This window comes from Geotrypetes seraphini, chromosome 19 (assembly GCF_902459505.1).
Source record: "Geotrypetes seraphini chromosome 19, aGeoSer1.1, whole genome shotgun sequence".
Classification (NCBI taxonomy): Eukaryota; Metazoa; Chordata; class Amphibia; order Gymnophiona; family Dermophiidae; genus Geotrypetes; species Geotrypetes seraphini.
Window position 1 is genome coordinate 3,513,454 of NC_047102.1, and position 144,179 is coordinate 3,657,632.

The following is a 144,179-nucleotide window of genomic DNA, read 5'->3' on the forward strand; positions in this document are numbered from 1 at the left end:
ACTTATGCTTCAAAGCAGATACATCAACGCCATCAATGACCCTATAGAGTAGGCGTGCGGGGCATTAGCAGCCTTATAATGAAGTCTGTGTTAACATAAAGGTTTGGAAACTTGTATATATATTGTAACGGCAAAAATCTGTGTACTTTGAGCAAAGTATTGCACTCTGTACTTTAATCCTTAGTCTGGAGTTTTCTTCTGAATACATTAAGGAACTAATTGTCTGAATAGTTTCCACCATTCAACCCTTAAAATCCTAACGTCTCTAGATCAGATGCACCAGGATGAAGGTGATAATGTGCCACAACTTGGACAGATTGCACTTCAATGATAGGGTTTTTTTGTTTTCATTTTTAGTTGGGTTTTTTTTACAATTGAATGAACTGTTTCGATGCGTTTACATGTTTACACTACGTTTTGTTGTGCAATCACAATGAAATTAATCACAAACACTACAAAATATATCTACTATGTCGCTTTGTTATGAATAATCGTCTCCTTCCCTATAGTTGTATGAATCTTGTCCTTCTTCTTGTACAAACTCCTCTTTCTTTTCCCAACCATTTGGCCATGCACTCTCGACTTGCGTGGTAGCTCCGTAAGATTTAGTGGTACCGTAATTGATGTAGCCTTGAGTAATGTCCCCCGTTTCCTCAGCGAGTTCATCCTCGTCGATGAAGCCACATTTTTCTTCACTTGTGCTCTCAGGGTCTGCCCATGGTTGCTTTTCACCAGATGCAAAAATTCCATAAAATATAACGCCACCATAGTGAACTAACGCAGCGATAAGGAAGACATACTGCCATTCTTCACGCGTCTGTAAAAGGGGACAAAATCAGATAGAATTGGCATGAAACCCTTTCATGTTTAACTTATTTCAGTTGCCATGTGGCAAAATGAGGCATGAAAAGGGTAAAATTAAACACAGCAAAGAAATGGAGCACCATGAGACGCACTTGGGGGTCCTGCAGTAACTGTGAACTGTACATGCTAACTGCACGCTAAAAAAATTTCAAAAGTTTTTTTTTTTTTTTAAGGGACATGTCATTGGCAGATAGTGGGATTCCTGTGCTAGCCAGTTATCACATGTACATTACCACACACTAAGGGGTCCTTTTATTAAGGTGTGCTAATCAATTTAGTACATGCTAAATGCTAAGGCGCCCATAGAATATAATGGATGCCTCAGCATTTAGCGTGTGCTAAATCGGTTACAGCGCCTTAATAAAATTACCCCCTAAGGGGGTAATTTATCAAGCAGCACTAAAGCCTAATGCATAATTAACCTGCATTAAGGGAATTAGCATGCGCTAAATTTATAGCCTATTTTATACCTGTTTCGTACCTAAGATAATGGAGAATATGAAAGAGAACTGGAGCAAGTCGGTTGCAGATTCCCGCTACTCTGTAATACCGTCTGCATCTTTTGTGAATGCCCCTGACCTGTCCAAGTCCTCCCATGGCCACGCCCCTTGAGTTGCATGTGATCCGATTTAGGCGCCCATTGTTACAAAATACTTTGCGACCAGATCGAGCCCAAACTTTTTCAGACTTCTTATGGACCAATGACATGAAAAATTGGCCTTTTCAATATTTTGGATCTGCTGCTATAATTAGCTTTTCCCAAAGTCCATTACATGTAATGGCAAGAGGAACCATTACCCATTTCTATCATATACTCAGGGTCATCTTTGACTCCTCTCGCTCCTTCACCACCCAGATACAACATATCGAGAAAACCTGCTGCTTCTTCCTCTATAATATTACCAAAATTTGACCTTTACTCTCTAAATACACTATCAAAACCCTTATCCATGCCCTCATCACCTCACGCTTAGACTACTGCAACTCGCTACTCTGAGCCCTTCTCCATAGCCATCCTGCTCTCCTTCAATCCTCCAGAATTTGACTGTACAACTCATATTCCATAAGAACCGCTATACTCATGTTACCCTTCTCCTAAAGCCACTTCATTGGCTTCCCATCCATTTACAAATACAATTCACACTCCTCTTACTGACCTACAAATGCACTCACTCAGCTGCCCCTCACTATCTCTCTTCACTTTTCTCCCCCCTACACACCTCCCCTCCACGAGCTCCACTCAGCTGATAGGTCCATTCTATCTTTGCCCTTCTCTTCCTCTGCCAATTCCAGACTCCATCCCTTCCACCTTGCTGTGCCATATTCTTGGAAAAAGCTTGAATCTCTATGGCGGGCTCCGACTCTGGCAGTATTCAAGGCCCAGTTAAAAGCCCACCTCTTTAAGACTCCTACTCCCTCTCACCTCATCCATCCCCAACCCTATGTCATGGCTGTTTGTACAAGTTAGATTGTAAGCTCTTCCAAGCAGGGACCATCTATTAAATGTCAAAATATACAGCGCTGCATACACCTTTCAGCGCTATATGAGTGATAAATAATAGTAGGAATAGTAATTTGCCTACACTTTCTCCTTTTAGAATCACATAGCAAACAGCTGATTCCTACCTCCACAAAGCACAAATAGAAGTTTCATATCCTTTCTTTGTAAAAGCGAAATGATCTTCACATGCAGTTCAGCTTTGTGCATGGGGGAGGAGGAGGAAGAGACACAGTTTCCATTAAATGTGTTCTGTTCCACAAAAAAATGTGAAAAAACGTTCTTTGAGTTATATTTGCAGAAAAGCTCGGAAGAAAGTTCAGTCTTTTAATCTACTGAAATTAGAATTCAGGGTGCAGTGATTTGGAAAATGGAAGGTACGAGGGAAATAATTTATTTGATAAAAATACTTAAATTACACCATCTAACTTTGCATGTTTGGGTTTTTTTTTTAATAGCTGTCTTCTTGGTAATTTCTTAAGGAAGATGGTTGGATGGGCAGACTGGATAGGTCTCTTCTCTTTATCGTCATGTTGTATGTTTCTAACAGTTATTTCTTGCACAGAGCAGAAATCTATTGAAAATATAGCTGGCCAGTGGGAATTATAGCTACTTACAGAAATCATGATCTCCAAGAGTAAAATTTAAGAATAATTCTAATGTCGGAACTGAAGAATTAAATCTCCTCTGTCCAGATCATTGAACACATGCATTGAAATTCCACTTACAGTAAATCAGAAAGTCCTTGGGCACAAATATCATGCTTTACCTTGTGCTTTGTCATTGAACCGACAATTATAGGACAAACCATTCCGGATAGTGTCCCTACTCCATTGGAAATACCCATCAGGATGCTGGCATATCGTGGGGCAATGTCCAGGTGGTTGACGTTGAAACCTATTGGGGAAGCACTCGTTTTATCGATAACCTAAGAAAACAGTCAAACCTCTTTTCTGTAGAATAACAAAACAATCCTGCTTTAAAAGAATTAAAGATATTCTAGAGGAAAGAAAACAGGATTTCCAATACACAGCTTGTAAATAAATGGAATTAGATATAGAGGATGACACAGGGACAAATTTGTCCCCATGTCATTCTCTAATAAGATACCCTTTATATCTGATTTTCATTTCATTTCATTAAAAGACACGAGGGTTTGAAGTTTTGGAAAACTCATTCGGTTGCACTACATAGCAGAAAACCAGGTGCATGTGGAGCTTTGGTAAATGTCAAGAAGAAACAAAATTGGAAAGCAAAAAAAAAAAAAAAACAACAGCAAAGGTGACCTCTGGCGCTCAGTCACGTTATTGTATAATCAAAACTCGACACGATCGTGTTTCCACACAGATGGCCTGCCTCAGGAGTCTGGGTATTGATTGAAAGATGCCTCTTTTCCTGAAGGCCTCTCAGTGTAAGAACATAGATAAGGAAATAAAAAGTTAATCAATTTGCCCCAAATCAGAAGGACCCCTGGTCACCCTGGTTCTTAGCCCACTCCTCCATTCCACTATATGTAGTAAAGCCCACTCAAGAAACGACAAATGTTTGCCCTGTTTTGTAGTTCTGCTAAAACACATTTGAAACAGGAAATGAATTTCAGGCTCACTTGAAGACATGTTTAAACGGCATTCTACTGGTTTCTATGAAATTTTGAAGACAGATCTTGCTTCATCTTACCAGATATGGCAAATCCACTGAAACCAACAGCAAGGACTAAGAATGAAATGGCCACACCTCTACTGTGAGAGTACCCTACTACCAGAAGGAGAGTTGCTTCCATACCAAATCCTTGAAAAGGAAGGAAAACAAGACAGGACAGTACAAGTATAAGCTTTTTCTTCTGTATACGGTTTCACATTTTCATAATAATAATAATAATAATTTATTTTTATATACTGCCTAACCAGTGGTTCATAGCAGTTTACACAATAGGTACTCTGCATACAATATAATAATAACATCATACATAATAAAATTATAAGTAACTAATACAAGCATTAAAACTAATGAATACAAAAATCCACTATATAAACTAAAATAAGTATAGATAAAAAGATTAAAAGTACATTATAACTACATGATAATATGAAAATCAGTAATGTATATTATATTGTTTAAATAGGTGGGTTTTAAGATCTTTTCGAAATTGATAGTAAGTAAGAAATGGAGCAACATGAAGATTCAAATATGAATTCATTAATCCAGTTTAGAATGCTAAGGTCCTATCCAAAACTTTTTGTAATGGCATGCATTTGCTGAAGGAAAATAAAACCAACCAGATCTACGAATATTTTCTTAGAAATAAAAAAAACTAAAATGAGAAACAAGGTGCTAAGCCAAATAAATCTTTAAAACAAATGCATCCAAATTTAAATAACACTCTAGCCCCAAACAGTAGCCAGTGAGGCTTTTGATAATATACACTGATATGATCGTGTTTTTTCAGATTAAAAATCAAATGAACAGCTGTATTTTGGATGATTTTTAGTCGTCTAGTAGTTATTTTATATGATCCCAGATAAATAACATTAAAATAATCCAATATTGAAAGGACTGAAAATTGAACCAGGATTTTAAATGATATAAAATCAAAAAATTTCCTAATAGTACGCAGTTTCCAAAGGACAATAAAACATCTCTTAACCAGAGAATCTGTATGGGCCTTAAAAGATAAGGACCGATCTAAAATAACCCCTAAAATTTTCAGCGTGAGTAAAATATTGTGGTTTGCCATGTTAATCCACTTACAAAGGTAATATACAGACTGATATTTGTTTTGTTTCTATATAAGTGAAACATCAAAACCATGAACTTATAAGTCTTTGAGCTAGATTCACTAAATCTTCCGATCCTGTACCGACGATCGTAAAACCAGTTTTACTGGTTTTGCGATCGTTCCCTGACCCCGACCCAATTCACTAAACAGCTTCCCGATCAATCTCCTAACTGATCCGATCCACCCATGCAAATGAGGGGAAATGGAATGGAAAAGTAGGAAGCGGACGATTCGCTAAGCAGAAGAAACACCGATTGGGTTTGCCGATCCAGAGGACCAATCGCTTACTTTCCTTGCTGACTCTCTTGCTCTCCTCTACCCTGAACTATCAATATCAAGGTTACAACCCCATATAAGCAACCATTAAAATTAAAGATAAACTGTAAAATAACTTTAAATATGCGTAAGAATTCATTCCTGTTTTATATATTCTGTGTTTTTAACCCGTGCATACAAAGGTACTTGCATTATAAAGGATATAATCATACGTTGGAGAATAAAAATAAAGTAAAGTGACTTACCTCCACAATTCATTATTTTCCGTACAGTAGTAGTTGAAAGGATCTCTTTACTTCTTAGAAAATCGGCAATTTGTCCTCCGATGGGCACGATGATCGTCATGACTAGATGTGGCACAGCAGACAACATGCCCACCTGATGAAAGAGTGCGTGTTAGAAGCCATCTGTGTAAACAGTGGGAACATGCACCACAAACTAAATTTTGGTACACTTTGATCCTTTCTCAAAGCATCCTATTGAAAATGCCCCTCCACGTTAAAAGAAATAATTGTAGCAATTTAAATACCATAATGTAAACTACCATAGGGTCATACGTACAAAATATTTTTCCCATAGACCTCAAAAAGGAAACCCCTGGTTTTAAGGAAGGTTTGGATAATTTCCTGAAGGAAAAGTCCATAGGCTGTTATTGAGAAAGTCATGGGGGAAGCCACTGCTTGCCCTGGATCGGTAACGTGGAACGTTGCTACTCTGGGGGTTCTGGAATCTTGTTACTCTTTGGGGATTCTGCATGGAATGTTGCTATTCTTTGGGGTTCCAGAATCTTGCTAATCTTTGAGACTCTGGAATGTTGCTACTTCTTGGGTTTTGGCCAGATACTAGGGGTCTGGATTGGCCACTGTGAGGACGGGCTACTGGGCTTGACCCAGTAAGGCTATTCTTATGTTCTTATGGGCCATTGTAAAACACTGGATGTTGGCTGATAAAGACCATTTGGTCAGTTTCGCATGTCCGATTGTCTCTGTCCACACTATTCTAGCTGGCAGCAATACAAGCTTCACCACCTAAAATTCTCTGGCTTTGGTCATTACCTTTTCTTGCCCTTTTCAACTCCTTCAGTTCTAAAGATATTTTCCAACCTCTACAATATTCACCGTCTACAAGAAATCACCCTTTAGTCTTTCACATCCTTAGGTAGCACACGTCTTCAAGTAGGATGTGTTGCCCATGCTGGGCCATCTGCCACGTCCCCTGCCTCTACAGTAGAACTGAAAATGTACCAAAGCATTGACATATTAGCTGAACCTTTTTTGGAAGCTTGACATAAGCTCTGCACTGACATGGGTTATCAGTGGGCCTTTTGGGACGTCTATTATTGAAAGTAGATATACACATATTTACGTATCTAAGCCATCACGTCAGTACCCTTGGCTGTTCAAAAGAGCCCTTAGCTCATGCATTCACTAGGCACGAGCTTCCTAATAATTTAAATTTGGGTAAAAATAGTAAGCAGGTAATTTATCAAAAAATTTATCTTATGAACTAATTTTAATGTTTAAACTCTGTTATTTTTTCCAAAATATTTTGCTTCCTGATACTACTGAATCAGCTGTACATTTCTCCAGTTCTCCTGGCATGTGTTATATTTTGAAATATGATGCCAAACCAAAATGTTAATGCCTGCTTCCAAGAAAACTGTGATTAGAATTGGAAATTAATGTTTGTAATTAAGACTTCTAGCAGACAATTTGATCCTGAAGCAATTCTTGGCAGGTTGAAATCCCTTCAAAAAACTTGTGGAGCACACTGAAATCCTCAAGGTGTTGGCTATAGCATGAGTCCAGACATAAACTATATATCAACCAAACAGTTGCATTAAGAGATTATTCGGATCTCAAGTGCTCACAGTTAGATGCCGATTGAACAAGTCTTAGCATATAAGCTCTTGTTATGTGATTTAATTTAATTTATTTCATCTATAAATCTAAGTTGTTATGCTGTTGCATTTAAAAATTATTCAAATACTTAGCTTGGGTGTTGATTCTTAACCCGGCCGAGTAATGAGTGCACATTGTGATTTTATCATGGGACACTTCAGCATACCCTGCGATAATCCCTTTTAGGCTGTGGTAAGCAAATACGGCAGAAAAACTCTACGGTGAAAAAAAGTTTGATCACGTCACCCCCCCCCCCCCCCCCCTCCTCAGCAATGCTCATTGGTTACCCAATACTCACCGTATAACCTATAAAAGAGTTCTACTTACTTATAAAACCATCCACACTAACACCCCCGCTTTTATCAACAAATATCTAATCCCCTACACCCCCCTCCCGGACGCTACGATCTAACAATCAACATTTGCTAGCCATTCCATCCTTACAAGAGATTTTTTTTTACGACACTACATGTAAAACCATTTTTTGGTCGCAGCCCCTTCGTTATGGAACTCCCTTCCAATAGACATTAAGACAGAGCCCTTACTGGACAAACTTAAATCAAAATTAAAAATGTTCCTCTTTAAGGGGTCTACAATCCTTGAAATTCAATCCTATAAGTAAAACAAGCCTCTCCATGCAAGGCCTAAATGATAAACGCTTCTCCAGAAGCGAAGCCTTCCCTTCCGTACTCCCCTCCTCGTTCTTTTCCCTTCCCTCTTTTTTTTCTTTTTGACGTCAATGTATTTTTGCCTTCCCCCTCCCCTCCTCCCTTCTGTACCAGTCTCTCTGTCATTTCATGTTTCCCCTCTTATATTTTTTTCTTGTAATTCATATTATATGCTTTTCTTATTTTCTTAAACTTATTTCACTATTGTAAATCGTTTAGGTATTTTCTTGATAAACGGTATATCAAGTAATGAACAAACTTGGAAACCTGGTTACCACAGCTTGGTAATAAGACTGCTAAGTGTCTCAGAGAATATTATCACATGGCGATGGATAGAGTAAGCATTTTCTCCTAGAAACCCCTTGATAAATCTCACTTCTCTGCTTCCAGTTCTTTACGCTGGCTGCCTATACATGCATGCTTACTCCCTGATTCTATAAATAGGCACACAAATTTACACAACTCATACATGTGTAAATGTACAGAAAATCAGCACTTTTGCAGGTAAATGCACACAACTGGACATCTGAAAGTTATTTTGTAAGAGTGCATGTAATTGGCATAACACATAACTGCAAGGAGAGGACAGCCTCAGCACCCTGAGGTTGTGGGTTCAAACCCTGTGCTCCTCCTTGTGAGCCTGGGAAAGTCTACTGCCCCAGGTACATTAGATAGACTGTGAACCCACCAGCACAGATAGGGAAAATGTTTGAGTATCTGATTTGTAACCTGTACTGAGCTCCTTTGGGAGGATGAGCTAAAAGATCAAATGAATAAATAAGGGCACATTCACCTGGATGTGGCATGGGTGAAGCTTTGAAATAAAGTAAACATGCAATTCACTGGTAAATGTGAATCGCTTGTTTACCCTTTCCAGAAATACTAAAGCTAGAGGGCACACAATGATGCTACTAAGGTGTAAATTTAAAACAAAGCAGAGAAAATATTTCTTCATTCAATGTGTAATTAAACTGAAATCTGTTGCCAGAGAATGTGGTAAAAGAAGTTAGCGTAGCAGGGTTTAAAAATGGTTTGAATAATTTCCTAAACGAAAAGCCAATAAGCCACTGATTTACATGAACCTTGGCTACAGTCAAGCAAAGATTTCCACAAGGTGTCTGTGGTGCCTTCTTTGCAGCAGTTTTGTGATACCAGATCTAGGAAATTGTGTTGGAATGGTTGTGTGTATTTGCACAAGTAAATAGTAGTAAATGGCATTCATATGTGCATGTGTTAATATCATTATTATATATGTAGATGTCCTGAGACATACTATAGTTTCTAAGGGGATCTGTTTTTGGCATGATTTATGTGGTCTAGTTTTGCACCAGAGTACACCTATATTTTTTTAGAAATTCCCCATTGGCATAAGTGATAGCAAACTGCTTGTTTCAGCCAGGGATTTAGAAGAATGATGGTGGAAGCAATTGTGCCTAACCCCTCGGTCCTTAAAATTGTACAAAATAACCTTTGGAAGCTTGGCTGCTTAATTGGTCTCTCTTAGATGCGGAATTTTGGGAATATAGATTTTTATTTATTTAAAAGATTTCTAACCTACTTAAATCTAAGTGGTTTACAAAATACAAACATACCTCTCCCCCCCTCCCCCCCCCCGACACTTTACAAAACCGCAATAGCAGTTTTTAGTGCAGGAACTCTATGAGCGTCGGGAACAGCGCAGAGCATTCAACACGCCAGCCTGCGCTAAAAACCTCTATCGCGGTTTTGTATAAGGGGGGCGGGGATAATTATCATGTACAATACAAATAAAAAAAAACTCATCTAAAATGTGCATAATTAGTATCCCAGCCTGTTGAAAAATCCACTTCTAGGCATCGTTTACAGAATCCCAACTTGTGATGCAGTGGTTGGCTCTACAGCCTCAGCACCCTGGGGTTGTGGGTTCAAACCCTGCACTGCTCCGCAGGAGTCCTCCACCCACAGTCTCACCAATAGAGGGTGCTGTTTTACTGTCACATTTTTCAATTGTGAGGGACAGGCAAGTTCTGCAGGACTCCAGGGAACATACCTGTCCTTAGCGACTGAAAATATTCCACCCCCTAGTGGTAGCAATGCAGCTGGAGGACACCTGCTCAGCTTAGAGGGAACAGTGCTTGTGACCCTGGGCAAGTCACTTAATCCTCCATAGTCCCAGGTGCGTTAGATAGATTGTGAGCCCATCGGGATAGATAGAGAAAATACTTGAGTACCTGATTGTAAAAACCGCTTAGATAACTTTGATAGGCGGTATATAAAATCCTAATAAAACTTGAAAACTTGATGCCAAGGCAAGCTTAGCTGTTGCTGGGTGTCTTAGAGGTAGGTGCCAGTCCATTAGGCCGGGTTTACTGGTGTCCATCTCGGATGCCTATAATCTGACCCTTAGAGCTAGATTGACTCAAATATGTTATTGCAGCTAATGGAAGTTGTTAGTGAAAATATTTGCTTAACCCTTTCAGGACCAAGGGACATATTTGTCCCATAACTTTAAAATCCTATAAATTTTGATTGGGATAGTCTACAGTTCTAAATTTGATATGTACGGATTCCATAAGATACTGCCTTTATGTAAACAAACTGGTTCCGACATTCATTCATTAGCGTCGTTGCCAGATTGACGAGAAGATTCACTTGCCACACTGTCCATAAGCCAGAAGTGTGATTTTTTAAAAAAAAAATAATGATATTTCACAAAAAAAATCAATTTTTTGGCATCTGCAAGCCCTTTTTACCATAAAAATGTCGTCAAAACCACAAAAATTGGCCTACAATCCTTATGGTCCTGAAAGGGTTAAAATCCTAAGTAGCAACAATCTAGAGCTCAGACTGTGATGTCATAATGCCTCATTCCACCAATGCCTAAGCTCCGTCCTCATCTGCACAAGCCTCAAACACTGTAGCCCTTTCAGGACCAAGGGACATATTTGTCCCATAACTTTAAAATCCTATCAATTTTGATTGGGATCGTCTACAGTTCTAAATTTGATATGTACGGATTCCATATGATACTGCCTTTATGTAAACAAACTGGTTCCGACATTCATTCATTAGCGTCGTTGCCAGATTGACGAGAAGATTCACTTGCCACACTGTCCATAAGCCAGAAGTGTGATTTTTAAAAAAAAAAATAATGATATTTCACAAAAAAAATCAATTTTTTGGCATCTGCAAGCCCTTTTTACCATAAAAATGTCGTCAAAACCACAAAAATTGGCCTACAATCCTTATGGTCCTGAAAGGGTTAAAATCCTAAGTAGCAACAATCTAGAGCTCAGACTGTGATGTCATAATGCCTCATTCCACCAATGCCTAAGCTCCGTCCTCATCTGCACAAGCCTCAAACACTGTAGCCCTTTCAGGACCAAGGGACATATTTGTCCCATAACTTTAAAATCCTATCAATTTTGATTGGGATCGTCTACAGTTCTAAATTTGATATGTACGGATTCCATATGATACTGCCTTTATGTAAACAAACTGGTTCCGACATTCATTCATTAGCGTCGTTGCCAGATTGACGAGAAGATTCACTTGCCACACTGTCCATAAGCCAGAAGTGTGATTTTTTAAAAAAAAAATAATGATATTTCACAAAAAAAATCAATTTTTTGGCATCTGCAAGCCCTTTTTACCATAAAAATGTCGTCAAAACCACAAAAATTGGCCTACGATCCTTATGGTCCTGAAAGGGTTAAAATCCTAAGTAGCAACAATCTAGAGCTCAGACTGTGATGTCATAATGCCTCATTCCACCAATGCCTAAGCTCCGTCCTCATCTGCACAAGCCTCAAACACTGTAGCCCTTTCAGGACCAAGGGACATATTTGTCCCATAACTTTAAAATCCTATAAATTTTGATTGGGATAGTCTACAGTTCTAAATTTGATATGTACGGATTCCATATGATACTGCCTTTATGTAAACAAACTGGTTCCGACATTCATTCATTAGCGTCGTTGCCAGATTGACGAGAAGATTCACTTGCCACACTGTCCATAAGCCAGAAGTGTGATTTTTTTAAATAAAAATAATGATATTTCACAAAAAAAATCAATTTTTTGGCATCTGCAAGCCCTTTTTACCATAAAAATGTCGTCAAAACCACAAAAATTGGCCTACGATCCTTATGGTCCTGAAAGGGTTAAAATCCTAAGTAGCAACAATCTAGAGCTCAGACTGTGATGTCATAATGCCTCATTCCACCAATGCCTAAGCTCCGTCCTCATCTGCACAAGCCTCAAACACTGTAGCCCTTTCAGGACCAAGGGACATATTTGTCCCATAACTTTAAAATCCTATAAATTTTGATTGGGATAGTCTACAGTTCTAAATTTGATATGTACGGATTCCATATGATACTGCCTTTATGTAAACAAACTGGTTCCGACATTCATTCATTAGCGTCGTTGCCAGATTGACGAGAAGATTCACTTGCCACACTGTCCATAAGCCAGAAGTGTGATTTTTTTAAATAAAAATAATGATATTTCACAAAAAAAATCAATTTTTTGGCATCTGCAAGCCCTTTTTACCATAAAAATGTCGTCAAAACCACAAAAATTGGCCTACGATCCTTATGGTCCTGAAAGGGTTAAAATGAATCTGCAGTAAATAACGTGCGTCAACGTGGTACCATTTCTCCTCTTGTGCGTGTTGAGTTCCCTCAAATATCTTCTGCCGCTGCTCATTTATAAAAATGCACAAGCATTTCCCTGCAATCCTGTACATGTTTTATCCACATTCAGTGAGCGTAAATATCCTGACCTGAATATCAATTTTGGATCTAGACAGCCTAAGCTAGGCCTTATGTACGAGGACTCTTTCATATTTTCACGCAAAATGGTCGGGGCGGGAGAAGTGGTAAGAGGGCGTGTTAATAGGACGCGGGGGGGGGGGGGGAAATGTATCACAAAACAGGCTGATTAGGTGGAAAAGCGATGTCATTTGCTTTTGAGATATCTAGGGGGTCTTTTACTAAGGCGCTAGCTAAATGCTAATGTGTCCATAGAATATAATGGCACGCACTAAATCTAGCCCGCCTTAGTAAAAGACCCCCCTTAATAAATAGTGTTTAAAAAATAAAACTGTGGAAACTTTTTGAAGATCCCTCGTATAAAGAAGAAACCCGGTGGGAAGTACCTTGCTGATTTCGAACCCAAACACCTCCTCAAAATATGCAGGTTGACTAATAAGAAGCAAATAAAAAGTCCAGCTCCTGCAGAAGTTCGCGACAATGATTGCATAGACAGGCATTGAGGTAAAAAACTTTCTCCAGGGAGTCTTGAATTTCTGAAAGAGATACGAAAGGAAGGGGTCAGCATTTCATGCAACGGCCATTGTTTTCTCAGCATTAGAAGTACGTTTTCTGTCAAGAACCTGAGTAAACACAATAAGTAAACACAGGGGAACTTTTCAAATGCAACAATTTGTAGAAGAACACTGTTGGATATTAATCTGCGTTGGGGGCAATTAAGCACAGCAACTTACGACAGCCGTAGAGCTGGCGTAATTGGGCGCAACTAAATATAGGCATGAGGAAAGACTAAAGAGGTTGGGGCTCTTTGGCTTGGAAAAGAGACGGCTGAAGGGAGACAGGATTGAAGTCTACAAAATCCTGAGTGGAGTAGAACGGGTACAAGTGGATCGATTTTTCACTCCGTCAAAAATTACAAAGACTAGGGGACACTCAATGAAATACTTTTAAAACCAATAGGAGGAAATCTTTTTTCACTCAGAGAATAGTTAAGCTCCGGAACGCGTTGCCAGAAGATGTGGACTATGACAATTGTTCTATCATATGTCATTCTAATACCACCTGGAAGTATGGTCGGTATATTAACTTGAACTTGAACTTTTCAAGCAAACAGAGGAGAAATAAGGGTTAACACTGGAGAGTCCCCCTTTCCTCTTTTCCTATGCCCTAAAACCGAATTTGTGAATCTAAAATAACATGCTTCTGCCTTCTCTGTTCCACGATTATCGAAATATATGATGCAAGGCTGCAATTTACAAAAGGCCAGGAGCTATGCAATTGCTTGTAATGGTTGATGAAATTATTCATCCCTTCTAGCTGGAGCTAACACTGCGTTATATCCATTGTGCGTTGATGAGAAACTCTGAACTTTAGTATTAGAGCAACCTATCAACATACAAAAATGCAGTAACGCAGGCATGAACCAACATTAAAGAGCAGAATTACCTGTGATGACTTTTAGGTAATAGACTCCCATGTCAAGTGAAAGTGACTGATCATCGAATGTGGTTTAAATATGCCAAGATTGTAGGACATTCTTTGGATTTGGGGTTTGTTAGGATGCAGATCCTGTTTCAGAAAGGATTTCTGAGACTTTGGAAGTTAACGTAGCTTTGCAAATGAAATTCATCCTATAATCCTAGAACATGTTACTCACTAACAAACCAGTAGGTGTCCCTAGAAAGGTCTTAAAAGCCAGTGGCATACACAAGATTAACAGTCTTACTTCTAATGCACCTAAAAGGTTAGCACTCTCTCCAATGCTTTCTTCTATGTATTTTCGCTCCTCGGCTGTGATTGTTGGATGCGTCGCAGGGCTCTCATATGACACCAACAACCAAAACATGTACCAAACAATTCCAAAGCTTCCTATTTGAAATACAAGGACAGTAATTTAGAATGAAAATGAAAATACTGTGCAATCACACAAGAAAGAGTCCCTGATTTCCTGTACATTGCTGTGCCCTGTGGCCCGTATTCTGTAAATGGCGCTGGACATTAGGCGCTTTAACTCACTTCCCCCCTCCCCTTTGACAAAACCACGATAGTGTTTTACTAGAGCAGGCCGGCACGCTGAATGCTGGGGTTGGAGTTGGCAGTTGTGCACTTCAACGCCGATATTCACCGCTTAATCATCTAAGTTTAGCAGTTTCTCTTTCTCTTCTCTCTTCCCATATTTTTTTTTTTTTTTAACTTTGTAAACCGTGTCGAGCTCCACTTCAGTGGAGAAGATGCGGTATATAAACCTAAGGCTTAGTTTAGTTTAGTTTAGTTAAATCGGACCACTTGAACAGTGGCGTAGTAAGAGGGGTGAGGGGGAAAGTCCACCCTTGGCGCCTTGTTAGTGGGGGCCTCCCCTCCATCCCCCCGCCTCTTCCCATTCCTCTCCTCCATGCACACGCTCCCTTCCCCCGTACCTCTAGTTGAAGTTGTTGTTCGCAGCAGTCAACTACATTCTCTTCGTGACCCCGTTAGCTCTCCCGCTGATGTCACTTCCGGGTGCCACGCATAGGACATGATATCAGAGGGAGAGCCAACAGGGTCACGAGGAGCATGTTGTTGACCACCATGAGCAACAACTTCAACTAGAGGTACGGGGGAAGGGAAGGGGGCATGCGCGACAGGCGGGATCAGGGATGGGGCGGGGGCACACGCAGCAGGTGGGATCGGAGAAGGAGCAGAGGGGGGCGGAGATGAGGGTGGGGGAGGGGCGCCACCACCTCTCGCCCTCACTATGCCACTGCACTTGAAACTCAGTCTTATGTTTATGTGGTGTCGCTTATGCAGATACGTGCTGAATATCAGACGTAACCCGTAAGATGTAGCCAGCCGTATAAACCTGGATATTTAGCCGATTTCTGCATGGAACTTAAAATTTTTTAATTGGCATAATTGAAAGCGCCATTGAAAGCCAATTAAAAACGATTCAATTAAGTCCACGTGGAAATCGGCGAGGCGCCTGAATGAAAATTAGGCAGGGTTAGGGGCAGAGTTTGAATGTGAAAAGCTTTAGGCAAACCCTACCGCCGCCTAACTCAATTGAGGCACTGGTAGATGCAATTCGCCTAAATTTGGTTGGCACGTTTTCCTAGGTACCCTACAATTTAGGTGCCATTTATAGAATCAGGCCCTTAATGCTGGTGCCCAAACTTAGCCTGGCATCGAATATCTGAGAATAGCGCGGGCAGTGGCTAAAATAAATACTCTACGTTGGTGGCTGAATGTTGCCCCCCCACCCTAGAAATGTTGGTAAATGAGCTTAAGGTCCAGTAATATGCAAATCTGTGGCATTAAAATGCAGAAAATATCATACCATATACATAAAATACAGATGACCATCCCGTATATTGCACTAAGATCCCAGCCAATGGCATTGCAATAACAGCTCCTGCATAGGAACCTGCAATTAGGGGTGAGGGGGGAAAAAGAAGACACGGGTAATTAAATGGCTTCAACCCAACTGAACTTGAACTTTGCATCGCTTTCTCAGATGAAGGAAAAAGATTAATTCTTCCCTACCGCAAAAGGAGGTGGTAGCCAGTCTACTTCTCTCTAAAGGAGGGGCCCACTTGCTCCATATACCATGGCAGGCTGGATAGGTGACGCCCTGTAATTATTTCATAAATTGCTAATGGTAATCCAGAATCATTTACAGTAAGCATAGAGAATAATTGACACATACTATTTGTCTTTTAGATAACACAAGTGTGAAAATTTGTATTTCATTTAATCTGTCAACATTGGCTTCATGTATCAATGGAGAAAGGATCCGAATGAAGAAAATAAGAAGAGACACAAGCACTGGCAGGTTAGATGCAAAGCATTGATAAAGAAAGCTAAGAAATAATATGAAGAGAAACTTGCCAAAGAGGCAAAAACTCATAACAGAAAACCTGTGAGGGAATCCATGGGACCCTTGGATGATCAAGGAGCAAAAGGGGTGCTCAGGGGGGATAAGGACATAGTGAAGAGACTGAATGAATTCTTTGCTTCAGTCTTTATGGAAGAAGATGTAAGAGAGCTTATGTTCGTATCTACCTGAACCGGAAATGGTTTTCAAGGGTGATGATGCGGAGGAACTGAAAGAAATCTTGGAGAATCTGGAGGATGTACTAAGCCAAATTGACAAGTTAAAAAGTGACAAATCACCTGGACCGGATGATATACATCACAGGGTACTAAAACAACTCAAACATAAAATTGCTGTCCTGCTCTAAGTGATCTGTAACCTGTTGCTAAAATCATCTGTAGTACCTGAAGATTGTAGGGTGGCCATTTACACTGATTTTTAAAAAAGAGTTCCAGGGGAGATCTGGGAAATTACAGACCGGTAAGCCTAACTTCAATACCGGACAAAATGGTGGAAACAATTATAAAAAATAAAATTGTGAAACACCAAGACAAACATGATTTAATGAGACAGAGTCGGCATGGGTTCAGCCGAGGGAAATCTTGCCTCACCAATTTGCTTGATATAGTTGATATAGTGTATCTAGATTTTCAGAAGACTTTTGATAAAATTCCTCATGAGAGGCTCCTGAGAAAATTAAAGAGTCATGGGATAGGTGGCAAAGTTCAGTTGTGGATTAGGAATTGGTTATCGGATAGAAAACAGAGGGTAGGGTTAAATGGTCATTTTTCTCAATGGAGGAGAGTAAACAGTGGAGTGCCACAGGGGTATGTACTGGGGCCGGTGCTATTTAACTTATTTATAAATGATCTGGAAATTGGAATGACGAGTGAGGTGATTAAATTTGCAGATGACACTAAACTGTTCAAAGCATGTGAATTGTGAAAAATTGCATGGCAGAATATAGGAAATTAGAAGACTGGGCGTCCAAGTGACAGATGAAATTTAATGTGGACAAATGCAAAGTGATGCACATTGGGAAGAATAACTCAAATCACAGTTACCAGATGCTGGGGCATCTTATGTTGATAAGTATATAATTTCCCAGTAATGTTTTATTTCCTGATCAATATATTTCGCCTACCTCTACAAGCCCTTGTAAGATCCTCACAAAGATGACACATCCATAATGCACATTAGCCGCAGATGGTATTAGCATGTTCAGGGTAGAAGTGAGTAAGATAGCGGCTCCAAACACCCTGTAATAGGAAATAATGAATAGCTATCAAACAGAGAAACCCCCCCCCCCCCCATCACATCTAAATACCATGTACATAGAGACATATGTAACAACTGTCTGTTAAAAGCTTTATTCTCATTGCTCATTAGTAATGACCTGATTATTTTTACGTTTCTAGAACAGTGACAGGCTGGAACCCCCTCCCCATCACACACACACACACACACCTACACACATTTCACAGAGAATATATTCTGAGCCTCACTGAACTTTGAATACAGTTCAGAAGTGTTCTGCTGGTCTTTCACCCATCCCTGAAAAAAACACCTTGTTTTATGGGAGAGAAGTTGGGGATGGATGTTCTATTTTATTTTAATAATTTGTTCATGTTTACTTATTCTTTCTATGTTTAAATATTGTTTTATATTTAACCCTCTTTTATCAAGCTCAACTGTCAAGCCGTCCAATCTATTCCTTTGGGCGGTTTGGCATTCAGCTCGCACTGCTTTGCAGCGCACCTTGATAAAAGGGGGGCTAATTTGTAACTGCTTTGAGTCCTTTTTGGATAATGATAACAAATCTACAATAAATAAATCCAAATTTCTAAATTGTAGATACAATGGGGCTCATAATCAAAATAGAAATATGTCTAAAAACTCACCCAAATCGGCACTTGGATGACCTAAAAGACAGGCTGTCCAAGAGCCGATAATCGAAACAGGTTTTTAGATGTATCCAGAGACCTTTTAGGCTCTGAATCCCACTGTGCTCCCAGAGCTGAAAGGGGCATTTTTGAAGGAGTGGTTAGGGCGGGATGTGGGCCAAACTAGACTTAGTTGTACTGCAGGGATAATTGAGGGTTTGAGAGGCTGCTTAGATGGAACTTATATGTTGTGACTTAGACGATCTAAACACAGGTCTAAGTCCCAAAAAGGTATCCAAGGATTGCCAGATAACTACTGCAGACACAAAGTTCAGACCCCTCCCCCCCCCACTTCCCCAATGATCACCGACCACCACCACCACAACAATCGGAATAAAAACGTACATACCTGCCTCCAGAACATCAGCTTAAGTAGTCTGGGAGGTGGGCTACTGAACCATAGAGAGGAGGACCCAGGCCCATAAGCCACTCTAACCACTGCATTCATGATGGAAAATGTGAGTCCACCAAACCCCACAAAAACCCTACTGTACTGCCATAAAGGTGGTAGCTGCAGCCATAAGGGCTATTGTGGTTATAGACAGGTGAGTATAGTAGGTTTTCAGGGGCTCACCATGACCTGCAGGGGAGTTGTAGTGAGATGCTTATGTGGCATCCTTTTTGAGAAGTTCATAGCAGTGCTCTGTAAGGTGCTCTGTAAGTGTTCTGTAAGGTGCTCGGTTGCTATGTCTGGGTGGCCAGTCCATCACAATGCTGGCCCCTTCCACGTCCAAAAGGTCTTATTCTAGGTGTTTGGGATTTGGACGATTATTTGGATGAGAAAGATAGATGTACTAGCGGTCTGTACGATCAAACGGCTGAATGTAGAAGTAGACGATTTTCCCTCCCCCTCAAAAAAAAATTTTGGACGTATTTTTCAAGAATGGAATTTGGACGCTGCCGACTTAGGACGATTAGCGCCCTAGGCCCAAAACGGACTTAGACATTTGTTTTGATTATGGCTCTCAATGTGGTTTTGGAAAGACTAAGATGGGGGGGGGGGTTCATCAAGGGGCATGAACTGATTCCGCACACACTAACCGTGCTAGTGCATGCTAAATTAGTTTATCACCCCTTGATGAATTCTCCCCGTGAATTCTCCTCTCAATTTTGTGATATAAAAATTGCATTCAATTATTAGCAGCTGAGAGGTTTGAAAAACTCAGTTGGCATTCAATCACACGTCTCCTACCGTATGGTTTACTCTTAGGCTCAGCATTACTGACCTGCCTCAAAGCCATGTCTGACAACTGCAGAACGAGTACAACATTTCTTTTTTTTTTTCTCCTTCCACCATGCTTTGTATTTCATGAGAAATAAAACCAAACACTGCCTTCATTATATGCAAATTCCTTTTATACATATTCATTCTATTCTCGATTCCTTTCCCAATAATTCCTGATATGCCACTTAATTTTCTACTGCCACTATACTCTAAACTGAGCATTTCGTTGTATTATCCACAGTGATTCCTAATATGGAACCCATCATTGGGTACCTAGAGTTTGAATTATTTTTCTATATGGGCATCATTTTGCATTTGTGCAAAATAATTTTTTTTCCTGCTACTTGAATACCCATATATCAAGTTCAGTGTTTCCAAACCCTCTTCTGGAGGCTCACCTAACCAGTTGAGTTTTCAGTTCTACCACAATGACCATACATGAGATAGATTTGTATATATTGGGTCTTCAATATAGGCAAACTTACAGTTTCTCATGCCAGAGGGTCTCTTTAACCCCTTGCTCATCCAGTGGTCAATCTGATTCACTCAAAGTCTTCGTGCTTCAAATGTAATTTGAAAATATGGGGTTTAAAAAATTAGTTCTGTATGGCAGGTTTCTTCTCTAGTTCTTTTTTTTATTTTTTTTGGTCTGCCTTATTAATGTTTTACATCTAACTTACTAGTGTTTATGCTCAAAGTACCATAATGCATTTGTCTCCAACCATATTTCTGACTACTGGTCTCATAGCATCCTACTCAACTTCTAGCTACTACTGATAATATAACGATAAACAAAGATAAATCCTAGAAAAGAAAGGAGAAAGCTACTGTTACCATAAGTGAGCAACCTTATGATTAAAGAAAATTATTTAAAAAATGATCCAATAGAGAAAAAAAATATTTAACTGGAGCATGGTCCATTGAATTGGGCTTTCTTCTCCCTAGATGGCTGGGCCCGAGATACTGCAAGCTCAGAATTTGGAGTAGTGGTCTTCACTTCCAGGCCTCAAGGATGCCCAAAATTTAGGTTTTCAGGAAATTTCTAATGAATATGCATGAGAGAGATTTGTATATAATGGGACCAGAAGGCATATGAATCTCTCCCCTGTATATTCATTAGAGCTATCCAAAAATCCTGACCATGAGGACTGGGAATGAAGACTAAGGCCTTAGATGAAGGAAGTTGTTGTCATCTCTTAAGGTTGATGCTTGTGGAAAAAGTCAAGGCTCGTGATTTCAGGATTCTGCAAGGATCCATGGTGAACTCTTGTCCAGGAAGATTGCAAAAATGGCAAGGCTAAGCCCACTGCAGTCTTGGAGAAGGATGTGAAATAGGGGGGTGGGGGGGTGGAAGGGCACTAAGGTCACAACCCTGGTTCCAACTGAACTGGAGGCTGAAAGGAGCAGGAGGAAAACTGCAGGGTTAAATTTTTAAAAATGGTTTAACTCTTGTGAAATAACTTGAAAATTATGTAAATTTTATTTATTTGTATACTGTTCTTGTGTAAACTTCTCAAGGCTTCATACCTTGCTTGGACATTTTGATTATTTGGGGGAGGGAAATGGCTATTATTGAGCATTAATATGTAAAGCAGATTCCTCACTATCTAATCTAATAACATAGTATTCCAATCTATTATAGTCACCCATCTGTGGCTCTTTTTTTATTAAAAGAAATCCCTTAGCATATCATTAAGTTGTAAAAAAAAAAAAAAATGACTTCATTACTACAGAGAGAAAATATAACCAGCTATGAACATATGGGCAACTAAGTGTCTGCGCTCAAGACCAGAACAACCCACCACAATGAACGGTGACGGGATTGCTGTCCATGGTGCTGGTCTGCTCAGTTGGAAATGAAAGATGCAGAAAACAGACAATGAGCCTTTCTTTCCCTTAGATTTACAATTGAAAAATCCCTGTAGTAAGTCTTAAACAGGGTGGGGGAAGGCGAGGGGAAAATCACTCATAATAAGTATTGACAGCACATGTAGATTACTGGGAGGTTTTGTTTGTATTGCTTATCACTTATGTAATCTGATTTTGTTAGAACTCTAAAGCATACAGCATTTTAATATTATCCAAGACCTGGAAAACTGGATTGATAGAAATTGCAGCGTACTTAAAGAATGATGATGCCCTATTCCATTTAATCTGTCTTAAATATTTCCCACAATGCCCTATTTTACAATAGAATTGTCATAACCTCAAGAATAATATTTTGGTCCTGCTGTTTCAGACACCACAAACCCCAGATCTATACTTTAAGATCCAGCCAAGTAGTTTTGGCTGCATCTTCCAGTAATTTATACCAAACTGACTGGTTCCAAACCTATACCCTTAAGTCTGCTCAGGTGTCCAATTCCAGACTTCGTTCCTTTCATCTAGCTGCCCCCTATGCCTGGAATAAATTATCCATGTTTGTCCATGAAGCCCCTTCCCTTGTTTAAAAGCAGACTGAAAACCCACCTTTTTGATCTAGCTTTCAATCCCTTACCCTATTCCTCTGCCCTCCAACCCAGCCATCTGATTAACCGTTCCCCTTAACTGTATCCTTGACTTCCTGTTTAGATTGTAAGCTCTTTCGAGCAGGAACTCTTTTCATACTCTTTGTAGCACTGCCTGCATCTGGTAGCACTATAGAAATAATTAATAGTAGTAGTAGTAGTGTCCAGATATTTATAGAAATAAAGTCTATGTTTATAAAAAAAAAAAAAAAAAAAAACACACTCCAAAAAGCCAATACAATTATGCATTAACCCCCCAATTCTGTATATGGTGCTTTATGTTGTGTATGCAATGCACATGGCCGATTTGCACACGCAACTTAATTGTTTAATAACCCAATTAGCACTAAAAATTAGCAAGTCACACCTCATAGCATGTTAATTGGCACTAATTAAAAGTCATGCGTGCAACTTGGCCTATTCTGTAAAGTTCTGCACACCAGTTCTTGTGCACAGATCTGAAAAAGAGACACGGCCAGGGGAGGAGCATGGGTGAATCATGGGTGTTCCTAGAATTTTTGTACACTGTCACAGAATATGCCCAGTGTGCACACAGGTTAGCCACAGGGATTTAGGCCTGGTTTTAATTGGTCTAATTGGGTGCACCTAAAAGTTATGACAGGCACTGGCGCTTAGTACAATTCAATAAGGTGTGCATAACATAGAATTGCGCTAAGCATCATTCTGGACAACACTATTTTTTTATTTTTTTTTTTTGGGGGGGACCATATATAAACTATGGTCCTAACTCCTTAAACAACAAAATTGTAGTTATTTTGCTCAGTCCTGGGACCATCCCTTTTCAACATATTCATAAGGGACTTGACCCGAGGGCTTCAGGGTAAAGTAACACTGTTCGCCGACGACGCCAAACTGTGTAATATAGTAAGTGAAAGCAATCTCAAGGATAGTATGATGCAGGATCTGATCACGTTGGAAAACTGGTCCTCGACATGGCAGCTGGGCTTCAACGCTAAGAAATGTAAGGTCAAGCATCTCGGCTGCGGAAATCCATGCAAAACTTACACCTTAAACGGGGAAACACTAGCTAGGACTTCAGAAGAACGGGACTTGGGAGTAATCGTCAGTGCAGATATGAAGGCTGCCAAACAAGTGGAGAAGGCCTCATCCAAAGCAAGGCAAATGTTGGGATGTATCAATAGAGGCTTCGTCAGCCGCAAACCTGAAGTCATAATGCCGCTTTACAGAACCATGGTGAGACCTCACCTGGAATACTGTGTGCAATTTTGGAGACCACATTACCAAAAAGATGTGCTTCGAGCTGAATCTGTCCAGCGAATGGCCACTAGAATGGTCTCCGGACTCAAGAGTCTCTCATACGAAGAAAGACTAGGTAAACTACAGCTATACACTCTTGAGGAGCGTAGAGAAAGGGGAGACATGATTGAGACATTTAAGTACATCACAGGTCGTGTCGAGGCGGAAAGCGATATATTCTTCCCCAGGGGACCCTCGGTCACAAGGGGGCACCCGCTCAAACTCAGAGGAGGGAAATTTAATGGTGACACCAGGAAGTATTTCTTCACAGAAAGGGTTGTAGATCACTGGAACAAACTTCCGGTGCAGGTGGTCAAGGCCACCAGCGTGCTCGACTTTAAGAATAAATGGGACATCCACGTGGGATCCCTATGGGGGTCGAGCTAAGGATCTGGGTCATTAGCACTCAGACTTGATGGGGTGGGTCAGAAGAGTGGGCAGGCTTGATGGGCTGTAGCCCTTTTCTGCCGTCATCTTTCTATGTTTTCTATGTTTCTATGTTTTGAAGTACATAGGAGGAAAATAAACCTCTTGCCACCAAACAGTGTAGTGTTAACAAGAAGTCTGACCTTCGAGTCTCTTTGTTAATTCCAGCAAAATGGAAAATTCAAGCTCTGAACTCTCACCCCTGGTGACATCACAGCAGGAACTCCAGTTGACTTGGTAACCAGAGAGACAGAGTGCATAAAACTGAACCTCAAGAAGCTGTTACATAGGCCCCCTTTTATTAAACTGTGCTGAATGCCCCACGCTGCTCTCAATGCTCATGGAGTCCCTATGAGCGTCGGGAGCAGCACGCAGCATTCAGCGCGGCTCCCGGCACTAAAAACCGCTAGCGCGGTAACTTTTTTTGCAAGTTTTACAATTGTCTGTACATGTATGTAAGAGCAAAACTTTTGCTCTTTTTGTATAGTCAAAGGCAGCTAATGCCTTGGATGCATTTTTCACTTAAAAGCTTGTTGCATTAATTTCAAATGCATAATCGGTTGTGTATTTGTGCTTCAGCATTAAGGGCCTGATTTAAGTAATGGCACTATAAGTCAGGTGACAGAAGGAACCTTACCGCCACCTAACTGAATTAATTTAATTGGTGGTAATTGGCACAGTAATTGACCATGTCATTTAAAACCAATTAAAAAGTCATTATGAGAAAAAAAAAGTAGGTGGCAGCAGGTGTGTACAAAAAAAAGGACACCATAATCACATCTACAGAGGCACCTAAGGTCAATGCAAGCATGGTATAGAAGATCAAATAAGTAAATAAATGACTGGTGCCTATGTTAGACATAAGTCATGATTCTTTTAACAGCGCCTATGCATGATTGACATGTGGCTGGTGCCATTTTTGGAGGCACTGGTGATGTAGGTGCCTTTACTAAAATAAGGCCCTAAATACAGCAATTAGTGTGATGTAATAACTTAAATAGTGGATAGGAACGTATTTGCTTTGGTACAGATGTTTGGGCCTTAAAGGCAAGCAGTCCTATGTACTTTTAATTGTTTTATTGTGTTTGTATATTTGGATAAAGGCAGACTAGAAGTGATAATAAACTAAACTAAAAGAGAGTTTGCTAAATTGATATTAACATGTTCATTCACTTTTATACTGACAATAGGTTCTTTATAAATAGAGATTGTGTGTTCAAGCCCTGTTTTCCTAAAGGATCTATGCAAGACTCAAAATTTTTGCTTGATATGAATAAATACTTTATGGGATCCTTAAAAACATATTGAACCAACAAATGTTTTTAGATCATGTAGGAAATTCGGCGCTGTTCAAGCATAATCTCCTTTAAGAATGAAATGAAATCCATGCATAGCCAAAAAATGTAAACACCCTTGCAAACGCGGTAAAATAAATAACAAAACAATCTTTGGGCCTACGTTTGATTTTGAGAGTAATCTACAGTTCACCAGAGCAAATCTAAAGTAGGAAAAAAGGCCTATGAAAACTATTAATTTTGTCCATGCTTCTCTGTGAGCCATCGGACAAATTTCAGGAACATCGCACCTTTTGACTTTCCAAACTGAAATTCCATAATGGATTATTAGGGGACTTTTTTTCCCTGTTTGCTGGCAGTAAGTGTATATTCATCAGCCCCAGTGTCTCGTAAGTTCTATAATTTTAGACAGAAAACAGACTGAAAATAGAGCAAGCTGGTCATGTTTCACGCATTCTCTTTCTTATCTCCTACTTGAAAGTTTGTCAGACAAATGATGCATGTAAATTTAATTTATTAGATAATTGTAAGTAAAATTATGGAAAGGTCCAAGCAGTAAACTCACTTAAAATCATGCTTTTACTTTCCCAAAGAGAGTCCTTTAAGAGCTGTCGATCTTTCACTATAATGAGCCCATTGCCTACTTGGAAATTTATATAAATAGATTTCTCATTTCGCTCTTGGTATTTTTGAGATAAATTTCAGATTTTAACGTTCCCAGTCTGAATCAGCAGTAGATCTAGAAGGGGCCAAGCTGAAAAGTTCTCAGCCCAACCAAGAAGAGAATGATATCGAGCCATGAAACGTACACCGTGATGCCACAATTTTCTCGACACTTTTCGTTTCAGTGATATGAAACGAAACAAAAAGTGTCAAGAAAAGTGTGGAATAACTTGTATGTCTGGGCTCCACGTCATTCTCTTCTTGGTTGGGCTGAGAACTTTTCAGCGGCATTGGCTTTAAACTAAGCAGTGCTGAGACCATATACTGCGAATGCTTTCCTGAAAGTCTTGCCAGAGCTTGGTAGCAGGGCCTTCCCTCCCTATACACAGCAACAAATGGCTCAGAATGCTTTATCCGCCTTGAATTCTCCGTGGAGCTAATTAGCAGGTAAAATCACCCCCAAGGTGCTTGAAAGGTTGCCAAACACCATAGAAACGGGACTGCAGAGCTCTGCCCTCCCTGCACCATCTGTACGAGGTCTTTATTTTATCCAGAATGCATCCTGATGTTTTGTCATTGGAAGGCAGGGCTCCAGCAGTTTGGTTTCAAATCCAGATATTTTCATTGTTTCTTCTGAATATTCATTGGACTTAAATAAATCCTTTACATAAGATTCATGAAGAGAAAAAAAAAATACCCGATTTAACATCTCTTCTGCTACATGGAAAAATGTAATCCCATCTACATTTATTCTCATTTGAACAGGCAAGATATCGTCAATGTGTGGTGAATTAATCCAGAATAGAAATAAACATTTTCTATCTTTTGTTCATCATTCCACATTATTTGTCATAGCAGACATTCCAAAAGGCTGCTGTATCTATTTACCAAATTTGAAAGAAACCTCCACCACAATTTTTGCATTCCCTGGATTCCACTCTGAAAAAATATCACCATTATTCCTTCCTCTCTGAATTTATCTTTTACTATCTGGCAAAAAAAAACAAAAAAAAAAAACAGAGTAATAGCAGTCAGATAAGATTTGCAAATTTATGCTGGGGTTGATTTACTTACAGCGCGCTTTGATTGAAAATAACTCCCTAAAGCGTAAATAGCAAATTCACTATAAGCAAACCAACTACAAAGCAAACATTTTTTTCTAAGGTTCGGTAGCAGTTTGTTTATCACCCTACCTGTTTGCTGCCAGTCTGGATGCTATATATCCTCCAGGGATTTGAGTGATTATATAACCCCAGAAAAAGGAGCCATGGATCAATCCCACCGTTTCGGGTTCCCAGTTAAACTTGGCTTTCTTCAGGTCCAAGGAAGCAAAGGAAAAAGGGAAAGTGCTGAGGTTTGAAGAATATCACATTAAAGCATGAACTAATAAAATTAAATTTTAAAAAACGAGGTTTTTATGTGTCAGTATAAACGGTGCACTTCTCGATCATGCAGACTGAATTAAAAATGAAAACTAATATGCTGGTAAGAATATAATAATTTGCGACGTTACAAGGAAAACCTATCGCTGCATCTGCTTGTCGCTAAATAGTACATAGAAAAATATTTTTTTTCCACATATATAGTATATACAATGGGACTAAGTCAAATTAGAAGTAGTTGAGATAACAAATCAAATAGGCAGTTCAAAAAGAAAATTTGATTACATTTAGAGAAACTTGCACCTTTAGGGTATTAAATGAGTCTTTAAAAATACATTTTCTATCCTGTGATATCAGGGTTCTGCGTTTCAATTAGAATGTAAATGTGGTATATATACATTTCACCAGTAAATGTGTGCCAGAGTCCTTATCGTTTACAATCTACATAAGTTTATCAACACTATTTAGCATATATGATCTGACCAAATAATTCTTTATTTTGCTACCGTGTAAAACAATTTATTTAGAATCTTAAATTTAATAGAACTCGAGATCTAAGTAAAATATAGGTTGAAGGCACCTATTTTTTAAAAAAAACCCAAAACTGTTCATAAGGTAATATTTATTCCAGCTAAAAATTAAACTATTTGACAAATGATACTCTAAAAAAGTAAGACATTTATATTTTTGTAGGTGGTCACTACTTTGATTTTATGGCGAGTCCATCTCGGTCGGTGTGTTAAAGGCTGTAGAAAAAGGGGGCAGGGAGAAAGATCAGGGAGGAGGAACAGGTGGCAGCACGTTCTAACCTCTTTGATAATTTTCCCTCCTCGATGAATGGTGCTGTTATTAACCATGTCCACGATGGCCACGCCCAGATTGCAGCGAATCCCAAAGGAGATGCAGAATCCCAAGCCACTCATGATAGCAATAATGTATCTCCGTGGGAGGCCAAAGCAAGCGCAGTCACACAGAGGGGGTTTCTTCTCCGGCACTTCCATGGGTTTCCCATCTTCTGTCAGTTCGATGTTTTCCCCACTTTTGGATTTCTTCTCCAAAACTCTAAACCAAAAACAAAGGTGGTTGAACTGATTTTAAGGGAATGTTCACACACTTGTTTGGTTAATCATGGAAAAGATAGAGAAATTTGGATTTCTGCTTTAATTTTGTCCACATAAGAAACAAATCCATAACCTTACTAAAGCTTTCGGGTATTTCTGCCTTCAAAACGAAGGACACTACAAGGACGCCATGTTTTTTTTTCCTAGCCATTTACGAGTGAAGTTATCTCAGTAGCTAAAATTCTGGACTGTCTTTCAAATAATCAAACAGTATAAAGATGTACATTTTCAATAAGTTCATTGAAATCCAAAAGTGGCCCATTTCCATTATACTTAAATCATATCTGTTTGCTTAAAACATGTATAGGCATGTATAATCCGGAAATGTTGTTACTCCCCCCCCAAAAAAAAAAGAATGACTCTAAAAAGATTTTCAAAAAACAAACTGTGGTCCTAAAGATGGTCATGTATTTAATAGATTGTTGAAATCATGACTAGTACAGTTTTCAAAGCAATACATAAGCAAAATTTAGTGTCTTGTAAACCTAGGGCTTGTTGGCGTTTCTGCAGAATTTGTCATTATTCAATAATTTTCTGCTATTTTATGGTTACAGCAAAAGAGAGAAAAAGAGAGCTGGAGGGAGAGAGTGTATGTTATTTGCATGGTATATATTCTATCCGGAAAAAAAAAGGTTTAATATTACATTAAATTATATCTGCAATACCTTATAAAATCTCATAAGTTTTAACAAATGTATGAAATGCAAGTAAAATATATAGAGATTCGTTAAAATTTATGAATTGAGAAATCTAATGATATCGTCAAACCCTTCCACAGAAATGACTCATTTACAATAGGGAAGATGATATATCATTATTTAACTAGCATGTGGAAAGCTTAAGAGATATTTCTATAGCATGATCAAGAGTAAATTAAGGTAGAAACATTTTAAACTATAATATAAGTACTAATGCATTTTACCTGACCCACTAATTAAGACTAATTATCTTCCAGCTTCCAAAGTTCCATCCTATGAAAGTCAGACATAATCATAAATCCATTGCATGCAAGAAATTACTTAATATTTTCAGATTACTATGACAATCAGTTCACAGGTAGAAGGGCCTTTTAAAACAATTTTTTTTCCAAATCGTAGGAGTTAACAGTTTCCGGAATTGTTGCTCGGTCCCTATTTCTGAATTCCTTTGTGGGTTCGAAGGTATGAAAAAAAAAAAAAACCAGTCTTCATGAATTGCAAATCATTGTGTTACCTAATCATTTTCAACTATTAGGTCTTGTTCCGATATTAAATATGTTCACATCAAATCCCTACTAGTAGCAAAATTATTCACAGTTGTATCTACTTGCTGCCTTTTGCTACAATTTTATTTTTGCAAACTTTTTGTCTTGTGTTTATTAAGAAAACACTTTTTCGATATTTAAGAGAAGCAAACCTTTTTTATGTTTGTTTGGTTTTTATTTTACCAAAACATTTAAAACTGGAATACATTTTAAAAATTACATTGATGAAATAGATTTCACATAAGTAAATCTGCCAAGTAACTTACATCCTATAAAATATGTTATTGACGAAAGGCAAAGCATTTTTTCCTTTTTAAAATGGCAGGTGTTTGCAGATGTATGAAGTATGAAGACATTCAAGGGAGACGACCTCCAAGCATGCCTTACCCTATACCCTCAGGAACAAAATAAATAAATAAAAATGAACCTAAAATCAGCCTTTATACACATGTAAAGCTTTCGGTGTATGTAAAATCAGTCGACTTGTACTCTCAATGCATTTCTTAACTCATAATATAGGACGCAGTGATGGAAAAGGATCTGCAAATAAATTATAAGAGCATAATCTAGATATTCTATTTCTCATGCAGATTCTGTACAGATGAGGATTCAGTGGAATACTGAGAAGGCAATATTGAATTAAAGATTAATTCTCATACTAAATATGAATAAAATTGACGTGTGTGTTCGCATAAATGCATATGTACAAAGGTGCGGGAGGGGGGAGCTGCGCGTGCCTGAGAACCAGGAATGGCTGCTTATTAATTATTTATGAACTCAATGCGGGTTTCCAAAGGAGGATTTCACCGGGGAATCTGTAAATCAAAAATGGTTCCCCCCTCCCCCCCCCGGTTGAATTTTCACAGGCTAGTCATATGGATAGTACCAAAAAAAAAAAAAAATCTAAAAATGCAATGCAGATGCTGTGAGCCCACTTCAAAATGGCAGAGACAACCAAATATGGAGGGCTGCCTGTTAATTAAATGGTTGGGCTAATTAGCGATTTCCGCACAAGAAAGGTGATAGACACCAGTGAATATATTAATAACAACATGAGTGCACTGGGTACTTGACACGATCTACGACATGCCTTTTCCAACGTGATAGTTCTCGCACACTTGGCTATTTAAAATTATTTTCTACCACAGTTTAATTCGATTTCATCTCTTTACCTGTAAAGCTGACCCAGCGATTTTCCAGCTATATTCTTCAGCCTCTTTTTGGCAGAGGAAAAAATCATTTTATCTACTGAATCCATTCCGGCACAGAAAGTAATTCGGGTTTTTAACTTGTTCTATGGCACCTTTCAAAAGCAACGATGCTTGAACATATTGGTTCAATCTCGAACTTTTTGTTTTCGAGAAAAGAGCTGGGGGGCACTTCCAGGAAGAACACAAATTTCTTGGTGGAAGAGGATTCCCAGACACATTTAAAAAGTCTTCTTTGAAGTACACGCTCCAGTCACTAACAGTATAGACAGAGGCATAATATTTGAGAGAACCTGTATCTTCTCCTTTTTGGTTTTTTTTAGTAGACCACTTCCAATCCGATTTAGGCTCTAATTGGTTTCATAGCACTGCAACAAGTTCCACAAGGTGAAATAATAGAATCCGTTTTGTAATTTCAAATGAAGGGTGGAAAAAGCTCTCCCCAGGTCACATCAGCTTTAAATGAATACCACCTTCTGCTCTTCCGATCTTGGATAACATCAGGGCAGTCATTTCATTGACTCGAGGCATACGCTGCATAATAAAACTGATCGATGTATTAATTGAGAGCTGAAGTTGCTCCTTGGTTCTTGCCGAAAGCGGAAGATCCGGGCGGGGAGGACGCTTTACCTCAGCCCCGGGTGCTTCTTCAGCACCGTGGACAGCGCAGACACTGCAACGCTTCCTTGGCGCTTCCCTACAGGCAACTTTCTAGGGGAATTGGGCGGTTCGCCCTGCACTGAATTCATTCTCGGGCTCTTCAACGTGGATGCTATGGAAACCAAATGAAAGATGTCATCATCTTCTCCCAGGTTTCCAAAGAATGGCCGTAGCGTCGGTGAGAAGAATTTATTAGAAACTGACAAGTTACTTTTCAATTCCCACCTCTAGCCCTAATGGTGACGTAAAGCCTGACCCTACAGCAGAAGGGAAGACATGATTATCACGTTTCCTCCATTTTACGATTATCTTATTATTTCTACAGAATTTGCTGTGTCTAAACTAGTCGGTTTATTATATACTGTAATTTGAAGGTGTCCTTCAACTGCATTATTTCAACTACTTTTTTTTTTTTCCCTTTATGCACTTTCAATATATATTTTATTTCTACCATAGTTTTCGGATTAATATACATTGTGTACTTGGAACTACTAGATTTTCTCATTAATCATTTTTAAATAATACCCGAACACTTTCAGCTATGTATTACTATAGTACTATGGTATTATTCTACGCTTAGGGAAAAATGTAAACGAAAGTTCCTGTACTTGCATTCAAACACTTCCTCTAACAAAACATTTTAAATGCATCGAAAAATCACCTTGCTAGCCTATGACACTTTTCCATCCCTGACTGCAATGCTACATGCCTGAAACTGTGGTCCTGAAAGCTTGAGTATTTTGCTGAGGGCTGCCCTCTAGTGCAAAAACCAAAAACATCCAACGATGCTGGGATTTGTTTTGAACAACCTCAAGTCAACTATGCATTCATGCACTTACTCCAGCTACTGCTAAAGTCTCTGGACCTGGTTTTGCTGAACTTGTTGTGCTGAATGGCTGATTTCACTATTGTATCCCTTTAAATAAAAGAAAACTACAAATCCCTCCATGCCCTAAGGTAAAATCAGGCCTAGAGACCTGGAGAAAGTTAGCAACATATTTATTCATTATTCATTTTGCATTCATGTTAGGACCAGGCAAGCACTTTTTTTTTTTTTTTTTTAATTAAAGATTACTTTCAACAAACTTCAGTTGACTTTTCAGCCACTGGCTGGTTCTTTTGGCTGTTTTGTTCTTGTTCCCCACTATTCTATAACTTATATGGGCAACTTTGCATGCTCAAAGAAAACAGAAAAGGCGACCAGGTGGTACTCAATATCTTTATTCTATGAAGACATGACATGTACGTGTTTCGGCTCGAAGGCCTGCCTCAGGAGTCTTAATACTTTGATTAATACGTTGACTGTTCTATCTTATAAAATTATAACGATTGAGTCATTCACTAAGCACATCAATCATAATCTCTAAAAAATGTGCCCACCATGTGGAGATTAACCTAGGTCCGCAGAACCTGCATTCTATATATGGTGCTTTGAGTTGTGTGCAAATTTGATTATTTAATGAGTATAACTAATAGGCAAACTGGATGGTCCGTTTGCCATTGTTTAGCTTGGGTAAAACAATAATAATAATAATAACAGTTTATATACCGCAGTACCGTTAAGTTCTATGTGGTTTACAAAAGATTAGTGAAGTACAAGTTGAGTTGACGTACAAGTTGAGTTAACTTAAGGGATGTGGGAACAATAGGGAGAAAGGGCAAGCTAAACAATGCTGAAAATTGGCTCCAAGAAACAGTTCTTGGTACTAATTAGAATTTGCAAGCACTTCTTTTTGGGTAAATTCCAGTGTGTGGCACTGAAAACGGGGTGTGGGCATGGCTGGGTCATGAGCATTCTAAAACAGTTATGTGCATTGTTCTAGAATACACTCGGTTCATGCTTAAGTTATGCACAGGGATTGACGCCAAGTTTTAGTTGGTACAAATGGTTGTGCCTAAATTTACTCATGGGTCTGGCACTGAGTGCTATTCTATAAATAACTATGCGTAACTTTAGGTATAGTTTAGTAGGGCCGCCCCAGTCTGGTCCTCGAGATCTACTGGCAAGCCAGGTTTTCAGGATATTCACAATGAACATGCATGAGAGAGATTTTCATACCAAGAAGGCAGTGCAGGCAAATCTCTCTCATGCATATTCATTGTGGATATCCTGAAAACCTGGCCTGCCAGTAGATCTCGAGGATCGGACTTGGACAGCCCTGGTTTTTGGAATGGCGCTAAGCAGGCTTTTTTTCATGCTGGTTTATTTAGGTGCTATATATACTGTAGAATTTCTCCCATGCGTACAATTTTACTCACAAGTTTATAGAATCATTGAGATAGCGTGTACTCTTTCCAAATAGTAGGCACTATTATTGATGAATGACAAAACACAAAGGCCCAGATTCTATAAAAGATGCCTACTGGTAGGTGCCTAGATTATAGTAACTTAGTAAATGTCAGCAGATAAAGACCCGAACGGTCCATCCAGTTTGCCCATTAGTTATACCCATTAAAAATACCTGATTAAATTAACTTGTCTCTTCTTTGATATTTCTGGGCCATAGACTGTAAAGTCCACCTGGTATTGCTGAAGTTGCTGTCCAAGCTCACTCCAGCCTATCCAACCATTCTGTTTGCAGGATATCTTCCATAAAGTCCGGTCAGTAACATCCTCATGTTCCAAGTTAGTGGAGTTCCCATCGATGCCCTCCCCAGCCCATCCTACACCGAATCACCACATATGGGACACAGACCATGCAAGTCTGTCCAGTACTGGCATTAGCTCTTTAATTTACATTCTTCATTTTCTAATTAGAGATCCTCAATCTTTATCCCACACTTTTTTGAATTCCATCACCGTTTTCCTCTCCACCGCGTCCCTTGGGAAGGCATTCCAGGCATCTACCACCTTCTCCGTAAAGAAGAATTTCCTAACATTGCTCCTGAGTCTTCCTCCCTGCAACCTCAAATTAAGCCCTCGAGTTTTACCATTTTCTCTTCTCTGGAAAAAATTTGGTTCTATATTAATACCTTTCAAGTATTTAAACGTCTGTATCATATCTACCTGTCCCTCCTCCAGGACATCTACCAAGTTATGCGCCTAACTTCACCTTTTTAATTGATTGATGCTGATAATTGAAAGCATCATTAAAAACAATTTTAAAAATTAATTAGCCAGTAGACACCTAACTCAGTAGGAGCCTACCACCAAATTCTGTAAAGGACGTCTAACTATTTAGATGATCTTTTATAGTATGTCTATGTATTATAGACTCATGCTCAGCATTCTACTAGCTGTTCCATGATTTGCAGGATATCAAAAATTAATAAACTTGAAATGTAATCATGAATGCATACATTAGCGAAGTTACTACCATTTCACATGAAAGCAACTGGACCTTTGCTTGGGTCCACTCTCATGCTTCTTTGCATATAATGCAAACATTGATCTTGGTTGTATTACAGAGTGCCCACAAAAACACTCCTTGATTTTAAATGGTTACAAAACCACCTTTGAGGCTAGTTTCATCAACTCATAAAGTTTTATATGGTATCTGTTGATTACATACACTTGATGTGCACCCCACCGTTACTTGGCAAACATCGATGCAATAATCGAGCTTGGACAAGACTCTCCAAAGTATATCTGGCAGATCACGTTTATAGCTTCAGTGATGCATTCCTGCAGATCATCCATAGTTGCAGGTAGTGGAGGTACGTACCCCCAAGGGAAAAAGTCCCAAACAGTAATGTCCAGTGATCTTGGGAGCCACTTGAGGAACATCTGGTCATTTTGTCGCATTGCATTGTCTGAAGGTTGTAACTTCAGCATCAATTGCAGCTTATAAGGGTGAAAGTGCAAGCGATTGTGTAAGATTTTGCTAACCGTGCTTTTTGGGAGTTATATTGGCTGTCTTCTTATTTATAAACATATTCCAATAAGTTTTGATTTTGCAACCATTTAAAATCAAGGAGTGTTTTTGTGGGCACCCTGTGTATTATCCATCAGCAGGAGCTGTGCACGCAAAGATCAGGGGCCCTCTTGCAGAGAGTGCTGCTAAAGATGTCAGAGCTTCTCAAATCTGAGAGAGGAGCAGCTGGTGTAGCCAGCCAAAATATAATAAGAACTTAATCCAGGCCAGGCCTGCCAGAGCACACATTAAGAGCCAGGTCTGCTAAGCTTTGTTCCCTCATGGACACAGCAGGAGAAAACCCATTAATACCTCCAGCTCTAAATGAGAGATGGCGTGCAGAAGAGGAAAAAGAATCCTTACAGACTACTGGGACAGATATTTATTTTATTTATAAAATCTGATATATCGCCATCCACAAGGTGTTTAACAATCATACAATTCCTGGTGTGCAGTTCATGAGTAAGCCGTCCTTTTCCCACCACAGATTTCCCCTATTTTCTTTGGGTGGGGGGGGGGGAAATTCCCCAAATGCAGCACAAATTAGAGAAAGTCAGAAAATGTCTCAAACATTCTATAAATAAATTTTAAAAAGTGACGTAAAAGCACCTTATACTTGATTTGTAAAATTAAAAGTGTTATTAAAAAAAGATTAACCAGATAAACTTGAAAGAGCCTTTACTCATCCCTGAAAATGAGTTGTAGACTGGCCAATGGTCAGAGGCAAAATACTGACTCAGCTTGGCCCTTCCCTATCTCACAATTCCACTGCACTCGTGATTCTCTCAAGTTTTTATCATCTCTCTTCTCGGTCCTCTTTTCTCCAAGTTGAAGAACTCTAACCTGTTTTGCCTTTCTTCATGAGAATGGTGTCCCCCAGTCCCTTGAGCATTTTGGGCCCCCCTCTGAATCTGTTCAGTCTTTTGCTAAATCACATGCAATATGTCACAGGACACTTTTTATTCCCATGAACTAACCTCTAATAAAAGACACTTTAGGGTATAATCTAATCAGAAACAGACCACATTTTCTTTATAGTGACTTTTTGATTTTATTGACTGGTCAGAATATACATCATTGGATTATGACATAAAAACAAAACATCAAATTCAATATAAAATTGCAATGTGTTTCATTAAATATCTCCCTGCACTGTTCCTTGACTATTCTCTGGCACATTCTTTTGGTTGAAGATTTAAAAAAAATAAAAAAAAAATCAAAACTAGAGACCCTTGTACCTGTACAAGTCAATTCATTTGTCTCATTCTTTTCAGCTGAAGCATGGGTTCTGCGCAGTTCCGAATTGCTCAGCGACACTCTGGCTGGTAACATTACAGTAATTGATATTAGCCAATGGAAATGTCCAAAGGAAACTGAACCCAATGTTATGGCATCAAATATACTTCTGGTTCCCTGTTCTCCTCTTTCTTCCATCACGTCCTCCAACATTTGCAGCCTGTTTTACAAAGCCACGCGGCAACAGCCCCGAAGCCCTTTAAATCTCTATGGGCTTCGGGGGCGCTAGCGCAGCTTTGTAAAATAGGCCTCTGGACTTGCTACATTTAAATGAATTCTGGGATGTGGCCCAATGGCTCAGTGGCAGTGCCGAGTGCTACCCTGCGGGCAGGGTTCGATTGCTAAGCCCAGTTTCTGTTCTTTATGCTGGCTAGCAAAGCTGCAGAGGTAACCCGGCCATCACACCAGAACAGAATATACTGGACGGGGCTTAACGTTTGTGGCTAATGACTGTGCTGGGGGGAGGGGGATAGATCCAAATCAAAGTGAAAGAGAAGCTCTGGCACACTAAATGGAGCAAATGTTTTTCACGGCACATTATAACTGAAATTATAACATTGCAAAACCAACAATGGTAAAATTAAAAAAGATAGACTAGAATTGCTAACCAATGTGATGGATGTGCTTGTTTTTGGAGTGCAAATTAGCTCAAAACGTGGCTTGATAATTGGCAAACAAACACATTTCATCATCCACCATTTTCATTTGTTCTCTTTTTTTCAATTTAATTTCTGTCAGAGCTGAAAATCCAAGGGGTCCTTTTACTAATATTAATAACTTTATTTTTGTATCCCGCAATACCATGACAAGTTCTGAGCAGTTCACAATAAAGAGACAACTGACAATCAGTGAAGTACAAGCAACAAAAAAAGAATTATAAAGTAACCAGGAACAGAGGTACAAAAGCAAATTAAGAAGAAACAATTTGTCAAAAAGATAAGTCTTTGCTCATTTCTTAAAGGATTGCGAGGAGAAAACCTTTGAAATTGTTTTGCGTAGCCAAGTATTCATTTTGCCAGCTTGAAATGACAGTGTCGTATCCAAGAATCTCTTGTAGTGGCAAGATTTCAAAGTGGGAAACGCAAAGAATTGCGAACCACGAGTACATTTGGTGGTCTGAGCCAACTCAAAGTGAGAGAGGAGATAATTTGGGGCCAAGTCAGATAAAGTTTTGAAACAAATGCAAGCAAATTTAAAAATAAAATTCTTGCCTCCACTGGCAACCAGTGCAATAGTTTATTAGTATGGACTGATATGATCTGGTTTTTTTCAATCCAAATTTAAACCGATTTAGCACGCGCCAAAGATCAGAATGCTAAGGTGCCCCTTATATTCTATGGGCGTGCGCTAAATCGGTTAGCACGCCTTAGTAAAAGGACCCCCAAATTTGCAAAGTTAAGAAGATCCAAATGGTAACAAAGCCTTGATGCCAGAACATCATCACCTGGCAGCCTGGCATAGGAAAGCCTAGTCATACTGCACAGAAGTATTTTAAGCCATCTTGGGGGTGGGTTAGGGACCCATGGAGAGGAGGACCCATGCCCACAAGCCCCTGTAATCACTGCATTGATAATGAAACATGTGCACTCCCATAAACACCCCCAAAACCCTTTTTTACTAGCATATAAGTGACTCCTGCAGCCTTAAGGGCTATTGGGGTGGTAGATAAGTGGGTCTAGGGGATTCCAGAGGTGGTTTGGGGGGTTCACCATGACCTATAAGGGAGCTGTAGTGAGATGAAGACAAGGCACCCTTTTTGTGAAGTTCACAGCATTGTCCTGTAAGGTACCACACTATTTAGGTGCCAAGTTTAGCATAAAAAAATAAAACCAAAATTATTTGCCATTAGTTTTCAAGAACCAGTCATGTCAGAGAATGATGCTCGTCTGGGCAGTTGCATCTTTACGCACACAGACCCTCATAACATTGACAGACTTGCGTACGCGACGGACATGTCATCCATTCTAGTGTATACCTGTGAAAGGAATTTTTTTAAAAGAAAGTCCAATTCTGGAATCTCTCGTGGCACACAGTTTGAGAGACAGTGCTCTAGAGAACGAAGAATCTCCAAAATGTCCTACTACACTTGAGATATGTATGATAAAAACATGTTGTTATGAAATAAGAAGAGGTTTCCTGCAGAAACTCAGGCTGATAAGGGAGAGGTGGCACAATTAATGCTCTCTAATACCCTGATCTTGGATTCCTGAGACCTGTGATATGAATTGGCAATCGGAAGTAACTGGAATACAAGTGGGGAGGGAAAACTTTCAGACACTGCTCATGCATTGTGACAAGATACTGCGAAAAGTGACACTTTCATCACACAGCATTCTCTATTCATGAAAATACATGCAAACCCCCCTCGTATAGTGGATTTTTGCAGTGCAATTTGCACTTTGTGGGGGGAGGGAGGGGAGATTTTTAAATGTGGCCCTTTAATATCAAATGATTTGTTTCCAGCTATTTTCACCTCAGTATATGTAATTTCACCGATCGTCTACAAAATGATGAATACCATCAATCACTTGGCAGTCAAGCCTGTATCCTGCCTGCCTAAAGCATTAATCTGCTTCCTAAAATATTCCGCAGCCTATAGGATTGCGTTACAGTGCTGCCCACACACTTAATACTTAACCTGGGCAGACTGGATGGGACAATCGGTCTATTTCTACTGTCATCTATAAAGTTTCTGTGGCGGTCTTATTCTCTGTACACCTCACTTCTGTTATTACATCATAAGAAACCATTTTAAAGAAAACCAGCACAGAAACTGAAATTAGACAGTTTAGAGATCAGATAGATAAATATTTAAAGTTGCAAACTTCCTGCTCTAAGACCCCATCCTTGGGCTCGGTTGTGTTTTTCACAGATGTTTTTTGCATTGTTAAATAATTTGTCCATTTTAACGGACTCTTAGAATTACAGGCATAAAATAAATATCTGCCCTATTACGTCCATTTCAAGTATTTGCTTATAAAACAATCCCACTACCCTAAAAACTGCACAGATAATGATATTTTCTCAGTCAGACAAAAGGGATCAGACTTTGTTTCAGCTCTTTAAGACAAGTTTAACATTCAAAGTGCAAACTGAGGCAAAGACATTACAATCTTAGGAACATTTTCATCCAGAACATGGAATAATAACACATGGAATAATAACACAGTTAACACTCTTGGCTGCGATCCTCCTTACTGGTTTGCATACTATTGGGTCATGTGCAGTTGTTTTTGCAAAGCTAAGTCTCCAGAAAAAGCCCAAATTTAAGTGCATAGTGTGAGAATGCAGTGGTAATTACTTGTAGGAAAACCTCTGTATATCCAGCAACTCACATGGGTTTGCCCTGTATTCCCACCCCCACAAGCTCCAAAAATTCATCCCACATCACCCATCTCACATTCCATGTAACTCTCTTTCTATTCCCCGCGGCTTCTCCTTCCAAGCTCTGCCAAATCTGCTCGCCAGCTGTGATAATTCACTCACTTCAGGTGCGCAGGTTTTCAAAATCCCACAACACCAAGCAGCTTTGATCCTATATGTTCTACTGCAATGTCTGTCTATAATCTGTGCATTTCCAGAGCTGGCTGTGAGATACTTCAAGGCAGCTGTATCAAAGTCAACGGATGGGAAACAGACACGTGGACCAGATGAGCAAATCCACTCCTTCCAGATAAGCAACTCGATATCCAACAGAGAAGGATTTCAGTACATCCCCAACGAATTAAGCATGAGCACAGTTTCTGCATCTGCAGAAGGGATAACCTTTGACCCGGAACTATTCTGAGGGGCTACGAATGAAGTTGGGAACCACTGCCAGTGAAAGCAGAAAAATCTGTATTCTTCCCTCCTCGGAGATTGAAGGCATATAAAAAAGGCACCAAGCACCGAGGGGCAAACATGTAAAAAATTATTAAAATCATAAAAAAGCAGCAATCGTTAATTATATCGTACAGTCATACAAAGCCCTTTCTGTAGCTACTTGCATAACCATTAATACTGAATCTACTTTCACAATTCTGTCGCAAAACAGTACATTTCTTCATGACATGATAGAAAAGGTTTGCAAAAGGCAAGTTAAAAAAAAAAACACTATTGAAGGGGATTCTAATACAGAAACTGTACAACAGTATCTTTTAAAGAAAACAAAGGCCATCACGGTACACGCTTGTCCACACGTGTCCATATATCTCATGTGATCATACATGCGTGAACAGTATTGCTCCCCCCACCCACACAGCACTTATGTTCTTCAGCCAAAGATTTTCTGAATCTTTAAAAAAAAAACCCCAACATTTTTAACCCTTTATGCTCACCCTCTCACACCAGAGGGCAGATTTGCAGTAAGCTGACGATCGCCTCAGAATATATTGTACAGAGACAACGGTATGAAGGCCTGCTGGCCATACATAGTTTTTACGCTGTCAGGCGCTCGGATCCAGCATTTTCCATTTGAAATCCAACATATAAATTTGGAACTACGTTCACAGGAGCCGATATGCCAACCCCATTCCTTCAAGCTTATGCCTATCATCCCAAAGTGGAACCAGAAGGGAAGACAGCAAGACAGAGTGGATGGGACAATTGGTCTTCATTTAACATTACCTATGTTACACTCAAAGGCACTCTTCACAGAGGCTCTCAGGGCTTTTTTCTAAGGTGGGTGTGTAGCAGAGGAGAATCCAAAGCACAGAATAAAAAGGAACGCATTATTCACGCTTTAATTTCTTGTTTTTCATTTGCCGCACCTTAAAATTAAGCTGCGTTCTCTGACATCTCCCACCCCCACCCCATCCCAAATTCTTAACCAGCATCAAGCTCAGAAGCATAAGTGCCAGCTCTGTGGGTGCTTGAAAACACCCCCTCTATATCGAGCAAACTCCTTAACTCTTCCAGGAAAGGATGATTGTTGTTGAACGAGTACCCCTAGATCATTTTGAAGTTTTCAGTCCCTACTGTTCGTTCATTTCATATCCTGACAATCAGAACATATGTCTCACTTCCAGCCTCCTCCATGACTGAACTGAGACAAAGGGGGTAACCGAGAGCAGGGTTAAATAATTGTAAAGCATCACATTCCCTAAAGCATTTACCAAGCCCAGACAGCTTAGCGACCATGGCTTTTCTAAACACGTCTGAGCTGGACTGAAAGCAAAGGGTTAAAACTGAGGCACTGCATTTGGACCTGTTGGATGTTCTGCCCAGGACTGAGGTTTTCAGGTAAAACATAAATAAAAAGCAGCAATCAGTGGCTGCCTCTGGTCACTACATGGCCTCTGAGAGCTGCACCTTCCCCGTCGTGGCCTTCACTTCTTTTTCCACGTCGATGTAATCCAATTTCCCACTGAGTTTTTCCTTCAGTTTATTGAGTTCATATTCATGGAGAATTCTCTGTGTCAGATACTTCTCTCGTTTGATTCTGGCTTTCACCTCAGAAGGCACATCCGGGATCAGCCAAGCCACAAAGAATTTCACCATAAACACAACATGCTGTAGAAAAAAAGACATTCCTTACTCAAGGAAGGGACAATACTGGGCAGTCTTGATCTGTTTTATCATTTTTTTTCAGCACAAAATAAAATCTGCCATAGATCCAAGGACAAACAAAACAACAGTGGAGAACATCAAGAAACATACACTGATGGCGTTCCAACATACGGATTTATTGAGTCAACTTTTTTGAATCAATACATCCATTTGTTGGAACGTCATCGGTGTACGTTTCTTCGTCTCCTCCGTTGTTGTTTTATCATTTTTTTTCAGCACAAAACTTAATAAAATGTTCCATAGATCCAAGGACAAACAAAACAACAGTGGAGAACATGAAGAAACATACACTGATGGCGTTCCAACATACGGATTTATTGAGTCAACTTTTTTGAATCAATACATCCATTTGTTGGAACGTCATCGGTGTACGTTTCTTCGTCTCCTCCGTTGTTGTTTTATCATTTTTTTTCAGCACAAAACTTAATAAAATGTGCCATAGATCCAAGGACAAGCAAAACAACAGTGGAGAACATCAAGAAACATACACTGATGGCGTTCCAACATACGGATTTATTGAGTCAACTTTTTTGAATCAATACATCCATTTGTTGGAACGCCATCGGTGTACGTTTCTTCGTCTCCTCCGTATTTTTTTTCAACAATGTAACACTAGAGGAATCCCTCAAAATATCAAGTTCCCTCTTCTAGTTTTTAGTCCATCCTCTTTAGTCTTACTTCTAGTTCCCTTTCCCATTTTGTTCCAATACTTACTTTGGGCCCATTATTCAAAGAATTTATACTGCTGACTTTGGGGCCCTTTTGCTAGTGAGCGTTAGCGGGCTTTATCGCACGTGGCACTTAGGCCTATATTCTCTAAATGGCACCTTAATTTAAGCATCTGTAGGTGCCCTTCCAGTGCCTAAGTTCAAACCGCTTTGTAAAACAGTACTTAAAATAAATTTCAAGGCGTCTACCGGTGCCCTTAAAAATGGCACAGGGGGGCACCTCCGGAGGCATAATTCACATAAAGGTAGGCACCGGAAACGTAGGCCTTGAAAACCCTGGCCTACGTTTCCGGCACCTATCTCTGCTGGAGGCGTGATTCCGGGCCTTGGCGCGTGCTAAGCTTCACTAGAAGAACCCCTTTGAAAGTTATGTTCATAAAGTGACCTCTTTCAGCTTTTATAAGGCTGAGTGCAAAGAGTTTTTTACTCAACATTTCACTAAACTCTTAAATTAAGGCATATAAAAAGGGGGACAGTAACAGGTTGTTCTAGAGCGCAGAAAGACGTTAGGAGCTTTGCACCGATTGTCAGCGCTTACCCTCCCCCTAACCTCTTTTACGAAACTTTAATATCAATTTTCGGCACAGGCCGGCGCATTGAATGCTCTACGGTGCTCCCGACACTCATGAGCGTTGGGAGCAGCGCAGAGCAATCAACGCACCAGCCTGCGCTAAAAACCACTTTTGTGGTTTTGTAAAAGGAGGGGGGGTTGGGGGGGGCTCACAAATCAGGTTCATTAATCCAGGCAAATGAATGGCAGGTTTTAAGCTCCTAAATTCAGATGATTTTCAGTTAAAAAATATTTGGCTGAAAAAAGGGGAACAAATTTAGGAGCTCAGCAGGGTGAGCAGGTTACCCATTCCAGAAGGGAGACTTTTGGCCAGTCCTGGTTTTAAAATTTTATCCCAAAGCAGTGTGGTATTTGTAGTCCTTGATGCTATCCGTTGCAATGAGTACTGCAGGTTCCACAATGCACCAGGAATCCAGGACTGGCCAAAAAGTCTCCCTTCTGGAATGGGTAACCTGCTCACCCTAGAGCAGGGGTGTCAAAATCCCTCCTCGAGGGCCGCAATCCAGTCGGGTTTTCAGGATTTCCCATAATGACTATGCATGAGATCTATGTGCACGCACTGCTTTCGTTGTATGCTAATAGATCTCCTGCATATTCATTGGGGGAAATCCTGAAAACCCGACTGGATTGCGGCCCTCGAGGAGGGACTTTGACACCCCTGCCCTAGAGCTTAGTTTTGTTTGACTATCGGGCTTTTACTTTTTAATATTTTTCTGGTTTTTGACTTCTGCCACTTTATAAAGGTGTCTGATTTCAAAAAAAACGTTAAAGCTTTGCTCTAGCCGTCTGGAAGCTGTCACCCTCAAGGGTCTCGGGTTTTTTGAAACAGCTATTGTATCAAAGCCGGGTTTCAGACCTGCAAAGCTAAGGGTTTTCAATTTACCTTTCTTTGAAACTTTGTTACTTTTGAAAGATTCAGTTCTGTGCGACATTGTTACCATTTATATGCGTTAATAAGTTTGTGTGCTACGATTAAGCTGTGAATTGCATTAAGTTTTCTTTTACCTGTGAATCATTGATTTATGAGCACAAAGAAGTTCTAAAGTTTGGACTTATAAAGTGATTCTCTGTTCCTGGTGGGTTTTGGAGTGGCTTTATCAACGATGGCCCATATCGGACAGTAAACTGAAACCCTGAGATGACATGAAGGCGCCATCACAGGATAGACGTAAACGACAAGATTTGTTTCAGAAGATTCTTTCTTACCTCCATGATGATAATAAAAGCCATTTTAGCTGCCAGGATGTGCCAGAACTGCATCGTGTGGGCATATCTCTTCTGGTGGTCTGGAGGGTAGCGATAGTCCCGGTACCTGTGAAGTATGAGAGAAATAATCATCCCAACACAGTGACATTGTAAAATAGCAACTAGAATCGGACGAACCAGGTGACTAGAGCCACACCTGATCCTCGGTGCATTACATTAATAGAAAAACCAAGCCTCAAAAAACATCCAAACCATGTACAAACTTTTATAGAAAAAAGGGGGTTGCTCAGAGGATCACAATAATTCTTTATAAATGTTTGTCATACATTTGGTCAAAAAGACTCAGGTATTATGAAAAGTCAACTAAATCATTATCAAACACTTTCACTGAAAGGATGCACAATGTCACATGACATAAAATAATAACACAGTCCAGGCTAGATGGTCATAATTAAATGGAGGAAAACGCCTCAGAGAAGGGCCCTCCCACCTCCACAAACGGTGGTATAACGGTGGGTAGGCGTTCACCTCATTGGCAACAAACCTCCTTTGTATGAAACAAGCACTGTGCTGTGTTATGCTTGGTTTGTAAAATATAATAGGAGATAGATGAAATATTAATCAACTTATCTTCTGTTGATCGGTATACCAACGGTGGCCAGTGTTTCACAAATCTGCTGCCTCAGGGTGTCATTATGACTCATTGAATATGAACTCATTCCTCAACACCATCATTCTACATTCTTCTTCTAACAAAACTAATCGCAATTTCTTTTTTTCTTTTAAAGTATCTAAACTCTAAGGTGATGAACATATCATAATGCATCTTTCTCCTCCTCTCTGCACGCCCTTTGCTGTCCCCTGTACTTTTTTTAAATTTATGAGGCGTGAGGTTGCTGCCCACGTTGGCATCGGTGATCTCTCTAAGGTTGCTTCCGGGACCAGCGCCTAGAAAGTGACATCAAAGGGTGAGCTGACATCGATGTGGGCGTGCTGCTCACACCGGAGAAGTTAAAAAGGGGCGGGAGAAAGGAAAAGGGCTGACTTGTAAGTTCATGGTGGAACGAGGTTTTTTGAGAACCTGAAGAGTCAGAGAAGGATTTTGCACCCATGAGGTTCTGTTTTGTACAATGTTTGCTTGGAAAAAAAATGAAAGGTTATTTTCTTCATGTTGAAGCTCGAGATTAAGAACTTTTTAGAAAGTATATTATTCAAAGACATAAAGAGAACCCATTCATAATGATCAGTTTTCAAAGGCTGAAAATGTTTCTCAGTGCAAGAGTTCCCCTGATCTAGACTTTGCAAATTTCTGAGAGTCATTTCGTTTTTTGGGGGTATTGATTTTCTTATACTCTGGCCCTGTATATGTTTGTTTGGGGGTTTTTTGTCTTCTGTGTTTATCCCACTTTGATAAGGAAGAGCAGGAGAGAGAGAGAGAGAGAGAGGTTTTTTTACATGGGAAAGTGAAATTGCTGGCTGTCAGGTTAAGCACCTCAGGTCTGACACTTCTTCTTGAAGGGAATAGACTTAGTAGATAAAGACAGGTTGTTCACCCTCTCCAAGGGAGAGAGAACAAGAGGCCACTCTCTAAAGTTGAAAGGGGACAGATTTTGTACAAACGTAAGGAAGTTCTTCTTCACCCAGAGAGTGGTGGAAAACTGGAACGCTATTCCAGAGGCTGTCGTAGGGGAAAACACCCACCAGGGATTCAAGACAAAGTTAGACAAGTTCCTGCTGAATCAGAACGAACGCAGGTAGGGCTGGTCTCGGTTAGGGCACTGGACTTTGACCTAGGGGCCATCGCGAGAGCAGACTGCTGGGCATGATGGACAACTGGTCTGACCCAGCAGCGGCTATTCTTATGTTTTTATGTTCTTATTAGTTACAAGAAATGTCGGGGACCTTCAAAGGATGATTCATGCAGGTAAGAAGCAGTGTACCTGCGTACATCAGGTGTCTGAAAACTACCCTCCTACAGCAAGGCAGCACATAGACTTTTAGCCACAGAGAAACCGTTTTCCACTAAGGATCCCCTGTGCTAATCCCGGATTTCTGCAGCTCTGGAATCTGCTTTAGTAAAGGCTGGGAGACAATGTGCCTTATCAGGCCCATAAGACATCCAGAAGAACAAATGAGCAAACCTGCAGGTGGTGTAACCCATCGGGTTCTCCAGCGGTTCCGTGCCATTCTTAAACTCCCTGGTGTCGAACACAGACAAGCTGCTGTTGATGTATCCAGCCATGGGCGAGTCCTCGTTTGTGTGATATGCGTAGTAAAAAACTAATCGTGGAATCATGTCCGACGTAAAAGCTACAATGAAAGCCTGAAAGAAAACATAGCGAAATAGAAATCAGGAAAGGGCCTGACGAATCCTCAACACGAGACATCAAGATCCAGTAAGAGCCCAATTTCTCCTTCTTCTTCCAATACGGCAAGCCTGACTGATTCCCAGTTTTATGGATCTTCTGTCCTCTTCCCAGGCTTTATCTGGGATGAGCATTTTAAGGGGTCCTTTTACTAAGGCGCGCTAAATGGGTTAGTTTCAAGTTTATTAGGATTTTTATATACCGCCTATCAAGGTTATCTAAGCGGTTTTTACAATCAGGTACTTAAGCATTTTCCCTCACAATCTATTTAACGTACCTGGGGCTACGGAGGACTGAGTGACTTGCCCAGGGTCACAAGGAACAGCCCGGGGTTTGAACCTACAACCCCAGGGTGCTGAGGCTGTAGATCCAACCACTGCGCCACACACTCCTCCGCCTTAGTAAAAGGACCCCTGTATTTTTCCATCATCACTTATTATATTACTTTATTATCTCTGATTTACCCCTCACTCTCCCTGTGCTTACCCCAAGCTTTACCTTCTCATTCCCCACCACAGGATCCCCCACCTACGCTTAACCTGGGCTTTTGCTCTTCCATTCCCCTGCCACAGGACTGAGGATCCTCGGTTCTCACTAGAGAATGACACGGGGACAGACAATTCCGGAACTTGGAGGCGAGGAGGATGGCAGTTTGAGTGCAGAGCTCCTCTCCCTGGACAATCTGCCTGCTTTTAAATATCAGCAGCAGTGGGAGATCAATTGCTTTTACACCTAAGCAGCAGCGGAACTATCCGCAACTACCAAGAGCCCACAGACCCGATCCAACCAAGAGTGTGAGCTCCACCTCCCCCTGCAGTCCACTAGGAAGATCAACTGTTTTTTACACCTAAGCAGCAACAGGACCAGCCACCACTACCGAGAGCCCTTTGCCCTGATCCAGCCAAACAAGTAAGCTCTTCCCCCAGCATTCCGTTGGAAAAATCAATATGCTTGCTTTTAAATATTATCAGAAGTAGGAGATCAACTGCTTTTACACCTAAGCAGCCTATAATAGGAGCCCTTGCCCCGATCCAACCAGGCATGTGAGCTCCTCCCCCTATATCCCGTTTAAGAGATCAATCTACCTGCTTTAAATATCAGCAGCAGTAGAAAAACAACTGCTTTTACATACAAGCAGCAGCGAGACCTACCGCAACCACCAAGAGCCCACAGACCCGATCCTGCCAGGAGTGTGAACTCCTCCCCCTGCAGTCCATTGGAGAGATCAATCTGCCTGCTTTTAAATATCAGCAGCAGTGGAGATCAACTGCTTTTACACCTAAGCAGCAACGAGACCAGCCACAACCACCGAGAGCACACAGACCCGATCCTACCAAGAGTGTGAACTCTTCCCCCCATGCAATCCGCTAAGAAGATCGACTGTCGGCTCCGGGCGGCTTTCCCGCAGAGGAGAGAATCCTGCATTCACCCTGGGCCTCATCTGGGGCAGCCTCCTTGGAGCGGCTGGGGCACGGGCAGTGTGTCTGGGAGGGAATGCATGGATGGGAGAACATCGCAGGGGAGGAGACATAGGCATCCTGGGACTGTCTGCCAGAAGAAGCCCTTTCTGGAAACGTCAATCGCTCCTCCTAAACTTACTTGCTCCACTTCATCACTGACGCTGAAACCGTGGATTGAAGACAAAGTTTTATTTTATTTTTCTTTCCAGCTTATGATTTATCTTTAATCTTATCTATTGTTTTGCCTTTTGTCTTTGTTTTGTTCTATTTCTATCATTTAAATTTCTCCAGAATTCTACTGTTCAACGGCTCCCCCTTCTGCTTCTATTCCTTTCTCTCCTCTCTTCTACCTTCCAAAGTATTTAGATCAATGCTGTCTTGTTAAAATGTTTATTTTATTTTTATTTTTCCTCTAACTCTACTTTTCACTTCTCTATTACCCTCCAGGTACTTTAGTTAGATTGTGAGCCTTTGGGACAGTAAGGGAATTTTTCAAGTACCTTTCTTATTTCTAATCTTAATGTATATTTTCTGTAAACCGCTTAGAACCTAACGGATGTAGCGGTATATAAGAAATAAATTACATTACATTACATATTTCCCCCTCCCACAAGTTTTCTCCCTGTCCATTCCTGTAAGCTCTGCCTTAACCGTACAAGCCTCGAACACTTATGATTTTAAAGGATTTGAGGCTTGTGCAGATGAGGACGGAGCTTAGGCATTGGTGGAATGAGGCATGATGACATCACAATCTGAACACTAGAATGTTGCTACTTAGGATTTTAAAGTGTTTGAGGCTTGTGCAGATGAGGATGTAGCTTAGGCATTGGTGGAATAAGACATTATGACATCACAATCTTAGCTCTAGAATGTTGCTACTTAGGATTTGAAAGGGTTTGAGGCTCGTGCAGATGGAGCTTGCAGGAATGAGGCAGGGACAGGAAAAGAACTCTCTGGGATGGGATGGGAAAATGAGTTCCTGTGGGGACGGTGAAAAATTTGTCCTTGTGTCATTCTTTAGTTCTCACCCCAGGCTTTCTCTGCACTCCTCACCACTAAAGATTCTTCTATGCTTATCATAGGTTTTACCCTCCCACCTCCTTTTCCCTAATCCCAGTACTAAGGATTCTCTATTCTCATCACAGGCTTCATCCTTTCATTTCCACTACAGAAGCTCCTTTGCTTCCACTTTGACTAGTAGGACACTGTCTCATGCGTCCTATTACCTTTTCCATAAAATATCTGCTTCTGTTATGGTTGACATATTCCTCCCCTGCCTCATTTTATGTAGACTCCCAAGAACAGATACAGTTAAACAGGCTTAAAGTCTAAAAAGACAAGAGGAGGCCTATCTCGTCCCTTCTGGTAGACTTACGTTGGTTACAACCGACAAGATGGCCATGCCATTGAGAATCTCTTGCCACACGCCTATGCTGTGGGCCTTGGCAGCCACAGGCCTTCGGTGCTGAGTGGTGAGCTTCCAGGAATCAACTCGGATCTCCAAGATGTTGTTCATGAGGGCCAGAAGGGGAGCCAGAGGAAAAGAGGCTACGAACAGCGTGATGAATCCAAACTGAATGACTACATGGGAGGAAGAAATGGTTAACCCAATACCACAGCAAATACATCTCAACAAACGTTTATTTATATAATATGTTTCACAGGCACTCTGGATGAGGAAAAATGAAACTATAGTGTGGCAACAATAGAGATATAATAGCAGTACATTTCTTTACTGTTTTCACACTATATTTTTGATAATTGAGTTGTATAGGGAGTAATATCCCCTCTTTAAAGTGTAATTGGAAAAATGAAAATATACATAATAAATACAGTGACAAGTAAGAACAAGTAAAAAATATAGGCATATCTAAAACAAACCTCTACACTAGGCTTAGATTTGTTGATTGTTTTGCTATATTGTTATTATGCAGGTTTTAATGTAATCCACTTTGGTTTAAGCAGAATATAAAGGATGAAAATAAATAAAATAAACAAACAAACATAAAAAACACATTACTCAAATAAAAACATAACCTCATCATCATCATCCGAGATTGCTTACTAACCTACCACATAACTATTGAGGAGGAAAACCAAGAGCCATGCTGGACCCCCTTGGATGCAAATGCCAGCTGCTGCTTGAAAATGATGTCCAAGCAAGGACAGTGGAGGAGTAGCCGAACGGTTAGTGCAGAGGCTGGGGAACCAGGTTCAAGTCCCACTGTGGCTCCTTCTGTCTCTGGGAAAGTCACTTAACCCTCCAGTACCTGCATAAACTCTAAACTGCTTTGATTGTAACCACAGAAAGGCGGACTATCAAGTCCCATTCCCGTTCACATCTATGCAATGCTTCCAAACATAACTACATGAATCACCATAAATATTTAAGAGTACAATCTTCAAGGAATTCATTTTCTGGCTTGCAAACCTGAATTCATTACTCACTTCCAAAGGAGGATGATAACATGGGACGAACTTATACTATACTTCACTCCATTTCTGTCTCCCCCCCCCACACACACACATACCCCTGGAAAATGACTCCAAGAAAATTCACTCTCACCTTCCCAGGGCTTGGTGGCCTAATGCGTAACCATGTTTGATTTGTTGGAGAGAGATTAAAGAATCCCATCACCTAGCCCTCCTCAACTGCGTAGTGTATAACTGACGGGCTTGGGCTGATTTTACAGATACTGGTCTGGATAAACAGTTCATCTGAACTCAGGCTGTATCTACCTCCAACATGCACAGAAGTCAGAAGACACAGAAACTCCATCTGCAAAGGGAACCTGTTCCTTAAGAATCATGGTATCTGCTTTGCCTACATGTTTCATACCACAATCTCTATAAAGAAAGGCAAGTGTTTATTCCCTAAAAAGAGGTTAAAAAAAAGGTTTTATTAGGTGACCCAGGAATGCATCAGAGGCAGTCATCTGACTAGAAGTATCAAGTTCAAAACAATAAGCTTACCCATCTCCAGATACTCATAGAACAACCCTAGGTTCCCAAAACTCTGTAGGTCATGATCTTGTTCCCAGCGACTGTACAAATTATCTGGGTGACCTCTAGCCTTCCGTCGCCTCCACCAGTTCCAAACCCATCTATAATATGCGGGGAGAGAGAGAGAGAGAGAAGGTAGTAAGAGGGTGTTCCAGCTGCACAAGAACTGACCGTGCACAGTGCTTTGGAGGGTCACTTACGGGACAATGGCCTCCTGGATATTTCCCCAGATCTGTTTACCAGCCATAATAATGGTGAGTTGCGTGGTCAGTTCTATGAGACAGCCAGCAGGGTCACACTGATGGAGAACAGAGATCTCGGTAAACAACTCTCATTGAAAATAATCATCCCGGTCTTTAATGAAGGAAGGCCCCACTCGGACGAACTCATTCTGCAGCTCAGACGCGTTCAAAATGGACTGGAGAAGCAGAGGCCATGAATGTGGAGATGGAGTAATGGCTGCTTTTAGAGGAGGATTCTTTAAGAGGTTGCCTAGGACAGGGGTAGGCAATTTCAGTCCTCGAGAGCCAGAGCCAGGTCAGGTTTTCAGGATATCCACAATAAATATGCATGAGATAGATTTGCATCTCAAGGAGGCAGTGCATGCAAATCTATCTCGTACATATTCATTGTGGAGATCCTGAAAACCTGGCCTGGCTTCGGCTCTTGAGGACCGGAATTGCCTATCCCTGGCCTAGGACCATCGGGCAAAGAAATACCTAGTAGAGAATGGCACCACTATTTGTTGGGATTTTAAGGAAGAACATTTTGGTCCAAATTCTCAAAATGGCGCTGTAAGTTGAGCAGTGGTAGCGCCCTACTGCTGCCTAACTTAATCATTTTAATTGGGATTAATCGGCACGGTAATTGACCATGTCATTTAAAACCAATCAAAATATCATTTAAAAAAATGCCTACACAAAGGGACAACCGTAATCACAAGGAAGCAAGTCTAGATAAATTTAAAGGATCACTTTTTGTATAGAGATGCCTTTCAACACTCCTGATCTGATAAAGGCAGCCCGAACAAATCCCTTCTCCTTTTCTTTTCTCTACTTCATTGTAGCTCACTTCCAGTCCTTCTGCACCATGTTGTCTGTCTTGTCTTTGTCATCATGTAATTTTTGTTGTCATGTATTTCCTGATTTTATAATATTTTGTATAATCGCTTAGTAACACGATAGGCGATATATCAAATTATCATTAAACTTGAAACATCTAGAGGGGGCTAAGGTCAAAGTAGGCGTGGTTTATGCTGGAAATGACCTTAAGCGCACTCGATTCTTGTCAAATATAGGCACCAGGAATGTAGCCCTTCAAAACCATGGCCTACATTACCAGCGCCTATGTTTTAATGGTAGCTGTGATTCTGCAAACGGTGCCAGAGCGCGATTGGCACGAGTTTTTTAGGCGGCCGCTGATGTAGGCACCATTTGCAGAATCCGGCACTTTGAGCCTTATTCTTTTTGCCACTCCCTCTTTTGCATTTTATCTGCAATTTGGATTATTGTCTCATTATGCATTTGCAACTATTCCAAGAACTATAAATCAGTCGCAATAATGTGTTTGTCTTTTTTTTGAGGGGGGGAGGGGGAGGGTTTTTTTTAAATATCATACATGTTTTTCATATATTTCTCATAATAATAATAACTTTATTCTTATATACCGCCAACAATCTTGCGACTTCTAGGCGGTTTACAATAAAAACTGTAAATACAATCAAAGAAGTTGTAGATACAATCAGGAGAAACTTTACGTACAGCGAATTAAAGAGTATAGCAATGTATATCTCGTACAATGAATTAGAGAGTATAGCAGTGTACATCTGATAACATTAATAATGTTAATGTCAGTTTATGTGTTGCAAGGCCAGGAAGTGCCAGGTTGTTTACATAGAAGTAGATATATTCCATAAGTTCGTAGAGTGTTCATATTTAGTGAATAGGGGTTGGGGTTAACAGTTTGCACATTTAGGTATGTGGTGATGTTACGAGGGGGGTTGATGTTCCGGTTCGTTACCTAGGTATTTCAAGAATAGGTAAGTTTTTAGGTGTTTCCTGAATTCTTCATAGTTGTTTGTGTGCGCAATTAGTTTTTCTAGGTCTTTACCCCATATGGCTGCTTGGTATGATAGCAGTTGTTGATGGTGTCTCTTATATTTGCACCCTCTAGCCGGTGGGGAGACGAATTTCATGTGTATAATGTACAAGCTAATCTTTTTATGCATGTGTCTCTTGTATTATGAAACAAGAAAACAGAAAGAATGTTTTACACAGATGTCTAAGAAATGGAATCAAATTGTCCTACATTCCAAATTTCATCCCCTCTTTCCTGCCTTAATACAGCATACAAATATTTGAAATCTGAGGGTCTTCCGCAATGGCAATGAAGAGCAACAACAGCTTGTCTGCCAACAGGAGTCAATCCTTTTACCCCTGGTCAGTGGGATTCAAAATGTAAAAGGCTTCCTACGTGGATGACTGAGTGCAAAATCCATTACATGGGGGTCGTACCTCCTCATTCCTCCAGTTCCCAAACATATATGTGTATTCTGCCGGGTACCCCACAAACTTCCCTTTGAAGAAGGCCACGTAGAAGCAGGATGAGTAGTAATTGACAAACTGGAAGAGGAACATTTTCATGGTGAGTCTGTTCTCATACTCCAGATGTGTTCGTGGAATTTCTGCAAACCAAGACCCAACAGGTTAAGAACACAAGAATAGGCCTAGCCTAGTCTCCTGTTTCCAACAGTGGCCAATGCAGGACCCAAGTACCTGGCAGAAACCCAAAGAGTAGCAACATTCCAGGATCCCAACTTGTAGCAACATTCCACGCGGAATCCCCAAAGAGTAGCAACATTCTTTGCTGCTCCCCCCTTCCCTGGCCAGCTCACTCCTCCCACTACGAGAATGGAGTCTCCACTGTCCACATTACTAAATGTGCTTCCATCACGCACTGGGCAAATCAACATTACTGTTAAGGACCTAAGCAGAGAGGCCAAAGGCAAACGGTCATTAAATCCTACAATAACATGCCTGCAATGCAGTGTTTTGTGCTGCATTATTCAAAGTCTTCTTCCAACTCTCTCTCTCTATGGGAAAAGATCTAAACTAACATAACATAACATAAAGTTTATTTATATACCGCAAAAGCCTTTAATCTTTTCTCTAATACCGAGTGGGTCAATACTCAGTCACTACAGTCAGTGCTGGGGGGTTTTCATGAAAACAGACACAGATATCTGATGCATCTATTCAAATACTGAGTGATGCTAATTAGCCATGTAGAATGGCAAGCAACACCACTATCCAAATCGTGATGACAGCAAAACTGCTATCCAGATAATTGCCGGATCCTCCTTTGCTCTGCCCAGGCACTATCCAGAGTACTGAGGGTCTGCAAGACTATTCAGTGGCCAGCACCAGCTATTTATCTGGATAACAGCAGTAGTTATTTGGATAAACGCATTGAATATTGACCTGGAGATTAAGATATGTGAAACTGCAAACTAAATCTTAACCACAAGAGGGCACTAGCTGCAAACAGATACACAACTCCCTCCGGCACTCCTTGCATACACTGCAAGCCCCTAAAATTCTCTGCCGGGACATACAGGTTAATGGATAGAGGTGTTTAATGGCTCGATTTAAGTGCAGCATTATTTCAGAAAATGTACCTAGTTTTTTTCATGCTTTTACATGCTATATCCCCCTTTGAGGAATCAAGTACACATCAGCTGATTTTTCTTCCCATCCTTGAAATGAACATACTACACCTAAAATTACTTAGTGCAAACCTTGAATCTCCAGAACAAATAATATAATTCATAGATTTGCCTTTTTGTTCAGTGCATTTCATTAATGAGTACATTTTCAGGGGCCCTTCTAGGCTAATCTCTGTTTTGGAAACACAGAGAGGAGAGAATCTAGGAGCTGATTTTAAGTATTCAGGGATTGTTTTGCAAGCTGGGACATCATCACCGATTGATTACAGCTCTGCAGTAAATTTCAGCTGTTTTGTCGCAGCCTCTACTCAAAATGTTGCCGCATGACTCACCCGCTAATGGGCAGATTTGATGGCCTTTATCTGTCCTGATAGGTTGCGATGCGACCATGTGACTCCCAGCCTACACTTCATCAGTTACCTGGATGTAAAGTTCACATTTTCGCTTTTGTTATGCCTTTGCACTTTCTCTGGTTTTGCACCAGCTAAGCCACAGTCCTGGTTCTTCTCAGCATCTACCACCCTTTCTGTAAAAAAGTACTTCCTGAGCCTATCACCTGCCAGTACTTGGTACAACAGACACACCAGCTTTCTATCTAGGAAATATTTCATGGGACTAAAATCTGGCAATGCAATCTACCCTGCGTAAAATATGCGAAGCAACGGGAGACTATCGGAGGCCTGCATGCAAGATAAGGCGCAGTGGCGCAGTGTTTAAAGCCACAGTCTCAGCACCCTGAGGTTGTGGGTTCAAACCCCCGCTGATCCTTGTGACTCTGGACAAGTCGTCACTTAATCCCCCCATTGCCCCAGGTACATTACATAGATTGTGAGCCCACTGGGACAGACAGCGAAAAATGCTGGAGTACCTGATTAAATTCATGTAAACCATCCTGAGCTCCCTTGTGAGGACAATATAGAAAATCGAATAAACAAATAAATTTTCCAGGGTCCGAGGGAAGCTTACCCATGTCAGTGATCCAGATGGCCACTCTCTCGTAAAGGAAGTTCAGGATCATGATGAGGATGAAGTTCAGGCAGGAGGCCGTGACAGATGTTGCCAGCTGTGGGGTGAGCAGGCCACTGATGGGCTCCAGGCTCTGGTTATTCTCCATGATGCTGGCAAAGGCAGCGTAGACGGAAAGCCGGTACACGATCACCGCTACCATACTGGCGATGATCAGTAAAATCTAACCAAGGAGGGGGAGAAGGAACTTTACAACCCGGGAGTGAGATGAAAGCTGACGTAAACCTACTATTGGCCTGGGTGCAGGACATGGAAAACCAAGATGGCATTTGTCAGGCTCCATCCTGAGTTTCAACTCTAAGAGTGACAAATACACAGTGTACGCGCATCACAAGGTGGATTTTTAACCATTCCTCCCCCCAGTCCAGAATGAGCTCACCCATATTATGTACCTCTTTTTGCCTGACGAAGTAAGGAATGAGAGCTGCCATTTAAAATTCAAAAGGGCCATCAAGACCTAGATTTTCACTTTGGCCTAGAGAATGACACGGGGACAAATTTGTCCTCATCCCCGCAGGAACTCAATTTCTGCTTCCCGTCCCCGTGAGTTCTGTCGCTGTCCCTGTCCTCATCTGCACAAGCCTCAGACACTTTAAAATCATAAGTGTCCGAGGCTTGGGCGGTTAAAGCAGAGCTTCCAGGAATGGGGCAGGGACAGCGACAGAACTCGTGGGGATGTAGAAAAATGTGTCCCCCATGTCATTCTCTAGTGCACTACTCTATAGAATCTGGAGGAAATGTTATAAATAGGAAAATATTAACAAGTCTCTTATTACAGTACAAGTCAATTTATTATTAATGCTGATAACACACTAAACTAAACTAAACCTTAAGTTTATATACCGCATCATCTCCACGGATGTTGTGGAGCTCGGCACGGTTTACAAGAACTTAAAATATAGGAAGAGAAGGAAAAAAAAGATTTACAAGAACTTATATATAGAAGAGAAGAGTAAGGGGGGATAGAATCACATGCAGCCAACAACCATATTTCGGATTTAATTTGGAAGCCCCATAGAGAAAATCTTACAAAACCCATCCAAGCAATAGCCCTGCAAGCCCAGAATTAAGGTGCACCACACTGACACTGTCCTATGGAAATAACTTTCCCTCCGCACTAATAGCGAAGTCCCCTGGGCTTAAAACAAGCAGCAAAACGCCACGCGCACAAGAGAAACAAAGAAGGAAACAAAGCAAAACATTTGGCACATTGGACTTGGCCCAGATACCAGTGTGGGACTGTGTAGAGAGTCACAGATCCAATCTGATTGACCTTGCAAGGTTTTATCTGAGCCCTCCGCGCCCCAGCGGCTGGGTCTGGACCAGCTCCAAGTCTAACCAAATGTCACAGTAAGTATTAGATTGGAGAAGATGCTCACCCAGAATAATACCGTGGATCCCGAGAAGCAGAATCGCGCAGCTTTGCTAGTTAAAGGCAAAAAGGGCTCCATTTCCTGAAACAGTGAAGCAGGCACAGCACAGTTCAGACACATCCTATAGCAGCCACGGTGTGCACAAACCCAGAGCAGGTTACTCTCTGCCGTGCAAACATCAATGCACCCATAAGAAGCTAAACCAGTGGTTCCCAACCCTGTCAGGCCAGTCGGGTTTTCAGGATAGCCCTAATGAATATGCATGAGAGAGATCTGCATATAATGGAGGTGCCAGGCAGGCAAATCTGCTCCATGCATATTCATTAGGGCTATCCTAAAAACCTGACTGGGAACCACTGAGCTAAACCTTTCCATGGCTACCAAAATCCTTCTCTAGGGGAAGATCCAAAACAAGAGTTTCTGAATGTATAAAACCAGTTAACGTATCATAGTATATCAAATTTAGATGTTCACGGCATAGCATTCCCATGTTATTAGGCTGACGATAACGGAGTCTTAAGCCCAAACAAAATAACGTGACTGCTTACTTCTTTAAGACCCTACTCAAACAGGTGCATTTCGTGAATCCGCACAGCGTCAGAGCAGCCTGCTCACACCTGGCTATGTCACACTGCATCCTACCAAGCAACCAGAGCTCCCACCGGCGGTCAAGGTTAATTGCATTAGTGGTTATTCTGAAGGGAGCAATGTGTTGCTGTGGTTAGGGCTTACCCAAAACATTATGGACATCCAACACAGGAAGAGTTTGCCAAGGACCTGGAAAGTTCTTCGTTCTATAATCAGTTCTATTTCCTACAATGTGAGATCAGATAGTCTCAAGTATAAGAGACGGCTCATTTTGTACAGCAGAGAACAAGAGACATTCGAAGGGGAGTCATAGACCCATCAGAAAGCCTCTGTCCTCCACCGTTGTATCGTGTCTAGTTCTTAGCTATACAGGAAAGAGGTATATATAATTAAAATGTCATTGAAAACAAAATAAGCTGATAAACATGATGATATCATGGGACTACCCGCCCAATCCAATTTTCTAAGGGAAAAGAGCTCAGTAAATCAGGCCTAGCTAGGATGACGTTCCCTAGAAGGCACAAAGAACTGCCGGACTCGGCATTATTTCCACTCAGGAGATCTACCTGGGTTATAGGACATGCATTAAACTGAAGAGTTAGGGCAGGAGATGGTTATGAAGCATTATACAGTATTTCACACAGGTTGGAGACTCACTCGTAGAGTCTTCATGAGAATGAGGTAAAAAATAGAAGGCAATCGACCCTCCTGTCCTTGTACCAGTAGGAGTCTCTGAAGTGGAGGCCTGGGAAGCTCATGTCATGCAGCATCTTTTTCTGCTGATCTGTTCAAAAGGCCTCACATTCTACGAGGACTGACAATAATTAAGAGCTCCACAATATGGGCTTTTTTTCTTTATACATTTTCAAACAAACATCAAGACCATCAGGACATAAAAAATTATAGTACAACCCAATACCCACTCTGGGAACGGGAAGAGGTTATACCATTCATGTACTTGGTTTCATGGACACTATCATTTCCCTGGATCTGCTACATCCAGGGAAATCGCCAGGCCCACAGAAGAGACTTGCAAAAGAAGCTGCTGGAATCGGAGATCATGAACTTTGCGATGTGTATTAAAGAGCTCAATCTCATCTCATGTACATCTTAGATTTGAGTTCTTATTTGGTTTCATCAGCTCTACTTTACTACAATTTATACACAAGCACGACACGTCACCTCCCAATGAAGTACCTGAGGCAAAAAGAGATCAAGAAGGGGTATCTACAGATACATGGGTGCTTGCCAGTGGAATAAAAAGGGTGGCATCAGTTAGGGTAGGCTGGGAGAAGAACCTGCAAGGATCTGATTTTAGAACCCCATGCCTTCCTTCTTCCAGTACTTTACGCCACCAAAGTACATGGAGTTCAGACTCGCCCCAATATCAGGCACTGCAGAATTTGCAAGGGGAAACTCAATGACTTGGGAACCCATGAATACAAACTAGCTTTGGGCCTGCAAGCTGGGGATTTGGCTTCCTTCTGACTTCTTCATGCCTCTCTGATACTTCAATGGGAAACTGATCCTTCAATGCAAGCTGAGGACTTCCTGCCCTGGTCCGTCATCATAGTTCAACTCATGACCTACATCAGGCTTCGCAAGCCTAAAACACAGGCCGTTGCTAGGACAAAAAGGTTTACGAAGAAGGTGCTTTCAAGAGACATTTATTACAGAAGAAAATAGTTTATTTCGGTTTACCTGAGTGACTGGGTTCTTCTTCTTCGATGTACATTTGGCTTCGTATTCAGGCCTCAACTGGAGCTGTTGCTGCTCTTCCTCAAAGTCAACCAAATCCCATTCATACTCCAACCGGGCCTGTCTCCGCTTCCAGAACTCCAAAAACAAAGTGACTGTAGGCAAAAAGTCACAAGAAATGCTAATATTAAAGCCCTTCTGAACAGTGGCGTAGTGAGGGTAATAGGTACCCCCTGACCTCTTTTCTACCCCCTACCCCCATCCACTACTTCCCCACCCCTTCCCTTCCCCCATACCTCTAACATTCACAGCGTGAGCAGCAACCCCAACCTGCAGCTCACGTGCTGGTTCTTCCTCTGATGTCACTTCCTAGGTGACGTCCAGGAAGTGACAGTAGAGGAAGAGCCAACGCTGGTGCGAGCAGCAGGTTGGGGTTTCTGCTTCCACTGCAAACAGTAACAAGGTACGAGGGAAGGAGTGGGGGAGGTGGCGGAGAGGAGGACAGGAGGCAGCGCCCACACCAAGATGGAACCCGGGGCGGATGCCCCCCTCCCCCCCCCCCCCCGCTTCCGAGAAACATATGCACTTCCTACTGGTATTTCACCTTCCAGGTCCATCCGCCAACAAAGCAGGAAGTCGAGAATGGGCCGGTCTGATCGTTACGACCAACTGCAGCCACTCTTTTCCCCATAATTCCACCTGACTTCAAAGAGCCAGGCAGAGCTCAGTAGCAACTGAACGTTCAAGAAGAAGCCAACGTCTTCAAATGATATGAGAATAAAACAAATACGGTGATTAAGAAGAAACGGGTCACAGCAGGACAACACCTTGGGATCAAAGAAGCTTTGCAAGAGAAATGAACTCACCCCAGATGCCCATGAAGATGGCAAAAAACAGCGTCGCAACATTGTCAAATAAGTGGGAATACTGCAAGAGAAGTACAAGGTGAGCGGAACAATTCCTGCATCCAGACCAAAAACATGCAAAAGGAGAAGAGGAAAAAGGAGACACCTCGGAGGACTCGCAGGTAGAGTTCAACTTCCAGTACTCGCAGTTCCGGTCACACAAGGGACACATGATGATCTGTCCTCCAATAGCGGGGTCGCAGATTTCTTTGCTGCAGGGAGTGAAAAGCATGCTCAGTGCAGTTCTCGTTTTTTTGAGGGCGAGGGGAAAATCTGCCCGGCACCAAGTTAAACCTCTCTCATACCAATCTGATTTTTTTTTTTTTTTTTTTAATGTCCATGCAAAATGTCTCCAGTTATTTGTGCTTCTAGAGCAGCGATCTCAAAGTCCCTCCAGTCGGGTTTTCAGGATTTCCCCAATGAACATTCTTTGATAGCAGTGCATGCACATAGATCTCCTGCATATTCATTGGGGAAATCCTGAAAACCCGACTGGATTGCAGCCCTCAAGGAGGGACTTTGAGACCCCTGTTCTAGAGGGCCTGGGGAGTCAGTAGATTTGAAGCATTAGACTGCAGGGGTCTCAAAGTCCCTCCTTGAGGAGCCGCAATCCAGTCGGGTTTTCAGGATTTCCCTAATGAATATGCATGAGATCTATGTGCATGCACTGCTTTCAATGCATATTCATTGGGGAAATCCTGAAAACCCGACTGGATTGCGGCCCTCAAGGAGGGACTTTGAGACCCCTGTTCTAGAGGGCCTGGGGAGTCAGTAGATTTGAAGCATTAGACTGCAGGGGTCTCAAAGTCCCTCCTTGAGGAGCCGCAATCCAGTCGGGTTTTCAGGATTTCCCTAATGAATATGCATGAGATCTATGTGCATGCACTGCTTTCAATGCATATTCATTGGGGAAATCCTGAAAACCCGACTGGATTGCGGCCCTCAAGGAGGGACTTTGAGATCCCTGTTCTAGAGGGCCTGGGGAGTCAGTAGATTTGAAGCATTAGACTGCAGGGGTCTCAAAGTCCCTCCTTGAGGGCCGCAATCCAGTCGGGTTTTCAGGATTTCCCCAATGAATATGCATGAGATCCATGTGCATGCACTGCTTTCAATGCATATTCATTGGGGAAATCCTGAAAACCCGACTGGATTACGGCCCTTAAGGAGGGACTTTGAGATCCCTGCATTAGAGAATCCTCTTTGAAGGAAATTTCCTTGTCAGATGAGAAAATAAGAGCTGTTTTCAAAGCGTTAGCTGGTACTTTAGAAAATGAGTAGCAATTTAAACTTAAGTTCTTAAAATATGGGAGAAGCCAGGGGCAGGTTCGCAACCAGTAGTGATTTCTAAATGGAGGTGAGAAAATAACCCCCTCGTTCGGGAATCTAAATTTTGGTGCCTATTTTCAACCCAAAACCTGAGTCCCTAATTCAGGTTCTGTGACTGATCACCCTCTGGGACCTGTTTAACCAATGCAAGCTGAACCCTGCAACTCCGACTTCCCATTTGCCTTATAAAATTCTCACCTGCTCATGTTTTCGTCCATCGTGATCAAACCGTAGAGGAAACAGATCAACCCCAGTAGAGCCGCAAAGAACAGCATTTCGGTGTAGAAACCCAGCCACGCAAAATAGATGCCAATCTTCTCCCCATAGTACTTCCTGCGTACAGAGGACAAATTGTGACTTTGCATCGTGCGATTCTAACCAGAGCAAGGAAGACAGGAAGAAACATTGTAGCATTGTAGTAACCTAGTAACATAGTAACTGACGGCAGATAACGACCCGAATGGTACATTCAGTCTGCCCAACGGTCACACTGTCAATTCATGATTAAACCAACAATGAATGAAATGACAAGCAACTTGTATGTTCGAATTTTGTACAGCCTTTCAATTTTGATCCTATTGAAAATTGTATTACTCTTTTTGCATTCTGGGATGCACCGGGGAGGGGCCTAAAGCTCCGATTGTCTCAGATGCCTAAGGCCACGCCCATAGGCACCTGGGCCAATCAGAATCTTAGGCCTCTTTTCTAGTGCATCCCAAAATGCACCGTGAAGGGGAAGGCCCACCATTTTGGTGTGGCGGGCCAGCCAGCCGAAGGCTGTAAGCATCCCTCCAGCTGGACTTTCTACAAAAAGGTACTCGGGGTGGGGAGTCTAAAAGCTTGGGGGGAGTCTGGAGGGGGATGTCGCCAGTTGGGGGGGTCTTGAATGGGGAGTGTTACCGGTTGGAGGGTGTCAGAAGTTCCAAGGGGTGTTCCAGCGGGAGGGAGTGGGCATCCCTTCTGCCGGGGGAGTTCCCTGCAGCAGCCACTCAGCTGATTGTGGCAGGGAGATTCTCTTGCCGCAATCAGCTGATGGCAACGCGATTATCTAACCACCACCTGTGACATGGGCGCCGGTTAGAGAATAAGGGTGACCATTAGGGCAGATGCGATTCTGTATAGGACACCAGTGGGTGACTCTCAGGCGCTTCTTAGGCGGCTGCCTTATGCCGCTCCCAGTGAATCTAACCTGATCAGGTGCAAAGGTTGTTCCTTGTAGAAGCGTGTAAATCTAGCCCATTCCTTGTAGAGGGTATACCGCTCGCTGTCACATTTTGGGTCCTTGGCCTTCATCCAGTACTGGCACTGTGGCACATTCAGGCACCAGAAAACAAGAAAGGTAGAATTAATCTTCCTGGAACACTGCAGGGACGGAAGAGCTCAGAGGGTTTGCAGGAGAGGAAGAGAATCCACAGGGAAATTCTACCCAATTCTGGATGTGGTTTCTAAAGGAGATATAAGCCTTGAAGTGAAAACGACCCTCAGTTTAATGATTTATTCAAATCTGGTGGTCTGCGAGCACTGGGATTCAAACTTGTGGTTTTAATTGTCCTGTTAACGTATGGCGTTCCTTTCTCTCTTTTACGTTTATAGCATAACTGCTTATATGCATATTTTTTCCCCTAAGCGGATAAGCACATGTAATAAACCTGAACCAAGCCTTAGAAAACTTACAGAACCTGATGACCAAGTCTGCTATCTGGATAACTTTAACCACATAACTTTATCTATATAGTAAGGTGCGATAAATGCTAAGGCATCCATTATATCCTATGGGAATCTTAGCATTTAGCATGCACTAAATCAGTTAGCGCATCTTAATAGGACCCCATATTTAGCAGGATTTATCCAAATAGGTCCAGATAATATTAGGACAAATTTTTGCATGGTCAGACAGGCCCATATAAATTTGGGATCCCTTTATCAAGCAGCACTAGAGTTTATAGCGCAAGTCGGAACGGTATATGATTCGATACTCAGAATTTCTATGAGCGTCAGAGCACTTACCGTGCTGGCCTGCGCTATAAACCTCTAGGAGGGGGGAGTAAGCTAGGTAGCAGCTCTGGCCAGTTAAAGTTTAACCAAAGCCCAAGAATACATTCAGCCCCCACCTGTTTTCATATGGGTACTATTTTCTGAGGACAGCAATTAGCCTGGACAAGATCTACTCATTCAGTGGGGGACGAGAGTTTATCCACATATCTCCCAGATTTCATTGAACAAATGTCTGAACAATTATGAGTGGAGTGGAAAGAGTAGATGTGAATCACTTGTTCACTCTTTCCAAAAATACTAGGAATAGGGGACCTGCGACGAAGTTGCTAAGCAGTAGATTTAAAACAAAATGGGAGAAAACATTTCTTCACACAACGTGTAATTAAACTCCGGAATTCGTTGCCGGTGAAATCAGTTAGCTTAGCAGGGTTTAAAAAAAGGTTTGCATAATTTCCTAAAAGAGAAGTCTATAGGCTTAGGGAAATCCAGTGCTTATTCTTAGGCTAGTCAGCATAAAATCTGTTTTACTACGCACATCATGGAGTGGAAATGCAGCAGAGTACGTTCCATTGGTCAGCAATCTTTTAATTCCGAACTTTTTCTTCCCTTCCTCTGTTCCGTACGGGCAGCGTGAGAGGATGTAGTAAACCTGAAACAAGAGGAAAATAATCTTAAGCTGTTCCAGAGAGGATCTGGTGAACTACAGGTGACCAGGATAGCCATGGGGCTAAATGGCCCCTAGGCAGTTAAGGATGTGGATCACCCCCAACGATTTGGACCAGTTCTCAGGGCTGGAACCTGCTTCTGGAGTCATCTTGATCACCCCAACAGCTCTGAAGCTAACCTGTAGGTTCCTGCAGAAACATTAGGCAATTTCAGATAACTGGATTGAGACCGGGGCTTGTCGAGAAGTCCAGAATCTACAACTGTGTTGGATTCATCTGGGAACCTTCAATTGGAAAGCCATCATGGTTCTCACAGAGGCTCTGGTTGACTATTACAGGAACAGAATCCAGCATATACCTCCAGAACTTGGTTTCCCAACCACAAGAAATGTTTGCGTGTGGAAACACTGAACGCCGCTGCTTAATGAATTTCTGGTTGATTACATATATGCAGCATTACTTCAAGATAAGGGTTGTTTTTTTTCCCATTGCACTTTTGCATCTCCAATAGATGATTCAATGGCTGCCTATGTGTCAAAGCATTTTGGATCAAAAAAAAAAAAATACTTCTTACACTATATATTGTCACACTAGGAGTGATGTTATGAGTCAAAACTAAGGGAGAAAAGACAATAATAACCCCTCCCCAAATAATAAGTGATATGTGGAGGTCCTCAGTATTCACAACTCGTAAATCTCGAGTTGCGAACTGTAAGCACCCAACAGGGCAATCAAGAATGAAACACTTATTATTTGCGTGTGGGGGGGTTATTGTTGCCTTCCCCCCCCCCTTAGTTTTGACTCATAAGATCACTCCTAGTGTGACAATATATAATGTAAGAAGTATTTTTTTAAAAACTATTTTTGCTATACTCTTTGTTGGGGTTCACATTATTTTAAAGTATTTTTGGAAATGTAGAAGGTTATGATTTTTTGTTTAGATTAGATTTGTTTTGAGTGCACTAAATCATGCATTAGTCACTTGTTCACACTAGTGACTTCCGATGATGGCGTTTCTCTCTGGTTTCATTGTAGCCACATTGAGCGTAGGCGCTGCTTTGCCTCCTCGGAGGACTGCTTGCTCTAGAGCTATAACCCCACACTGAGGAGTCACTCATTATTAAAAATGTATCATCTAAAAACTTGCATTGTATACCTTCCACGCTCCCTCTGTTTCTTTATATTACTTACCACGTGTTGGGTCTTGACCATTCTGTGGTTACAATCAAAGCGCTTTACATATTATATGCAGGTCCCTGGGGGGTAATGGGAGCTTAAGTGATTCTCCCAGAGTCCCAAGGAGCTGCAGTGGGAATTGAACCCAATTCTCCAGGTTCTCAGGCCTAATGTAATGCCGTTTGCGTGGTGTAGCTAAAGGCACATGGGACGCTTTGTCAAAGCTCTTCTGAAAGTGCTGGTGAAGATTCCGTGCGATTCTACACACATGATTAAGAATTCCGAGAGGACAATACGGAATTCTTAATCGTGCGTGGAGAGAGAATCGTAGAGAATCTTCACCACCACTTTCAGAAGAACTTTGACGAAGCGTCCCATTTGCCATTAGCTACACCACGCAAACGGCATTACATTAGCAATAAGGCTCCTGAAGCAGGCCACATTGGCCAAAATACGTGCGTGTCGAGCCATCACACAGATTTCCATGATTGCTTAATAAAATGGCACAACGCCACTAAAATTCTCCACTGTGGTTTGTTTGCTAGAGCAGCCATTGCCAGAGACAGGATACTGGGCTCTCGGTCTGAACCTGTATGACACATCTTCAGGTCTTACGGAATAATCAAAAGAGAGAACAGATTTTACAGTGATTCAGCCTACTCTTACGCAATCAAAGGAAACATGATGAGTGAAACTCATAAGCAGCGCTTCACTGCTTGTTCCGACGTCTACAGCTACTTGGGTATAGTCTAAGCAGCAGCAGATGAGTTCATACGTACAATTCGGTTGCGCGTGGATTGGGAAAAGAAACTGTTCTCGTCGTGGATGACGTAGAGCTCCTGCTTCTGCTTGCTGAAGGGTGCTGTGAAGTAGTCGGGCTCGGGGTGCATCACTTTGTCCGGGAGCCTGAATGCTCGGAGCATACAGTGAAACGGATTCTCTGTGGCAGGAGGCATATCGTTCTCCTGGATTGGCACTTTGATGTTCAGCACCTCTGCGTATGTGGACAGGACTTCCCAGGGTGCATGGATTTTAACAAAATAGGTTTTGCCATCTTCAGAATCCTGGGATAAAAAGCCATAATTAGTCTTCTGAACGGCCATCCCTAACAAAGCGTCATTCTCAACCTCTCCCTCTTGTTCATAGTGTGGCACAACAGGTCACAATTTTGCCTGGTCTAAACTAGCTTTTCCTCCATTGTAAAGAACGAAGAAGCTGACAGTAGGACAGGATGACTGCTAATCTGAATGATATCACCACGCAATAATCTGTACATTTGTTTTTTTCTATACGACAAAGGGGTTCATTGAAACATAGCCAAGCCAGTTGCTCTCCATAACAATTCCTAGAAATTTAGCAGAAATGTCTTTCTGAATAAAGAGGGGAGACATCACAAAGGTGGAGGCTCAAGGAGTCCTGCCCCTCCCCAGCCCACCTCTCGTTCAATCACGTAACTGTCCAAGCTTCCTTTGAAGATAAGACATTGCAAAAGCCTCTCCTGGTGCCCAACAACCCAAGTGAATACTGCTGAATTCTTCGGCGTGAAAAGTGAGCTATGAGCTAGAGAATGACACGGTGACAGAATTTCTCCCCGTCCCTGGGGTTCACTGTGGGAAACCATCCTCATGTCATTCTTTAAGGAGAGAGGGAAGAATCAGAGTATGAATGGGCCCAGCCACTGACCCTCAACCCTTGCTTTAAAGAATGCTGGTATAGAAGCATTGACACTAAAGAATGACAGTCTCTGGTATCCAGAACAGAGATTGTGAGGTCATAATGCCTCATTCCACCAATGCCTAAGAGCCCATCTCATCAGTGATGTCACAATGCCTCATTCCACCAATGCCTAAGAGCCAATCTCATCAGTGATGTCACAATGGCTTGCATTGAAGAATGCTGGTGTAGAAGGGCTGAGGTTGAGATAGACGCTACAGAATGACATGGGATGGTTTCCCGCGGTTATCCACAGGGATGGGAATGGTGATGAATTCCGTCACTGTGTCATTCTCTATTCTGAGCTACAACACTAACAATGTCACATTACCTTTTTGTCTTCAGTTTCCAGCTCAAGCCCAGACAGTTCCAAGTGTTTTTCAAATTCTTTTCTTCTTTCCTGAAGGGAAACAAAAGTGACAGGGCTTTGATCACCCTTCATAATGCCTTCGAACTAACAACTCTTAAAAGTGTGCATTCCACAGCTGTGCCGAGAACCTCCTGGTGGGACCATCCCATGCTGTAGGAGCTCCATTAAGTTTGGATATTTGAAGAAAGGAAGCTCGGAGCCAAAACTCTACAGCTCTGAAGACTCTAATCCCATTCCTTACTCACCAGCCATTGTGTGACATTGAAAAGATACCTAACTTCAGACAGGAAGTTCTACGGGGGAAGAAACCATGTAACTTTTATCTCATGTGCTAGTGGCTACAGCGTGGCAAAAGCCTCAAAAGCCCTTTAAACCTCTATGGGCAGTTACCGCAGCAGCAGCCACTAGCATGGCTTTGTAAAACGGGGAGTTTGTTATTTCTAAGCTGAAGGAGGAAACACACAGTGAAATATTAACCTTCCAACCACATTCCAGCTTGGTATACATTCGGGTCATTCATTAGTCTTACTTCACAGCTTGCATGTCACCCAAATCCAAAATAAAGCTGGTTTAATAAACTGGCTTTTCTTTTTTTTCATGTATTTATCTTTAAGAGCTCAAAATGGCCAGCAGGTGGCGCAGGGAGACTCCAAACAGAGTGAAAACCAGAACGGCATTTGGATCAAGGGATTCAGGGCAGGCCTCGATGCTCTAAAATCGCAGTTAAAATCCTGTGGGCTGCTGTGGTGCCGGTAAATTGTCCAATCTGCATGCAAAGGAGGCTTGTGGAAATCCCAGCAGATCAGTCATCGAAGAAAGCAACCGACACATGCGCAGAATAGTCCAAGGAAAGGGGCGTAAATACACGCATGTGCCAGGAAAAGCTACATCGCATGCGTGCATGAGCCTCAATCATAGGCGTACCTTATTAAAGTGCATTATTGGTGGATGTCATTAGCACCTGTCAAAGATGGCAGAGAACTACCAGGAAACCATGCAAATGTGAAAACACAAGATAAAGTACTATCGATAATTCAGCGAGCGCAACATGAGAAAGCACCTGGATGTTTCCAAGATTTGTTAGAGATATGGAGAGGCATAATCAAAACATACGTCTAAGTCCGATTTGGATGTAGGACATTAGTTGGCAGTCGCAAAATGTCCATTCTCGAAAAGTACTTACAAATTTTTTTTCCTGAAAATCATCTACTTCTACATCCAGCCGTTTGATCTTTATACTACATTCTCGTCCAAGTCCCAAATGCCCAGAACAAGATCTTTTGGACGTGGGAGGGGCCAGCAAAGTGATGGACTGGCCACCCAGACATGGCAACAGAGCAGTGACGCACCTTACAGGGCACTGCTGTGAACTTCACGAAAAGGGTGCCACATAAACATCTCACCACAACTCCCTTATAGGTCATGGTGAGCCCCCCCAAACCTACTATACCCACCTGTCTACAATCCCAATAGTCCTTATGGCTGCAGGTGCCACCTATATGGCGGTAGAACAGGGTTTTGGGTTTTTTTGGTGGACTCACATTTTTCACAATGAATGCAGTGGTTAGAGTGGCTTATGGGTCTTCGTCTCTATGGTTTACTAGCCCACCCCCCAGACTACTTAAGCCACCTTTGTGCAGCTCTACTAGGCTTTCCTATACCAGGTGCCGAGTCTATCATCACAGATAAATCTTATGATGTGATTGTGGCTGAAAATGCATTCTTCCCCTCAGTCCAACTTGAATCCAGAGCAAGGAGCCTCTTATTAAAATGTGTCTCAGCTTATATTGCTGGACTTCACCACTGAATGGGACTTTGGGTTTCAGCGCCAAGCTTGACATACATAAAATGATCTGTGGTGTTAGTTAAAAATAAATTAAGCTGATTCAGCATAGACTGCCTGCCTCAAAGGAAAGCAGAGAGCAGACAGATAGCATGTGTTTCATTTACCTAATGGGGTCCAGCACTTTCTCTAGCTCTTTGGAGCTTCCAGCTCAAATTGAACTGGACTCATATGGGCTACAATGCCCTAAGCCTTCCTTTGCAACTATGTGGGGATTTTTTTTTGGGGGGAGGGTTGTTACCCCTAACTCACATTATCTTCCATTCATTGCATGAATAGTCCTTGGCTGGTGGCCATGTACAACTAAGTGTTGCTATCGCCTTTTCACTGGGCCTCCATGCAACCTCTCCAATGACAATTTGCGGCTGAGAAAAGATGGCTGCCTCATCTACTCCTTGCAGATGTGCCAGGGGTTTTCTTTGAAGGTTCAATGTTTATGTGCCTGATTTTCTGATATATCATGAAGTTCTGATTTATAATTACGATTGCACTTTTAATCAACAATGATAATAAGAGAATAGCACTAATTTTCTACAAGTGATCCTATTTTAAGCCGGCAGCCTTAGCAGTGTGGAACAAATTAGACAGCTGGCATGCTTGGACAAATTGGTCTTTTTCTGTCCTCATCTACTGCATCAGTGTTTGACTCTATTACCTCTCTTTTCCATTCACCCATTTTTTTTTTTTTTGGGGGGGGTCAACCGCTGTCATTTTGGAACCTCAGCAACAGAAATGCAGGGACAAGTTCTGTAACGAGCTTTCCCAAAACTCCACCTCTAAATGAGAAGAAAAAGGGTAGCTAGGGGCAAGAGTTGAGTGGTGCTGAATGGCAGCTATCTGGTCTAAAAATAATGGACACATCCTCCCCAGTTTCTTGACCACACTGTTAAGTAATTAAGCCACTGGGACCTTTGTTTACCACTTTAATACCAGCAATAAAAAATCTAGCTGTTTAAAAGAGCAAGCCCCAGTTGAAAGCATTTATAATTTCTAGTGGGCGAAGGCCAATACATACTTACAAACATTAGATGGGAAGTCCATGAGCTGTTCAAAGAGAACTTACCATCTTCCGTTCCATTTCTTTGCCTGGATCATCGACATAAGAAAGGACAAAATCTATTCGTCGGACGCCATCTCTGAAGAAAATGGAATCTCTGCTCTGGTGGTGTTTGTCGATCTGCAGATAAAACATGGATTAAATGACTGAAATCCAAGATGGCCGCCCTTTGTGACAAAGGAAACAAAAGGTCCTGGTCTGTGGGCTAGAAAGTTGAACATTTTTTTATTCTCCTAAGTCCCTTGCAGTCTCCCTTCTGCCCTGTCTCTCCCAATCAATGATGTCTTCAAATGGTTTACTACGAAGTCAATGAGGAGAGGCAACAAGAAGGGAACTGTGCTGCAAGTATATTGAAATTAGGAGGGATAAAATGGAGAACTGTGGATTCGGCAAATGTAGGTTGGAACGCTCTCGCCATTACTCAACTGCAGATGTTAGTTTTTTGCAACCATCAGGTCTCTCTTACAACACAATACATGCAGTGTACACAAAGCAAACCCCAGAGACCATCTGAAATCCACTAGATTAATCTACTGGTATGTTTCACAACCTGGCCATCCAAGGAGAAGCTCAGACTATACAGAATTTACAATGCTGCTTCCCGCTCACTATGTGGAATGGATTAGAAAGCAATTTCAAGTTAGATTAAAAGCTGAAATTATACAAACAACTTTTAGCTAGACGTGAGAAGCTGTCTGTTGTATACATAACTACTGAACACATTCAAACCCAGTAAGGTAGCAGATGAAGGCAATTTCCTGATGGCCTATCTGGGCGATTAACTAGAGTATGTAATATGGATGTTTTTATATGGAAGCTGTCTAGAACAATTGAATTGTGCAGGTTACAAGTATTTTAAATAAATACATTTGAAAAATTCATGAGCAACAGTCCATGTCTCACACCTAAAAATGATTTTGAAAAATGTCTTCCCCATGTACCTACTCCTTGTGTCACATTGTGACTGAACCACTGGAAAAGGATCTGGTCGCAAATTCAATTTTTGCGCAGTGTCCAAAGATCATCTGCAAATCCCTCACGAGACACATTAAGAAGTGGTACCAAGTCCCATAGTCTATAAGACGCCTAAAGATAGACACCTAGATCACTTCAGCCATGTCCAGAAATGTCATGGACCACAAAGGTGGCTGCGTATGTATGTACTCGTACGGTGCATCATGGTATTACTTGGATGTGAAGGACCTGCCAGTTTGGGTGTCTGGTGCCCTCAGACTTTTGTTCTCTCTCCAAAAGTGCATTAGTGGTCAGGTTTACGTAAAGATGTGGCTCAGTCCATTCAGGAAGCCAGCAAGCCAAAGTGGACTTCATTTCCAAATCACCCAGGAGCAAATGGTACCATTAACCGTCCTCTGATACCATCAGACCGACACCCGCTAAGTACAGGTCCATGCTGCACATTGAAAAACCACTTCTCTGTTAGGAAACTTTATCCCACTACAGCTGGTATTTGACTAGGCAGATTTCATTGACGCAATCCTGGATTTCAACTTCTCATTTTCGGTTGCTTTTATACTTTTGCTCTTGAGGTTTGAAAAATAAAGCACACATCTGAAACCTGACAAACCTCTGCTGGCAGAAGCGTGGTTCCCCAGCCAATTCCCTTCTGCCAAGTTTTCCCACTCCATCAGGGAGGAGGTTAGCCCAAGGCAGGTGGCCCCTGCTTCCACCATTTCAAATCAGCTGTGTGCGGACCAGGATGGGATGCAACAGTCTGAAATTCAGGTGGCCTGGGACAAAGTAATTTGGTAGCTCAGGGGCAATAAGTGGGTCAGTCTTAATTTAAGCATTGAACATATAAGTAGAGCGGTGACCATGTTTGCACCATCCAATTAGCTTGGGGCTGCAATTCAGCAGTTATAAATCACTACTGAAAGGATTTTTCAGGCCACCTTTACTAGCTCAGCCTTATAAGGATAGTATTTGACCATTTAGCAATTTTAATAGCCATTCATTTGATTTTTTGATATATATGAATAGGCAAATATGATTTGCATGTTGGCACAAAGGAATTTGCCTTCATCAGGTGGGCATAATCAGTCAACTGAAAAAAAACACAAGTGCTCAGTCCTAAGTCAACGTGGAATCCAGAAGGCCATGCAGTCTGGCGTGTACTTTGCATCCAGCGGGCAGGGACAGTGCTATGTTAATTAAGCATGAGAGACAGACAGGCCTACAAAAGAAGCTGCAAGCATTCAGAAACTTGCACTGCATCAGATTGCAAGGGCGTGATAAGCAGGCAGCCTCTCACACAGCTGGGCTGGTGTTTCCGTTGAGGAAAAGGCTGTGAAGTAGACGCCCACACGCAGCAAGGGAGGGGAGGGAAGGGACAGAAGCAAATTTGGAAAGCAGCAGCAACAGCAAAGACCTTGCAATGTAGAGTGCAAGATAAAGACTCAACCTCTGTACTGTGTACACTAGCCGCAGTGCAGCCTCTAATCCTGTAAAGAACTGCCCCACTGAACAGACTTGTTTCTAAACTGAGAGCAATTTGTATGAAAAGAACAAACCTTGAGCAAATGTTTATTTTAATGTTTCAGTCCGTCACGCACAAAGCACTGGGCATTCACAGAGTTCCACTAAAGAATGGCATCAGCTTTGACATATAGTTCCATTGTCCTGCAGAGAACTTCAAGGTGTGACTAGGCGGGTTTCAATCAGATCCTTAACCCTTTCAGGACCAAGGGACATATTTGTCCCATAACTTTAAAATCCTATAAATTTTGATTGGGATAGTCTACAGTTCTAAATTTGATATGTACGGATTCCATAGGATACTGCCTTTATGTAAACAAACTGGTTCCGACATTCATTCATTAGCGTCGTTGCCAGATTGACGAGAAGATTCACTTGCCACACTGTCCATAAGCCAGAAGTTTGATTTAAAAAAAAAAAAAATAATGATATTTCACAAAAAAAATCAATTTTTTGGCATCTGCAAGCCCTTTTTACCATAAAAATGTCGTCAAAACCACAAAAATTGGCCTACGATCCTTATGGTCCTGAAAGGGTTAACAACCAAAAGTTGTTTTTTTTAAAAAAAACCCACTTCTGATGAACACTTACTTCACCTCATGGAAATGTGCCTTCTTGCTTAACAACTTGACATGTCATTCTGAAAAGGAGAAATGCTCTTTCTGGGGCATTTCTAATTTAGGCTTGTTTCATGAGGAGAGGGACCCTAGCAAAGTCTAGAACTCTTCAGGCTAGCACAGCAGATTACTGAATAATCGATAACCTGACTGGTTTTCCTCTGGCTTTAGAAAGTGGAACTAATGATGCAGGTACACTGCAGGCCCCATGGACTAAACATGGTCTCCGTAGTCTGTCCTACTCACATACTGCATATTCTACCTGGTCAGCCATAACTTTCTCGTCTCCCTCTTAATTTACACCTATTTCCAGAGCACGACTGTTCCGAGCATTTATCACCTTTTCTATTACTCCTGTGTCTGGCCCCTCAGTAGGCTTGTCTAGAACCTACCATCGGAAAAATGGAAAACGTTGCTGCAATATCCATCCCTCTTCCTTCCCCTTCAGAATAGACATATCCAGGTTCTTAAATCTAAACGTTCCACATTGAACTCTCTCCCCTACAGTAACTCACTGGTCTCTCCCAGTCAAGAGGAAGAATCAAACTTGTCTTGAAATGGCCACTCCCCAATGAAGCCTGTAACCTGCAAGATCAAGATGTCTTTTTTCGCTACTGAGATTTTTCTGACCAGCGCAGTATTTTTTATCATTGTACTTTTTAAATTGAATTTTCATGGTTTTATATGTCAGTGTTTAATAAATTATCTCCAGAACATCTGTATCCACAGTTTTTGGTTTTGTTTTCATCGGTGAATTCTTTTCACTGTGGATCATTGGGTCTCCCCATTTTTCGGCGTTCCCAAGTTAATCGCAAGCCCTGTGTTGCAACATTTAACCCAAAAACCTTTTAAGCCATTAAAGCACAGACAGTTTTAGCCCATCTGCTGAAGATGAGGCAGCCATGTTCGCTGAGGGAATGCTGGACCAAGGCTGGAGAAGCTGCAGTAAATTTGCAATCACTGAAAACCTGCATCCGTTAATCTCAACGAGCAATGCGGCATAATGTCAGAAAGGTACAAGCTAACAAAAGACACCACACGGGGCAGCAGAGAGTTAATGCAGCCTCTCAGATCTTTAGTAGGGCTCACACTCGGCTTAGCTTTACCCTGAGGCGATGCTGCAGGAAGAGCGTGTACTTCTGCTGTGAAACAACCAAGAAAGAATTAAAACTCAGTGTCCACTCAAAGAGAGGGTTGCTTAGTAAAAACACCTGTTGTGTGTTTACAGCTAGCAATGCTCAGGCCATTGTGCTGCAGAGATATCATGCAGAAGCAGTTAAGTCAGTTCAGATTAGAGAATGACACGGTGACAAAATTCATCACCGTTCCGGTCCCCGCGGGAAGCCATCTTCATGTCATTCTTTAAGGAGAGAGGGAAGAATCAGAGTATGAATGGCCACAACCACTGACCCGCAAGCTTTGCTTTGAAGAATGCTGAGATTGAGCAGCAACATTCCAGAGCAGAGATTGTGATGTCATAATGCCTCATTCCACCAGTGCCTAAGAGCCAATCACGATCAGTGATGTCACAATGGCTTCATTATCCTTGGCTCCCATAAGAATCAGAGTATGAATGGCCACAACCACTGACCTGCAAGCTTTGCTTTGAAGAATGCTGGTGTAGAAGGACTGAGGTTGAAATAGACACTCGAAAATGGCGTGGGATTATTTCCCGCGCTGATCGAATGAATCCCATGAATTTACTGGGCCCAGTTGCTGGTCGGTTATTGTGTGGAAAGGAAAACGAAACCAACGCACACCAGCAGAACGCAACGCAATTATGTTATATTAGGAAGCAAACCTGTATCAATGAAAGCAAACCCAGGGCTTTATATATCCGTAGACGCGCATACCACCACGACATGCATGGGGCCAATCACAAAGCAGCTAATCCAATCCGTTTCCTGAAGTGCTCATTGTGGAGATCACTACAAATGATTACGCAAAGCTCTGTCTTATTCAAGTCAAGATACTTTGAAGATAATTTTCCAATTTTTCTACACCTACCACCCGATATCCAGCATTATGTAAGCGGCCAGGAACAGCTCCTGACAAGCTAAATTGGACTTAGCTGGCTAATCACTAATATTCAGTGCGATAAGGCCACCGAATATTAGCATTCAGCGTCTAGCCCGGTCATCGGCTGTGTCACATGACATAGCTGTTTAGCGCCAACATTCACTGATTGACTGGCTAAGTTGAGCAGCCAGATAGACCCAGTGGTATAGTAAGGGGGGCGAACCACCCCAGGGCCATCAGCACCCTTCTGCCCTCCCCCCCCCACACACACACCACGCTCTCCCTTCCCCCACTCCTGTACCTCTTTAAATCTTTGCCAGTGCAAACAACTTCTCAGGCCTGCTGCTCACACCAGCCCTGGCTCCCCTTCTGAAATCACTTCCGGGTTGCAGGGCCAGGAAGTGACATCAGAGGGTAAGTCAACACTCGCACAAGCAGCATGCTGGAAAAGCTGGTCACGCTGGCAATGATTTAACGAGGAACAAACGGAGGGGGGAGAGGAGGGTGCGAGTGTGGCATGGGGGTCAGGGGAGGATGCGGGGGGTGGTGCCTCCTGCTCTCGCTGCGCCACTGGATAGACCCACATAAATAGCAGCTCTGCATTTGACCATTATAACTTGGCCGGCAGCTAAAATAGCCCTGGACGTTCAATGTCAGTCACCGGCTATGGCCTGGCATTGAATTTCTGGGTTTACCATTAGCCACAGGAGATAACTGGACTGTCTCCCATAGTCCGAGTATTGGGCACATAGGGCCCGATTCTGAAAGTGGCGCCTGCCTCATCTAGGCACCTGCAAAACGGTCGCCTGTCAATCCATTTTTTTGTACAGATGCCTACGTTGGACTTAGGTGTCCTTGGGCATGCCTAGACACCATCGTATGTGCGCGAATGACACCTACATGTAGGCGTTGTTCGCCTCATCAATTTAAAAAAAATGTGGGTCACAATTGGTCTGTTAAACAGCGTAGGATGCCCAGCGCTGCCTTGCGGCCTACAATCGGGACGCCGTTTTGAGAATCAGGCCCAAAGAAATATACATTTATGAATGAGTACATCTGATATGCAGGGAAACATATGCACAATCATATAACTTGTGTATGTCTATACATTTTCACTGAGAAGCAATGTGCTAGGAGGCAGAGCTGGATAGGGTTTAGGGATGTGCACAGGAAGAAAAAAAAAATCAGTTTGTTCATCCTTTTCTACTAATTTTCAGAGTTTTCAGTTCATTTCATACATTTGTGTTAAACATGTTTGCATGCAAATCAGCTTTGTTCCTGCTAATCAAAGGTTAACACATATTAAATTGATTCTGCCTGCACTAAATTAAAAGGTATGCAAATGAAGTGTATGCATTCTAACAAATGCTCAGTCCTAGTTAGTATTTAAGTGTAGGCCCGCCAAAGAGCAGATATTAATGACAGTGTATGCACACTAGTGGCGTACGGTCAGAGGTTTCAGGGGATTCAGTGAATCCCCAGCTGGTTTTTTGGGTTACTTTTTTGCTTGAGGAACTGATTTGTTGCGTAGTCAGCCTGCTCAACCAATCAAACTGTATCAAACAAAAAGTAAACCACACACACTCAAAAAAAAAAGAAGCAGGGCCCTTGGGCTGGGGATTCTCCGACCCCCTCTGAAGGCCCTGACAGTACTGAGCTAAATTCGATTGGCTGAGCAGCATCTGCCTGTTGCCTGATCAACCAATCAAATTCAGAGCAGTGCCCTCAGGGCCTTTAAGGGGCGGGCGAACCCCCCCGAAGGCCCGGACCGCACGCCAATGATGTACCCAAATCTCCCGCGCTAATTTTCAAAGAGGAAGTACGTTCACACTTTTGTTTTGAAAATTCATGTCTGCAGAGGAAAGAGCATGTGTACAAAACCCACCTAAGCCAGCAATGGGCCAGATCAAGGCCCAATCACCCTTCCACCTTCTGCCCCTTTCAGCATCTTCCATTCCCCTCCCTATGCACCCATTCTAGGTGCCCTGTTGAACAAATTCCAACCAAATTGATGCTAAAACTAACTGGTAGAAGAGAAAGAAGTGAAAATTGATATTAGCCTAATATATCTATATATTGTGTCTATAGACTTCATCTTTGCACAAGTAATATAACTCCATGACCTGTACACCCATTTGCAATGCACAATGACTACTATTACACCATTTTTCCAGAGCGATCTTGTCACTGATCCAGTAAAACAAAACGCTATTCTAATTTCTACAAGGCCTTCACCCTGGAAACAGGAGGCCAGCCCCCTCGGGTTACCTGATCTCCAGATATACCCAGACCCCTCTTTTTAGAGGACTGTCCAGGCATCTGGAAGGCTTTTCAAAACCTGGCACTTTGCCTGGGATTTGAAAAGCTTCGAGCTTGGGGCCACGTCAGGAAGGCATCCGCTTATGCACGGGATGCAATGCAGTGATGTCATACTCAAGCACGCATGTGTTTGATGTCATCACACCACAGCTGTGCACGCTTGGAGGCCTTTCAAATGCAGCTCTGAGCTTGAAAAGACTTTTGGGGAGGAGGGGCAGAACATAGCGTGACTGGATGGACTAAAATCTGGTAAAACCTACCAGCCGTGAAGGCCACTGTCCTAAAATGATTCCTTTCAGACAGGGAACCATAGACCACAGGGCTCTCTTGCCACTGCTGGAACAACTGCACTGTACAATCATTACAGTAAGTTACTGTTTTAGCAAATTCTGAGATGATATTGGCCCGGCCCAGCCTTCAAGTGAATCGAGGGCCAAATCTTGTATTTAGGAAGCTGCTGAAGGTGTCAATAGAATCAGTCAAAGCTTGAGTATGAGTCTCTCCTGCAATGATGGCGGCCAGTTTCTTCTCCTAGAAAGTGCTACGGTGCCTTATCAAACTATTTATTAGGATGGAACCTTATTTTTTAAGTTACAAGGCATTAAAATGTGTAAACGTTCTCAAGCAGAAAATAAATATACATGAAATTGAACTGGTTTCAGCTCACAAGAGAGAACACTGCAGTGAAATGGAAACGCCTGAAAATGCAGCCTAGGTTCAGTTCCCATGTGCTATACATTTATAGAAGAACAGCCTAAGGGTCTCATTACCTTCTTTTCACATACAGACTACACAAGAATCAATTTTTAAAGATGATATATTTGCTGGGCCAGCCCAACTTCATCTGGCTAGTGCACCACAGATTGGAGAATGGTCAGCATGCCCATAGAAGGTACTGCAACCCCTCAGAATTTTTTGGTTCTTGAGCTTGAGTGGACCCACATCAAGCACAATGTCTTACATAGGCATGTTGACTGCTGCATCATCGCAGACCCCCCGAAGGGATAAAGAAGGGGAGAGAAGCCGCTGATAACCTTGGGGAGGAGAGAGAAGGGGAGATGCTGAACATAAGAGTATGGAAAAAGAGAAAGGTTGGATACCAAGGGGGATAAAGTAGGGAAGGAGAGAGATGCTAGATACCAAGGGGGGAAGGGGGTTGGGGAGATGCTGGGTGGGAGTGAGGTGGGGGGAGTGCGTTGAGCCACCTTGGGCTGAGGGCATGGCTGAAGGTACGTCCAGAGTCTCGGAAGCCCTTGGGTCAGCCTTGCATATTTGTAACATTAAATCATGGGTTTCCATTTTTGCAAGAAGCACGGCAGGTACTTAAAGGGGGCAATTCTGTTAACCTCAGCTCGCTCATGGGAATACAAGGACATATTATCCACAGTACTATGCTGGCTTCCTGTCCCAAAGACTACAGATTCTGACACCATGTTAGTAACACAAAGCACCAGACAGCAAACACAAGTTAGCACCAAAGTAAAACTAAACACGACCAATATTCCAGTTCCACCTTGCAGTCCAGATATATTCATTCCGGCGCCACACCATGAAATGTTCCTTCTGGAAATGAATGTTTTATTTTGCAGTGAAAGCAAATAATAAGGTCTGTTCTGAAACCAATGCTTGGAAAGGGTAGCACTGATCTGCAAACATTATTATTTACAGAAAAAAATGATATTACATTGTATAAAAATCAACATTATGTTTTCTGAAGAAGGACCTGCTGGTGCTCTGCTCTGGTGGCTGGCCAGGGCCCTCATTTTGCCCAGGAACAGCCCTTAGGCAAAGGAACTAAATTTCATGTAAAACACAAGTTACTATGTGTTTGCAGATCACTAGTCAAATAAATAGATTTCTGGTTGCAAGGCAACGGGAACTGGAAGTGTCTGGCATGCAACAACGCCACCCAAAACTCATGCAGGCCATGTCTCCGCCTACCACATAGAGCTTACCCTCTGGTTGGAGATGAGAAAGGTGCTTTCCGTGCTGCTTAAGCCCTGCCAGTGGTATCATGGAAAAGATACAGTGCAGTTAGTGGTAATATGTGCAGGTGGTTTACAAATGAAATAGATTAATTTGGCAGACAAGAAAACAAATTAAGGAAAAAAAAAAATGTTATCTCAGCCACAGAATTAGGAAGCAATGTCGGAGCCTTTTAAAGTAGCAGATGGAATTAAGGAAGGTTGCTATCAACGCAGGCTACTGTTAAGATGTTATTTTACTGTTAAATCTAGTTATTAGTAACTAGGTGTCATTGCTGTGTTAAAATAGTTTAAGTTAGTGGTAACAGTAGCCCACATTGACCACGTTCCCCCTTAGTGTGAAGGGTTGTGATGTCATAATGCCTCATTCCAACAATAAGAGCCAACCTCATCAGTGAGGTCACAATGCCTCATTCCACCAATGCCTAAGAGCCAACCTCATCTGTGATGTCACAGTGGCTTCATTGTGATGTCACAGTGGCTTCATTGTCAAAACTCACTTATTCCACAGACAGGCCCCCTAATCCCTTTCTTCCACTTCTCTCACCCCATTCACCAATGATCTGAACTCTCCTCTTACTCCTTCTTATTGTTCATTACCAACCTGTTAACTCCTAGGAGTTTTATATTCCTTTCATGCTTAACTTAATGACTTTGTTGCTTGTAAACCTGATTAATTGATGTGAACTGCCTAGAACTCCCTGGGTATGGCGGTATACAAAAATAAAGTTATTATTATACTTGGCTCACTTTTATTACACAATGCAGTGATTTTGATTTCTAGAGACATTAGACCTATGGTAAAATAAGTCTTAATAATAGCTCCCCTTGATAACTCACCCCCCCCCCATTAATCTTTTCTCTTTGAAAGATCTGAGAACTTTAGCTCAGACTAATACGTTCCTCACATGGCTTCAAGTTTATTATATACCGTGCATCATAGTGTCTAAGTGGCAAACAATTAAAACAATTCATGTAGATAGAAGGGAGGAGATAAGGAAGAAATGAAGAAAATAGAGTAGAAAGTACGTAAAGGGCAAAAGAGAATGGGAGGAACTACAATATTTGATAGGAAAGAGTAACGGAAAAAAAGGGAAGGGAAGCAAGTAGGTTTATCTACCTAGGCGATGGGGGCCGTAGAGGACATGACTTTAGCCTAGAGACAGGGCTGTCTTCAAGGTTAGGGGGTGGTAATGCAATAGGCAACTTTAAACAGGAAGGTTTTGAGGGCTGCCTTGAATTTGGCTAAAGATGGTTCTAGGCGCAAGAATGATGGAAGAGTTGGTGGAATCATGGAGAAGATGGTGTGGCAAATTGTGTCGTAGATGATATGGCAAAGAGATGGTATGACCAGAAGATTCCTGGAAGGGGCATATGGAATAAATAATCAATCTAAGAATACTGGGGTCCGTCCACTCTTGTCTAATTTTGGAAACTAGAAGATGGATTTTGTACGTCAGTTTGTATGTAATTGGTAACCAGTGGGCAGATTACGGCAGAGTGTGTGACACGATTGTATCTTTCGGCTCTCAAAAGGATTGCAAACATGATTATTTTAATTTGACACTGGATTAGTTCAATGCGGTTTATGGTACATGATAGCAAAACGCTGGATAGGAATGCAATAACAACAAGATAAGTAGAGCTTTAAACATACATCTGATGTGATTCATATAAGAACTATATTAACTTTATTAACAGCGATTTTTGAGCAAAGTTCAAACCACTGCACATAATATCTTACGGAAGGAAGGGAACAATAAAGTGCCATGATGGTTCCCAATCTATCGTGGCACGGAGCACTTTATGATCATTTATTTATATTTATTAAAGAAATTAATTATTTAGTCATGAATTTGAACTTTAGTATAATAAAATTAAATGTTGAATGAAAGCGGCATTAGTAATATTTGCAATATTGAAATTGGAGTGCCTCTCATTGCAAACAGTGGTTCCCATAGGCTGTTTTTAAGGACACCCAACATTATAATGATCACTCCACGAAAGAGGTTCAGTCTCTGTCCTCACCAAATTATCAGTGCCACATTAACCCATTGTTTCAATTTTAAATCGGCTAATAATAATAATAATAATCTAGTTCTATATTCATCTACCATGTCAATCTGAACATTAAAGTCTCCTACTATTAATAACCTAGAATATCATACCGTTAAATCTGCTATAGTCCGATATAGAGAATGACACGGTGACTGTTACCCGCGGCTAGCCACGGGTAACCCGCCGAAACGGGGCCGAAAAAAAAAACCTGGTTGCTGCGGGTATGGGGACAAGGCCATTCACCGCCCCGTGGAGTGGTGAATGGCCTTGTCCCCACAGTTAATTGAGGGAACGCGCGCAAAATGCTTAAAATCCGATCGCGCGGTCCGAGCATCTCCCTCCCTCCCTTCCCTTTACCTTCGCTGGCGATTTTCCTCTTAACAAGCGGCCGGAGCATTTCCTGAAGTCGCGTGCGGCTGGATGGCTGCCTGAAACGTCTCCTCTAACGCAACCGGAAACAGGAAGTTGCGTCAGAGCAGAGGAGAAGTTTCAGGCAGCCATCCAGCCGCATGCGACTTCAGGAAATGCTTCAGTTGGAAAAGTTACTGAGCAATGATATGAGTGAAACGCAATTTAATCAAATTAGAATTAAACTTTAATTCAATTAGAATTACGCCACTGGTTGTGCGTACCTCACTACCAGTACCTTAAAATTTGAAAACAAATTTATTTCTATCAGCTCTTCAACCAACTCCTTCTAAGAATGTAGTTTGTGAAATCTGACATGTATGTACATGGGGAAGGGTGGTAAATCTCCTGTATGCTGCATGTGTATTGCATGTTTATTTGCAGGTGTCTACATTTCCACAGCCCTGGGGGATGCCACTCATTTTTTCCAAAATTTTTCTTTCTAAAATGGCTTTGCCATGCTGGCAATTACTTCAAAAATCTTTTGCCTAACCGTCAATGGACTACGAACATCTCCACCTGGACGTCTCAGTTCCTACCTAGACGCTCTATGAAAAAAATTGGGCACTGAAATTAGGAGAACAGCTTTTTTTTGGAAAATCAGGCCGTTCTTTCTCGATTAGCTTTTTCCTCTCCACCAAACATTTTCCTCCACCCCTCCTCCATCTTCCCGCTTTTCCCAAAATCTTGCTGTCATCGTTTAAGCCTCCTAATTTCCAGTGGTGGAGAATTCAGTACAGTAGAGATTTGCGCTGCACTGCGTTGCAGCTTTTTTAACAGCATGAATGAGCTCAGGGTTTAAATATAAAACATCAGGAGGCTGATCAATATATGATGAGCCAAGGCACTGGAGATGCGCTCTTTACTGTCCAGTGCAATAAAGTAAAAGCATTTGGATAACATTGGACTCTCAAGGGTTAAAAGGATACTGTTTCATCTCGTTATTTGCAGGCCCTAGACCAGTGTTTTTCAACCTTTTTACACCTATGGACCAGCAGAAATAAAAAAAATTATTCTGTGGACCGGCATCGGTCCGTGGACTGGCTGTTGAAGAACACGGGGCTAAGTCATGGGCCAGACCCCGCCTATCTCTACCCAATGTCCACCCCAGACCCTGCCCCCATAATAGTACTAATTGCACCTTGCACGTCCCGTGCCTCATCTGGAAGCCTTCCCTTTGACGTTGTGACGTCAGAGAGAAGGCTTCCGGTTCAGGCGCAGGATGCCCGTAGGAGCCACTGCCCGTGGCTTTGTGCATTGAATCAGTGAGGAAGAGGGAGCTGGCTCGAAGATAACGCCGCATCGATCGCACCGTGCACTGGCGGTTAAAGAACACTGTTTTGGGCTTGATGCACGTGCTGGCCCTGTGGACCGGCAGGAAATTTTTGTGGACCGGCACTGGTCCATGGACCGGTGGTTGAAGAACACTGATCTAGACTATTTTTAGTTCTACAGACTGTGCTATTATGTAACTCAGAACTTGTAGATTTTAAGGTTCTTGTTCCCAAATGACAAAAGGGCCAACTGCCCCTACCAGGGCTCCCTCTGAGGTACTGCTCTTAATGTGGCCAAGCATTACTCCGTCTATGCCACTGGAAATCAAATGAAGCAGCAACTGCGTTCTTAAGTATGAGTCGTACTTAAGTCGGTCGTCTGTAACGCGGGGGCTGCCTGTATATAGTTTCAGGGTCCTGAATGAAAGAGGCACTCGCCAGTTTTTCTCACTGTTGGCTTCAAAAATCCAGAAAGTTAAATTTATTTCTTTGTTTTAGTTTTTAACAGAAGTGGCTTTAATTTATTTTCTCACCCAGCATAATATACCCTATATTTTCAAGGTGAATGTAATTATTAATCTCTACTGTACAGAAACGCTTCGTTCCTGCAGTAATATAAATTAGACCTTGAGGATGAGAAACGCTTAAAGATGAATTATGAACATAATGTGGCATAGAGCTTTTTGCTTTAGGGGCAGTTCAGCAAATTAAGTTTAATTCATCTTACTTCCAATTCAATACCAAGCGAGAACTCAGAGAAGAGTTTCCGACAGTGGATCATAAAACGCACAGGGGCGGGAACCAGAAATCCATCCCACGAACTGGCCGAAACTACGTAGACTGTTTTAACACCCATTATCCACAGCTACACAGCACTGCTTTCAATATATTTTCAGATCAAAATACAATTAATGAAGCCTTCATTGCTATTTAATGGTAAAATTCCAGAAAAAGGCACATTTGAATTAATGCAATGTGGAAATCCATGTGCTCACTTGAACCCCCTTTTCCGGGGTGAGGCATGGGTGCAGACCACACCCAGCAGTTAGCACAGGGTAACTTATCGCACATTCAGTGTTAATTCACTGCACCTAAACCGGCAGTCGCTTACGAAGACGGTGCCAGCTGAACGTCAATCACGCTTAGGCGCCATTTAAAGAATCACGGCTAATGGCGCTTACCACAAAACTTAGGTGCCTGAAATGTAGGGTTTCACTGGTCTACATTGCATACGCCTAAGTTCTTTTGAGAATCGCGTAATATAGCGCCTACGGTTAACTCCGCCCCCTAACCACACCCCCTTTGACTGTGGGCGCTGTTAGACACCTACCTTTGTAGGCATCTACTGGTTACATTTTTTTAAATGAGTTTTTAATCAGTTTAATTACCATGCCAATTAAAACCAATTAAAGCAATTAACCCCCCCACCCCACTTTTACAAAACCATAGTGTGGTTTTTAGTGCCGGCCACGGCGGTAACAGCACAAACGCTCATAGAATTTCATAAGCGTCGAAGCTGTTACCGCCGCGGACAGCACTAAAAACGCTAGTGCGGTTCCGTAAAAGGGGGTAAGTTAGGTGACGGTACGACGCCTGCACCGTTTCTAGAATCTGGCCCTTACTGGACTGTAAACGCTTTTTCTGTGCAGTAACTGAATGAAAAGATGCTGGGATTAGCCCCGACAACGCTCATGTCGTGGGAAGCGCAAAACCACTGTCAAAATCTAATGACAATAATAAATGTTTGCCGTTTTGTCATTTCCTTCAACAGATGCTCAAGAAAGAAACAAGGTTATAAATAATTTAGCAAAATCATTTTCCTTATTGTTTGGATGAGGCCTTTACCATATCACACAGCCCCAGGCTTATTTATTTAGGCATTTATATACCGCCTATCCAGCTATCTAAGCGGTTTATAATCAGGTACTGAAGCTTTTTCCCCTCTCTGTCCCGGTGGGCTCACAATTTATCTAACGTACCTGGGACAATGGAGGATTGAGTGACTATACCAGGGTCACAAGGAGTAGTGTGGGAGTTGAGCCCAAAACCTCAGCGTGCGGAGGCTATAGCTCTAAGCAATAGGCCACTCCTTCCTCCAAATCCACCATGTCCCTTTCCCTATCCACCATATGCTACATGCAAAAAATTGCACAGTATACAAGCCTGGTAAGAACTGGGAGCATCTTCTGTCCTGACTATCTCACTGCAAGATCAAATCTAGGTGGCCTTCTCCATTAAAATCATGGGGGGGAGGTCAGTCCCCAGAGGTTCCACAAACAATGATGAAAATCTATGCAAATCGCATGACAGGCGCCGGTTTTAGAATTTCTCTGCGAATCTCTACATAAAGTTGGAAATAATAAAGCAGTGCATTTTTTTTTTAACATATTGCCCCTATTTGTGCGGGGTATCTAGACATATAGGAGAAAACCCTCAAAGTGGAAACAGCAACATTCATGTGTGTGTGATGCCTCAAAGACTGAGAACGTGATATGTACAAGTTTTAAATAGATACAGGAAACATCATTATATATACTTAAATTTGTTAATATTTACGTGGAGATCCACACCATGTGGACACGTCAAGGGGGGTTGGGGGTTGAGAAGGCCGAACAGGTCAAAGAGCTGCAAGTGTAGGGGAGGGGAGGGTCATTGGTGTGGGTAGACTTGATGGGCCTTGGCCCTTATCTGCCGTCACTTTCTATGTTTCTATGTGTATCTCCCATTTTACAATGAAATACACATATATTTGGGGAGAAATTCCCCCATCAGCTTTTGCACTGGCTCAGATGCATATAGTTATTTAACCCTTTAGTTGGCCTTGTTGTTCAGAAGCAACATGCGTCTTCCATGGCTCTTACGGGAGATCTGCACCTCCAAATGCCTGGTCGCTTGTGCGGGCTGCGTAGAGCAACTGCGATCTCACCAGTGTCTTATAAACATTTACAATCCATCAGTGGCGTAGTAACGAGGGGGCGGGGGTGGTGGTCCGCCCTAGGTGCCATCTTGGTGAGGGCGTAGGCACCTGTCCTCCTTCCTGCACCCCCAGCTCCGCACGTGCACACCGCTTCCCTTCCTCCATACCTCTGTAACGTTCCTGGCGCGAGCGTGCGGAAGTGGGGGAGGGCGGAAAAGACGGCGGGAGGGGGGGCGCCAGTGCCCCGGGCACCTCTCACCCTCGCCACACCACTGCAATCCATTCTTCTCTGTTTCACACCACTGAGCACCCCGTGGATCCCTGAAGTACTGGTGAAATCGCATGACTCAGCTCATTTCTTACCTCAGAGTTCCCTGGAAGCTCTGAATCAGCATTGGAATTATTTTCAAAGAGGGGTCCATTGCTGTCTTCCCCTAGAAGAGCAAAATGGTCATATCAGATATCAAACACAATAATCTGTCTATGAGAAAAGAGATTTATTAGAAAATGACCAGACTGGAGAAGTGGGAAAATGCATCGGCAAGCCAGCAGAGAGCGAGACTTGAATTCTAGTTAATGGAGATCCCCTGAAGACACAGGTTATAATATTACTGGCATTCTCACACTTGCCTCCTTACACCAAGCACTAATTATCTTATTAGTGAAAAACATACACAAAAATCAAAGAAACGCCTACAATGGTCACTTCTAAAAACTACGCTGGCAGGAGCAAAGTCTTAGGGTGTTTTTCCTCCTCCACCCCAGATTCTGAAAATCAACCAAGTAAAAGGGTGCCTACAGATATTTCAACGCCTCCTTCACCAGCCAAAACAAAAAAAAATGTATTTTTGAAAAGTCAAATACTGTGCGCTGCAGCAATCCTGCGCTAATCCATGAATTCCTCCGCTTAGGGCTAGATTCTCAAAAAAACGCTCCAAAAACTGACAGGCTGCTATTGCATCCGTTATAGTAGCGATTTTTAAAAAGTGAGTCATTCTCCCAAAAATGCTCATCCAAATGAGGTTGGTGGAGTGTAGCGAAGACTCGCTAAATTTGCATGTGCCCATCGCTGGTGATAGTGATGGGCACATGCACAGAATAAATGCAAAAAAACCAACAAGAGCAGGAGAGATGTCCAATCTCTCCCACCAGCAACCAACACCCCCCCCCTCAACCCTCTCAGCAGCAGGAGAGATGCCCACACTCTCCTGCCGCCATGCAACATCCCGCCCCCATGCCTTCAACGACCCCCACCCTCTCTCCCTTACCTTATTTTAGATGGCTGGCCAGAAGATGCCTACTCCATTCGGCCAGCTGGTCTGCCTCTTCATAATGGCAGGCCTTCCCCTACCCGGTGCATCCTGGGATGCATTGGGGAGGGGCCTGAGGCTCTGGCCCAGGTTTTTAAGGCCCCTCCCACAGGAGGGCCAATTAGAGCCTCAGGCCCCTTCCTGGTGCATCCCAGAATGCACAGGGGAGGGGAAGGCCCACCATTTTGAAGAGGTGGGCCAGCTGGCTGCTGAGAGTAGGCATCACTCTGGCCAGCCATCTAAAGTAAGGAAAGGGAAAGAGGGTGGGCTTTGTCGAAAGCATGGGGGGGGGGTGGTTGCGTGGTGGTGGGAGAGCATAGGCTTCTCTCCCACTGCTGAGGAAAGGCCCATAGGAGAGGCCTTAAACAACCTAGGCCAATCAGAGCCTCAATCCCCTCCCCAGATGCACCGGGAAGGGGCCAAAGGCTCTGATTGGCCCAGATGCAAAACACCCTCTCATAGGAGGTGCCTTAAACAACTTGGGCCAATCAGAGCCTCAGGCCCCTCCCCAGATGCACCGGGTAGGGGCCAAAGGCTCTGATTGGCCCAGATGCAAAACACCCTCTCATAGGAGGTGCCTTAAACAACTTGGGCCAATCAGAGCCTCAGGCCCCTCCCTGGTGCATCCCATTTTGAAGAGATGGGGCATCCCTCTGGCCAGCCGTCTGAAACTAAGGTAAGGGGGGAGAGGGTGGGGGTCATCAAAGGCATGGGGGGTGTTGTGTGGCAGCGAGAGACCTTACCAGGGAGGTGTCAGTTTGTGGTGGGAGAGATTGGGCATCTATCCCCTGCCAAGGGGGTGCTGGGGGGTGTTTCTTGGCGGCAGGTTAGATTGGACATCTCTCGTACTGCCGATGGGGGGCTATGATACATGTATTCACGAAGTGTGCTCTTACTACTCCCACAATAAAAAAAAAAAAATAGACCATTTTATAATTTTTTCATTAACCACAGTCAAAACACTTGCCACAAGATGCACTTTTAAGAGTGCTGTCACTGTACCGGCACCCGGTAAAGAAGCAGCTTCTGGAAGGCTAAAGGCGAATCTGTTGCCTTAAGTATCTTTTGAACCAGCCAAGTTTGCAGAACCTCCTAGGACTGAAGACCTCGGTTGTACAGTTTTTCATCTGTACTTGCTCTGAAGATGTCAGACTCTATTTAAAACATCCTTGTCTCGTGGGCTGAACTTTTGCTAACTCACAGCAATCTTCTTGTACGAGTCAAACGGTCAGATAACATTTTTTATTTTTTTGTAAGTCCTATTAAGCATCTCTAAAAAAATGTGTTGCCCCAGGAAACCAGAAAATCACCCAACCCGCCCACAGGATCTGCTAGAGAGCTGGCACACACACCACAAAGTGTAACAGAGGCAGAGATGTGTTTATGGAGAAACTGTAACTATGTAAGAACAACAGATAACACTACAAATAAACAGTGAAAGGACAAGAAGACGTCACACCATCACTTCCCTTTGCTCTCAAATCATAACAAATCCAGGGCCCCCGAGACCCTCAGGCAATCCTGCACTTTGTACATTTGATTTGCAAAGGAACCGATGTTTCCAAACACAGAAGAGAAAATCAATCACAATGATCCATTGGATTGATGATTGATGATAATCAAGAGATAACAGACTGCACTCCCTATGCTAGAGATGGTGCAGTTTCAGTACTGGGCCATTTGACAGGATTCCAGTGCTTTTCTCCTTCCCCCCCACTTTACCTCATAGAAGTCATTTGGGCTATTTTATGAAGTTATGAAGGGAAATACTTTTAAAACCAACAGGAGGAAATATTTTATCCACTCAGAAAAAAAGTTAAGCTCTGGAACGCATTGCCAGAGGCTGTGGTAAGAGCGGAGAGCGTAGCCGGTTTTAAGAAAGGTTTGGACAAGTTCCTGGAGGAAAAGTCCGTAGTCTGTTATTGAGAAAGAAAAGGGGGAAGCCACTGCTTGCCCTGGATCAGTAGCATGGAATATTGCTATTCTTTGGGTTTTGGCCACCGGGCTTAATGGACCTTTGCTCTGACCCACCAAGGCTATTCTTATGTTCTTTATGAATAATTTCTTTCATCATATTATTTGGCTTTTAACCCCCACAGGCATCATCTTGTGAGCTCATACAAATGCACCAAAAATGCTCCGGGAGCAACACGGTCACTGTATGTCAGAGTCAACGGGGAAATCAGTCGCGTTTAAAAGCAAGATCTTCTGTAGTGCCTTGAAGAAAGAGCTATTTTGTTCCTTCTTAACACTCTGCTATGACTTCGGGGAAACATCCTTAAACAGGGCAGGTGTCCAGTGATAAATCTAATTTTGGAAGCCTGAACCCTTCAAGAGTATAGCATTTTCAAGCCAGAAACAAGGTTTTTTGTGCATCTCTTGCAAGGAAAAATGCATTAGGACCCAGTATGATTCTTTTAAGGAGCTGACGTCACTACAATATCCCTCTGGCACTGTCTGCTCAAGAGCCCTGCATCACACTCTGGTTAATGTCCACTGGGCTGTCACCTTACCAGATGAAAAGCATCTCCGAACGGAGACATTTCTTAAGTACAATATTTTGGAAGTCACAAGAGACTGACGGAAAAGAAACTGGTTTAATGTAAACTTCTAATCTGATGAACAGGCTTAGTTACAGTAAAGTTAAAATGACCCACTGGGAAATCTCTTTCTGAAACTGGCCTATTTCAGAAAAATCAGGCCACTCCTCTTTAGGAGCAGAGAAAAAGGCCAGAGAGCCTATAAGTCCTCTCCTTCCTCTTGCTTATCTCATTTCCCCAGATCACTCTCTGGGAGGGAACCAGTCTACAATGTGGTGATTAAGGCTCTGACTTCCCCCTCCTCTTCCCACTGGATTAACCTAAGGAGCTTCAGAAGGGGTTTAGAACTCAGGGTGGAAGAGACACCCGGAGTGGAATCCCCTGGACTGGAAGGGATTTTTCCTTGGCCTACAGCAGTACATGGAGAGGCAGAATCTGCTGGGAGGTTTAATACCAGCCCTTAGGACCTATTGAGGAAAGTAGGATATGTCCCTTCAAAGCAGAGGGAGGGGAACAGAGTGAAGGCTGGAGACTCCCCTACCTCCACCCAGGAGAATTAAAGCTGTAAGCAGGATTTGGGAAAGGTAATTTTGCAATTGTTTATTGGAAGCTTCTGTACTTCCACTAAGGGCTGGGGAGTAATTCAGAGAAGCCAGATAAACTCCAACCTAGGAAGTAGGTGAAAAAAAAAAGGAGAAAGAGAAACCCACCCCTCCCGCTTCCTGTGAAACTATCGCTGAAATGCTTAATGAGTTTCTGATTTATAACGATATTTGTCAGCATTTGCTTATTTCTGATCTGGAGAAGAAGGGTTACCTTCGAAAGCTCATCTTAAAATTGCATTGAGTTAGTCCAGTAAAAAAAGGTATTCCCTTATTTCCTTTGTTTTATTCCTATATATTACTTTGAAAAGTGAACACGGCCACACCATTTCTCTCAAGAGGAGAAAGGCTAGGGTTACCAGACATACGGATTTTCCCGGATATGTCCTCCTTTTGAGGATGTCTGGGGGTCCGGATGGCTTTTCAAAACCTGGACCAACCAAAGGAGGCAGTGGGGGGGGTGGAGCTAGGGCATGACTGGGGCGGAGATGGCAGGCCTGGGGGGCGGGTCTAGAGTGTCTGGATTTTACAATCGTAAAATCTGGCAACCCTAAGAAAGGCACTTGGGATTGAGAGGTTAAGCAGATATCTGTAATTTTTAGGAAAGGAGGATCCCAGGTAGCAAGAAAAGGAAGAGCCCTAGCAGAAAGAGAGAGAGAGATGCTTGAGAGGAAACAGCTTCCCAGACCCAGGCGTTGGAACTGGATCAGCACCAGAGCCCTTCTTCACGCCAACCCAGAGAAATGACACATTTTCCTGAGTAGCAGGTCACAGGAATCCTAGCAATCAGTCCGTGGGGAAAATGCAGCATCTCTAGCATGGTAAAATGGTTTGATTATATGTCGATCTGGAACAGATAAAGCACACCGCTCCCCCCGAGACAGACAAGTGAGACGCACAGAACACGGAGAGAGATGGCTACTACTGTACCTGCAGATCTGGAGTGCCTGAAGTCGGTGAGAACTGCAATATCATCTTTAGGGGAAAAAACATGGAGTTAAGAATCAGAAAAAAAAGTCACCTGGCCTTTCATCACTAAGACACTAGTCTCTGCGTACAGATGGGTTGATATTCAAAGCAATCTATCTGGGCAGGAGAAGCGTCAGACTGGTAAAATCACTCGTGCGGGTTATACGCCGAGATTCAGCCGCACTTTACTGATTAGTGTCGCTAAATGTCGGCAATCACTGCTAAAACCATAGCCGGCTGTTTTGTGGGTGGTCTGGGGGGGTGGAGTCCTCGGTTCATAGACAACGGCGTGAAAGACAAAAGCGCGTGCCGACAATTGAGCGCAGCGCGCGCCGCCGCGCCACTCTAAATTACAGTTTTTAGGGGCTCCGACAGGGGGTTTTGTTGGGGAACCCCCCCCCCAGTTTACTTAATAGACATCGCGCCGGCGTTATGGGGGGTTTGGGGGGTTGTAACCCTCCACATTTTACTGTAAACTGAACTTTTTCCCTAAAAACAGGGAAAAAGTTAAGTTTTCAGTAAAATGTGTGGGGTTACAACCCCCCACAACGCCCCCGCGGCGCGGCGCCCCCCCCCCGTCGGAGCGCTAAAAACAGTAATTTAGAGCGGCGCGGCGGCGCGCGCTGCACTCAATTGTCTGGGCGCGCCTTTGTCCCGGCGCGCTTTTGACCTGACACCGGAGTCCTGACTTATGCAGTTAAGTGCTGATATTCAGCACTTAACCTCCTAAGTTAACCACATCGCATAAAACTCGGACCCCCAATGCACAAAAGGTTTCCTTGCAGCATCGGAAGGGTCAGTCCCAGCACAATTTTCTATACCGTTCTCCCAAGGGAGCTCAAAACGGTTTACAACAATTTACTCAGGTACTCAAGCATTTTTCCCTTTCTGTCCTAGTGGGCTCACAATTTAGCTAATGTACCTGGGGAAATGGGGGGGGGGGGGATTAAGTGACTTGCCCAGGGTCACAAGGAGCAGCGTGGGTTTGAACCCATAACCCCAGGGTGCTGAGGCTATAGCTTTAACCACTGCGCCGCACACATCTGTGCCCGTAAAACAAAATCCCTGCTCTTTCTGTCCTGAACTGTAGTGCCTAGAAGGGAACGTCCACCTCTTACTGGGCAAAATTTTCCAGCAGGTCTGGAGCTGCCGGCAGCTCTTTGTGCATCTGTTGTGCCTACGGTAAGAATGTAGCTATTAGTCGCGGGACACACACATACACAACAGACGCACAACAGCTGCATCCATATCATAAAAAAAAAAAAAGATAAAAAACAATACTCCAGAACTCTCATGATTGGGAACTATACTGGGCTTGCACAGAAGGGCTTAACTACTACTATTTATTATTTCTATAGCGCTGAAAAGGCGTACGCAGCGCTGTACATTTTAACTTACAATGGACAAGTCCCTGCTCAGAAGAGCTTACAATCTAATTTAGACAGAACATTACAGGGTTGGGGAGATTATGGTAGAGGAAATGATACAGTAGGCATAAGTATCTTGTGCGTAGGCGAAAGGCACAGTTTCTCCCCCTTTGTGTTTCCCTTTGCCCCTCTCTGTGCTAAAGAAATCATTGTATTTCCTCCCAGTTACTCCTTTTGTATCAAGTTATGGATTTATCATTTTCCGTATTAATCTCTATTTTTTTTTTATTTTATATCAATCTTAATTTTACTATAAACCACTCAGGCTTTCTAATAGACGGTATATCAAATTTTAAATAAACCTGAAACTCTCCTGGCCAAGGGGTCCTTTTATTAAGGTGCACTTACCGATTTAGCACACGCTAAATATTCGCGCTTGCTAAATGCTACGACATCCATTCTATTCTGTGGGCGCCTTAGCATTTAGCGCAAGCTAATTGTTAGCGCACCTTAAAAAAAGGACCCCTAAGTGAGAAAAAGAAAATCTTTTTTTTCCCAGCAGTTAAAAGATTCACGTGGAGAAACATTTCAAACCTTGTTCAAAGGTATCGTAGGAGGGCCCAGGAAGTGCCAAGTATTTGTCAATGTTTTACTCTCCAATCAATGTTCGTTTGTTGGGTCCTTAACACAATAAAAAGCATTGAAAGTGTAAGATTTAATTCTTGTCAAGTCTAGCCTGAGAGAGTTTTTCTTCAGCCCAACGCTATGACATGCGTTACGGCTAGAGCTACACGCAGTAGGATATTCTACTAGTCAGTTGACTATGAATAATTACAAATATTATTTGCCTGAATATGAATGAACACCGAGATTTAATATAACAAATAATAAAAGAGGCACCGTGAAATCAGAGATCAAGCGATTATTTCAGTTGGATTTATCAGAGTAAAGCCCGGATTATTTGGATTTGAATTTAAATCACTATTCGACCAGCTGCAAATAATGTTTTCAGGATCAAATCGAATTAAATACGAATATTCGCTAAAGCCCTAGGGTGTTATCATGTGCTGACACCGTAGCACATGTTATTACGTTGGACTACCAGGAACAGATAATGGCTGATAAAGAGTGATGGGGCCCTTCAACTTATTGATTCCTCCCTGCAATGATATAACTCTGCCACTCGCCACTGAAAGCAACCAGTTGGAGGATTTCATGTCGTATCTAATCAGTATTTACAGTACAGTGTTCCCCCGTGAATTCACGAATCGTGGACTCGCTCAATCGCGGTTTTCTTCGACCGCCTCTTCCTTGTAGTAAAGTCGGACTACACCAATCGGGAGCTACGTGTCAAAGCAGCTCCTGATTGGTGCAGCCCCAACTTTACTACAGGAAGAGGCGGTCGGAGCAGACCGGGAGTGATTTTCTTCACCCACCGGCACTCCAGCTGCCCTCTCCTGCCTTTTGACAGGCGAAAAACCACATTTGCGGATTTTGAAATTTGCGGGGGTTCCTAGAACGGAACCCCCACAAATTTCAGGGGAGTACTGTATTCCCTTCCTCGTTAATTCTTCAACATTCAAGGGAGATAAGCACGAAGGTCTTATACCAAATCCAATACACAGCACCCCCACTCCTGGAGCAAAATACTGACCCATTAGTCTCCAGCATATGCAAATTTATCTCACGCCTGTTCACTGCGGGCAATTTTCATATAAAGCAATGTATCGCAAACTGTGGGCTGCAGCACACTAGCGCTCCTCCTGAGATTTCAGGTGTGCTGCGACACACTGGGGAGGAGGAGAGGCACCGGCCCCGGCTGACTGTCGCGGTGAGAGGCACGTCCTGTAGGCAATCAGCCGGCGCCGGCGAATCGCCTTCTCTCCGCGCCTCTTCCCTGCTGGCACCCCCGGCTGGCGGCTCAGGGCCCGCCTAGAGAGCTTTCACGGGCACTATGTTTAGTGTGCCACGGCTCGACAAAGTTTGTGGGACATCGATCTAAAGTCACCATGCACATGGCTCTTCTGCAAGACCATCAAATGATCTAATTTTGGAGACCGCTGTGATTCCAGGCGGTATATCAAGTTTTTGAATAAATAAAAAGAATAAGTACCTAGCTAGATCCCAAGTAGCAAAACAGATTTTGTGCTGCTTATCCTAGGAATAAGCAGTGGGATTTTCCCCAAGCCATCTCGATAATGGACTATGGACTTCTCTTTTAGGACATTATCCAAGCCTTTTTTTAAACCCTGCTAAGCCAACTGATTTCAGCACATTCTCTGGCAATGAATTCCAGAGTTCTCCGGTTTGTTTTAAATCTACTATGTCCCCTAGTGTGTGTGTGTACACTCTGTTAAAGTCATCCTTTCATGGATTAATATTTCCTGATACAATAGAGTACCCTCGTAGAGAAAAGCGACAAATCTTTAAAAGCAAGGAAAGAGCAAACAATATTGATAATGGCAAAAAAACAAGTGAAAGTTTGCCTTCCTCTGCCAGAAACAGAGAGCGCCATTCAGCTGCCAGAGGGTTTCATCTGCAAATCAGAGAAGACCGGGTAATGCCACATCTGCCAACGGTTAATAAACAGTGCATTCAGATCCAGCAGACCCAGCAAGACAAATAAAACCAGCCATGCCAAGAAGTGGGCCCCGTTCAGAAGGTATTTACACACCCCGAAAGCAAATGAGGAACCAGAGGTTTCAGGGCAGGAGCCCCTTAGAAACTGTTTTCATCAGCACAAAATGTGTGGTTTTTTTTTACACCACAAGGTCCAGAGACCAGATGGATCACATTTGAAGAAGGGATGTCTGAGCAAAGCTTTTATGCTGCCAACTTTAAACTATAACAGGGTGCCAATACGGCCTCTAGACATTGAACTCCAATTTCAGTCTTTTATTACCCACTTTTATCCCGAGAAGTCCAGAGCAGATAACGTCACAGATAAATGCAATCATTGCTGATGAACTTTCAAACCAAGGTACCTTCTCGCGTCATTTCGAGGGTGTGTGAAACAGACAGACCAATTGGTAATCGTGTGGAGGGGATATTCTGTATTAATCTCATTCTCATGCTACCCTACTGCATTTACGACACAACAAAAGAATTCAAATATAAAATAACAAATGCATGAAAGTCCTAGCAATAGCCAGAGATACAGAAGATACATTTGCCTATCGGGACGCTGCTGGCTCTGTTTAATAATGCTTAGTTAATATATGCTATACCTTCATAAATAGACACCCCCCCCCAGGTGTACTGTACTGGAAAGCAATTTTGTGAAGGCTCTTTTCCTACTTGTGATAAAGTAAGATGATTCTATAAGCTAATATAGGGGAGAGTGTAGTGCAGTGGTTAAAGCTACAGCCTCAGCACCCTGAGGTTGTGGGTTCAAATCCCACACTGCTCCTTGTGACCCTGGGCAAGTCACTTAATCCCCCCCAGTGCCCCAGGTACATGAGATAGATTGCGAGCTCGATGGGACAGATAGGGAAAAATGCTTGAATACATTCATGTAAAACAGTGGTCTCAAACCTGCGGCCCATCGGGTACTATTTTGAGGCCCTGGGTATGTTTATCATAATCACAAAATTAAAATACGTCTCTTTAGCTATGCATGACAATATTATTATTAAGACTTAGCCAAAAGGAAAGATTTATAAACTATAAAGAGTTTTACCTCATTTCTTTAATAAGACAGTAACTATTTTTTCTGAGGCCCTCCAAGAACCTACAAATCCAAAATGTGGCCCTGCAAAGGGTTGGAGTTGGAGCTCCCCTGGGAGAACAGTATAGAAATTTGAATTAATAAATAGTGGTGCAGGGCCTTCAGCTGTGGAAAAGTATGTGTTCAGTTTGTGTCCATGTTCGATACATCCTTCTCTCCAGGGCTATGATACAAACACCTATTAAGGGACTAAGTCTTGTTTCCGCCCTGTTTGTCTCTGAGCCACAGCAGCTGTTTCTTTTGATATGACCCCACAAGTGGGTGGTGATTATTCCATGCCGCAGGCTAAAATAGACCTCTCCTAGCAGCTTCAACTGCTCTGTCTTCTTTTTAAGCTCCCTTTTCAGTGTCTAAAGCAATGACCTGTCTCTTGGTTTCTAGTGGTCTGTTTACGAAGTGACTCTGCGAAGCCTCAATTTAAAGAAGTCATCATTCCCTTTAGGCGTGGTGACATTTTTCAGCTGAAATTCCCAAGAAATGGTCTCTCTTTCCTTCTGTGAAGCATCTTTATTATCGGACTTTGGGTCAGATAGCTGGGGAAAAAAGCAGTTTGGGTGGAAGGTGGGGTGTTCTAGTGAGGGGATCCAGATACAGCAAACACAGGCCTTTCATTTTTTCAGTAGCCTGCCTACAAATTACAGCTGGTTTGGTGGTTTGCTCTTTCAAGGAGGTTTCTCCTAGCTATGAATTAGGGAAGCTGGGACGTACAAGCCGGTAAAGTCTGAAGTCTTGTAAGAAAACGAATACGCTGCCAGGCAGCTTCCCCAGAGCTATGGCTTTAGAAACATAGAAAGATGACGGCAGAAAAGGGCCATAGCCCATCGAGTCTGCCCACTCTACTGACCCACCCCGTTAAGTCTGAGTGCTAATGACCTAGATCCTTGACTCGACCTCCGTAGGGATCCCACATGGATGTCCCATTTATTCTTAAAGTCAAGCACGCTGGTGGCTTCGATCACCTGCACTGGAAGCTTGTTCCAGTGATCCATCACTCTTTCCATGAAGAAATACTTTCTGGTGTCACCATTAAATTTCCATCCTCTGAGTTTGAGCGGATGCCCTCTTGTGACCGAGGGTCCCTTGAGGGCATCTGCTCAAACTCAGAGGAGGCTTTGTTGAGGAAATGCTGGCAGCGCGTTCCACAAAGGAAAAAGTATCCTTCTTTGTAAGGCCTGGGACCAGTGATCAGCTCCCATTAAACTCTTACATCTGTGCACACTCTCTCCCATCTTCTTTGCAGGTTTTCAGCCAGTGCTGCTTCCAGAGTAGCAATTCTGTTTTCTTCCGACACCACACACCTCTCACTTAGTTTCTGCCATGTGGTGAAGGACTCCCAGATTATTCTTGAGATGGTCAGAAGAGCACAGAGTTTATGCAACGTGAAGAAGTGCTTCAAACTTGTGGAATAGCTCAAGTCTCTGGACTGGAGAATGACACAGGGACAGAATTTGTCTCCATCCCCGCAGATAACCGTAGGAAACCATCTTTAGTATCATCTATCTCAACCTCAGTCTTTCACCAGCATTCTTCAATGCAAGGCTTGAGGGTCTGTGGCTGGGCCCATTCATACTCTGATTCTTATGTGAGCCAAGCCATTGTGACATCACTGTTGAGGATGGCTCTTACGCATTGGTGGAATGAGGCATTATGACATCATAATATCTGTTCCGGATACCAGAGACTGTCATTCTTTAGTGTCTATCTCAACCTCAGTCCCTCTACATCAGCATTCTTCAACGCAAGGCTTGAGGATCAGTGGCTGGGCCCATTCATACTCCGATTCTTCCCTCTCTCCTTAAAGAATGGCACGGGGATAGTTTCCCATGGTTAATGTATGAGGTGATTAACAAATTGTGAGCAGAGCCACGAAGACAGGGCACAGTGATAGAAGTGGATGGGGCTTGAGTGGCTGGGATGGGGGGGGTGCAAAGATATGTATGAGGGAGAGAAACTAGGAGAATGAGCTAGGGAGAAAATGTTGAGCTGGAGGACAGGGAGAGAGTGTAAGAGGGAAACAGGCTGAGGGAGAGAGAGAGAGAGAGAATGTGGGAGCAGTTAAGGGAGATCTGAAGGTACCTATTGGATGGGCTGGATATTTGATTAGAGGCGATTCCCCCGTGGATCGCTTACTCATCAGATGAGGATTCCTCTCTAGGTTGGCACCATGTCTGAAAGTGGGCACCCCTTCCTCAGGGCACTGGCTGCTTTGTTCACCAATGTTCCTGGCTCTCACACAGGAGTTTACTTCTGTGCTGTTAAGATGCTACTTGGTCTTTCAGTCAAACAGAAATACCATGAAATTATTTCTCTCCCCTCTCTATTTTCGGAGCTTGGATATATCCTCAGTCTGTGATTTAAAACTGTGGTTCACCTCACTCTCAGATGGCAGCACTTATAGTTCTCTCCTCTTTGCCACCACTTTTTAAATGTCTTCGTGGCACTGTACAAATGGATTCAGAATAAAGAATGACACGGGGACAAATTTTTCCCTGTTCCTGTGGGAATTCATTTTTCCATCCCTTCTTCAAGGTTAACAGGGCGCAACACACAACTTTCAGAAAACAGAGCATTATCCCAGGACAAGCAGGCAGCATATTCTTGACTGATGGGTGACGGCACCGACGGAGCCCCGGTACGGACAATTTTAGAGTGATTGCACTCTAAGAACTTTAGAAAGTTCTAGCTAGGCCGCACCGCGCGTGCGCGAGTGCCTTCCCGCCCGACAGAGGCGCGCGGTCCCCAGTTTTCTTAATTCCGCGGAGCTAAGAAGACGCGTGTTTCCAACGGCTGTTGGAAGTTTTTTCCTAAACTGTTCACTTGCCTTCCCGCTCGCGCGTATTTTTCTCTTCATTTTATTTCTTTCTTGTTCTTTTACCGTTTGTAAAAAAAAAAAAAAAAAAAATTGTTTTATTTTTTTTTTTCACTTTTTATTGACTACCCCGGCGGGGCCTGTTGGCACCATCGAAGCCTCCGGCTTCGATTTTGCTACAGCGGTTTTTCCCTTCATGCCCCCGTCACCGGGTTTCAAAAAGTGTCAGCGGTGTGCGCGCCCTATATCTCTCTCCGACCCGCACAAGTGGTGCCTTCAGTGTCTGGGTCCGGACCATAGGGCTGACACCTGCACCCGCTGTAGTTCTTTACAAAAAAGAACTTTAAAAAACCGACAAATTCAACAACGAATTCTGTTCGGCACCGACATGGAAGTTGCACCAGTATCGACATCGGCAACTTCCTCCAAATCGACACCAACTGTCTCGGCACCGACAGATACATCGCCGACGTCGATCCCTGTAGGTAAGCCGGCTAAGAAGCCTTCCCCTACTGTCCTAGGGCCACCAGTCGAGCATGCAGTGAGCCAAGTCCTGCAGACTGAGCGCCGGCCCCGTAAACGCTCCGCTCCCATTGAAGTCACTGCCTCGTCATCGGCATCGACTTCACCCGAGCGTCGAGCGGCACCGAAGGTACCGAGCAAGAAAAGACCGGTACCGGTGCAATCGGGACCTACGTTGGATGAGCGCATTGCCTCTATCCTCCAGGTCCAGCTTAAACAGCAACTACAACAATTGCTCCCGGCTCTGTTGACACCGAATCCTCCAGTGTCGGTACCCAGTGAGCCTTCGGTGCCGACCGTCGATCAACCCCTTTTATTGACATCGACTTTGTCGGCACCGCACAAATCCATGTCCATGCCTATTCTATCAGCGGAGCCGAAACGACGTTCTGCTCCGGACACTTCTGAACCGGTACCGTTCTCTGAGCCCCGTACCGTTCTACACTCCCCTGGTACCGTCTCCAACCGTTCGGGGAAATCGGTACGCAAGACTAAACATGTTGGCACCTCGACTCCACTTTCTCAGGGCCGTCTCCAATCGGTACGGGACCCTGACTTGTGGGATGACTCGGATGATCACCTTGGTACCGAGGAAGATTATTCATCTGAAGAGGAGGATCTATCTGTGCAAGACCCTGCTACTAAGCCAGAGCACTCCTCCTTTACCAAATTTTTAAGGGAAATGTCAGACACCCTTTCAATTCCTTTGGAGTCTGATTCTAAAAAGTCCAAGGCATTCTTAGATGCCTTGGACTTTGATCATCCTCCTAAGGAGTTCTTAAAGTTGCCCCTCCATGATATCTTGAGGGAAACTTTCTATAAGAACTTGGAAACTCCCTTAACCATCCCGGGAGCCCCAAGAAAATTGGAATCTCTTTATAAAGTCATTCCAATTCCAGGATTCGACAAGCAACAACTTCCCCATGAATCCTTGTTGGTGGAATCAACCCTGAAGAAGTCTGTAGGTGCCAGTGTTTACGCCTCTGTTCCTCCTGGCAGAGAAGGAAAGGCCATGGATAAATTTGGAAAGCGCCTTTACCAAAACGCCATGCTGGCCAACCGTTCAGGTAATTACGCATTCCACTTCTCGTTTTACCTGAAGCATCTCATTCAACAGGTGACCTCTTTTCAAAAGTACATTCCGGACTGTAAACTTCCTGCTTTTCAGCAATGTACTTCTAGTCTTTTGCAACTAAGGAAGTTTATGGTCCGTTCCATTTATGATACTTTTGAACTGACGTCACGGGCCACTGCTATTTCTGTAGCAATGAGAAGGTTGGCATGGCTACGGGTCTCAGAACTGGATGTAAACCATCAAGACCGACTGGCCAATGCGCCTTGTCTTGGAGATGAGCTGTTTGGGGAGTCCATGGATACCGCCACACAAAAGCTCTCCGCGCATGAGACTAGGTGGGACACCTTGTTGAAAAACAAGAAGAAACCTCCTCCTCCTCGTCCATTCAGGCAACAACCTTCTTATCAAAGAAGGTTTTCTGCTCGCCCAGCTCAGACTCATCCTCCTCAACCTCGCAGGCAGCGTCAACAGCAGCAACAGGCTCGTCAACAACAACAGCCTGCTGTAAAACCGGCTGTTCAACCTAAGTCTACACAGCCCTTTTGACTCTCTTCTCGAGAACATTGCCAGTCTTCCTCCCTCATGCCTTCAAACTCAGCCCATAGGAGGTCGACTCCAGGTTTTTCTGTCTCGATGGGAAGCAATTACCTCCGACCAGTGGGTACTTGCTATCATCGCTCACGGATATGCCCTGAACTTTCAGACTCCTCCACCGTTAAGTCTACCAAAAGAGTCTGCTTCCAACAAGGCTCAGTCCCTCCTTCTCGGTCAGGAGGTTCAATCCCTCCTCCTTCTCAATGCCATCGAACCAGTTCCTCTAGACCAGCAAGGCCTGGGATTTTATTCCCGGTACTTTCTTGTACCCAAAAAAACCGGAGATCTCAGACCAATATTAGATCTCAGAGATCTCAACAAATGTCTGGTCAAGGAGAAGTTCAAGATGTTATCTCTTGCCACCCTATACCCTCTTCTCTCTCAGGAAGACTGGCTATGTTCCCTCGATCTAAAGGAGGCGTATACTCACATTCCAATTCATCTGATGTCCAGACAATACCTTCGCTTTCTTGTCAACCAACATCATTACCAATACAAGGTGCTACCCTTCGGCTTAGCCTCCTCTCCCAGGGTATTCACCAAATGTCTGATTGTGGTCGCAGCTTATCTCCGCTCCCACAATTTTCAAGTCTTCCCTTATCTGGACGACTGGCTCATCAAGGCTCTTTCTCCTCAGTCCGTTCACATAGCCACCAATCAGACAATTTCCTTCCTTCGACTGTTGGGGTTCGAGATCAATCTACCCAAGTCACACCTCATTCCAACTCAGCGACTTCAATTCATTGGAGCCATTCTGGATACTGTTCAGATGAGGGCGTTTCTTCCTCCAAACCGCCTTCACACCATCCTTCATCTCTGTCAGCAGGTATTCCAGAAAACTTCCATTTCAGCAAATCAAATGATGGTACTTTTGGGGCACATGGCATCCACAGTGCATGTCACCCCCTTTGCACGTCTCCACCTGCGTACTCCTCAATGGACCCTAGCGACTCAGTGGTCACAAGCGACGGATCCTTGTTCACAACACATATCTGTGACCTCGTCTCTTCGACAGTCGCTTCTTTGGTGGTTGAACTCATCAAATCTATCCAGAGGTCTACTGTTCCATCTACCTCCTCATCAACTAGTCATCACCACAGATTCCTCCCCCTATGCATGGGGAGCTCACTTGAACGAGTTCCAAACTCAGGGGTTTTGGACCACCCAGGAAAAGAAGCACCACATCAATTTCCTGGAACTCAGAGCGATATTTTACGCCCTCAAAGCTTTTCAACATCTCCTCTTTCCTCAGGTTCTTCTCATTTGCACAGACAACCAAGTTGCAATGTATTACATCAACAAACAAGGAGGGACGGGATCCCGTCCTTTATGTCAGGAAGCTCAAAGGATTTGGACATGGGCGACTGCTCGTCACCTATTCCTGAAAGCAGTCTACATCCAAGGGGAGCAGAATTGCTTAGCAGACAATCTCAGCAGAATTCTTCAACCTCACGAATGGACTCTCGACCCCTCGACTCTTCAGTTCATTTTCTCTCAATGGGGCACTCCTCAGGTGGATCTTTTTGCAGCTCCCCACAACCATCAACTGCCCCTGTTTTGCTCCAGACTTTACTCTCCTCACCGTCTGGAACCCGATGCATTTCTTCTGGATTGGACCAATCTCTTCCTTTATGCATTCCCTCCTCTTCCGCTCATGCTGCGCACCTTATTCAAGCTCAAGAGGGAACAAGCCACCATGATCCTCATCGCTCCACGGTGGCCCAGACAGCATTGGTTTTCCCTTCTACTTCAACTCAGTTCCAGGGAACCCATACCTCTTCCTCTGTTTCCTTCACTACTTACACAGAATCAGCAAACGCTTCTTCATCCCAACTTACAGTCTCTGCACCTGACAGCTTGGTATCTCTCGGGCTGACTGCACCTCATGCTCTCCTTTCTCAGCCTGTCCGTTCTATTATTGATGCCTCCAGGAAACCGTCTACTCTTCAATGTTACCAGCAGAAGTGGTCTCGGTTTTCTTCCTGGTGCCTGTTACATCACCATGATCCCATATCTACAGCAGTGGGATTGGTATTGGACTATCTTTTGTCTTTATCTGACTCTGGTCTTAAATCCTCTTCGATAAGGGTCCACCTTAGTGCCATTGCAGCTTTTCATGAGCCGATCCATGGTAAACCCCTCTCAGCTCATCCCCTAGTCTCAAGGTTCATGAAAGGCCTTTTCAATGTAAAACCACCTCTTAAGGCCCCTCCTGTTGTATGGGATCTTAACGTGGTTCTTTCTGCGTTAATGAAGCCTCCTTTCGAGCCTCTGGCCACAACGCATTTTAAATTTCTAACTTGGAAAGTGGTCTTTCTGATAGCGCTCACTTCTGCCAGGAGGGTCAGTGAGCTCCATGCACTGGTGGCTGATCCACCTTTCACTGTTTTTCACCATGATAAGGTTGTCCTTCGTACACATCCAAAATTCCTTCCTAAGGTTGTGTCTGAGTTTCACCTTAATCAATCCATCGTTCTTCCTGTTTTTTTCCCAAAGCCTCATTCTAATCCAGGTGAACAGGCTTTGCATACCTTGGATTGTAAACGTGCTCTGGCTTACTATCTTGATCGCACCAAACCTCACAGATCATCTCCTCAACTGTTTTTGTCCTTTGATCCTAACAAGTCGGGTCATCCTGTATCTAAACGCACTCTGTCCAATTGGCTTGCTGCTTGCGTTTCTTTTTGTTATGCTCAGTCGGGCCTGACACTGGAGGGTTCTGTCACGGGCCACAAAATTAGAGCTATGGCAGCATCTGTAGCTTTCCTCCGTTCCACTCCTATTGAGGAAATCTGCAAGGCTGCTACTTGGTCCTCAGTTCATACTTTCACATCTCACTACTGTCTGGATGCGTTCTCCAGACGGGATGGACACTTCGGCCAATCTGTTTTACAAAATTTATTCTCCTAATGGCCAACCTTCCCTCCATCCCTCTTTTTGTTAGCTTGGAGGTCACCCATCAGTCAAGAATATGCTGCCTGCTTGTCCTGGGATAAAGCACAGTTACTTACCGTAACAGGTGTTATCCAGGGACAGCAGGCAGATATTCTTGCGTCCCTCCCACCTCCCCGGGTTGGCTTCTTAGCTGGCTTATCCTAACTGGGGACCGCGCGCCTCTGTCGGGCGGGAAGGCACTCGCGCACGCGCGGTGCGGCCTAGCTAGAACTTTCTAAAGTTCTTAGAGTGCAATCACTCTAAAATTGTCCGTACCGGGGCTCCGTCGGTGCCGTCACCCATCAGTCAAGAATATCTGCCTGCTGTCCCTGGATAACACCTGTTACGGTAAGTAACTGTGCTAAACAGATAAAGGAGTTCACACAAGTGTTTTTTCTCAGTTTACGTAGAAAATGTCCAAGCGCTAAAATCATTATTCTGTGGTTTCTCCCTCAACATTACCTACTAGCTAAGACATGTAAATCATGTGGACTATATAAAAGTTATGGTAACCTTTACAATCACCTTATCTGAAGTTTGTGTTTACAATCCAGCCCTAAAGCAAGCCTTGAGTTTATGGCTGTATAAATAATATACTCTCTACACACTGAGGTGATAAGCTTTTCCTCAGGGGATGAAAATTACTTTAGGTATCCAGACTCTTCTTGTGGCAGTTGCCAGTAATGATTTACTTGTTAAAATCTTGCCTTCCCTACATTGCATCGCTCCTCAAGGGTCGTGATGCCACAGTATGGCTCCGGCACATCTGAGCAAAGCAAACACATCCCAAGCTTTGGATTCTCTTCTCACTCTGCAGTGAATGACTGTATCTGAGATTCTGTGACTTGGCAGTTACAGAGCCATAGGAAACACATAACTGGTTGCCATTTTATGCACAGACAGTGCTCGGTCAAGAAGTTGGGCTTGGCTCCAAACTGGAAACCCTTACTTTCCATTTCATAATACTCAAGTTGTTTATTTTTAAACACTATCAAAAAACCAATGAAGCAATGGACACACTGCAGTACCATGCATTGACATTTTACTAAGCCATCACATGAGAGGCAAAGCCCTGACTGCACAGAAATTGTATGTTGTAAGAAGTACATGTACATTTGTATTTTGGATGCGGTTTTGTTTTTCTGTTCTTTTGAACGATGTGTTGATATTCCCGTTGTGCAGCTCTCTGAAATTGGACTCCGAGACACTGCATTAGGAGGGTTTGCCTCCTTCCTGAATAATAGACCCCAAAGTGTACTGCTCAATGATGCGCTATCGAAATCGAACAAATACGGTCTTCCAAAGGGGGCTCTACTATCCTCCCTATTATTCAATCTCTACATTAGACCAGTCCTAGACACAGCCCACAAATACCAAATACAGATTCACTCCTTCGAGGATGACATCCAACTCTACCTACCACTAGGAGAAACCCGCGATGCCCAGCTTGTGAAACTCCTAAAATGCCTCTTGGAAATCAAAAACTGGATGGCCATCAACAAACTGCAACTAAAAGCCTCTAAAACGGAACTCTTTTGGATCCGCAAAGAACACTGTAACCACGCCTGTCCCTCGCTACGCTGGGACTTGACTACCATAACTGCAAAGGACCAAGCACGCAGCCTAGGGATACTCCTGAACGCCTACCTTTCCAACTATATCTCTCAGGTGGTGTCTTCCTCATTTTGCTACCTACGTCAACTCTGAAAAATAAGGAACTATGACGGCGAAGAACATTCAACATCTTCAGCGGGTATAAAACGCGGCAATCGGACTTCTAAAAAACCTCCTTACCTGTGACCCTGTCTCCCAGGCTCTGTCGTTGGTTCACTGGCTACCGGTAGCCAAATGTTGTGTCTTCAAGGGCCTGATGCTAGCATTCAAAACCTTACACGACTTGGCACCAGACTACATGAAGACTAAGCTTCCTTCGAACATGCCGAACAGGTCCCTCTGCTCCCAGGATGAAATACACCTCAAAACGCCCTCCGGTCATGCCCTTCAACTGCCAACCGCCAAACCACATTCCTACTCCCACTTTATCACTGGAATCAACTGCCCGCACAGATCAGATGCCTTAAAGGACTCCTCAACTTTAGAGAAGCAATTAAAACACACCTCTTCACCCAACTCCTTTGGTTACGTTTTGGCGATAGACAGCAAGTTTTCAATTCGCAGTGTTCGGATATACCGTGCCTATGCCATTATTACAGGCTTGTACTAGACTTTTGTGGCATTTCACCAATTTAAGACGTGCTGTGCATGTTTCGCATCTCATCAAGGACCCCTGATGAAGGCACCCTGATACGCCGAAACACGGACCTTATAGGGTCCTATCTATACTGCATCCTTATACCACTACAGAGAACTTTGACATTTGGCTCTCTGCATCCCAGGACCATTGTGACATTAACACTTCTCAGACCAGCAACACTCTGCCTCTGTTGGTCACATCTTTGCCTTCTGGACCTTTATTTATTAGACACTATTAGTATTTTATATGTTTTTATTATCATCATTTGTTTTAATCGCTTTTACATTTCATGTTTGATGCTTGTAATAAACCTGATAGCATTCACTGCATTAACTCCACGTATAATTTAGCTCAAAAGCCCACTGTAGAAACCTCTACCACCGGTTAGTAAAACCCTGCGTAAGTGATCTAAAGATTTTTTTAAAGGGTTCTCGGTATATCGGAGATATATCACCAGGCAAAGGGTCTTCTTATTTACCTTGCTCTTTTGTGGTTTTGGACTTTCTGCAAGGCTTTGCTCTTTTACTATTTTTGGACAGACAAAACATCACCCATACATGAGGCATTTGTACCCTTTCACCTAGGAACAAGGTCTAACACACCTAAGGGCCTTGCTACAGCTGGGAGTCTGACATGCCCAGAAAGGAGTCATGTCTTTTCACCAGTCCAGCTGAAGCAACTTACTGGGACCACTGCCAATCATTTTGCAGACTGGGATGGTGCATCAAACTTTCCACCTTGAAAATGGAATATTTTATAGAAGAAAAGTGCACAGATGAAGTCAAAAATATAAAGATCCTTTACAGAGATAGATAATGGGAAACGCCAGACGTAATACAGTGGAATAAAACAAACCGCCGTCTGCCTTATAGAAACTCAATTACGCTACAGAACATTCATAGCAAGAAGAAATATCCATCCTAGAGCAAGTAGATTCATAAGTACTTATATTTATATTTCTTGAGCGGCTTCCCTGAAATTAGCATGCTGGTAAAATATACAAGCAGATGTATGGATGAGGGATTCTGACAGAGGGGCTGATTCAGTAAGAGGCGTCCGCTGCGCAGGCGCCTTCAAAACAAGGCGCTTGCTATGTGCCAATCAAGGACGAGTATCACTTACAGAATTACGCCCACTAAGGACCCTAGGCGGCAGAAATATAGACCAGGGTTTTTCAGGCCTACATTTCAGGTATCTAGGGTTCTTGCAGAATCGCGGCCAGTGGCGTCCCTAAACATGGCTGCTTCTGTGCTTTGGCATCACCAGGTGCCGAGGCCAGCCAGCGGTGCCTAATTTTTTTTTAACGACTGTTTAATTGTTTTTTTTAATGGCGCAACCAATTGTTGCACCAATTTAAAAAAATTTACCTTAGGCGCTGGTCTCAAAGACCTCAATAATGCAACTATTTCAAGTTTGGGACCCAGAAACCGCTTTAAGATAAGTTTTATATATCGACTTGAAGATTAAATTCAAGAGTAACACAGAGCAACGAAAAATTGTTCCATGCGGTGATTGGATGTTGAGGCTTAAAACTGGGAATTCATCCCCAACCGGTCTCTAGGTCTCTGAGCATAGAACTTTCACAAATTCACAATCACTGGATGAGAAGTTGAATTTTTTGTATTGAAAGGGGGTTCAGCAGGTTCTTGCGGATCAATTTATTGATACCATCAGTATTATTTTCCCCCTTCATCTGTTTGATAAACAGAGTTTTCCCCGTGTGTTTTGACTTACCCCGTCTTCTATTAAACTGCGCTAGCAGTTTTTAGCACAGAGAGCCACGCTGAATGGCCCGCGCTGGTCCCGACGCTCATAGGAACTCTATGAGCGTCGGGAGCAGCGCGGGCCATTCAGCGCGGCTCCCCGCCCTAGAAACTGCTAGCTCAGTTTAATAGAAGAGGCCCTTAGTTGGCACCTTGCTTTCAGCTACTTCTTTCAGAATCTGGCCCCGAGAGGCCTTCTTTCATAAACTGCGCCCTTCACCTAACACAAATCACAGAGCTGCACTGCTGATGGCAGTTTCTCCTCCCCACCTCTCGTACCACGTCTCTGTACACTGTCAGTATATGTTTGGCCCTCTGTACAATTAGCTTTCATCCTTGTTTGATTTGCTTTTGAATTTATACGTCTGTACACGGCCTAGACTGCTAGGCAAATCATAGGTTGCATACGCAGGAGTTTCGTCAGCCGTAAGCCTGAAGTCATTATGCCATTGTATAGATCCATGGTGAGACCACACCTGGAGTACTGTATGCAATTCTGGAGGCCGCATTACCGAAAGGATGTGCTGAGACTAGAGTCGGTCCAGAGAATGGCCACCCGTATGATCGCGGGTCTCAAGGATTTCCTGTACGAGGAAAGGCTAGATAAATTACAGCTATACTCGCTCGAGGAGCGCAGAGAGGGGAGACATGATCGAGATGTTCAAGTATCTCACGGGCCGTATCGAGGTGGAAGAAGATATCTTCCTTCTCAAGGGTCCCACGGCAACTAGGGAGCATCCGTGGAAAATCAGGGGCGGGAAACTGCACAGGGACACCAGGAAATTCTTTTTCACTGAAAGGGTGGTTGATGGCTGGAATAGTCTTCCACTTCAGGTGATTGAGGCCAGTAGCGTGCCTGATTTTAAGGCCAAATGGGATCGACACGTGGGATCTATTCACAGGGTAAAGGTAGGGGAGGGTAACTAGGGTGGGCAGACTGGATGGGCCGTGGCCCTTATCTGCCGTCTATTTCTATGTTTCATATCAAAATAAAAATAAACTTGATTCTGTTCTAGACACAAAAGGAAATATTTTTGCAGGTTACTGATTTTTAGTAAAAGTGCAGACGTTCATCTCTAGCAGGACTAGAAATGTGAATCAGGCAGGCTCTGACACACCTTTCCCGGAGTGGACAACTGCTCTTGGTCAGGAGTCTTTACTATGACTATCCACTCTACAATGCAGCCAGAGAACGAATCATTCGGGTTTCTTACACAACATCTTTCAAAGGCAATGACGAGGCCGATATGAGCCTATAATGAGCTCAACAAGAGTCAAGCGGGGCTGCTGTTATGGGGGAGGGACAGCCCATGGTTTCAATGATAGAGAGAGGTTCTACATTTAAGATAGGACTTTAACAGCGGGTCACTATTACTGTACCTCTTGTTACTTTATTGTTTGTTTGCTATGTACACCGCCTAGATTTAAGCGGTCTATAAATTTTAAAAATTAACTTAGATACTGGTAGAGCGCCCACTGGCACCGAAGGTTTGGCGCCGCCTATTGACGCTCCCCTTGCTCCCATGTTAACTCCATGTGTTAGCCAATCAGCTCACACTAATGTGAGCATGCCGGCTAACGCTCCTGCATCCATTCTCCACCCATGGAACACCCCCTCCAAAAATATTTTTTTTGAAAAACAGCTAGCATGTTAGCATGTGGAAACTGGCAAAATACTGCAAAACTGCATAATGCTAAATGCACAGTAGGCCGTAGCCCTCTTTAACGAAGGGGCCTCCCCTCCCCCCCCCCCCCCCCCCGAGTTAGGCAGAACTCCCATGATCCTCCCTCTCTCCACCCGGGCATGATTCATTTCCAGCAGCACCACCTGCAGAGAAAGCCACTGGAAATTCAGACAGAATTACTACGGTGCTACGCATCACTTAAATAGCGCTGAAAGGCACGCATTTAGACAATTAATAGACAGTTCCTGCTCAGAAGAGCTTACAATCTACCGTAGACAGACAGGCATGACATATAGGGTTAAGGATGCAGAGGATAAAAGGAGTTAGGTGTTAAAAGGAGCCTCGAAGATATACGGTGCCATTATCCAGATCAGCGATTTTGAAGATCTCATCAATAAGTGATCAGGGAAAGGCTAGTAACTGCCCCCAAACCCATAGGGATTTAAAGGGCTTTGGGGCTTTTGCTATGCAACAGCCACTAGTGTGACTTTGTAAAAGAGGGGCTTTATTTTTCGTGCACCCCATTTTAATTGAAGGGATGGTCTCATCATATCCAGTCTTTGAAGGGCACAGCTGACTGCTTTTGAAGGCATCCAAGACAAATATTCATAAAGGGGGAAAGAGTGGTGTAGAGAGGGTGAGAGGTGCCCCCTCCCCCACCTGCCTCCTCCTGCCCTTTCCCTTCCTCTGTGCTTCTGTAACATTCCTGGTGCGAGAAGCAACTCCCAACCTGCTGTCACACCAGCGCTGGCATTGCCCTCTGACATCACTTCCTAGGTGCGGGTCCAGGAAGTGATGTTAGAGGAAGAGGTGATACTGGCGTGACAGCAAGTTGGGAGTTCCTGCTTGTGCCAGGAACATTACAGAAGTGTGGGGGAAGGGAAGCGGTGTGCACACATGGCAGGGGGGGGAGGGCAGACAGGAGGACAGGTGCCTGCCTCCCCCCATTACTATACTATTGGGGGAAGGGAATAGGACATCTTTTTGTGGTTACACCATTGTATGTAGGTTTTTGTTTTGGACCTGGGACAACGGAGGATTAAGTGACTGGCCCAGGGTTACATGGAGCAGCGCTGGCATTTCGATCCCAGCATGAAGTATGTTTCTCCACACATTTGGGACTAAAAATAAAGCTAATGTTACCCTGAAACTCAATAATGAATCTCTTAGCCCAGTGTTTTTTCAACCTTTTTACACCTATGGACCGGCAGAAATAAAAGAATTATTCTGTGGACCGGCGGTTGAAGAACACTGGCCTAAGTCGTGGGCCAGACCCCGCCCATCTCTACTCAATCTCCACCCCAGACCCCGCCCTATAATAGTACTAATTGCACCTTGCGCGTCCCTTGCCTCATCTGGAAGCCTTCCCTCTGACGTTGCAACGTCAGAGAGAAGGCTTTCGGTTCAGGCGCAGGATGCCCGTAGAAGGAGCCACTGCCTGTGGCTTTGTGCACTGAATCAGTTAGGAAGAGGGAGCTGGCTCGAAGATAACGCCGCATCGATCGCACCGTAGACCGGAGGTTGAAGAACACTGTTTTGGGCCTGATGCACGTGCTGGCCCTGTGGACCGGCAGGAAATTTCTGTGGACCGGCACTGGTCCATGGACCGGTGGTTGAAGAACACTGTCTTAGCCCAATGATTTAAGCAAAGAGTGCAAATCCAGCCCCTCACTGACTGTCCTTGGTTCATCCTTTCTTACACAACTCAGGATGCATCATTGCAAATGAATTCCTTCTATAACGTATATACGATGAGACTTATAGAAAGCTAGAACCATCCCGTTCACACAAGAGACCAAAGGCCCTTTCTGGGATCTTACAACATTCAACCTCAAATATATTTCTTCCACAATGCACTTTTTAAATCTTTTCTACAGGAAGAATAATTCAAAGAGTTATCAAAACAAAGCCGCAGTGCTCAAGGGAAAATATTTTGGGTAACTCAATTTAAGCAGTTAAAAACAAACAGAAGAAGTAACTTTACAGCTTTCTAAGAAGTGAAAAGGACCAAAAACAAGCTCCTAATTTCCTTTCCAAAAGAGGAAACCGGTGGGGTAAGGAAAGGGAGTTTCCCCCCTCTAGTACCCCATTCTACGCTTTCCAAAGCAAGACAAAAAGAAGCAGGATTAGGGTGTCACCACCATCCACTTAGACGCCTTCAGATCGACGTCCAGCAGCCACTTCAGCCCAGCTTTGCCGGGAGTGACATCAAGGCACAGTCATTGCCTGGAAAAGATCGGTCACCAAACCCCCCCTCCCTCCCCCCCAAAGATCAGTAGGTGACAGGCAGCCCCCTCCCCCTGCAGGATCCATCTAAAATGCAGACGTCCCACCCATGCCCGGCAGCCGCCCCAGCCCCCCCTCCCGTGCATGAGGCAGGCATGGAGACCTGGGCCCTCTTCCTTCCCCCGGCTCTCACCGTCCCCGGCCGCTGTCATCTCTATCAGGGTGTCGCTCGCCTTGCTCCTGGAGTGCATCGTGGTGCTCTGAGGGGGCCCCAGGGCCGCTGCTCCCCGTTCAGATCCCACCCTGGGGCCGCTCGCTTCACGTCGGAGGAGAAAGGCTGAGCCTTAAGGAGAGCTGGCAAGTGGAGCGGGGAGGGAGGAGAAACGTGGAAGAGGGAGGAGAGAGGAGGGGGGAAGGGGAGGAGGGAAGCCGCCCGGGCTAAAAGTGGCATCTGAAACGGCACCAGGGGGCTGCAGGGAACTGGATCGGGCTGGGGAGAGTGGACTTATGCTCCTGATGTCTGAAGAAACAAATATTCCTGAAATGAATGAGATAAATCTGAATATGGATCACTAGAAATGCACCTCCTCCTCCTCCTCTCTTTTTGCAAATTGCAGAGATTCACATTTCCCAAAAGGGGAAAAGAAATGAAATAGGCAGGACAAACTCTTTCTAACCACAGGGGAAGCAGAGAAACCGAAATGCTTTTCTTCCCCTATTGTGCAAACTGGAAACTCCATAAAAGACTGAGCTGGGCACTGAAGCTCAGCCCAGGGGAAGAGGATGGGATTTCATGGCCTACCTTTCTGTGGTCACAAACAAAGCTGTTTACATATTGTATGCAGGGCCTTGTTTTGTACCTGGGAAAATGGAGGAATAAGTGACTGGCCCAGGGTTACAAGGAGCAGCGCTGGGGTTGGGATTTGATCCCACAACCTCTGGAAAGTATGTTGTTTCTCTATACACTGGGAACAAAAATGAAGCTAATGTTACCCTGAAAATCACTAATGAATATCTTAGCCTAATGATTGCAGCAAAGAAGCTATCTGGGAAGAGTGCAAATCCAGCCCCACACTGACTGTCCTTGGTTCATCCTTTTTTACACAACTCTAAAAATTAATTCCCTCTTTAAAGTTTATTTCCTGTGCAATCAGCATGTGATTCCTTACATAGGGGCTCTATAACCCATCAATCATTTTTCTCAGCTCCGCCTCTCTCTTCAGTCTTAAATTCTGCAAGCGAGTTGGAAAGTGTCTTTTCCTCTGCACTGGATTTCTTGTTTTAGGATTAAATCCAATCTTTTTTGCAAGGCTTCCCTGTGCAAAGTTCCCAGTAGTCCTGAGACAGCTGTGCCTGGGAGAGGATTCAGACGTCTGGGGCTGGAGCCAGGAAGGCCACCCTGCTTTAACACCCCAGAGCTCAGGTAAAGATCCCCTGGGAGCGGTGCTTGCCCCTGCAGAGTAAGGTGCTGGAGCGCAAGCTGATTTGAGCCCGTAAATGGCTGGGAGGCTTTGCGGTGGTTGGCTGCATCCCTCCCCCGAAGAATCATGGAGCGGGTGGGGTCAAGGATTTCTATGGCAGCCCAAAGAGAAAATCTGCTGGAGCCATCCTTGCTTACCTGAGGCAGAAAATCATCCTCCAGTTTCAGCTATAGTGAGACGCTGATGCAGGCACATCACATGGCATTTCTTTGAATACAGATCGTTACTGTCGATGGGAGACATCAAGGTTAGGTTACCATATTTTCTTCTGCAAAACCCGGACACATGATCCCGCCCCATTCTACCTCCAGCCCCGCCCCCACAAAGCCTCCTCTCTTCCCCAACGAGCTCCAGCAGCGTCTGGAGGACCTGGAGCATGCACGAAGGTGCGTGACGTCATCCACGCATGCTCAGAGGCCCTCCAGATGTGGCCGGAACTCATTGGGCCTGTCCAAAACACAGACAAACTGCCGGGTTTGGGGAAGACCATCCGGGAAGCCCGACAGTCCTCAAAAAAGAGGACACGTCCGGGTTTTCCCGGACATCTGGTGAGCCTAATCGAGGTGGGTCTGAATTTCGCAAAACTAAAGGTTTCTGGGGTTGTCCCAAGGGTCCCCTTCTCTATAACCCTATTTTGACAATTTTTTGGTTCTTTGATTTTGCTCCCACGGGTTTTTTTTTAGCACCAAAATTCTGCCATGGCAGCCATCTTGGATTTACTGATTTTATTTTAAAAGCCTCTTTGCCTCAAAACACCTTGATTTTGATTTAAATCAATTGTAATGGACTCAGGTGGTTTGACCCCTATATTATGCCAGGTTTGTGCTGAATGGTCACCTCAGAGGCGTTCGTGTATTGCATGCCATGGGGCATGCGAGGTTGGTGGGAGCCATGGACTTAGCCCCCTCTGATCCCTCCTCAGGTCCAGAGTCGCAGAATGCTCTGAGATAAGGGTCATAAGTTCCAGCTGGAGCTCTTTAAGAGGAAATTGCCCCCCCCCCACACACACACACACACAAAACACTGACCCTGGCAGGAGGAATATGGTAGAGTGACACAGATCCCTGGAGGATTCAGGTCAGGTCTTTGATTTGATGTATGCAGCTTACCAGAAATATAAAGGGTTGTTTGCACAGCCTGTTAGGGCTCAGAGTGGTTGCTACAGAATGAGGCCCGAGTCAGCCTGTAGGGTTGAAGGACCTGAAGGTCCAGTCAGAAAGGGACTGGGACAATTTGGGGGTCAGATACAATTCCACTGCTCTCCAAAAAAGCATCCTCCTTTAAGGATTCTGGGTCTTAGTTTGGGGCAGATAGCCAGGAGTATGTGCCATCCCTAGACCAGGGAGAGGAGCCAGAGATGGGAAGACTTTTTAAACCATCAGATTTAACTAGGTCATTACAGTTTCTCTGCAGTAGTTGGTTTTAGAGTCCCCGCAGGTTTCTACTGCCCAGCTGTCACTGTTAAGCAGTACCAAATCATAATCCATGTGCTTCCCTTCACGCCCAGAGATGACCAAGATGATAACAGAGCATTGGGAAATGCTAGAGGGTCCTCCTTGTTGCCATTTCTTCTTTTAAGGGTTATCGCTTGCTTTGGTACGGACTGAAGAAAGAGGGCACTGCCTAGGGATACAAGGAGGTGGAGCTGATAAAAACTTATTGATTCCTTCTGCAATACAGCTCACAAGTTTGGGTATAGAACACGTCCATAAGGAATTTATTTATTCCATTTTCTATACTGTTCTCTCAGGGGAGCTCAGAATGGTTTACATTCGCATACATGGTTTACATACGCATTTGATAGCGTACCACACCGCAGGTTGCTAAGCAAGATGAGTTCTTTAGGTCTGGGCGACACATTGACAAATTGGGTTGGGAACTGGCTTGGAGGTAGGCTTCAGAGGGTAGTGGTGAATGGCACCCCCTCCGAAATGTCAGAGGTGATAAGTGGAGTGCCACAGGGCTCCGTCCTGGGCCCGATCTTGTTCAACATCTACATAGGAGACTTGACAGAAGGGCTCCGAGGAAGAATAACTTTATTCGCCGATGATGCCAAGCTAAGCAATGTAGTGAACAAGAGCACAACAGACAATAATTCAATGGCAGATGACATGATGCATGACCTACTTCTACTGGAGCACTGGTCTAGGTCCTGGCAGCTCAGTTTCAATGCCAAAAAATGCAAAGTCATGCACCTGGGAAGCCGAAATCCACGCAAACTTTACACCCTAAATGGCGAGATCTTGACAAAAACTGAAGCAGAAAGAGACTTAGGAGTGATTGTCAGGGAAGACATGAAGTCTGCAAATCAAGTTGAGCAAGCTTCATCCAAAGCAAGGCAAATCATAGGTTGCATACGCAGGAGTTTCGTCAGCCGTAAACCGGAAGTCATTATGCCACTGTATAGATCCATGGTGAGACCGCACCTGGAGTACTGTGTACAATTTTGGAAGCCACATTACCGCAAGGATGTACTGAGACTGGAATCGGTCCAGAGAATGGCCACCAGGATGGTCTCGGGACTCAAGGAGCTCCCGTACGAGGAGCGGTTAGGGAAGTTGCAGCTCTACTCACTCGAGGAACGTAGAGAGAGGGGAGATATGATCGAGACATTCAAGTACCTCACGGGTCGCATCGAAGTAGAAGAGGATATCTTCTTTTTCAAGGGTCCCGCGGCAACAAGGGGACATCAGTGGAAAATCAGGGGCGGGAAACTGCACGGTGACACTAGGAAGTTCTTCTTCACAGAAAGGGTGGTTGATCGCTGGAATAGTCTTCCACTTCAGGTTATTGAGGCCAGAAGCGTGCAAGATTTTAAGGCCAAATGGGACAAACATGTGGGATCTATCCGCAAAGATAGATAGGGAGGGTCATTGGAGTGGGCAGACTTGATGGGCCGTGGCCCTTATCTGCCGTCTATTTCTATGTTTCTATGTTTCTACATGAATTAATTTAGGTATTCAAGCATTTTTCCCTGTCTGTCCCGGTGGGCTCACAATCTGTCTGTGTATGCTGTTCTACAGGAAAGAGGATTATCGAGGTACTGTACAATAATACTTCCATACAGTACAATAATACTTTTACTGTATATCGCTAGAACCATTACATTCACAGCGGTTTATAATACAAGAGACCAAGGCAATTTATTGGATTTTACAACATTCAAGCTAAAATAATGAATTCAACCTCAAATATATTTCTTAAACAGTGCAGGTTTTAAATCTTTTTCTACAAGAAAAATAATTCAAAGAATTATCAAAACATAAGGCTGCAGTGCTCAAGAGAAAATATTTTTGGTAACTCTATTGACAGTTATAAAAAAAACACCAAAAAACCAGAACAAGTAACTAGAGTTTTATAGGAAGTGAAAAACCCGGTGCAGGAGAAAGGACTGAACATCACTGCAGGACAGTAAGCTGCCAAGTTTTCTAATGTGACTTTGTTTACTTGAGTACCTGATTGTAAAACCGCTTAGATAACCTTGATAGGCGGTATATAAAATCCTAATAAAACTTGAAACTTGTTTATTACACATGAGATGCTGATGTGTCATTTCCTTATTTAAATATATGTTATAATTGTTATTTGATAATAATCTCAATAATATATTTTGAACAGTCTAATTTACTTTCCAAAAGAGGCAAAGCTCCGAGAGGCTGTCCGGGTTTGGTCTGGGCACTGGTGGGGTAGGGAAAGAGTTTTTTCCCATCTAGTACCCCACTCCACCCTTTCCATAGCATAAGTCCCCAGTGGCAAAAAGGATCATGATTAGAGTGTTACCACAATCTCACCACATCAGCCCTTGGGAGATCCACTCAGCTGGTACCAAATACACAGTTACTGCACATAACTTAAAACGCCTACAGATCGAGTTATGCTGTGGGCATCTAGCATGCACTTCAGCCAGCTGTGACATCAAGTCAAGGCATGGACACAGCCTGGAAAACATCAGTCACCAGATCCCTCCCCCCCAAAAAAGATCAGTAGGTAACAGGCAGACCCCCCCTACAGGATCCAACTGGAGACATCTAAAATCCAGACATGCTGAGTATACAGGTCACACCCATGCCTGGCAACTATCTCAGGCCCTCCCGTGCATGAGGCAGACATGGAAACATGGGCCCTATTCTTTCCACCGGCTCTCACCATTTTCGGCTGCTATCATCTCTTCCAGGATATCGATCACTTTGCTTCTGGAGTGCATCATGCTGCTGGTATTGGTCAGCTGGAGGGACTCCCAGGGCCACTGCTCCCCTTGCAAATCCCATAATGGGGCCGTTCGAATAGAATCAGAGGACAATGACATAGCCTTAAAGAGAGCTGGGAACTGGAGCAGGGAGGGAGGAGAAGTGTGGAAGAGGGAGGCGTGAGGAGGGAAGGGGAGGAAGGAGGCTGCCCTTGCTAAACCTGTTGTGAGGAGGGGGATTCCTCTGTTCACTCAATATTTCAGGGTGCAGAAATTCAGCAAAGAGCTGCAATTATCTCTGACGTCATGGCAACGGAGAGGCTGTCATGCACACTATGTGGACTCCTCCCCCCTTCCAAGAGCAGAGAGCATCTATTGGCTCTTTTGAAAGATTCTGAGATTTTTTTTCAGCCTGAGAACAATGAAAAGGAAAAGGCAGAGAACAGTGTGTGTGGGAAGGGGAAGGGAAGGGTAGGGAAGGGAAGGGAAGGGAAGGGAAAGCAAGCAGTTTGGAGTAAGGAGAAGCAGCTTGTCTCGCTCTGGTTAGTAGTTTTGTGGGAACTGGCAGAGAATAATTTGTCCCCATGTCATTCTCTAATCTGGATGTCTGGTAACAAGACATAAGGAGATGATTTATACCAATTAAAATTAAATAAAGATAAAACAAATCTATGTTTAATAAATCATCCAAAAATGGGAAGTAAAGTGTTAACAATTAATAGTATTGATTACTCTCTGGTTACAATAATTAGGATTCTGGGATTACATTTTGATAACAATCTCTCTCTGTTACCATATTAATTAAAAAGTATTTGGTCTTTTTTGGAGACTTAGAAGATTAAGAAAATATTTTGAACTTCATCAATTCCGTTTACTGGTGCAATCACTATTCGTGTCTTTATTGGTCTATTGCAAAGTGACTTTCTTAGACTGTCCCAAATCAATACTAAAAAAAACCCCTCAAAACAAAGCCATAAGACTAATTTTCAAACTGAAAGAGTGATAGGATCACAACCCCTATCTTAAGGAGTTACACTGGCTACTAGTAGAAGCTAGGATCCTTTATAAATTCTGTTGTGTATTGTTCAAAACATGCTTTTGGGACACACCACAACATTTTAGGTTCTCTAACAAATCAATTATGAATTTAAGGCAAAACCATGCCTTCTGGTTTCCTGAAATTAAAAAGATAAAATGCACCAGAATTCAACCTGGGCATACCAAGCAGCAAAACTATGGAAACTTTGCCTATTGTGATCAATAATCAATTTAACTAACCCTAGCGCACCTTAGTAAAAAGACCCCTAAGAGATTTTAAAAAAAGCTAAAAACTAAACCTTAAGCAAACTCTCTATAAAGATAGAGCTCGGCACGGTTTACAGGAACTTTAAAAAAAAAAAAGAAAAAAACATAATGAGAATTAGTGATTATAAAGAGAGCAGTGATCCAAGATGGCCGCGGTGCAGACGCTCTGAGAGCGACGCTTCTGACCGCTCCATTCCTTTTTCCCTTTTCTTGCGAATTGGTTTTTCCTTTTTTACCTAGGATGCCGAAGAGAAGGGGCAGGAATGCTGCTGGCGCCTCGTGGCGCTCCGAGGTGCCCTCCTTCGGCAGGATTGAAGAGATGTTGCGGCGGTTGCAGGAGGCAGCCCTGCCTGAGTCGGGAGCAAGCCCGTTGAGAGCGCCAGATGGGGGCGAGACCGGCGTTGTCTCTCCAGGGCTCGAGACCACCTTGAGCCCCGACCCGAGAGCTCCACCTCCGTGTCCCCGGTTGGCCAGTTTCCCAGGGGTGGAGGAAACCCCGGAGATGGGGGAAGTACTCCCCCATGAGGCAGCAGGGTCATCATGGGAGACTGAGGCAGTACTCTCTGTTCAGGGGGTAGCTGCAGAAGAAGCTGGGGGAGGTCATGCAACCGGAGGTGAAAGATTCCAGCCAGGACCTAACCAGGGGAACTTTTCTTCTTTTGACGGTGAGCACTTTAGCATTCAGCAAAGTTTTCCTACTATTGAAAAACCAGCACAAGTGACATTAGATTCATTGTGGGATTTGATTGTAAATTTCACCAAGACTATTAGTCTCAATTTCCAACACGTTGAAAGGAAATTGATTCAACATTCTAGAGAGCTTAAAGATTTGTCAACGGAAGTGACTATTTCAAAGACTACTATTCATAAAGCTTGATCAAGAAATATCTATGGTTAAACAAGTTCAGCAGTCCCTAATTAAAGACAACATCAATTTACGGAAGAAAATTGAGACACTTGAAAATAATTCTAGGAATAATAATTTAAGATTAATTAATTTCCCTAGATTGCCTTCGGTTACTCCTAGGGAAATGCTTAGGAGATATCTAATAGAAATTTTGCAAGTTTCAAAAGAAACTTTACCACCATTTGTTCAAGTGTATTACTTGCCAAATAAAGAAGGGGCTCAAACACAAGTTAATGTATCGAATCAAGCACCATTGAATGTATCTGAATTGTTAGAAACTTCAGAAATAGAAACAGAAGTACCCTCAACAATGATCTTGACCGTAGCTCTCGCTTTGGATAAAACATGGTTGTTGAGACTTTTCTTTAAAAAGAGACAGAAAGAGTTCCTTGGTTGCAAAATACAAATGTTTCCTGACCTTTCCGGAGAAACTCAAAGACGACGAAGAGAATTTTTATTGTTGAAATCGAGTCACTTCACTGGGAGCAACGTTTTACTTGCGACATCCTTGCAAGTGTATAATTTGCTACCGTTGACTCAAATATGTTTTCTTTGAACCACAACAGTTAACAGCTTTTCTGGCTATGTCCAGACTGGATAAAGAGAAACCATCAGCTCCATAATTAATATATCTGCCCTATCTCAGTTTGTCTGTAATTTATCTTCTAATAATATTTCTTTAGCTCGCTTTAAGAAATCTTGGATCCACATTTTGAGGACTTGAGTTGAGTTGGTTGGAAGACTTTTCCTGTTTTAATTTTATTTGGATAGTTTATGATTTATATTGTTGTAGGTTATATCTCTACTAACTTACTTTCTGTACAAATGATTACTTGTTATGTCATTTGAAAATTAATAAATAATTATAACATAAAGAGAGCAGTGAAATTTACATTTTTGAGAATAGCCAAGTTTTCAGATGTTTTCAGAATAATTGGAAGGAGCCCAGATTCCACAGCTGGGCAGGAAGGTTATTCCAAATTTCAGTGGCCTATTTGAAGAATGTGTGCTTAAAAAGATATAACTATTTGCTAACCAGTTTATAATGTTGTAGTATTTATTTATTTCGATTTCTATCTCGTTCTCCAAGAAGCTCAGAACGGGTTACAAGTAGACATTCACAATCGTTTGAAAATAGATTAGTCGTGACAACAGTAGACAATAACAGAGCTTATTCTAGAGACCAGACTGGTCATAGCGAAGAGTACTAGGAGAAGTCTATTGAGGAGGCAGTTTTTAATGGCCCGATTGGCGGAAGAGGAAGGTCTTTACTGCTCTACGGAAGGTCTTTAGTAAGTCTAGCAACCTGATCTGTGTGGGTAGTCGGTTCCATAGCTGAGGTAGGAAATGTCTGTAGGATCTTTTGTACGCTGTACTCATTCGGAGGGATCTCCCTGCGGGAATGCTGAGTCTTTGTTCTGCTTTGGAGAGGAGAGGGCGGTTAGAGGTGTATAGGCATAGCTTGGATGCTATGTAGGTGGTTTTTTTTGGTAGAATCTCATGTGTATCATGACTAGGGTTTTGAAGATATATAGTTTTATGACTGGTAACCAGTGAGCTACATAGAGCGCTGGAATAATGGGGTCATGGTATTAGTTCATTTCTTTTAACTTGTGAGTCGGGTGACTACAGCGACCTCGGGAGACCCTTGAGACAGCACTATACGTGCGAAACATGTCGGGTCAGACTCCCAGGTTCGGCTGTGTTTAAGCTAAGTATACAAGCTCTTTAAACTTTTTCTATATTTGAATTATTTAATTATTTATATTATATTATTGCTAATGAAAGGAATATCACGCAGCATTTAAGATGGACCAACAATGATGAGGCACCACATAAATCTCCCGCTTTTTTTGAGAAGGCTATAGCGGTGGAGTGGTGGGGCTGAGGTATCCTATTGAGAAAATGTAATTCTGACACTCCAACTTAGGGTTTTTGATATATCTATAAGATTTGATTAGGTTGGCACAACTGCTAAGTATTTGCCATTGTTACATAAGCTGATAGTAAGATTTGAGACATATCAGATATGTACACATTGGGAATCACTTTATTATAACCATTATATGTATTCATATGTCACGTGAGATAGTAACCTTTAGAATCACATGAAATATGTAAACAATGTATGCCTTGGTCTAATCCTCACTGTAAATGCATTATGACATTATAACCTTGTAGAGCATTAGCTAAGTCATTAATAGAGCTATGATTTTCAATAAAAGGGGGAGAGACCATCCATTTAGGTCGCCTCATCCCACTCTGAGCCTTGTGTGTGCAGCATCATTCCTACAGTTGGGGTTGTTCATTATTATTATTATTATTTTACCTTAACTGCTAAATTCAAATGAATATTACTCTTGACAATTCCTGTAAGGTTGTTATGTGAATAAAGTTATCTGAATTTAAGGGGGGAGGGCTGCAGGGCAGCTTCTGAGAACTGCAAACCACACCAGAAAGAATCAGAGACCTTTGCAGAGTTCTTCTGGGCTTGGGGTGCAGGTAACCAGCTATTGACGCCATGCCCCTTTTTCAGAGTCTGCCTACTGTGCCCCTCCCTCTCTGACTGGCATCATCCCCCCGCATCTTGGCTCTGGTCCCTCCTGCCGGTTTTCTGTGTTCTCATTGCCTTTATTAGGAAAATAAAAGCTATTCGCATTCTCGCCCTTGACTATTGCCAGCCTCCACTATGCAAACAGCTGAAACAGGAACAAGGGATTGTTTTATGTGCCAGCAAAACGACAGGACGAGAGCTCTCAAGCTAGCACATCATAATTATACCGTATTATCACAGTACATGGACTCATTTCTGTATTTCTATCATGAGAATAATAGTTATTATTATGCTGATTAAAGGTATTAGCAAGATTAGGCTGCAAAAGAAAAATTCCTTTATTACAGAGTGCCGGCTTCAAAGAGCTTACAATCTACACAGCTAGAGTTGCTCATGAAAGTTACAGTGCCTCGTTAGTCTGCATTAACCATTAATGTGTGCTCTTTTTCATAAGAGCAGCTCTAGGACTCTAACACCGTAGAACACACCTGAGTAACTCTAACTGTTTATTGGAAAAGGGGGAAAGGCAATAGGTTGCCTCAGGTCCCGCCAGTGGCGTAGCGAGGGTGTGGCACTCCTCCCTCACCCCCTCCTGCCTTGAGCCAACGCCCCTTCCCTTCCCCCGAACCTCATTAACGTTCCCTGTCCGAGCAGCAACCACAACCTGCTGCTCGCGTCAGCATCGGCTCTTCCTCTGAGGTCACTTCCTAGACACGGGTCCAGGAAGTGACATCAGAGCAGCAGGTTGGAGTTGCTGCGATCATCAAAGAGGGAAGGACCATGTGTGCACGGTAGTGAGGGGAGGGCGGGGAAGGAGCAGGGCATGGGTCCCGCAGTATGTGGGCGATAGGGGGATGGGAGCTCTGAATTTCAAAACTCCAGAATACTCCCATGCAGCTTCACTTTGAATAGTTGTTTTAGCATAAAGGTTACCAAGAAGGATATTTTTTGATCATTTCACTCTCCCTCCCCACCTTCCCCTTTTTATCTTTTGCTTTGGTCATATTCTGGGTTGCTTCAGGGTCATGCCACATCAGGAAGGCCTTGATCCCTTTTAAGAGTTGTTGTTGTGCCCTAATCTAATCTAATCTAATCTTCAGTTTATATACCGGATCATCTCCCGAAGGAGCTCGACTTGGTTCACAGGCAAACTGACATTCTTTGCAGGATATGACAATGCAGAATTATCTAAAGCTCCCGAAACACACCTGGTACACGGAGGGGGCACAAGAAAACCAGGGGGGGAAAAACTCCACAATCCAGACAGAAACACACAAACCGCAGTGGAGATATTTGAAAATGTTGACGTGCCACTTTCTTCATCAATCATGAAAACCTGTGCGGTGGCTCAACGCCCACGTGTTTCGGAACAATACAGCCTGCAAACGTACACGACACACACAAATTAAAATTAAAAGCATGACAAACCATAGTTATCAAGCAATTGTTAATAAAAAACATGAGTGAAATGTCACATCAATAAATGGCAAAATACGAAGGGCGAAACATAGTGTATGTACCGCACCTCAGAGGATCCCATGGGGCTTCTGCAGCTCCTGATCATAGCTCATAGCACCGTGCTGTCATTACAAAAAACCCATAGTAACATAGTAAATGACAGCAGATAAAAACCCGAGTGGTCCATCCAGTCTGCCCCACCATACATGCTCCATAAATTAATTTACTTTAAATGGTCCTTTTTCTTAGCTATTTCTGAGCCAGAAACCCAGAGCCCTGCCTGGTGCTTAGGTTCCATCTACTGGAGTCTCCGTCAAAGCTCGCTCCAGTCCATCTTAACCATCCCAGCCATCGAAACCCTCCCCAACCCGTCCTCAATTGAATGTTCATATATGGGACACAGGCCGTGCAAGCCTGCCTAGTACTGGCCTTTGTAAAAGGAAACATGACATCATGAGTATTTTATAGGAGAAGTCGGGAAAAACAAATTTCTCTAATTACGAGCATATTTTCTGTTCTGGAAGAGCTCTTGTGGTTAAAGGTCTGGGAACTAGGCTCTCCTTGGGAACTTAATCATGCTTCCTATCTTCCAGTGCCTCAAACACTGATACAGGTTGTAAGCCCTTTGGGGAAAGCACTCGTACCTATGTAAAGACCGCTAAGGTTCTCCTCTGTGAGAATAGCAGAGACCTCTAGTGGTTCTGCTAAAATATTGCACTTTGACTTGTAAATACCCCTTCAGCTTCCAGAACAAAGGGGGAGGAGTATCTCCTGGATTGATAAATCACTTTCAGGATATGTCTCTTGGAAGCACTGTCATATGGGAAAGTAAAATTAAATTGTCTTTAATTAATGGAGTTAAAGAATGATAGTGAGTTGTACATGCTATCTTCGGCCATGTGTCTTCCAGAAATGTTAAGATAACCAGTTCCAGGAGAGAGATTTTAAAACACCTCTGGATTTCCAATACACGATGGGACTTGTAGCACTAATTTCAATGGGTCAAATTAAGGATTACAAATCCCCCACTGCTTTGGGATGAAAGTTTAAAACCAGGACTGGCTAACAAGTCTCCTGCCTGGAACTAGGTACCTCTGTCTTCCCACTAGAGAATGACATGGGGACATGGGAGTTTTGTCCTTGTCCCTGCCCCATTGCTGTATCCTCTGCCTTAACCACACAAGCCTCAAACACTTATGATTTTAGTGTTTGAGGCTTCTTGTGCAGATGAGGACGGAGCTTAGGCATTGGTGGAATGAGGCATTATGACATCACAATCTGAGCTCTAGAATGTTGCCACTTAGGATTTGAAAGGGTTCGAGGCTTGTGCAGATGAGGACGGAGCTTAGGCATTGGTGGAATGAGGCATTATGACATCATAATCTGAGCTCTAGAATGTTGCCACTTAGGATTTGAAAGGGTTCGAGGCTTGTGCAGATGAGGACGGAGCTTAGGCATTGGTGGAATGAGGCATTATGACATCACAATCTGAGCTCTAGAATGTTGCCACTTAGGATTTGAAAGGGTTCGAGGCTTGTGCAGATGAGGACGGAGCTTAGGCATTGGTGGAATGAGGCATTATGACTTCACAATCTTAGCTCTTGAATGTTGCTACTTAGGATTTTAAAACGTTTGAGGCTTGTTCAGATGAGGACAGAGCTTGCTGGAATGGGGTGGGGCAGGAAAAGAACTGACAGGGATGGAGAAAATTTGTCATTCTCTACTTCCCACCTTTGAGCTCTCAGCATTCAGACAGAGAACATCAATCCAATCCAATCCTTTGGTTTTATATACCGATTCATCCCTCACAGAGGGCTCGACTGAAGTAAACTTTTGCCACTGCTGCTGTAACGCCTAGAGTTGGAATATGGTGATCACTGTGAAAAAAAGTGAACTTTTGTTACTGCAAAGATACCATAGAAATGGGGATACTATGAAGTGCAATCAGTCGGCCAAAAAGTTCAGCCAAGCAGGTTTAATCGTGAAAGCCGCATAGACATAATACGAGGGGCACATCTTTCACTCACACAAAGTGAAAATATTTTTTATAAAAACATCTTTAGACCAGAAAAGGTAATTCAGGGCTTTAACTAGCCAAGAAAGCCCCACAGGGAGGCATTTTGGAGGCCTAGCAACGGTGGCTTTGGATTGCGTACCACTCATACGCTGGGTCGCCTCCGTCTCTCCTGCTAATTTTAGACGTCCCTGCAGTCTTTAATTTAGAGCTTCAGTCCTGGGGTATAATGTCTGATCCAAACAAAGAAGATCAGGATTAAAGCCTGTGGGTGTATCATCCACTGCAGTAAATTACAGTTGTTTGAATTGCTGCTTCCTCCCTGCTTCACCCAGGGTCTCCCAGCCGCCCTGGCAGCAGGCTCCAAAATTAGCACTTTGCGGAGAGCCCTTCTCATCTCTTCCACTCATGTGGCCTGTGGTTTATTCATGCAGTGCATCAAAACATACGAGCCTCAGTCTAAGATTTTAGTATGTTAACACAGCTGGTATAAGGTTCCCCCCCCCCCGAAGATTTTATCTTATAGACGTGTCTTGTGCAGACCCGTGGAGGTTACTCCCCATTAAGTAAACCGAACTCTGGGCGCTATAGCCATACAATACAATGTAGATGCAAACGGGTGTAAAGCCAGGAATTTTGCGTTTGCGTGCTGCTAGAATGAATTTTAAGAAAAATGTGGAAAAACTCAACTGTTTGTGAAGGCTTTTTGGAGCTGAAATTTTATATTCAGACCGGATATGAAGGCTTCTGATGTTTGTTGTTTTTTTAACAACTGAACTATGTATGTTTGTTTAACATTTTAGCTTGTTATTGTGGAAACCGTATAGGTAATATATGGTATATCAATTTTTAAAGAAAGAAATAAAGAAAAAGCCTCAGTTTAAATAGGTGAGGGAAAACCACACATCATAGGCATAAAAAACTTTTGTTGCAAACTGTTGTTTAGAGCAGTCACTACACTCTTGCAGCGTCAGAGAGAGAAGAACCATCGGCTCAGTTGTGATGTGTGTATACTGTATATACAATTATTGCTTGTATATCAGGTTAAAATTTAATAAAATGTTTTGCTTCTCTTGCAAAACACTTGCAAGTTACTTGCAATTCAAGGTTTTACTCTATGTCCTATTATATATTTCTGTTGATTGTATCTTAATTTTTTGTTTGTTTTAATGATTGTTTGTTTTTGTACACTTTGTGATGTTTGCATAATTAACTTAAGGAAAGTCAATAAAAATGAAATCCCAAAACCAAACTAAAAAGTGTCCAAAGGTCTGATTGGAAAGGAGAACTCACAGTCTGTGGATGATTTTTGCCATTGTACACTGCCACCTAGTGCTGAGAATCCAGATCACAGTCTATGCACTACTGGCCAGCGTGTTGCACTAGCTGTTGGAAGTTATAGGATTTTTCTTCTGTGTTCTAGTGGGTTCTTTCTCTATATTCACTATCTGGGATTGTGTTTGGATCAACTAAAGACAATGTGCTGGTGGACATTAGCAAATATGGATATTTTTTGAAGATATCTAGAATTTTTGAAAGAAGTGGGGGAGAATTAAGAAAAATCTACAACAAGCTGGCTTGAAAAATGTTTGATATAATGTGCACAAGTAGGTACTGCAAATGGCCAAGTCTCTTATTTTATTTATTTATTTATTTTAAATGTGTAACACCTTGGGGATGAATTTTCAAACATTTTAGGTGACCAACTTTGGGGATTATGCAACTAAAGTGGCCCCTTTCAAAATTGAGCTCCGTACTTTGGGTTTTGTTTACTAGAGTCCCTAAATTTAGGTTCCTAAAAAATATGGATTATAGGGTCAGAGTTAGGCTGAGCATCAAAAAGTCCTTTTCAGCACTTGGCAGATGATGTCTGGTAAAAAAAATAATTGCAGGTTTAAATTTAGTTTCCTAAGTTTTGGGAGCTCAGAGCACTTTACATGAATTTATTCAGGTACTTAAATGTTTTTCCCTGTCTGTCCTGGTGGGCTCACAATCTATCTAATGTACCTAGGGCAATGAGGGGATTAAGTGACTAGCTCAGGGTCACAAGGAGCAACTTGGATTGAAACCCACAACCTCAGGCTGTAGCTTTAACCACTGCGCCACACACTCCTTATTGGAGGAGCCAAAATGATTTTTCTGGAATCAGGAGCACCGTCTTCAACATTTACAACTTTGCTTTTTGATTGGTGAGTGAGGGAAGCTGCCCTGCTAAGATCTGGTGCCAGCAAGGTCAGTGAAGCAGGAGCTCAGGACCCTGGAGTGTGGTGCTAATATTTACAGTAACAACTGTGAGTACCACACTATCTGCAGCTGTGTTATTTTCTATGATATTTGCTGTACCCTCGCATTTCACTGCGCTAAACCCCCAGAACATATGGTAAGGCACCTTTTTAGTGATGCTGCCATGGCAACACAGAAATAAAACATGACCCGACCATGCTCTGCTGTTCGCTCTGTGGGTACTAGTGTATAATATGCCATGTATTACTACAGGACTAGTAAGCAGGGCGCTCGTTAAAGGGCTTGTGCCATGGGAAATAACTGGTGTTTAGATTACAAATGGCACGCCATGAGTTCACCCCAGAGAGAAACACAGCCAACCTCTGGCAGGTGCTCATGACGGAGTCGCAAACTGGGAGTCAATGTTTAAACGATTTAAATAGCAAAATGCACTACCTGCGGTTACAATAGAGAGACACCTATCTGGGTTCTAATCCTCGCTCTGTCTCTGCCCTCAGGTAAGTCATTTTTACCTGCCCTTGTTGCTACTTTTTATCAGGTCAAAATGTGGGAGAGCTTTCTTTCTCTTTCTTTTGTTCTCTGGATCTCTTAAGAACATAAGAATAGCCCTACTGTGTCAGACTAATGGTCCATCTAGCCCAGTACCCAATCCAAGTCACAAGTACCTGGCAAAAACCCAAATAGTAGCAGCATTCCATGCCACTGATCTAGGGCAAGCAGTGGCTTATCCCATGTCTGTCTCAATAGCAGTTTATGGACTTTTCCTCCAGGAACTTGTCCAACCCTGTCTTAAAACCAGCTACGCTATCCGCTCTTATCACAGCCTCTGGCAATGCGTTCCAGAGCTTAACTATTCTCTGAGTGAAAAAGCATTTCCTCCTATTAAAAGTATTTCCCTGTAACTTCATCGAGTGTCCCCTAGTCTTTGTAATTGTTGACAGAGTGAAACATCGATTCGCTTGTACCCATTCTACACCACTTGGGATTTTGTAGACTTCAATCCTATCTCCCCTCAACCATCTCTTTTCCAAGCTGAAGAGCCCTAACAGTTGTAGTCTTTCCTCATACGAGAGGAGTTCCATCCCCTTTATCATCTTTGTCGCTCTTCTTTGAACCTTTTCTAGAGCCGCTATATCTTTCTTGAGATACGGAGACCAGAACTGAACGCAATACTCCAGATGAGGTCACACCATGGAGTGATACAAGGGCATTATAACTTTCTTAGTCTTGTTTACTATCCCTTTTGTAATAATTACTCTTTCATGTGGATTCCATTTTATGTCCTCTTAATCAGGTAAATTAAAAACACCCTATGGTTTCTAAACACCATAGGGTAGTAGAGACTTTGAATTAAAATACAGTGTGTACCCATGGTTCCAGATGTTTGAGCTCTGTATTGGACGCATTGGTGCCTGCTGTGTGGGTCCAGTGTCTGCTGAGCACCCCCAACATGTAACCGGCTCCTTTATTGAGTCCAGGGAGGGGTAATTTTGAAATGTTGATGCCTATGGTTGGCAGTGGCTATGCTAACCGTCTTTGCACCTACATCAGCAGATAGGGAAAGGACAGAGTCTATATTTACCTTTTTAAAGGGATTTTCTTCCCCATCTCTATCTCAAATAGCCATGACTGGCTTTATGGTTCCTGTCTTCCAAGATGTGGTGGAGGGCTCATCCTAGCGATGAGAAAGCATTATTGAACTCGGCATCTGGTATTACTCCTCAGGACCCTGGAAGTAGTCAGGCAGTTACCACTGAGTTCTCGTGTGGTAGAAAACTTCTTGGTTGGGCAAGTGGGTGAGTTTGCCAGCCCTGATGGTGGGGCCTTGGTGGAGACCCCAAAGCAGCATCTACTGTAAAGGGGTTACATGCCATGAAAAGCAGTCAATAAAAAGAGCTTACTATGATGGACATCTCAACCAAAGCTAACACTTAGGACAGTTAGGGTAGAAATATATTCTAAATATTTTCATAAAATAAAAGATATGATTTTTCCCTCAGGCTTGAAGAGAGATAATAGGCCTGGGAGGCAACAGACAATAGGAAGGAGGATATTTAATTGTCCATTCTGTACAGATAGCACAGCCTGAAAAGCAGTTCTGACTTTGCCCTATTAGAAATGCAAACACTAGCCATGAATATTTGCAGCAGCAACTTAAACTTCTGGGTCATCACAGACATGGATGTTCGATACCAGCCTCAAATATCTCAGGTATCTCAGTGGCTGTCAGCAGCTTTAAAACCGGTGACCACCGGTGACCACCAAGGGCTGAATATCGCTCCCAAAGCACATTCAGTATTCTGAGCACATGACTGGGGAACTGGGTTTGATTCCCAATGCAGCTCCTTGTAACCCTTGGGCAAGTCATTAACCCTCCATTGTCCCAGGTACAAGAAACACCTCAGGTTGTGTACAGTTCTGGAGACTCACCTTCAAAAAGATATGAGAAGGATGGAAGGCTACTGAAATGGTGCGCGGTCTTCGTCATAAGGTGTATGGGGACAAACTTAAAGATCTCAATCTGTATACTTTAGAGCGGGGGTGTCCAACCTGCGGCCCAGTGAAGTATTTTGTGTGACCCTGGTCGAGGGCGATGCAGTGTTTTCCTTTGCTGCCCCTGGGTGTTTACCATCTTGCTGGCTCCCTCCTGTGTCTTACTGCAGTGTTTGGGCCCCAGAAACATTTTTTTTGGCCAATGCGGCCCAGTGAAGCCAAAAGGTTGGACACCCCTGCTTTAGAGGAAAGACGGGTTTTTAAACACCCATGTGGCATAAATGTGCACGAGTCGAGTCTCTTTCATTTGAAAGGAAGCTCTGGTGTGAGAGGGCATAGGATGAAGTTAAGCGGTGATAAACTCAGGAGTAATCTAAGGAAATACTTTTTTACAGAAAGGGTGGTAGATGCGTGGAACAGTCTCCCGAAAGAGGTGGTGGAGACAAAGACTATGTCTGAATTCAAGAAAGCCTGGGATAGTCACGTGGGAAAAACAGAGGCACTCTTTACTTTTCAGTCAGCCATCATACATATACAGTAATTACTTAAACAGTAATAGGGGAATAAATAACCTAGTACCTAAATCAAAATATACATAAACAAAAATAATGTCAATTAAAAAAAAATTACACTCCGTGAGTAATTAAATTGTTGCTCCGTGCTCCCCCCACGCAGTCCTATTACTTAAGATCAGCAGTTTGGGAACCATCACAGCACACAAACGTTCCCATTAGTTATTGCCAACAACTCCACCAATATTACTCCAAACCAAGCCTTATAATTCCTCCTGAAGAAGTGAAATTGCGAAACTCAAGCCGAGTTGAGCAAGAGATGTTATTTTTAAGAATGACGTTTTTGGAACATCAGTTTGGGGGATTTTTCACATGATATCATCATTTTCTCTTCACGTCAGGGCTTTGCCTCGACAACCAGTTACTTTGGACACGTCTACACAACGCAACAGATAAGTGAACTATGTAGATCATGCATAAAGTGTTTTTGACTTTCAATGACAGCAGTGGAATCGTAAGTCTTGATTTGGAGTAATATTGGCGGAGTTGTTGACAAAAACTAATGGGATCGTCGTGTGCTGTGATGGTTTCCATCCTGCTGGTCTTAAGTAATACGATGCAACACACCATTTACCCCACTTTTACAAAACCGTAGTGCGTTTATTAGCGCCAGAAACAGCTCCAACACTCATAGGGATTCTATGAGTGTCGGAGCTGTTACCGCACGTGGTCGGCCCTAAAAACCGCACATCGGTTTTGTAAAAGGGGGGGAGGGATTTAATTAGTTATGCGGTGTATTTTATAAATTGACATTATTTTTGTGTATATATATTTTATTAGTATTTTGTACCACGTATGAATTAACCATTAGGCAATTATCAGAAGAACCATCAGAAACACACAAATGTATCAGCTAAACTCAATGAAGGAAATAAAATAAATAAATTAACAACCTCAAGTCTATATCACATTTTGTGATGCACTAACTGGTCTGTGCATACTGGCGGTGATTTTGGCCGGCTTCCTGGGTTGACATGAGTTAAAAGTTCTATGTTCAGATGCACAAGTCAGAAAACCCAAAGCACCCAGAACTGTGATTTATAAGAGTTTTGTAAAGACCCGTCATAATTCAGTGGAAAAGTCGTGGAGATTTTTCTTCATTCTCACTTTGCCCGCTAGAGGGCGCAGGCTGATAGCACAAGGCTGGAAGTTGAGTTGGGAAGGACAAGAGCAGAAGTTGCATTTTTTTCTTTGCTGAAGTGTGAAATATTTGGGAAGAGGTCAGATTTCTTGGAAATCTCTCTAGAAATATATTTAGGGAACTGGTCAAAACCTTGCCTACTCTGTCTACTTCAGGAAGCAGGTGAAGCTTTTGGAAGAAGTAACACTTCCCCCTCCTTATTCACGGTTTCGACGTTCGCAGTTTCGATTATTCATGATTTTTTCCCCCCCACGAGAATCGCTCGTTAGCAGCCCACATTAAAAAAATGGCCTCGAGACTTGGATCGGGGTGAGGAGGGGGGCAATCGGAGGAGGAGGAGGCGATCAGAGGCGGAGGAGGCGAGCAGCCGCCCCAGGAACACAGACCTTACCTGGTGGTCTAGCTGTGACACAGGGCAGGAGTGATCTTCCTACGCTCCTGCCCCATGCAAAGCCGTGCTGTGAGTTCCTGGTGTAGTCTCATGAGACCACGAGAACTCACAGCACAGCTCTGCATGGCGCAGGAGTGTAGGAAAATTGCTCCTGCCCCGTGTCACGGCTAGACCACCAGGTAAGGTCTGAGTCTCTTTCATTTGAAAGGAAGTTCTAGAATGAGAGGGCATGAGATTAAGTTAAGAGGTGATAGGCTCAGGAGTAATCTAAGGAACTACTTCTTTACAGAAAGGGTGGTAGATTTGTGGAATAGTCTCCCGGTAGAGGTGGTGGAGACAGAGGTTGTGTCTGAATTCAAAAGGGCCTGGGATAGTCACGTGGGATCTCTCTGTGGATGGGCAGACTGGATGGGCCATTTGGCCTTTATCTGCCGTCATATTTTTGTGTTTCTAAATATCAGTATGTATGAAGAAAAGGGAAGGGGTAAAACGCGGACCTCACGGACCTGACGGACTTCGCGGATCTAAACCCGTACGGCCTTAAAAATCTGAGGTCCGTGTCGGTCCGTGTCCCTGCCGCTTGTAGTTTCTGTCGCTGACAGATCTTGATTGAGATTTGAGCGCTGACGGATCCGTCTCAGCATAGGGAGGGAAAAGTGTTAGGATCCGTCAGCGCTAAAAATCTCTTCGAGGTCTGTCAGAGCCAGAGACTCGTGCTGGAGCGGCAGAGCAGAAGCCAAGAGAGCGGGGAAAAGAAGTCTCCAAACTCCAGCACGAGTCTCTGGCTCTGACAGACCTCGAAGAGATTTTTAGCGCTGACGGATCCTAACATTTTTCCCTCCCTGTGCTGAGAAGGATCCGTCAGCGCTAAAATCTCATCAAGGTCTGTCAGCGACAGAAACTACAAGCGGCAGGGACACGGACCGACACGGACCTCAGATTTTTAAGGCCGTACGGGTTTAGATCCGCGAGGTCTGTCAGGTCCGTGAGGTCCGCGTTTTACCCCTTCCCTGAAGAAAACATGAAAGCATTTTAGGGATAGGAAGAGGAAGGGGTGGGTAGGCAGGAGACAGAGAGGTTACAGAGCAGTTATAAGTGTCTTTATAGTAGTAAAATAAGGCCAGATCAGTATTAAACTTATATAAGATTAGCCCAGGAGTAAATCCAGCTGGGAATATATTCTTCATTTAGCATCTACTAATGTTTGAACTGAAACAACTAACCAGTTAAAATGCACGGGGTATAAGAACATAAGAACATAAGCAATGCCTCTGCTGGGTCAGACCTGAGGTCCATCATGCCCAGCAGTCCACTCACGCGGCGGCCCAACAGGTCCAGGACCTGTGCAGTAATCCTCTATTTATACCCCTCTATCCCCTTTTCCAGCAGGAAATTGTCCAATCCTTTCTTAAACCCCTGTACTGTACTCTGCCCTATTACTCCCTCTGGAAGCGCATTCCAGGTGTCCACCACTCGTTGGGTAAAGAAAAACTTCCTAGCATTTGTTTTGAATCTGTCCCCTTTCAACTTTTCCAAGTGTCCTCTTGTTCTTTTATTTTTCGAAAGTTTGAAGAATCTGTCCTTCTCTACTCTCTCTATGCCCTTCATGATCTTATAAGTCTCTATCATATCCCCTCTAAGTCTCCTCTTCTCCAGGGAAAAGAGACCCAGTTTCTCCAATCTCTCAGCGTATGAGAGGTTTTCCATTCCTTTTATCAAGCGTGTCGCTCTCCTCTGAACCCTCTCGAGTAACGCCATATCCTTCCTAAGGTACGGAGACCAATATTGGACGCAGTATTCCAGATGCGGGCGCACCATCGCCCGATACAATGGCAGGATAACTTCTTTTGTCCTTGTTGTAATACCCTTCTTGATTATGCCTAGCATTCTATTTGCTTTCTCAGCGGCTGTTGCGCACTGTGCCGTCGGCTTCATTGTCATGTCCACCATTACCCCCAAGTCCCTTTCTTGGTTGCTCTCATTCAATAATATCCCTCCCATCGTATAGTTGTACCTCGGGTTTCTGTTTCCAACATGCAATACTTTACATTTCTCAACGTTGAACTTCATCTGCCATCTCGCCGCCCATTCCCCCAATTTGTATCTTTCCCACTTTTCATTTTTTTGAAAGCTGTTCCACACACACATTCCTTACTTTCTCTATTATATGGCAAACCTTTTAGGTGTTTTGCTGCGTTATCTGTTCCTTTATATAAAGTAGTTGGTCACTATCTCGTATCCCAAAACCACATGATGTAGTTCACATGGAAAAAAAAAATGTTTTTTATAATATCACAAACAGGGGGAAAATGGAACAATATCTCTCTTCTTCTACAAAGTTTAAAAAAAAACCCACATACACAAGATCTCTAGACATTGCACCTCTTCTGTCCTTTATTGGCAATTCCAGGTTCTTCGATCCTAATGTGTTGACCCGGGTGTAGCAGTAATCAGTAAAACTCGCGAGGAAATGAATCCATTGGATTTTAGTGTTCGAAGGGGCAGCAGAGTAATTTATTTTCAAAGCCTCTGGAAAGTGTAGTGAGGACTGATTAAAATCATTTGAGCTCTAGTTGCATGCATGGACTTTTGCCCTATTAAAAGATAAATCAAATTTTAATAATTTTCATAGGAAGAAGAAGCCTCTAAAGCATCTTGTGCTACCTTTTTTTTAAATTGGATTTGGTCCTGTTGGCTATGGGCTGCCGGTAGATACGTAACTCCTTTTGAATATTGACCCATGTGCTATTGATTCAAGAACATCTCTTTCTATTCTATTCCCACCAAATGGCAAATTTGACGGCCTGTAATTGCTCTGGTTGGGGGAAGGGAAAGAAGGGTCAAGATTAGACTTTTTTCACTACTGGACAAAAAAACCCAACTTGCTTATTTGTGATTTTTAGGTACAGTAATGCTATGAAAGTAATAAACATCTACGAATATATTCAAAGAGTAACAATTCTACATATCTTTCCTGTTTCCATATTTTGAATTTCTTCTAGAGAATTACATGGTGAAAAATTTGTCCCCCATCCCCATGGGAGCTCATTTTCCTGTCCCCATCTCATTCCTGCAAGTTCTGTCCTCATCTGCACAAGCCTCAGACACTTTTTAAAATCCTAAGTAGCAACATTCTAGAGCTGAGACTGTGATGTCATAATGCCTCATTCCACCAATGCCTAAGCTCCGTCCTCGTCTGCACAAGCCTCAGACACTTTTTAAAATCCTAAGTAGCAACATTCTAGAGCTCAGATTGTGATGTCATAATGCCTCATTCCACCAATGCCTAAGCTCCGTCCTCATCTGCACAAGCCTCAGACACTTTTTAAAATCCTAAGTAGCAACATTCTAGAGCTCAGATTCTGATGTCATAATGCCTCATTCCACCAATGCCTAAGCTTTGTCCTCATCTGCACAAGCCTCGAACACTTTAAAATCCTAAGTAGCAACATTCTAGAGCTCAGATTGTGATGTCATAATGCCTCATTCCACCAATGCCTAAGCTTCGTCCTCATCTGCACAAGCCTCGAACACTTTAAAATCCTAAGTAGCAACATTGTAGAGCTCAGATTGTGATGTCATAATGCCTCATTCCACCAATGCCTAAGCTCCGTCCTCGTCTGCACAAGCCTCAGACACTTTTTAAAATCCTAAGTAGCAACATTCTAGAGCTCAGATTGTGATGTCATAATGCCTCATTCCACCAATGCCTAAGCTCCGTCCTCGTCTGCACAAGCCTCAGACACTTTTTAAAATCCTAAGTAGCAACATTCTAGAGCTCAGATTGTGATGTCATAATGCCTCATTCCACCAATGCCTAAGCTCCGTCCTCGTCTGCACAAGCCTCAGACACTTTTTAAAATCCTAAGTAGCAACATTCTAGAGCTCAGATTGTGATGTCATAATGCCTCATTCCACCAATGCCTAAGCTCCGTCCTCATCTGCACAAGCCTCAGACACTTTTTAAAATCCTAAGTAGCAACATTCTAGAGCTCAGATTGTGATGTCATAATGCCTCATTCCACCAATGCCTAAGCTCCGTCCTCATTTGCACAAGCCTCAAACGCTTTCAAATCCTAAGTAGCAACATTCTAGAGCTCAGATTGTGATGTCATAATGCCTCATTCCACCAATGCCTAAGCTCCGTCCTCGTCTGCACAAGCCTCAGACACTTTTTAAAATCCTAAGTAGCAACATTCTACAGCTCAGATTGTGATGTCATAATGCCTCATTCCACCAATGCCTAAGCTCCGTCCTCGTCTGCACAAGCCTCAGACACTTTTTAAAATCCTAAGTAGCAACATTCTAGAGCTCAGATTGTGATGTCATAATGCCTCATTCCACCAATGCCTAAGCTCCGTCCTCATCTGCACAAGCCTCAAACGCTTTCAAATCATAAGTGTTCGAGGCTTGTGTGGTTAAGGCAGAGCTTACAGGAATGAGGACAGTATGGGGAAATTGAGTTCCTGCGGGGATGGGGGAAAATTTGTCCCCGTATCATTCTCTAATTTCTACAACCTTTTTCTGGCCTTTCCAGCAGCAGATGGTGTCAGAAGTTACCATGTAGCCCAACTGAGGTCACTGACTTCCATGGTTAATCATTATAGAAGTTTCAAGTTTATTACAGAATTTGATTAATCGCCTATTCCAAATTTTAGGCGATGTACAAATCGATAAAAATTATATAGTTAGGGGAAACAAACGTAACTAACAAAAAAAAAACCCTAAATCTACTAAACATAATAAAACACAAGGAAAGGCTAGGAAAGAAAAACAATTAAGGTTAAAAACAATAGGAAAGGGACTGAGGCAAAAGGAGGCCGAAGGGTAGAACATGGTCACTCTAGCTAGAACCTCTATAGATGCCAAAGGCCTTCCCATTAGGAATTTGAGCCAAGACCAAAAGACCAAAGTTGCTGTTATGAGAAGGGGCAGGTCGGTGGTTTCACGTTGGCATTTTTCTGTGATATCACAGCACATTCCTCGTGGATAAATCATTGAATGACATAAACCTCCTCCTCCTCCAGCCCGTCTTTTGTTCTACGCAGCAGACTCTGAAAATGAGCAGACTTCATAACAGCAGGCCACAAATTCATTCATTCTGTTAATTTGGCAGAATGAAAGGGATTTTCTATGACCTGCCGATTTCTCTGTTGTCGAAGAGCCAGACATAAAGGTCTGTGCCCTGCTAGAAGCTCTGAAGATCCTTTTGATGACCTTCTGTTCCTGAGTTAATTAGCTGGAATTATGTCTATTTTGCTAATTCAGATGAAGACTCATTTATTAGATGGCAGTTTATCAGATTGAAAGTGTAATGTTTTGGCCTTCTCATTCTCATGCATGTTTATTTCCTTTTTTTTTTTTTTTTTACATCTATAAAATCTGAATGTAACTTCCTTAAGTTACTCCAGAAAATGCATGAGATAAATCTAAGTATGGTATTTTTTCACTCCATAAGACGCACCTGATCATGAGACACACCCTAGATTTAGAGTAGGAAAACAAGAAAAAAAAAAAACATTCTGAACCAAATTGTATACTTACACCAGGTTCTGCATCCAGCCCCCTTCCTTCCCTGCCCTACCAGGCAATGCAGCCAACCCCTCTCCCTGCCAGACTCTGCACCCTGTCCCCTCCCCCCCCATCCTGTCCCCCCTCTGGTGGTCTAGTGGTAGGCCAGGACAGGGTACATGGCAGGTCTAAGTGGTAGGCAGTCCGAGTCCCCACCCCCACCCCGTGAGTCCCGAATTGGTTGCCACAGCTTCAGTGATAAAGGTGGGACGGGAGGGGGGGTGGAGAAAGAGTCAAGACAAATGTTGACTGGGTTAAAAACCTGTCCCCATCCCAAAAGACCATCACCAGCGTCCTACTCTGAACACTAGTTTGACTCAATACCGTAGTTTGTTGTCGTTGCTGTTAATGATAATAGTGATAACAGGAACGAGTCCAACCCCTGAAGTTGGGTATACTGACAGGTGATGCTAAACCAGCAGCCAGCGCAGGCGCTCCCTCATGCTCGCATCCTCTCATTGGATAAGCTGTGCGGGAGTTGCAATGTTCACATGGGCAGGAAGCAGCTGAGAGAGCACGCACACTCGCCCATTGTAAGTAGACAGTGAGCGGTGTTGACGTTGGCAGGTTTGGGTTATGCACGTACACACGCTTGCGTCCTAAGCCACCATCTCCTTCCCCCATGGGCTCTTACAATATAAAAGCTGAGGGGCTTTAGTATCACAACAAAACCCGAGAATAGCAAGCACAAGATGATCGGGGGGGGGGTCGGGGTTATATTTGCTCCATAAGACGCACCTTCATTTCCACCCAGTTTGGGAAAAGTATGTCTTATGGAGTGAAAAATACGGTAAATATAATCTAAATACAATGTTTTCTCAATTGGCATCATCATCGTGTACCTGCATGTTTCACTAGTTGCTTCCAGATCTATCTAATTGAATCTAATTCTAAATTACACTGGAGAACAAAGTTTTTGCTTCTTCAATACTTTTGGGTGTATCTTACAGATTTTTGGCTACTGATCATGAAAACCTCTTTAAAATTATGTATCACATACTATTTTAACAAAAAAGTACATCTTTACAATAATTAATAGCTGACACCAAGATTAAGGAAGGCATTTTTGTCGGTCCACAGATCAGACACGTCATCAGTGACAAGAGATTTGAAGATCCATTAGTCGGGCCGGAGAAAATTGTCTGGACAGCATTCAAGGACGTCGTTGAGAATTTTCATGGCAGTTGCAGAGCCCCAAACTATATTCAACTGGTTGACAAACTTTTTAGAGCAGTGGTCTCAAACTCAAACCCTTTGCAGGGTCGCATTTTGGATTTGTAGGTACTTGGAGGGCTGCAGAAAAAAAATAGTTAATGTCTCATTAAAGAAATGATAATTTTGCACGAGGTAAAGCTCTTTATAGTTTATAAATCTTTCCTTTTGGCTAAGTCTTAATAATAATATTGTCATTTATAGCTAAAGAGTCATGATCAAGGATCTGTTTTATTTTACTTTTGTGATTATGATAAACATACCGAAGGCCTCAAAAGAGTGCCTGGTGGGCCGCATGTGGTCCCTGGGCCGCAAGTTTGAGACCACTGTCTTAGAGCATACAAAGCTATGAAGTACAACATGGAGTGTGTGGTGTGGTGGTTGAAGCTACAGTCTCAGCACCCTGGGGTTCAAACCCTGCGCTGCTCCTTGTGACCCTGGGCAAGTCACTCAGTCCTCCATTGGCTAGATTGTGAGTCCACCGGGAAAGATAGAGAAGATGCTTGAGTACCTGATTGTAAAACCGCTTAGATAACCTTGATAGGCAGTATATAAAAACCTAATAAACTAAAGTAAAAACTAAATGTCATTGTGCCATTGTGACATCACTGCTGAGGTTGGCCCTTAGGCATTGGTGCAATGAGGCATTATGACATCACAATCTCAGCTCTTGAATGTTGCCATTCTTTGGATTTCTGCCAGGTACTTGGGACCTGGGTTGGCCACTGTTGAAAATATGATACTGGGCTTGATGGGCCTTCGGTCTAGCCCAGTATGTCAGTTCTTAAATTAGCATGAAATATATCTTGCAAGCTCCTTCCCAAGCATTGCTCTTTCTGTCCCTCTAAAACTGTCCATATACCAGCCCACATCTGGATTCATTTTAATTTTAAAATCAATTTTTAAAAATACCCATCGTAAATTACATAGAGTTATTCTGGATACATAAAATAAGATTAAACATCTGTACATGTACCCACAAGTAAATGCACCCTTCACGGTTTTATCTGTAAAAATAAACCTTTTACTGGCTTTTATGACAGATATTTTAATCCAGACAACAGCTGTGCATAATCTCATGGATGCAATGCAAGCCGCTCTCAGTTGGCACCTCTCAGCAATGCAAAAAAAAAAAAAATTCTCATGTCAGGTTAACTAATACTCTCATCATTTTTGCTCAAACACCACATGATTACAACACATCATTACAGTCTCAGATGAAAATTTCATATCATTCCCAATTGCTTTTTCTAGAACTGACATTTTATTCCTGAGCTCAGGAAATAAAGACCTGACACTTCAAATTGCTCCTTATGGTCAGGACTGTTTTCAAAGGGATCTAGCTGGGAAACTCCTTGGGGTACACATTGCGCCCCTCAAGGCGCCTAAGTGCATGTGGGGTTTTGGGGCTTTCTCAATGTGCCAGATGAAAACGACATGTTCGTGGCAGAGAAAATGACACACAAGTGCATTGTTTTACTCCTAATAGCAGAGAAGAAATATGTGGTACATTATAGGCATTATAGGGAACCCTTTGAAAATTACCTCGAGGGTAAATTCTATAAAGCTTTTTCAACACGTCATTACAATTTACAGATGGGAAATGGTTCTGAAAATTGCATGATAATATCTACTTTTCCCTCTCCTTTACAAAGCTGCGCCAGCCGCAGCAGTAAGAACTCCAGTGCTCAAAGAATTCCTATGAGCGTCGGCTAGCGCAGCTTTGGAAAGGAGGGAGTTTATAGAAACATAGAAAGATGACGGCAGCTAAGGCCTACAGCCCATCAAGTCTGCCCATACCATTGACCCCCTTTTAAGTCTACTGGCCCCCTTAACTCTACTGACCTGCTCTATTAAGTCTATATCCTAGCGACCCTATTCATTGGTATGACTCTCGCAGTGATCCCACATAGGTATCCCATTTATTCTTGAAGTCTGGGATACTGCGGGCCTCGATCACCTGTACTGGAAGCTTGTTCCAATGCTCTATCACTCGTTCCATGAAGAAGTACTTCCTGACGTCTCCACGAAACTTCCCTCCCCTGAGTTTGAGCGGATGTCCTCTTGTGTTCGAGGGTCCTTTGAGAAGAAAGATATCATCTTCCACCTCGACCCGTCCCGTGATGTACTTAAATGTCTCAATCATGTCTCCCCTCTCCCTACGCTCCTCGAGAGTATAGAGCTGCAATTTGTTCAGTCTCTCTTCGTACGAGAGACCCTTTAGCCCCGAGACCATCCTGGTGGCCATCCGCTGAACCGACTCAATTCTGAGCACATCTTTACGGTAATGTGGCCTCCAAAATTGCACACAGTATTCTAGATGAGGTCTCACCATGGCGATCTGTAGGTAGGGCAGCTGAGAAAGAGATGTGATGGACTTGTGTATTTTCTAAAATAGGTGTGTGTACACACACATGCACTCCTTTCCAGCAAATGGTTCTCAAAATTCAGCGCCCCCCCAAAAAAAAAAAAAAAAAAATCAGCCCTATGCAGAATTCTACAAAGGGCACGGACGCTTTATAGACTAGTATAGACGCAGATTCCGCGCCTAACTTTTGAGCGCTGGACTTGCGCCTGCTGAAACCGGGTTTAAATGCCAGCAGCCAAGTTAGGCGTGCTTGCGCCAAATTCTGTAATACCAGCGTCATCCACTCGACTTCAGCATTCAGCCGGAGGGGTGAAAATGTGTTCCGATTAAATATCCATTGTTGTTCTTCATAGTTTAACCACCTCTCGATGTCACCACCCACCCGACTTGAATGGTGGATTATAGATCAGGTTCAAGTCGGGCAGTGAGGCACCTTAAGGGACACTGCTGTGAACTTCACATAATATCTACCAGTTACATATTTCACCAGAACCCCATTTTAGTGTATGGTGAGCCACCACATATAACCAGTGCACATACATGCAAAAGGTGCCAGGATGGCAGATCATTTTTTCTAAAATACTATCGGACTTTTTGACATGTCCCAACCTAGAAGTATAATGGGGCAGCATAGAAATAATCTTTTTGGACCTTTTAAATCAAAATTGCATAAATTACTTTGCTGCATTAAATAATGCCTTTCAGCACAGTGATATTGACTCACGAGTTACTAACCTGTAGTATCTCAGTAAATATAAAATTTACACGCTGTTGCAGCTGAGAACATT

The 144,179-nt window shown here is 43.0% G+C and overlaps 2 protein-coding genes across 9 annotated transcripts; both read right to left on the minus strand.

The window, feature by feature from the left end:
• Positions 1-401: 401 nt before the first annotated feature.
• SLC17A6 (solute carrier family 17 member 6) lies at positions 402-30,927 on the minus strand. Its single transcript, XM_033928668.1, has 12 exons — positions 30,842-30,927; positions 28,115-28,367; positions 27,117-27,235; positions 17,731-17,845; positions 16,256-16,343; positions 16,050-16,136; positions 14,463-14,605; positions 13,123-13,272; positions 5,660-5,792; positions 4,040-4,150; positions 3,132-3,259; positions 402-817 (listed from the first exon to the last, which is right to left on the minus strand). Exons 1-12 carry the CDS (start codon positions 30,925-30,927, stop codon positions 482-484), a joined length of 1,749 nt encoding a protein of 582 aa, XP_033784559.1. The 3' UTR covers positions 402-481.
• Positions 30,928-39,822: 8,895 nt separating this feature from the next.
• ANO5 (anoctamin 5) lies at positions 39,823-113,882 on the minus strand. Of its 8 annotated transcripts, none has more exons than XM_033928032.1 (22): positions 113,688-113,881; positions 92,500-92,544; positions 87,481-87,551; positions 80,431-80,475; positions 71,034-71,147; positions 68,089-68,157; positions 66,824-67,108; positions 64,739-64,852; positions 63,398-63,513; positions 62,407-62,541; positions 60,989-61,094; positions 60,844-60,904; positions 59,981-60,132; positions 58,424-58,504; positions 56,259-56,481; positions 54,082-54,251; positions 51,769-51,866; positions 51,539-51,669; positions 49,941-50,146; positions 46,881-47,062; positions 44,740-44,845; positions 39,823-42,177 (listed from the first exon to the last, which is right to left on the minus strand). In XM_033928032.1, exons 1-22 carry the CDS (start codon positions 113,743-113,745, stop codon positions 41,953-41,955), a joined length of 2,793 nt encoding a protein of 930 aa, XP_033783923.1. In that variant the 5' UTR covers positions 113,746-113,881; the 3' UTR covers positions 39,823-41,952. The 8 variants fall into 8 exon arrangements, with proteins under 8 accessions (XP_033783923.1, XP_033783924.1, XP_033783927.1 ...); XM_033928033.1 differs by lacking the exon at positions 58,424-58,504 and adding an exon at positions 57,698-57,772 and having other exon boundaries at positions 113,688-113,877; XM_033928036.1 differs by lacking the exon at positions 92,500-92,544 and having other exon boundaries at positions 113,688-113,882.
• Between the last annotated feature and the right edge of the window lie 30,297 nt (positions 113,883-144,179).

Coding starts and splice junctions, on each gene's coding strand:
- SLC17A6 (XM_033928668.1), bottom strand. CDS start 30,927: ATGGATTCAGTAGATAAAATGATTTTTTCCTCTGCCAAAAAGAGGCTG. Junction 17,846..27,116: donor TCCAGACTGGCAGCAAACAG/GTAGGGTGATAA, acceptor TTCCTATTACAG/GGTGTTTGGAGCCGCTATCT. Junction 16,137..16,255: donor GGCTACCACCTCCTTTTGCG/GTAGGGAAGAAT, acceptor CCCTAATTGCAG/GTTCCTATGCAGGAGCTGTT.
- ANO5 (XM_033928032.1), bottom strand. CDS start 113,745: ATGCACTCCAGGAGCAAGGCGAGCGACACCCTGATAGAGATGACAGCG. Junction 63,514..64,738: donor CTGCATTTCCACTCCATGAT/GTGCGTAGTAAA, acceptor AATGTGCCACAG/TGCCAGTACTGGATGAAGGC. Junction 51,867..54,081: donor GGAACTGGAGGAATGAGGAG/GTACGACCCCCA, acceptor GTTCTCCATCAG/TGTGACCCTGCTGGCTGTCT.